Source organism: Pipistrellus hanaki (assembly GCF_964339955.1).
Source record: "Pipistrellus hanaki genome assembly, chromosome: 1".
NCBI lineage: Eukaryota > Metazoa > Chordata > Mammalia > Chiroptera > Vespertilionidae > Pipistrellus > Pipistrellus hanaki.
The window spans coordinates 67,399,650-67,543,828 of NC_140503.1; the positions used below are offsets into that span (position 1 = coordinate 67,399,650).

The 144,179-nt window shown below is 39.1% G+C and overlaps 3 protein-coding genes across 6 annotated transcripts in view; all 3 read left to right on the forward strand.

The window, feature by feature from the left end:
* Positions 1 to 2,346, forward strand: part of ZNF770 (zinc finger protein 770) — an 8,786-nt gene extending 6,440 nt beyond the window's left edge. For 2 of the 3 annotated variants that reach the window (XM_084895376.1, XM_084895375.1), the window contains one exon: positions 1 to 2,346. This exon is cut by the window's left edge and continues 1,502 nt beyond it. In XM_084895376.1, the coding sequence (XP_084751502.1) occupies positions 1 to 672 (672 nt within the window). In that variant the 3' untranslated portion in view covers positions 673 to 2,346. The other variant, XM_084895377.1, reaches the window with a different exon arrangement.
* Positions 2,347 to 4,107: 1,761 nt separating this feature from the next.
* On the forward strand, positions 4,108 to 98,269 carry AQR (aquarius intron-binding spliceosomal factor). Its single transcript, XM_084895360.1, has 35 exons — positions 4,108 to 5,848; positions 10,581 to 10,637; positions 14,454 to 14,494; positions 21,433 to 21,468; positions 24,481 to 24,601; positions 26,882 to 27,022; positions 28,165 to 28,233; positions 29,476 to 29,576; positions 31,953 to 32,029; positions 36,319 to 36,383; positions 37,476 to 37,592; positions 39,800 to 39,913; positions 41,762 to 41,865; positions 43,643 to 43,745; positions 46,153 to 46,273; positions 50,143 to 50,284; positions 53,074 to 53,252; positions 56,606 to 56,773; positions 58,139 to 58,308; positions 63,269 to 63,510; positions 65,361 to 65,507; positions 66,240 to 66,309; positions 68,522 to 68,632; positions 71,324 to 71,433; positions 73,204 to 73,339; positions 75,390 to 75,599; positions 76,651 to 76,788; positions 79,378 to 79,449; positions 80,382 to 80,569; positions 81,150 to 81,321; positions 83,827 to 83,997; positions 87,577 to 87,662; positions 91,455 to 91,629; positions 96,513 to 96,626; positions 97,652 to 98,269. The coding sequence occupies exons 1-35, from the start codon at positions 5,774 to 5,776 to the stop codon at positions 97,979 to 97,981; spliced, it is 4,473 nt and encodes a 1,490-aa protein (XP_084751486.1). The 5' UTR covers positions 4,108 to 5,773; the 3' UTR covers positions 97,982 to 98,269.
* A 40,865-nt stretch (positions 98,270 to 139,134) lies between these two features.
* Positions 139,135 to 144,179, forward strand: part of ACTC1 (actin alpha cardiac muscle 1) — a 5,556-nt gene continuing 511 nt past the window's right edge. Inside the window, exons 1-6 of one of the 2 annotated variants that reach the window (XM_084895405.1) lie at positions 139,135 to 139,485; positions 140,065 to 140,215; positions 141,341 to 141,665; positions 142,326 to 142,487; positions 142,604 to 142,795; positions 143,617 to 143,798. In XM_084895405.1, the coding sequence (XP_084751531.1) occupies positions 140,087 to 140,215; positions 141,341 to 141,665; positions 142,326 to 142,487; positions 142,604 to 142,795; positions 143,617 to 143,798 (990 nt within the window). In that variant the 5' untranslated portion in view covers positions 139,135 to 139,485; positions 140,065 to 140,086. Of the gene's footprint in view, positions 139,486 to 140,006; positions 140,216 to 141,340; positions 141,666 to 142,325; positions 142,488 to 142,603; positions 142,796 to 143,616; positions 143,799 to 144,179 lie in introns of those variants that run through there. The other variant, XM_084895404.1, reaches the window with a different exon arrangement.

A 144,179-nucleotide genomic window follows, 5' to 3' on the forward strand; every position in this document is an offset into this window, starting at 1 on the left:
CCATGTGACAAGTGTGAGAAGGTGTTTCCTTCTATATCCAAACTACAAAGACACTATTTAATTCATACTGGACAGAGGCCTTTTGGTTGTAATGTTTGTGGGAAATCTTTTAGACAGTCGGCTCACTTAAAAAGACATAAATTAACTCATATTGAAAAGATTCCTTACAGACGATCTCTTTGCCCAGTAGAATTTGACAATTTGAGCAAACTTTTCACTCTTCCGGGTGATAATGTTAACTATAATGCTTCCCAACAATGCCAGACTCCTAGTTTTCAAAAATGTGAGATCTTGGAGTCAGATCAAATATCAGAAATAAAAGTTAAGGCAGAATCAGAGGATTTAATTCTTGATACCCACTACAGGAGCAGGCAGCCCTCTCTCTCTAATTCCCTTCTGGAATCAGAGCAGAGCCATCATAGTCCTTGTAGTCATCCAGGACATCTTGGGAGGAATGATGGCCTTCTTTACCAGTGCAGTGTGTGTTCTAAAAGTTTTAGATCTCCATCTAAACTGGAGAGACACTATCTAATCCATGCAGGACAGAAGCCATTCGAATGCTCAGTTTGTGGGAAAACATTCAGACAGGCCCCTCACTGGAAGAGACATCAACTTACTCATTTTAGGGAACAACAACCACAAGAAAACCTAGTCTTAAATTCGGTTATGTAATTGACAGAGCCACTAACTTGTGGTCTCTTTGGTGATCTTGTTCTTTAAGCCTGATTAATGGAAAATAAATTTTCATCAGAAGGCCTGCATTAGGTTAAATGGTTTTATAGGCAGTTGCCTGTCCTGCACAGTAAGGTAAGATACATAGAAAATTAAAACAATGTTTTGGGAACAGCCATATTTTTAGAGGGAAGAACATGATTTGATGGTATAAAGTAAAGTAAGCATCTGTTTTATTTAATGCATACTTTGGCTTTATTGGAAGTGTAAATCTATGATGCAGTACAAACAATTCAGCCTCATTTGTTTTTTAAAGCAATTATGCCTCGAGACATGTCATCTCTTTTTAGAAATAGGTAAAAATTGGTTTTTGGCTACAGCAAAGAGCTCCATGATACTTCATTTATTTTATATTTCACATGGGAGCACAATTTTGCTCACCTGTTGCTCAAATTCCATTGCAAATTTTTTGTTGTAAGTTTAAAAAATAAAAAGGTGATAAAAGTGAAAATGGATGAGAAAATAGCATTATTTTCCCTGGTCTTTAACAAGCTATTTCGTCTTAGGATTCTGTGGTAGCTTCACCTCCTTTTTTACAGGTGATTATAATCACTTTTTGCCCAATCTGGTGTTGTCTTTCACAAAATAAAAGAGAGATTAGGATGCACATCCACACATTTACATGTTTATTTATCAGGGACATTGTCCAAGTGCCACAATCTTTTTGCTGACATGTATGCAATGTTACCTTTTCAGAGAAATAAATGTAATTCATCTATTTGCTTATTCATGAATGACAGTAGTTACATTTCAGTAAAACTTTCTTTTAATACGTCATTGAGTGATCCTATGACTTAAAAGTCTATTCTGTTAAGTTTGATAAAAAAAAAAAAAAATCAGTGATTTGGTCTAGTTATGGTTTTTAGTCACAAGATTCTAATGCAAAAGAATGTTATTTTTGTCCTTAGTAAATTGTTATTTTAATTAAGATAATTATTTCTGATAAGAATAAGATGCTTATAGAATTGAGGGTATCATTCTTCTAAACAGTACTGTCATGATTTGGGAAATATTTTATCTTAAACTATAAAAGACTTACAATCACAAATTGCCCCTCACACTTGTCATTTTTAAATAAGAATGCTTTAAGAATAGCATTTCCTAGCAATTAAAAAATAATAACCATTATTTTTCAAAGGTGAAAAGAATAGGTGGGTACTTATTCTAGAACACTGAAATACAGTGACAAGCCCTCAGTTTAGAACGAGTAAATGAACAATTTTAAGTTTTGAATTTACTCTGTGAACTGTCTTTGTGTGAAAAGGTTGGACTGTTTACTGTTTTACAAGTGAATTTTGAGAAACTCGGGTTTAAAGACACAAAACAGTACAGATAAAATTCCCAATGTTGTACAAATGTGCAGGAGAGTCATGTTTTAAAGAGTAAGTTCTCTTATGTTTCCTTAAGGTACGTTCTTCCAGTGCAAGCATGGTGGTTTATAGAAGTTGTGTTAGGCAAAACTTCAAGAACACATCTGTTACATTAAAGCAAGTAATAACTGGTTCAAACTTTCTAAGAATAAAGGTTCAAGATGGTCTTTTTCCCCTTAATATGTCTGAAATTGTGTATTTTTGAATTTTCCTAAGCTGCTAATATAATTTTATTTGAAGTAAATGTCTCATATACTTCTTTCCCAGCCTAAACAGGGAGAGTCTTTAAGAGTGTTGTATGATTATTAGAATTTGTTTGCCTAAGTGATAGTATACTTTTTTTTGGCCCATGCCTTTTTAAACTGTTTCATATTGAAAGTTGGAATATTATAAAAAAAATTTTGTCAAAGATGTATTGTAGTGCTATTTGAAGTACCTGTAACAAAATACTTATTTACCTTTACTATCACTGCAAGCTTCTTCTGGAAACTATAGGAGTGTAAATAAACAAGATACATCCATGAAAAGATTAAACATTTAATATTAAATGATGAGTTGCTGCATGCCAGAGTGGTTAGTGTTATTGAATCAATTATTTTGGTTTTCTGAAAAATAAACTTTACAAATATCTTTAAAGAGAATTAGAAGAATTTTTCCTTTGGATGATTCCAGGCTGTAGCATGATTATTTACAGAAGTAATTTGACTGGCTTAGTTAGTGGAATTATTATTTCTTGTTTTGTACTGCAATAGGTTCTACAATTTTAGGAAAAACTGTATATGTGTTGAAGAAAAGTAGGTGATGGTTAAGAATCTTGAAAAATTCAAAATTTCAGAATATTTTAAAAATAAAGTTTCAAATTACAGTTTGGACTTTTTTTTTTTTAATATATTTTATTGATTTTTTTTTTACAGAGAGGAAGGGAGAGGGATAGAGAGCTAGAAACATTGATGAGAGAGGAACATCGACCAACTGCCTCCTGCACACCTACTGGGGATGTGCCCACAACCAATGTACATGCCCTTGACCGAATCGAACCTGGGACCTCTCAGTCCGCAGGCCGATGCTCTATCCACTGAGCCAAACCGGTTTTGGCTGGACTTTTTTTTTAAAGGGTAAAAATCACAATGCTGGATCAAGGTACTAATTACCACATACTTTCCTAGGCCCACTCCAATCCACCTTCTATATTGAACTTCCTAACATGGATATTTAAGCATTTACTTTTTCGTTCATGCTACATTTCATTGATAGCTTCTTATCACATACAAAAGGATGTGCTAACTCCATGTCACATTATCTATGTCTCCTCATTTAGCCTTCTTTTTGACCTTTCCAGATTTGTACTGAAAAGCTATAGAATTCATTCCTCCAATGCATAGTGTCCTTGTTATTTTTCCTGCCTCTATTTTATTTACTTAGCATTAATTTAATTTAGTTACAGACTCCTCTTCAAAGAAGAAATTTAGTTGACCCAGATTTTATTCATTTTTTCCCCATGATTATGAGAAAAAAAATCTCGTGTTCAAAACTAACTTATAGAAAACATTTCAATGTACATGTTATGTAAGATAACCAATTAGAATTACAGACATTTTAGCAACAGTCTTTGAAGTCGGTAATCTTTCAAGAATCCTTTGTTAGAAATAACATTTGCAAGGACTGTTTTACAATGCAGAATATTTACTTTGCAGAAGCTTTGGGGAAAAGGAACATTTAATTCCTATCTTGAGATTTCTCCTATTGTCAGAGGGCTTAGAATTTCAGGTCTAACTGCAAGAATTCTATTAAGTACTAAGAGAAGAAAATAAAACAGTGGTACGATGGTATTAAATGGATATGGAATGTGTAATACTTGGCATTTGCATTAGCAAATTTCTATACATTCTTGAAGTTTAAGCTTAAATACTCCTTCCTCTTTTCAATGCCTTCCTGTTTCTGGTTTTATTTTGTTGGTCAATTCATTTTGTTCATTAGATTCCACAAATAAGTGAGATCATGTGATAGGAAGCCTTTCTGATTTTACCAAGCATTTCATCCACTGTGCTCCCACTGCCTTTTGCTCATAATTCTATTGTCATTGTTGATCAGTGATTTTCAAATTTTATCACTGAAATTAGAGGGAGGGCTTATTAAAAATAGATTGCTGACTGCATCCTCAGAGTTCCTGGGTCAGTGCCAGTTTGGCCTGAGAACTTGCATTTATACAGATTAGCTGTTGCTGCTGTATTGAGACTACGCTTTGAAAACTACTGAGTTAAACTACATGCTTCTGGAAAGAAATGGAATGCATCTTTTTATGTTTTATACATAACAGTTTAAAACATCTTGATATTCTCAAATATCTACTGAATGTATGAAGGAAGAAATGAATGGAGCCATTCATTCACTCTTGGAATGAGTTATATATATAAAATTGATTTTTTTTACAGAGAGGAAGAGAGAGGGATAGAGAGAAACATCAATGAGAGAATCATAGATCAGCTGCCTCCTGCACACCTCCCACTGGGAATGTGCCCGCAACCAAGGCACATGCCCTTGACCAGAATCAAACCCGGGACCCTTCAGTCCGCAGGCCAACGCTCTATCCACTGAGCCAAACTGGTTTTGGCATGGGTTTTCTTTCTAATATGATGAGGTCAAAGCCAACTCAGCATGTACTCTCAAAATTTCCTTCCTATTCATTCTTAGGTATTTACTTAAGGGAAATGAAAATGTATGTTTATAGTAAGATGTATATACACAAATGTTCATAGCAGCTTTATAATAGTAAAGAACTGGAAACAATCCAAATGTTCATCCATAGATGAGTAGGTTAACAAACTGCCATAAACCCATTAAATAGAAGAATACTCATCAATAAAGAGGAATAAACTAACACGTGCATCGACATGGATGAAGCTCAAAATCATTATGCTGAGTGGAAAAAAGACAAGGTGCATGCTATATTTCATTTATGTAAAATCTATGAATAAAGTAATCTATACAACTATAGTGACAGAAAGATCAGTGATTGCCTGAGAATGGGTGGGTTCAAATGGCAAATCGGGATGGATTGAAAAGGGGCAAGAAAAAACTTAGGGACAATAGATACATTTATTATTTTGGTGATGCTTTCACGGATGTATGACTGAAAACGGATCAACTTTCACCCTATAAATATGTGCAGTTCATTGTAATCAACTTAGATATCCATGGGTCTGTTAAAAAGAGGTAAAACCAAGACCTTCATTCTCGGTCTGTTTTTCCACTACTGCTTTTCTTATAGTTGAAAGAAACATTAAGTCGTCCCACCCTCCGCCATCATACCTAGACAAACCCTCACCAAACACCATCTTCACTTGGCTCCCTCTCAGAGACCTCAATCCGGCCGGCTGGTGTGTTCTCCGTGCTTGCCGCTAGGGGGCGCGTGCGGAGGAGGTCAAAGCCTTGCCCCTCTAGTCACACCCAGCGCCTGCGGAGACTTCCGGCTCAGTTCCGCACCGCTTCCGGGGGAGTGTTTGCGCTGCTGGACGCGTTCCCCGCGGGACTGTGAAGGCTGAGGATATCCGGGCCGGAGGTCCTGGCCCGGCGTGGGGAGGCAGCCGCCGCCGCTCCCTGGGGAAGTGCCTCGGCTCACCGTTGCTCGGAGCGGCCTTTCTTTCCCACCGGAGCGGAGGGCGAGTGCTGCCATGGCGGCTCCGGCTCAGCCCAAGAAGATCGTGGCCCCTACGGTGTCCCAGATCAACGCGGAGTTCGTGACCCAGGTGCGATGGGCGAGCCCGGCGTGGGTACGGGAGGAGGAGGCCGGGTGCTGGGGTTGCCTTGGGGGGAAGAGGCCGTCCTGCCCCTCGAGCTCTCCACCTAAGGAAGACGGGCCCGGAAGGAAAGTTGCCGCGCGCGCTCTGTAGGAGAGCCCGTCGTAGGAGTGCTGGGTTCACGGAGAAGGGACACCTGGCCTCCCTCAGTCTGGCTGGGAGGCTCTGAGCAGAAGTGATGCTGAGCCGGTGGCTGAGAAAGGAGGAGGCTGTTTCTCGGGCGCAGAGGAACCTGGTTTTTGAGCGGAGGGACGAGAACCCGTGCCGGATAGGCGCACCTGTGTGAGAGAAGCCCTGCGGCCTGCTCACTGTGTTGCATCGTGAACCGCGGTTGGCTTTGAATAGGGAAACACAGCCCTGTAGCCCTCGGAAACGCCCCTGACCCTCACTCGTTGCGTTGTGAATTGGATGAGTGCAAATGGTGCGGTGCAGAGGTTATTACCCACCTGCTCCCTGGTCCCCGTCTCCGCGGGTTTGCCAGGGCAGGAACCTTGGAGTCCTTTTGAGTCCTCCCTTTCCCTTATCTCCACATAACTACATTCGAAATCCTCTCTTAAATCTGTCTGCCTCGCCACATCTCTCTACCTGAACCCAGGTTGCCATTGATTGCTGCCCGGGCCTAAGGCGTCCTAATCTGCCCTGTCTTCCCTCTGGCTCTCCTCCAGCCTATTCTTCATATCCTATTGCTGTCGGGGTGACTTTACACAAGTGCAGATCTGGTCATATTACTTACCGTCTTCAGATCTTTAAAGAGTTCTAAGTGTCTTTAGGAAAAGGACCGAAATGTTCAGAGTATTGTGTAGCTTGGCCTGTGCTTATATTCATTTTCCTCTCTCTTTCCAACTCTGCTGTAGTCCTACTGAGCTGCATTTGTTTGGATGTGCCTTGCAGTTTTAACCTCCTGGCCTTTGGTCATCCTTCCCTCTGCTTGGAATCCTCTCCCTCCCACCTCTCTTCCTTTATACGGTTATTTCAGTACAGATCATCTTTATTACTTTAGAGAGGCTTTTACTGACAATTTAGACTCAATCTTCCATTTTTCATATACTTGCATTTTTTGTAGTAAAAGTCATTACTTAGTTTCCGTCTCTCATGGAGCTTAGAGGGAGGAGCCGGACAAATGAACAGTAGTTTCAGACAGTGATAAGTGCTATCAAGAAAATGAAACAAGATGATGTTACAGGGATTGCGGTGAGGGATGAGAGGCAGGGAAGTCCTCTCTGAGGTGATGTTTGAGCTAAGACCTGAGTGGAGAGAGAAAAAAAAAAAAGAGCTAGTCTTGGGAAGAGCAGAAAACACTCCAAGAAATAGCAAGTCAAAAGGTCTTACCGTGTGAAGGTAAAGAAAGCCAGGATAGCAAACAAGGAGTGAGAGGGAGAATGGTATGAAATGAGGACGGAGAATGTAGGGACCACACCATATACAGTTTTGTTGACTGAGGTACGAAGTTTGGATTTTATTCTAAATATAGATTTTAATTTTAACCCAGTGAATAATTTATTAGATCACCGTGGCTAACGTGCCACATTAATTAATTGAATGGGGGTAGAAGGGCAAAAGTAGAATAGGGTTGCCATTTGGTCCAGATAATGATGATCACCTGTAGTATTAAAGATTTGAACAGTTGGGCGAGTGATTTGGACATATACTGTGACGGGGAAGGCTGGAAAAAGAGAAGGTTTAGTGGGGAGTGTCAAGATTTCTGTTTTGGCCATGGTGAGTATAAGATGCCTGTAGACATTGAATTGAAAGTGTTGACAAGGCTCTTGAATGTGTGAATCTACAACGTGTTGGCAAGTTCTGGGTTTGAAAATTAATTTCGAAGTTATTCATTCAAGATGGTACTTAAAACTGTAGGATTGACTGAGATGTCCTACAGAATGTAAACCTATGCTATGTATCATATCTGTGTTAGATTGTGAGAACTGAGGCTAGGGACTATGTCTGCTTCACTCTGCTTGCACTGCCAGCACCTCAGTTGTATTAGGACACATCGTGTGATGGGCACGTATTTGCTGAAAGAAGGAGCGAGTGGATTAATGAGTAAACATACTGGCGCATTAAGATGTGGTGAGAGGAATGAACATTCTCAGCAGTCTTGGGCCACGATAGCAAACGTTAATGCTTACTGTTTGACAGATGACTGTTTTGGGCTCTTAGGCTGCAAAGATGAATCAAATCTGATCCTTGTGTTTGGGGAGTTCACAGTCTGTGGATTGAGACTTTGAGAGACTTAAAGAAGTCATCATAATTCAGTGTGATAAATGCCAGAATAGAGATGTGAGGGAAGTGCTTTGAGAATATAATTTAAAATGATTACACTTGTCTAAGGAAAGAATTTTCTCATTGGGAAAGTGCCATTAGAGATGGAGTCTAAAGCAATAATAGGAAGGTGAGGAAATAGGTGTTGTAGGCAGACAGGACTGTAGGTGGTCCCGCTCCTCCACTTCCCGCCCCACCCCCACCCCCAGCCACCAAAACCTGACCAGAGGAGGTGCTTTTAAATTATTACTGAATGAATGAGATGAAGAGGTTAACATTTAGTTTTAAGATTAAATATCTAAACGTTGACCTTATTTTTTTATGCCATTATATTTTTACTTATTTTATACCTTTCAAGATTTATTTTTAACAGTCTGTGCTGTCATAGCTATACTAAGTGGAGAATTGGAAGAATTCCTGTTTCACACAAGACTAGAGAGTGTGGGGAAGGGCAGTATGTTCCTGGGGGTAGAGATGTCTGAGAGGTCACAGGTTAGACCCCAAGGAAAAGGAGAAACTCAGGAGGAAAAAAAAAAAAAAAAGACATGATAGATGCTTAATAAATGTTTGCTAGATCTTTAACGAAGTAGAGACATATATAGTAAACAGGTTGGATCAGCTGATAGGATTAAGATATTTATTTGATCCAAGAAAACAGATCAGGTTCAGTTTTCTTTAAAAAAAATTTTTTTAATTGATTTCAGAGAGGTAGGGAGGGTGAAAATGACATGGAAACATCAATGATGAGAATCATTGATTAGCTGCCTTCTACATGCCCCTATCGGGGATTGAGCCCACAGCCCCGGCATGTGCCTTGTCTGGGAACTGAACTATGATCTCCTGGTTCATAGGTTGAAGCATAACCACTGAACCATATAGGCCGGGCTAGATTCAGTTCTTTTTTTAAAAATATATTTTATTGATTTTTTTTTTTTTACAGAGAGGAAGGGAGAGGGATAGATAGCTAGAAACATTGATGAGAGAGAAACATCGATCCTACTGGGGATGTGCCTGCAACCAATGTACATGCCTTTGACCGGAATCAAACCTGGGATCTTTCAGTCTACAGACCGATGCTCTATCCATTGAGCCAAACCTGTTTCGGCTCAGTTCTTTTAATAATACAATGTTAGGAAAAGATAAGATGGCTGAGTTTTGTGATGCCGAAACAGAGCAGAAGGAAGAAGTGAGAATACCACAGAACAATCAGGGATAAAGTATTTCTTTTGGGTTGGAAGGTGATTGATAATTTGGGAAAGTGTCCTATGAGTTGGCTATTACTGTAATGTTTTTGAGACTTTCTCAGGCTCAAAATTTTCGCTGCTCTTTAAATGTGTCAACTGTGATAGAAACTTAGCTCTAGGAGTATAAAAGACATAGGTCCCATCTCTTAAGTGTTTCAATTAGGTGGGCAGGAAAGAGACATAAGCAAGCAAATAATAAATCAGGAAGACAAGATTATAATAGAGTTATTTATAAAATGAACAGAAGGAAGAATCGATTGGTCACCATCAGGTAGAGTTGAAGAAGGCCTCAAAGAAGAGGTAACATTTCAGATTTTACTTCATTCATCCATGTGTCAGCTATTGTTTGAGTGTCTCTAGTATGCCAGATACTGCATAGAATCGTTTTAGAAATATACTGAGTCTTTGTCATTGCCAAAGTTTTCTATTTTAGAAAACTTTGGCAATGACAAGAGATTGTAGCTTAGATTCTTTTTTTAAAAACAACAACAGTATCTCAGACCATGTTGTTCATGTAAGTAACTGGATACATTGTAGATAAAATTCACAATTTCTAGGTAAAATTCACAATTTCTAGGTAAAACCCCATATGCTAAAATATAACCTGCCAACTCTTGTTTGTTGTTGTTTATTTTTTAACCTACCAACTCTTATTCTCTATAATAACCCACTAAATTACAATAAACTATGACTTTTTAAGGTGTTGTTTAGGTATGTATGGGATGGGTATGTACTAATAATTTAAAGGTTTATTTTATAAATTAATATTCCCAAAAATTTTGATTCTGGTTTTCAGTACTGGCTCAGCTGTTAACTAATTGTAATATTGGGCAGCTCACTTAATCTTTCTAGGCCTGGCTTTCCTTATCTCTGTGCTGAAGATGTCTGACTATGGTTGTTCACTTTGCTCTGTTGTTTTGCTGTTGGGGGTTAAAAAGTGTGTAATGTTTTTTAAAATCACAATGGCAGGTTGCAGTGCAGGGCATTAATGGCATTTAGTGGTTTGTGTCAAAGGCTATGAACTGGCCTGCAAGCCCTATAGACCCTTAGGAGGTAGGATTACTCTGTCCGCCGTGTCAGTAAGTGCCCTGTTAGAAACGGCTTGTCCGTGAAAGATCTCAATATCAGTCTGTGGTATCAGTCTGACTTACTGTATTTACTGTTTACTTTTGCAGTTAGCATGCAAATACTGGGCTCCCCATATCAAGAAAAAATCACCTTTTGATATAAAGGTAAGCGTTTTGAGTTTGCAACATACTTTTAAAAGCTTTCTAATTATCAAACTAATATTCCAATTAGAAAATTTGGAAAATATGGAAGGTACACATAAAGAAAATAAAAATTACTACTCAGAGATAACCTCTGCTATCATTTTGTTGAATTTCCTTTAAGCTTTTTAAAAAAAGTAAATAGGTTTTCCGGTTTAAGATTCATGGATTGTTTTAAATTTATCATTATTATAAATGACAATCTAGTGAAAATCTTTGTAAAGATGCAGTAATTTTCTTACAACTTTTTTCCAGTTTTTTTTTTTAGAATAGAATCTATTGTTTTTTTATTTTCAGGTTGGTGAACTGAAAAAAAGATCATTAATAATGATGGAGGAAGTGGGAGTTTAATGTAGAAGATAGATGACTAAGGACTAGAATAGTCAATAAGGAAAGGGAATGGACTTATGATGCAGTTGATGCAATTTAGAATAAATGAAAGGAAAATTTTCCTAAATGTAGAATTAACTCTCATTGAAATAGGTTCTTAAAGGGAGGTCTTTAAATGAAATAGGGCTGACCTTTTACATGCCATTTAACACGTAATGAAGACCTGGTTTTAGGCTTTGCCATTATAAATTGAATTGTTGTTTAAGGTACCCTTAGTCCAACTTAACCCCAAAATTCTGACATTACTTAAGCTTACATATTTTAAATATATTTTGTTTTGTCATCAACCCCATTTTATTCATCAGGAATATATTAATATACATGGCATATATTAGTTATTTTTAATTGTCAGCAAAGTTGCTTTCTCTTATTTTATGCTGTTTGTATACATGTTTGTCATTCTGTATGTTGGGTATGGCAATTCCTAGGGACATTTTTTATTAATAACAAAGACATCTTGATGACACTACTAGATTGAGTTTAACCTAATTATATTTAGGTTTTTTTAAGAAATTAAATTTATATCCAGATTGTTTTAATTAACACAAGTAATAATTCCAGCCGAATTTACATATGCCTATTTAGAAGAACTTTCTTACGGGTTGGTATTTAAGGAAGATAATGCCCCTCACTTTATTACATGATTTGAATTTTGATAAAAAGAAAAACAATAACAGAAAATCTCATATAAATTGAATAAGACTTGCTGGCCTTACCGACCCCTCCACCACCCACATTTATTTAACAAATATACTTTGAGCAGTTAAGACATTTCAGTTACCAACCATCCTATCTAATGAAGACGAAATATGCAAATTGACCATAACTCCACGACAAAGTTGGCGGTGCCCACAGCCAATAAAGAGGGAATATGCAAATTTATACGATGAGGCAGGAGGCAGCTTTGGTTGAAGTGAAGGTGATGCCAGCATCTAGGGGAAGGAAGGCCTATTCTTACATGAATCTTCATGCATCGGGCCTCTAGTAAAATCCTATATAATAAAAGGCTAATATGCAAATCGACCAAGCGCTGGAACAACAGCTGCTATGATGGTCAGTGTGCTTCCATAGGGAACGCCGTTCAGCCAGAAGCTGGGCTAACACTGTGGCATCACTAAGTCCAACAGATGGCTTAGGCCCATGCCCCGCCGTCAGTTGGACATCCCCCAAGGGCTCCTGGACTGCAATAGGGCGCAGGCCGGGCTGAGGGACACCTCTCTCTCTAAGTGTATGAATTTCGTGCACTGGGTCTCTAGTAATAATATACTGTGTTAAAGCACTTTAAATAGTTAATACTTATGCACTTTAAAAAAGTCTGTTAATACTTATGCACTTTAAAATTAAGTTTTAAAAAGGATCCTGATCTTAAAAACTTTTATTTTCCCTAGAAATAATACAAGTATTGATAAATCGTTTTTATTGTATATTAAATGTATTGGGGTGACATTTGTTAATAAGGTTCTATAACTTTCAAGTGTACATAATTTTACAGTAGGAATTTAAAAAAATTTTAAATATATTTTTATTGATTTCAGAGAGGAAGGGAGAGATAAAGACATCAGTGATGAGAGAGAATCACTGATTGGCTGCCTCCCAATGCCCTCCACTGGGGATCAGGCCTACAACCTGGGAATGTACCCCTGACTGGAATTGAACCTGAGACCCTTAAGTCCACAGGCCGATACTCTATCCACTGAGCCAGACCAGCCAAGAGTCAGTAGGAATATTTTTTCAGTTATCACTAGTACTACTATTACTTCTGCTGATAACTGTTAAAGGCTCACCATGTGCCAGGATTTGTACTAAATTCCTTGCATGCATTGTCTTATTTACAGCAACCCCAAGGGGTAGTTTGTATTATTAGCTCTTTTTTATGTCCTCGCCATCAGCAGTGGAGATGGGTGGTTTGAACCAGGCTTCCAACTCCAGAGCCTAAATTCTTAAGTAGTACACTATTCTGCCTACCCTAACCTAAATAAATAGAAATTCTGAGGTTTTATCATTATGTATTTGGAAAACTGTGTAACAAATAGCATTTGCTTCCATTATATCTTTACACTTTTAATTTTTATTTTCTTTCTGGCTTTTGAAAGCACATTTTACATTAGACTGAGTCTGTTAATACTTATGCACTTTAAAATTAAGTTTTAAAAGATCCTGATTTTAAAAACTTTTATTTTCCCTATAAATAATACAAGTAAATAGTTTTTATACTAAATGTATTGGGGTGACATTTGCTAATAAGGTTCTATAACTTTCAAGTGTATATTTCTTTAATATATGATATGTATTTTGCATTGTGTGTCCATCACCCAAAGTCATATCTGCTTCTGTCACCCTGTATTTGACTCCCTTTACCTTTTACTACCACCCTACTGTGGTAACCACCGTACTGTGTTGTTTGTTTCTATGAGGGTTTTGTTTGTTTGTTTTGTATTCTTTGTTCCTTTGTTGCTTTCTATTTTATAGCCCACATTTGGGATAAACAGTGAAATCATATGGTTTTTGTCTTTTTCTGACTGACTTATTTGGCTTACCATGATATTCTCAAAATCCATCTTATGCTGTCATAAAGAGAAGTATTTTATCTTTCTTATGGAAGTATATATATGTATCACTTAAAAAAAATCCTCACTCTGGATATGTTTTTATTGATTTTAGAGAGAGAGGAAGAGGAAGGGAGGGAGGGAGGGAGGGAGGGAGGGAGGGAGGGAGGGAGGGAGGGAGGGAGGGAGGGAGAACGAACCATCAATGTTAGAGGGAAACATTTATCTGTTTCCTTCCATACACGTCCAGTTAGAGATTGAACTTGCAATTTAGGTATGTGCCCTGACCAGGAATTGAACCCACAACCTTTTTGGTATATGAAACAATGCTCCAACCAATTGAGCCATCCAGCCACATTTTTTTTGTTTTTGTTAATTCTCACCTGAGGATATTTTTTCATAGATTTTTAGAAAGGGTGGAAGTGAGAGAGAGAGAGAAACACTGATATGAGAAAGACACTTGTTTGCCTCTTACACGTGCCTCAACTGGGCCAGGAATTGAACCTGTGGCCCTAGTACCTGCCCTTGATTGGGAATCAAACCCTTGATACTTCAGTGTGGGGCCAACACTCTAACCATCGAGCAACATGGGCTGCACCACATTTTTAATCCAATCACCCATCAAAGGACACTTAAGTTTGAACATGTAATTGTAATGCTTCTTTCTCAGGCTCTTTTATTATTTATGTTTTCCACTATTTTACTTTCTGTAATCACATTTTGAGGAAAATGATGGGATTATGACAAATTTCAATGGCAATAATATTTTGTGTAATTTTTCAGTAAATTTAGGGTCTGAAAAATGTTGTTTGATATAATAAACACTTTTATATTTTAATAACAGGTCATTGAAGATATATATGAGAAAGAGATTGTCAAATCAAGGTAGGAATTAGTGTAATTTTCATATATGGGGATTAGATGGAACTAACTTGGATCTTAACTTCTTAACAGAATGTGATCATAATTAGAATTTTCTTTTTTTTAATTTGGTCATCAGGGAAATAGTGACTAGAAAACTTTAATCTATCTGCTTAAGCATGATAAGGGTTTATTTTGTTTTTGAGGGAGAGTAAGTATAAAAATTATTTATTTCAATTTAACTAGTACTAACTTTCTTATTTTCTGATTAATCTTTTAAACGTTTATTTAAAAAATTGAAAAGTAAGATATACATCATAGTTAAATATAAAATAATAAAATATGTGTTTTATATATATAACAATTTTTGAGCAATATACAGAATATAAATATAATAAATATAAATAAATCTTCTTTCCTATGTCTTAACCTTCAGTTTATTTATTTGTCTGTATATATGTTCCAGTCTACTTCCACTCCAGATTTTTTTAAACAATAAAAATTTTATATTCTACATACCTTTCAGCATCGTGCCAAAAAAAACCCACCACCAAAAACAATGCATCTTGGGTATATCTCCATATCTGCTCTTGTAGATATAAATTCCCAGTGTATATTTTAAAACAATAGTTGACTAATTTTAAAAAAGAAGCATCTATGTTGTGAATGTTACAAACCTTATAAAATTTCAGATTTGATATTTTTCTTGTGTTGAGCTTTATGAGGTAAATTTTGCTAAATACTATAAAAGATAAAATCATGGCAATGCCAAAATAAGAGACTGGTCATTTCGTTTCAATTGTTTGGTGAGCTCTCAGACATAGGCAGGACGAAAGACCATATTAAAGAATTTTTGAGGAATAAGGGGAAGCCACTGAGAGTTGTAAGCACAATGGTAATATTTTTAAAGGAGAATTTAGAGGGGCCAAGAGGCAAGAAATTGGTTAGGGGAATATAATAGTAGTTAGGTTTAAGATAACGATGGCTTGGATTAGTGTGGAAAGTTGGGATGGAGAGAAATTGCCAGTTTGGGAGAAAAGTGAGGAGATGGTTGATGGTTGGATGTGCTGAGTGAGGAAACGGGAGGAATCAGTGATGGCTCCAAAGTTTTGGACTTAGCTTGCTAAGTGACTATTGGTGCCTGTTACTGACTTTTGTTGGGTTTGGGGTGGGATTGGGTGTTGATCATTAGGTCCCTTTGGGAAGTGTTTAAAATTTGTTACTACTGAGCCATGCAGATGGAGATGGAGAATATGCAGTTGGGTGTCTAGGTGAGGAGCTCAGAAGAGGGGACTGGGTTGAGCCCACTTTGTATCGACCACCTTTTCAATGCTAAGGATACAGCAGTGACTGTGGCAGTTAAAGTCTCAGCTTATGAAGCTTACCTTCTAATTCTTGTTATACAGATATATCATAACAACAGGTAGTAAATGCTATGGATTGGAATTAAGTGTGGTAAGAATTCAGTGACTAAGGCTGCTATTTTGGGTTGAATAGGCAGGCAAAAGTCTTCAAAAGCTAGGAAATTTGAGCAGATGTGTATAACATATGACTTGCTGGTCCGAGGGTGGGTACAGATGAAATTGCCTGAGGAACTTAACTAAAGACGAACAGGTAGATCAATTCAAGGATCCTTATTTCTTCTGTGTTAAGGGTATATCAATCTGAAAATTATCTTGAGCTTTCAGAACTGGTTCTCTGCTCTTTTCAGAACAGGCTTTCAATCTAGTGGATAGTAATTGCTTGTGTTTTTGTTTGTTTTATTTGGACCTCTGTTCCTCAAGATAATTTTTGTATAACTAAAATCTGCCAATGATTTTTAAATTATATAGACTTTGACTGCATTATTTTAAAATGCTGAAACAGGTAATCTGCATCAGTGGATCTCACTTAGATTTACCATGGCACTTTGAACAGCATATTCACATCTTTTACACATTTTTAAATATTTGGATACAAGTAAAATTATTGCATTCTGCCCCCAATCTCCAAGTTCAAAAAATTAACTGCACTTTTAAAACACATAAACTGTAGGGCACATTTAAAAATTTAAATGATTATTTTTTAGACCGATACCCGTGAAAGCTCTGTTGCTGTGTTATATGCTCATAGCATCTTCATTATTGGGGAATATGGCTAGATGTTAGATTTATTAACTTGTTTGTAGCTTTTCAAAATAGGCAGTTTGCAGACATAAGACACTCTTAGTATTGTACATTAAGATTCCTATAATATTCGTTTTTGGCACATCAACCCTGTGTCCCTAGGAACCATCTTAGCAGCCAATACATTGCCAGTGTCCTATCTTGGTGCTTTTTCACAGTAAAAACCATGGAATTAATCAGTCAGTTCTCAACATTCTTATGGTATAGTGATCATGTTCAGGATCTCAGAATTTGATCTTAAAACATCATATTTCCTGATTACCCCTGTAACATGGGATATATTACAGGATTCAATTTGCTATCCATTATCAGATTTGGCAAGCTTGTCTTAACATATTTTTCTGTGATTTTACAGTATTAAAAATAATTGTTATTTCTTGAGTGCTTATTATCTGCCAGATTCTATTCTGAGCATCTTGCATATAGTAGCTTGTTTATACTTATACAACCCTATGATAGTCACATTAATCTCATTTTATGAGTGAGGAAAAGAAGGTACCAAGAGGTCAAGTAACAAGCCCAGGTCGTTCCCTAGTAGTAACAGGCAAAGCCAGGTATGAAATTCTTGTCTCTGACTCTATTCAATACTCTGTTCGTAAATAGGACAGGGTTCACTGCCCTTTACGATGCTGAACCAGCACACTTTGCTATGATTATTAATCCTGTTAGGAATTTATCCAAGTGGTTTTTATATTGGAAAAAAAAAAAAAAAAAGGAGTGAGTTGTGAACAATTTACTTGGACAGTGTTTACATTTATTTTTATTTAAAATATTTAAATCCCTTTACTATGAAATATAACAGGAAAGAGCATAAAACAGAAATGTATAACTTTCTGAATTATTATAATACATAATCACCACCACGGTAAAAAAAAGAAAAAAATTGTCAGCATTCCATAAGCCCTTGCATGCCCCTTTCCTTTACCATTTAAATATGTAAACTAGAGGCTCAGTGCACAAATTTTGTGCATGGGTGGGGTCCGGCTGGCCTGGCCCTAATCAGGGTGGATCGGGGCTGGGCCTGTTGGAAGGAGGAGATGGCGAGAAGTTTGCTGGCCGGCCCATCCGGATCAGGGCCCGATCAGGGTGTCCAATCAGGGCCAGGCCAGCTGAGGGAAGGGGTTCACGGTTGATTGGTTGGTAAGCTCCGCCCCCAATTGGAGTTGGGGGGCCAATTGGGGGGGGGGGTGCCGCCATGGGGAGAGGCTGTGGGCAGTGGGCCAGCCAGCCCTGCCTCTGAATGGGGTGGGTAGGGGGTGTTGATCGGGGACCAGCGGCCTGGGGGAGCAGCCATGGGTGGTTGGCCAGAGGGTCATGCTCCTGACTGGGATGGGGGGCTGGTCTGGGGTAGGGCCAGTTGTGGGGAGGGGCTGTAGGAAATTGGCTGCCAGCTCCGCCCCCTCTTGGGGTGGGGGGACGATCAGGGGTGGGGCTGGCTAGGGTGAGGGGCTGCAGCCAGTCAGAGTGGTGGGGGCCCATGGGGTATGTGGCTGGATGGGGGAGGGGCTGCAGGAGGTTGGCTGGCAAGCCCCACCCCCTATTGAGGTGGGGGGGTGTGATCAATGGTGGGGTAGCCAGGGGGAGGAGCTCCAGGAGGTTGGCCGCCCAGCACCTCCCTCTTTTGGGGTGGGAAGGTTCAATCAGGGGCTGGCCAGACATGGGGAGGGGCTGCGGGCCTATTGTGGTGGGGCAGGCTGGTCAGGGCATGGCTGGCCCAGGACACACACACACACACACACACACACACACACATACACACACACACAACAAGCAAGGGGGCATTTGGCCAGCAGGCCTTGCTCTTGATTGGGGTGGGAGAGTCCCATCAGATTCAGGCTGGCATGGGGGGAGCGACGGTGAGTTTGGCCACCAGCCCCACCCCCTGATCAGGCAGGTTGGCTGGCCACAGTGGGCATCATAGCGACCAGTTGTTAGTTCATCATGGCCATTATGATAGCTGCCTTTTTATATGTATAGATATGCAAAATGAACACTGCTTGTTTTTGAACTACAAATAAAGAGAATCACACATTATGTAACCTTTTGTGTTTGGCTTTTTTTTTTTTAATATATATTTTATTGATTTTTTACAGAGAGGAAGGGAGAGAGAGAGAGAGCTAGAAACATCGATGAGAGAGAAACATCGACCAGCTGCCTCTTGCACACCCCCCACCTGGGATGTGCCCGCAACCAATGTACATGCCCTTGACCGGAATTGAACCTGGGACCTTTCAGTCCGCAGACCGACGCTCTACCACTGAGCCAAACCGGTTTTGGCATGTTTGGCTTCTTTTGCACACAATTATTGTTTTTTAATCATCTAGCTATACTAATAATAGATAAATATGTAAATTGACTGTACATCCATGATGCCACAGCCAATCAGGAGCAAGCATGCAAATTAACCCATCAATGATGGTGGGCCTGTGGGCATTGCACATGCATGCAGTTGCCGAGCGGCTGGGGGCAGGGTGGGGCGCTCACCTGCCCTCCGTGTAGCCAGCATGCACACTCGGGAGTAGTGCGTCTGGTGTCCCGGGGACACCACTGGAGTGTCCAGTCCTGTCAGCCCGGCCTGGGGGTGGCTGGAGTTCGCAGTTCTTTAGATTTGTACAGCCCCTGGACCACAGCGTGGGAAGCACCAGGAATGCTGGGAATCATAGTTCTGGTGGCAGACGCTGTGGGATCACTAGAGCAAAGTGAGCCTGGAGCAAGTTACTGTTGTGGGTGGGGATGGAGGGAAAGCAAAGGTGAGAGACATGAGTTAAGACAGAGTGTCAAGGAAAAGTTAAAGGGGAGACACCCTGCAACTTCTAGGAAATTTCCACCAATGGAGCAAAGAAAAAAAAAAGACCTCTGTTATTCTGTGAGCACCAAACCAAAGAGGGTTGGGGTCTCAGACAATTCGCTCATGTGATTGCAAAGACAGACACAAACTCCCGGGTTCGAGAGGGCTCCCCTGAGGGCTCCCAGATTGGAGAGGGTGCAGGTCTGGCTGAGTGAACCACCCCACATGCGCGAATCTTTGTGCACGTGGCCCCTAGTTTAACAATAAATCTGGAAGTAGATAAACCAGAAATCTATAATGTCAGGGCCCTTCTTAGCCTTTTAACAATGTATGTTTGTTGGCTTTCCCTGTGTGGTTGCAAGGGGGCTTCCGCAGCTCCAGACCTCATGTTTTCACACAGCCATAGCCCAAGAAAGGAAGCAGGGGCAATTACAGCAGCAGCAGAAGTTCCCTTTGCATGCCCCTCTTTTCCTATCGAATTTAATGAGCCAGTTATCAATAGAGTTAATGGACCCAATTTATTGTACATAATTACTCAACTTTAGGGAGTATTTAATGAAATTCATGTTAAACTCTTGGCACAGAACCAGGCAGAAAACATGCTTTCAGTAAATATTGGTAATAAGAAAACATAACCATCCCCAAATCCTTTAAATTATATTTTTTATTGTTACTTTTAGCTTTTCATTCTTATCTTTAAATGTCTTCTGACATGATGTCTAGTCCTAGACTCATTTTATATCTTACTAGAGGTCCGGTACATGAAATTCATACATAGGGCGGGGGTTGTCCCTCAGCCCAGCCTGCACCCTCTCCAATCTGGGACCCCTTGAGGGATGTCCAACTGCCCTCTCACAGTCCAGGACTGCTGGTTCCCAACTGCTCGCCTGCCTGCCTGCCTTCCTGATAACTGCTTCTGCCTGCCAGCCTGATCACCCCCTAACCACTCCCCTGTTAGCCTGACTGATGTCTAACTGCTCCCCTGCCAGCCTGTTTGCCCCAAACTTCCCTTCTCTACTGGCCTGGTTGCCTCTAACTGCCCTCCCCTGCATGCCTGGTAACCCCTACCTGCCCTCCCCTACTGGCCTGGTCACCCCTAATTGCCCTACTCTGCTGGCCCAGTCACCCCTAACTACCCTCCCCTGTAGACCTAATTGCCCCCAACTGCCCTCCCTTGTAGTGACAATTTGCATGTTACTCTTTTATTAGATAGGATATAAAATAATTCATTTAGTTTTTAAAGCCAGAGGCTATTTTCCAGTGGCAGAGTCCTGGTCTGGCTACTTTGTTTCTAATATACAAATAAAACTAAATTAGTGGGCCTTTGGACCTGCCTTTGGAGAAATACCCTGAATTATAGCATGGTTTATTCATATAAAATGAAATACTTGTATTAAAAAATAAAGAGGGATAACTGATACTGCCTCCACAATTTTATAATATTTTAGACTTAATGTTAAGACTACAAAGTATGTGAAAAGTCTAATTCCCAGACATGGTGATATATATCATACATGTGTCTCTTGTTTTTATTTCAATATTAAATGAAAGAGTGTTGGTCATTTTTAAGAAATTGAAATATGCAGGCATTTGGCAATTTCAATCCAATATTATGAACATCAACAAACATTTGTGTTTTGATTAGAATTATTTGGCTGTGAATCTCTGTTATATCCTGGTATGTCATGGTGCTGATTGTGCTTCTTACATAAGAACTTGTTACTGTTCTTTGGCAGTGTTTAAAAATTAAACTACTCTGAAACAAAGCACAAACCAAAAAAATCTAAAAGCAAAATTAGCTTTTATCAGTGCATATCTATTAGTAAGTATGATTATTGTGATATGTGAATCAATTAAAACATCTAAAATACATCTACACTAATAAATCAGAAATGTTTATATTTTCTAATTATTTTTTATTTTTGTATATATATTTCTATTTCTATTTTCTATTTATTTTCTATTTAAAAATATTTAAATATTTTTATTGTTTATTTTTATAATTTTAGGTTTGCCATCAGAAAGATAATGCTCTTGGAATTTAGGTGAGTTAAAAGTCTTTACTTTGATGAAGTTAAATATGACAATATGATTTAACATTTAGATACAATTTTTACACATTTCTGTGAGTGGTTAAGAAAATAATTCTAAATTTTTGAAGATTTGTATTGTGATTTGCTTATTTTGGAATATGTATATGATATCCTTTGTTTTCAAAGATGATGCTAATTGTCATTATAAATAGTATTTTGAATTGTTTCTCAATAATTAAGATAGTGTGTGCTGAGCAGTTTCTGAACTCTTACTTGGTTCCACTAGTCATCAGTGTAAGTAAATTGGAGTTCATTCTATAGCCATTTTTTCCCCTTCCAAGCTATGTTGCTATTACCAAGGCAGCCTTGTTCTGACCTAGCCACTTATGAATATTTCAGACTAAAGAGAATGTACAATTTTTAGATCATGACAGTAAATTAGATTATATTTCAACCAGGTATGACAATGTAGGCTAGAAATAAAAGCCAGCGTTGTTGTTTTTTATAGTAATATTTACCATTTATTGAATACTTGTCTTGTACTAGGTAGGCACAGTGTTAAATATTTTACATACAGAGCTCTTATAGCAACCCTGCAAATTCAGTATTATACTTTACATTTAGTGGAGGAAGAAACTGAGATCAGAGAGATGAAGTAATTTGTTGAAGATAATGCATTCAAGTAATTGGTAGAGTTGGGATGCCAATTTCTGATGCCAAAGCTCATTTTTCTGTTGCTACACTACCTTGAGGTTCAGTCTGCATCAGAGGTCAGAGTCTCTCTTTTGACAACTGTTACTACCTACACAACACTGATTTGATCCTCACAAACAAATGGCTTAAAGTAGGTGTTCTTAACAGTTTTACAGAGAGAAATTAAAGTTTATAGTTATGGATTAACTAGTAAGTTGACTAGCTACTATAGCCTAAAAATGTGTTGTATTGAATACTTGATATCATTTAAGTATTCAATGCTTAATTGGACCTGCCTTTAGAGAGATACCCTGAACTACAACATGGTTATTCGTATAAAATAAAACACTTCTATTAAAAAAATGATAAAGAGGGATATCTGACATTCCCTCCACAGATTGGTAATATTTTAGACTTAATGTCAAGACTAGAAAGCAGCCGAAACCGGTTTGGCTCAATGGATAGAGCGTCGGCTTGGGGACTGAAAGGTCCCAGGTTCGATTCCGGTTAAGGGCATGTACCTTGGTTGCGGCATATCCCCAGTAGGGGGTGTGCAAGAGGCAGTTGATTGATGACTCTCTCTCATCAATGTTTCTAACTCTCTATCTCTCTCCCTTCCTCTCTGTACAAATCAATAAAATATATTAAAAAAAAACAAAAAAAGACTAGAAAGCATACTGAGGTTACTAAATAACCCCAGTAAAATCTTTCTTATTTTATAAAGGGATATACTGAGGCTAGGAATTGGACCCATCTGGCCCTTAGGTTAATAATGCCCTTTCCTTCATATCATCTCAAGAAGACAGGAAAAAATCAAGAGGATGCTGATATACAATTAGAATAAAGCAAGAATTCTATGGTCCTGGCAAATATCAAAGCATTGTAGGAACTGAAGGAGAAAGCAACAGAACAGATCGCAGGCAACAGTGACAGTGAATGATTTTTAATAACTGAAAAACTGGTTACCTTTCAGGGTCTTTTATATAATTTCTATGTGAGAATGCAAAGTGTGAACAGAGCAACAAAGAAAGAGTGAAGATCTTTAAATCTTCTCAATAAAAAGATAGATTACTCTAAGAGGAAGAAAAAAAATAGATTGAATGTAAAATTCTCAATTATAATGATAGAGAAAATAATAATAAGATTAGTAAGTAGAAAAAAACACAGCTATCAATCTAGAAAGAGTTATATAACCGGATAAATTGTCATGAAATAAAGATATTTCAAACACAATAACAGACTATTGCTAACAGAAATTCTAATGGACATAATTTAGAAAGAAGGAATTTAAATATGTAAGAAAGGAGTAAAATGATTTTTCATGCATTTTATTTATGAAAGAGCACTTTAGTTTATAATTTGAAGCCTTGAACATTATTTTGAGTAAAATATTCCATATCCAGTTTCCTAGGCTCTCACATATTAAGCAAGAAGGATTGCTAAAGATAAGACTCATGGAAATACCAATGTGAGCAAATACTTTGAAGCATAGAAGTAATAGAAAAGTTAGTGAGCATAGCAGAATCTAAAACACTTAATTGTGTGTGTGTGTGTGTGTGTGTGTGTGTAAGTGATTAAAATGTTATGCATGTAGAATGATTTAAAGTAGGAACAACAAATCCTGTTTTTCAAAAATTAGTGCTTTAGAGCAGCAGTCGCCAACTAGTGGTCCTTGAGGTTCAAAAGGTTGGTAACCGCTGCTTTAGAGTATAGCCCAGTACAGGAACTGATGCTTATAACTACCCTGCATAAGAAATGACTAATTATGTTTTTGGAATCAGAAATATGTAATTTGATTAAGAATATTTTCACCAAGGTCTTAAAATAAGAATTTTGGCATCTTAAGGGGAAAATGCCAGTTTTCTTGAAAACTGACTTATGTTGAATATCTCATAAATTAAATATTATAAAGACTCTTGATTGTTAAGTATGTTTCTTATGAAGTCACTTGGTTCTGATAGGAGTCAGGGTTAATTCTCTATTACCTTTCTCTCTGAAACTGCCCATCATGTCATTTTGTTTTAAAATTGACATTTGTCAAATATTTTTATTACTCTACAAAGATCCGTAGGTAAAGGCAGACCTAATGTTCTCGTGGTGATAATTACATGTCAGTAACCTTTGATGTCTTCCTATTTGAAATATAACACTCTCATTCTCCAAAGCTACATTTGCTATACATAAGTTGTAGTAAGAAGCAGTGACATTTTATAAGTAAATTTGTGAAGGTTTCTCAAATTATAAATGTAGAAATTAATGCTTTTCAGGTGAATGACATATTACAAATGTCAGTAACTAAAGAAATACCCTATGTCTTTTCACTCTTCACAGCCAGTATCTTGAAAATTACCTCTGGATGAATTATTCCCCGGAAGTGTCCAGCAAGGCCTATTTAATGTCCATCTGTTGTATGGTGAATGAGAAATTCAGAGAAAATGTCCCTGCATGGGAGGTAACAAATTTAAGTTACTTCATTCTGTACTCACTTAAAGCCATTGCAAAGTAGAACTTTTTACTCGTACTAAATAATGTTTTCAGAACAGAATTTTATCCAATAATAAACATTGAGAGAAAGAATATTAGATTTAATTTGGTTTCAATATTTTCTTCAAACTAATTTACTATTAATTAAAAAATTATGAATGTGGAATTATTTTTCTGCTTTGTGCTTAAAAAAAAAGAATGACATGGATTATAAAGACTTTTACATCAAATAAAGTGAAGTTTATATTAATTAGTGCAGATAGATAATGCTCAAGTGAGCTAATTTTGCAGTGCCTTATTTCACAATTGTAGTTTCATTTGTATAAAATAGTGTTTCCAAAGTCAAGACAGATGTTTATACTGTAATTTCAGTTTTCTCTTTGTCTCTGATTTGGGATCTGTTTTACTGTTTTGAATCTTCTAATAGACTGACATTTTCTCTTTGTGCTTAATGTAATAGAGACTTGTCAGTGGAGGTTCAAAATTTAGAGAGGATTGCGGAATACTTTGGAGGGCACAGAATTGTTGAATTGAGTTTTGGATTTATCAATTTAAATTGCCTTTGGAATGTAAAATATTACTACAGAGGAATGTAAGATTAGAACTAAAGGGAGAAATCTGGACAGAAGTGTATTTGGAATCATTAGCATTTGGTAGTGCGGTATTGGGCGGGTAGAAGAAGAACGAAGCTAGAACTTTAGGTAACCACTGCCTCTTAAGGGAAAAAGGGGAGAGGAGCCTGCAGCACACTGAACAGGAGTTGAGGGTGAGTAAGAATCCTTTGGACTTGACAGTGTGGCAGTTTTGGGGCTGCGATGGGTGGAAGCTGTTTTAGAGAAGTGAATGAAAACCAGTATGTGCCGTACATTTGGAGCACTTGTCTATGAAAGGAGAGAGATGTGGCAGAAACTGAGAGGTAGATCAAAGAGAGAATTAAATATTTTTACATTATACATACTTTTAAAAAACACAAAACATTTTTTACATGTTAAGAGTAAAGTGGGAATATAAAACAGGAGAGGATGTCCTTGAGATTAATTAGAGTTGGAGCATTATTTTTTTTTTTTAATATATTTTATTGATTTTTTTTACAGAGAGGAAGGGAGAGAGATAGAGAGCCAGAAACGTTGATGAGAGAGAAACATCGACCAGCTGCCTCCTGCACACCCCCCACCGGGGATGTGCCCGCAACCAATGTACATGCCCTTGACCAGAATCAAACCCGGGACCTTTCAGTCCGCAGGCCGACGCTCTACCCCTGAGCCAAACCGGCTTCGGCAGAGTTGGAGCACTATAATTTTTGCTGAAGATGCTGTTTCTTTTGTTTAAATCAGAAGAATTAAACCACTTCAGATCCTAACTGAGATAATAAAGCCTAAGGTAGTTACAGGCATAATCTACAGAAGAAAAGATAAAGAAATTAAAGCCATTATTGTATTAGCCAAAGATTTCTGCAACTTTCAATAGTCCAGAAACCTATACTATTTGACTTGCTACCATCTATCTATCTATATAAAACCCTAAGCACAGCCCACGTTTTGACCAGTCTATGATGTGCACTGACCACCAGGGAGCAGATGCTCAACTCAGGAGCTGCCCTCTAGTGGTCAGTGTGCTGACACAGCGGGAGTGCCTCTCAGCTGATCAATTGGTGCCAGATGCAGGTCTCAGCAGCAGCAGGCGTAGCAAGGTTAGGATGAGTAGGAGTGGCGCAGTGCCCTCCCAGATTTGGGCTCCTCCCAGGCCACCTGCAGCTTTGCACACTACTACATCTCTCGAAACCGGCAGTCAGACATCCTCCAAGGGGTCCTGGATTGTGAGAGGGCTGAGGGACCCCACCCGTGCACAAATCTGTGCACTGGACCTCTAGTTAATTATAAATAAGCAAATAATCTTTTTTTTTTTTTTTTTAATATATTTTATTGATTTTTTACAGAGAGGAAGGGAGAGAGATAGAGAGCTAGAAACGTCGATGAGAGAGTAACATCGACTGGCTGCCTCTTGCACACCCCCTACCGGGGATGTGCCCGCAACCAACGTACATGCCCTTGACCGGAATCTAACCTGGGACCTTTCAGTCCGCAGACCAATGCTCTACCACTGAGCCAAACCGGTTTTGGCAGCAAATAATCTTTTGGTAATTGTTTTTTTAAGTAGACTCCTAAAAAGGTCTACCAGTGCTTGTTTAAGGAAGAAAAAGAAATGAGCAAGCTATTTCAAAATGAATTTTTATTTTTTCTCTTCTCAGACTTTCAAGAAGAAGCCCGACCACTTCCCATTCTTTTTCAAGTGCATCTTGAAAGCAGCATTGGCTGAAACTGATGGTGAATTTTCACTCCATGAACAGACGGTCTTATTGCTTTTTCTTGATCACTGCTTCAATAGTTTGGTAATTTTACTTTATCTTTCGGCGAACTTTCAAGTTTTTTTTGTTCTTTTAAGTTGACTGTAGATGATATTATCTCTGTAGCAACTCTTCATTCACAGCAGTGGGCAATGAGGATAATGCTAGCAGCTTAATTTCAGCCACTTCTTAACCATTTTATAAGATGTTTGCTTTTTCATAGATTTGGACTTGCTCTCTCTTTTTTCTATTAGACTCTAAGAAAAATGATAATGAGAACTGAAATTCTCCAAGGTAGAGCAGCAGAGAGTCTGGTTAATAGGACATTTGAATGATGAGATCTGTGCTATAGCTGCACACAAAAGCACCTTCGTTACTCTCAGTCATTCTTCACCGCAGGCTGGCAGGTCAGCAGGAGGCTTGTTTTGAGTTGACTGAGTAAGGGCACTTGTGGACGATCTTTGAAAATCTCTTGGGTTGTATATGATACATTTCTAACCCTTCATAAGATTATCTTATAAAAAATTAAATATTTACAATAAATTAATATTTTATTTGCGCTTCCCTCCTGTGGTTATCTGAATATATATGCCTATTTATTTAAAGATAAGTGCTTCTGAATTGATAGTGCACTTAGACCCCTGCCGGAGAATGCATGGGGTTGTTTCCTGTGCTGGAGACTGAAGGCTGATAGAGGGATGGTTATTACCCGTTTCCATGTACTGTCTCATATGGATCTTGTAAAGGCATAAAAAATCTCCTTTTATTGTCACTTTTACATCTTTAACATTTATTAAACCAAACAAAGCAAATATAAATAGATGTGATTCCTTATATAAAACTGAACAGAAATGAGATTTAATTAGTATTAGTTTGGTGCTATGTTTAACTAACTTAAAGCCAACTTATTTAAGTGCTCTATATTTTTTCAATTTATGGTCAGTTCTCATGATCTTTAAAGTTGCTGGGGACACTGAATTAGCTAAACCTGAGCCATTGCTCCTCAGGGGAAATATCTTTTAAAACAAAGCATTGAACTTCTTAATATTACAGTGTCATTAATTTAAAAGTATCAGTCGTATTCCTCCCACCCCCAGAATTTAAAAAGATGGTATGCTGCATATGTAAAGACTTAGATTAAAATGCTCCATGTGTTTATAAACTTGTTTAATTCATGTTTTAAACAGGAAGTAGACTTGATACGAAGTCAAGTACAGCAGCTTATCTCCCTCCCAATGTGGATGGGCTTACAGCCTGTAAGTATCTGAATTCGGAAATTTACTTGTATATAAGTTATAAGTGCAATATGTGTTTTTTAGCCTATGTAGCTTTAATATGAATATAAAACGGTAGCTAAAAATCCCTTTTCCTGCTGAAAAAAATGTATCTAATTTATCATACATTAATTTTATCATAGGTTTAGTTTTAAAATTCTTATGTGTAAACCAATGTATATTTTACTTAATTGTAGTACTATAAAGTGAAATAAGGTAGTATCTATTGAGTTCATATAGAAGGGCTTTAATTTAGCAAAATAGTTATTCTTTTTCTTTTTTAGTATTTTGAGTTCAGAGAGGAAGGGAGAAGGAGAGAGAAACATCAATGTTGAGAGAGACATCAATCAGCTGCCTCCTGCACGTCCCACACAGGATCGAACCCAAAACCTGGGCATGTGCCCTGACCGGGAATCAAACCATGACCTCCTGGCTCAACTACTGAGCCACACCAGCCAGGCTATGGTTATTCTTATATATGTCTTTGGATGAGACTCAATACAGAATTGAATTTTTATTTTCCTTGATTGGAATATACATACAGCTATAGGAGAAGGTCTAGATCATGTTTAATATCAATGACTTCTTTTGTTTTATCAGATCCTTACTAGAAATATATACTGATATCAAAGTTAAATTAACAGACCTTGGGAGTAAAGTTAAAACTCAAATTTCAGTGTAATAGTTTATTTAGGATTCCATTTCCTGCATGGGTGTTTTTGCAGACACTCAGATATGCAAGCTCATTTTATGTATCAGTTAATGGGATGAACAGACACATATAAATAATTAATAGTAAGTGAAAAAATGCTATAAAAAATATGGTGATTTTTTTTTTTTTACTTATATCTGTTTTATGTTTATTGCTGCAGACTCTTTTTTCAAACTGTTTGAATCATCTTGCTCATAAATCTTAATGCTCCTATTTTTTGAACTGAAATTAATTTTAGAAATAAGGGAATTTAAATGATTATTGAGCTTAAAATCTTGACAGAAAAGGGATTTTCTTTTGTCTTAGTTTTTTTCTATTAACAAGTGTTAGAATTGAACAGTTTTTAAAAATACAGTTATTCATTTCTTAGTTTTCAGGTTTTGTCATTGCTTTCAGGTTTTATCCCATTGCCCTCTGTTATATTCATACATTAGAAAACTAATAGTTTATCTAATTTTTGTTCTTGTAAACTTTGAGGTTACTGGTGATTTAATATCTTGTAATTCTTTCAGGCACGCTTGGAATTAGAATTAAAAAAGACACCTAAGCTAAGAAAATTCTGGAACTTGATTAAAAAGAATGATGAAAAGATGGATCCAGAAGCAAGAGAACAGTATGTTTTCAAAGCTTAATTCTTGTTGGTTTATCATGCTGGGTTGTGGGTCTTAGATGATGTTGACTGGTTTGTTGTTTCTTTACATATTAGTGAACCAGATAAATGATTAAGAAGTGTTTTTACCACATTTTCCTTCTCTGTCTGCCTGAGGGATAAGCACAGTAAAACCTTGATATAATGGACTAATTTGGGTGAGGGGTGTCTATTAAACCTGAAAGTCCATTATATAATAAATTAGGTTTTCCAAATGCATACATGAAAAATTTGACAAATTAGTTTACCTGTTTTTACTTATTTAGACATATTTGTGTAATTAGAATTAAGTATGTATGAAAAGCTTAATTTCACAGAACAGTTTTCTATATGTATTACTGTAATTTTATATTTATACTGAATAGGTTTAGTAAATGGGTACATTCATCTGTCACTGCGAGTAAACAAATGTATATGGCTAGGGCGTGGCTTAGTGCAAATGGGAACATGTACTGGCACACATTACAACTGCTGCAGAAAGTCATGCACTCAACAACAGAACCAATTACCAAGCACAATGCAGTGTGATCACGTGCTAATCATTTGCTGAACATTGTTTACAAGTGGTGACTCTTGGATTTAAATGTGTAGACTATAGTTGTAAATATATAGTATTTATTTATATTGGCAAAATCACCACAGTGTTTTTTCCAACATATGGCCTATTCATTAAAATTTGTCAAAAAAAAAAAAAAATCAATAACAAAAAAATAACCTGTTGATTTAATTATAAGCAAATCTTGATTAAAAGCAATTTCAAATGAACAGGGTGTTAAATGTCGCATAGGACATACAGACTGGAAATGTCTGTTAAATCCGAAGTTCGTTAAATTGAAGTCTGCAAAATTGAGGGTTTACCATACACCAGTGGTCTTCTCCCTGCCTCTTGTCCATAGTCTGTCTGTCATGGATGGTTTGCAGTTTTCTCCACAATCTTCAGGCTGTCGATCCAAGTTTTCTGTCTTTTTCTTACTCCCGCACTCTTAGCATTGGCATAGATGATACAGCAGAGAGCATGATGGAAAGTAATTCCTGCCCTTGTGAAGCTTACAGTCTAGTTGGGGAAGACAGCTATAAACAGGTGAATCATATAGTATATTAGATGGTGATACATGCTAGAGAAAAACAAATCACCTATAAGGATTAAAGAAGCAGCAGAGGGTTATGGGTTATTTTAATAGTCATTATTATCCATTGGATAAAAGTCTCAACGAGAGTTCTATTATAAGGACACAGAGAAAGGATCTGCATACTCTTAAGAAGTTTATTTCTTTATCCCTTTGAGGCTAACTGATCTATTGAATAATTGTGCTCTTACCTTGTTTACTATGTGACTGCCCTAGCAGTATCTTTTTTCTTTCTCCACCTTTAATTGCTTTTTTTCACTCCTTTTGGACTAATACATGATCTTTTCATCATCTGTGTACTTTTCTTTTAAACCCTCTCTTTCTATTACCTCAATATGATTTACCCTTAAATCTCTCTGGCCCTGACTTCCACACTTTCCTACCTTTGTGTAACTCTTTGCTGTATGCTTCTGTTTGGATGCATTGCCATGAACCCCAATTTGTCTTAAGCAAATAACACCAATTGTTTCTTCCGCCCAAACTTATTTTCTGCCCTGTTCCTCTGAATTCTTTCAGCCATTTGGGCATGGAACCCTCTAATTCTCCTGCTAGCTATTTAAATTAATAAGGAGTAGAAATTACTTTTTAAACTTACATTTAATTTTTAGACATTACTATATTTAATGCTTTTAAGCATATTATAGTATAAAACCGCTCATCTTATTTTAACTACATACCGTATTTTCTGGCGTATAAGACGACCTTTGAAACGAAAAAAAGTCAACTGAAAATCGGGGGCAAAAGACCAAAATCGCACAAAAATTACCTGCAGATCTTGACGGCAAAGTAAGTCTTTTCTTTGAAGTGGGGGGGAGTCTTATACAGCGAATATAGGCCTAAACCTATGTTTTAACTGTAAAATTAGGGGGTCGTCTTATACGCCGGAAAATACGGGTACCTAAATAGATATTTTATGTTAAGGGCAGACTATGCATGAAATTTTGGAAACTATCTTGTCCTGACCTTTGAGTCACAAGTGAAAGCTTTTACCTGAAGAAGAAAGGTGCTTTTTTTAGTTGTTTATTAGGCCAGGGATGAGGCTCTTCATGTAATACTGTCTTTACATACAGAGAAGAGGTTTTATGTTCAGTTTATGGCCCCAATTTCAGAGAGAGATGAACATTTGAACAATGTAAGAAAGACTTGTTCAGTATCTTTTACTTTTGAAATAATTGCTTTTCAAAATGATTGGTCATTCTGAATGTGATTTTAGAGCCTATCAAGAAAGAAGATTTCTTTCACAGCTCATCCAGAAGTTTATCTGTGTGCTGAAGTCAGTCCCACTTTCTGGTAACTGTCTTCTTTTACTCGGCTTATTGTGAAGTTATTTAGACGTCCATATAGGATTTACTAATCTTTAATCTATAAACTGCCCGTAGAGTGATTTTATTTTATTTACTTTACTTTATTTTTATTTTATTTTATTCTTTTGTTAATCCTTACCTGATGATATTTTCCATTGATTTTTTAAAATTTAAATTTTTTTTTTTAATGAGAGTGGAAGGGATAGGAAGAGATAAGAGAGAGAACATCAGTTGGTTGCCTCCCCATGAGCTCTGACCAGGACTGGGGATCGAGCTTGCAACTGAGGTACATGCCCTTTCCTGGAATTGAACCCAGTACCCTTCAGTCTGCAGGCTGACGCTGACGCTCTATCCACGGAGCCAAACTGGCTAGGGCAGAATGATTTCAAATTAAAATGATGAAGTGTATGTCCTCCCCTTTTCAAGTATATTACCAGTCAATATTGTTACTGCTGTGAAAAAAATCACAAATATTTAAGGCATCAGCATGGTTAGCAAAACATTCATTTTTTTTAAGCAAATTATTTTAGCTTGGTTACAAGACCCTGTTCCTTCACAAGGAGCTAAGACAAAGTGGTAAACAAGATAATCACAGACCCTGTCCACATGAATTACAGTGTGGCACTGAACAGTGTTTTCAAGTGACATCAGACACTGGAGAGAAAGAGAATTTTCTTTGAGGTATGAGGTACAAGACAAAATGGAAAGGATTTTCCTTGTGGCCCCCACTTATTGATGAAACATGTAAGTATATACTATACACTTTAAATACATAATGATCATTTTCCTGACTGGGTGGCTCAACTGATTGGAGCGTTATCCCATACACCAAAGATTGCAGGTCAGTACCTCATCACAGCACTAACCTAGGTTGTGGGTTTGATCCCTGGTCACGGTACATACAAGAAGCAGCTGATGGATGTTTCTCACATCGATGTCTTTGTCTGTTTCTCCCTCCCTCTGAAAAAAATCAATAAGCATATCCTTGGGTAAGGATTTTAAAAAATGTTTACAATATATCATGATTACTGTAGACTATATATAGATGTGTGTGTGTGTCTCTGTGTGTGTGTGTCTGTGTGTGTCTGTGAGAGAGAGAGAGATATGCTTATATGCCAAGCAGACCAAGTACATTATGCTCGGTTTACAAGATCTTTATAAACGTTTAGTGAATGCAAATAGAAGGTGGGTATATGCTATGCATGATATGTCATTGGTTAATAATATTTTCTTTCCTAACTGGAATGTAATATAAGAACAGCTCTATAGATGTATCATAGTGCTATTTTTGCATCGGAGATTGTAGCTTTGTTTAAACTGAATATACAACAGAATTACTTATAAATTCTGACTCTCCAAATAATATTTTACAACTGAAAATCATACCTATAATTAAGCAAGGAATAGTACTAATCCTGTAAATCAGTTGTACCTGATTTGGGGCATAATATTATTATCAGTATAAAGAAGAATTGGCATGCTTATAATTTAATATTAGTAAATTCAAATCTTTCAGTTAAGTTGCTTGCACTTACAAGATGACTTAGATTTGTTTCCTTGTAGCAATTAGTAGATAATGAATGCTTAGAATTACTAATATCTGTAATAATTAGTCATAATAATGTCATAAAAATTTTTGTTTCTAACTATGGAATGTTTACTTGTGATCATTTAGAAAGGTTTGATAATCAAATACCAACAACCTAGGGTCTGCAGTAAGTTTAACAACCATTAAACCACTCACTGTTGCCATTGTTGTTTATATATTGCCAGAAAACAAGATTTCTTAGATTGATCTTGAGCTTCAATCAGAATTTACTAACTTGCTGCAAAGGAACAAACAAGACGTTGAAAACTGTGTTGGGTCTGAGATGGTTTAAAGATGGGATATATAGTTAGGCAACAGAAACTACTTTTATAATAGAAAGAATAAGAATAGTAGTTTCATTTTACAGGGTCACTAAAAACAACATGTCCTTATCAGTTATTGCAAAGGAACTCTGTGTAGAATGATCTCAGATGCCAGGACTGCTGTCAGAAGGACATAAAAAAACATAATGCATGTAAGAAGCAAGTGATAGGATACATTGATGCTTGAAATTGGAATAAGAAGGTGGCAGCTCTAAACAATATGCCCAGTACCTTCTATAGGTCTAGTGCTGTGTTAGTTACTGCTGGGAGTCCTTAGCCTAAGCAACAGTAGAGACCCTGAGATTATCTCCCTTTTAATTGAAACTATTAGGTCTAGTAATAATTAATGTCGTTTTCTAATACTTTTTAAATCTAATTTATTTAAACAATACAACAAAATTTAATCAACAATATAGTTGCCGTTGTTTTCTACTACTTGTGCCCAACGCTCAGGAAGCATTTTAATCCCTCTGTTGTAAAATTCTTGTGATTTTGATGCAAAAAATTCGGTCAATGCATTTTTGAGGCATTCTTCATTATTAAATTTTTTTCCAAGAAGAAAGTTTTGCAAAGAACGAAACAAATGGCAATGGGAAGGGGCAATATCAGGAGAATATACAGGTTGAGGGAGAACTTCCCATTCCAACTGGCGCAGTTTTTCAGCAGTGATTCTTGCAGTATGCGGTCGTGTGTTATCATGGTGAAGAATTACACCCTTCCGATTAATCAGCGCGGGTTCTTTTTCTCTTAAAGCTTGGGCTAACCTTTCCAATTGGGCACTATACACTGCACTTGTAATGGTTTGGTTAGATGGTAAAAGTTCATAATGAAGAATTCCTTTAAAATTCCACCAAACACACAACATCACTTTTTTCGCATGCAAGTCAGGTTTTGGCGTGGGCTGCGGAGCCTCATTTTTGTCCAACCATTGAGGCCGCCTTTTCAGATTAACATACAGCACCCATTCTTCATCTCCGGTAACAATTTGCTCTAAAAACGGCAAACGGTTTTGACGAGAGAGGAGCGAACTGCAAATTGTGACTCTTTGATTACGGTTGTTGTCGGTCAACTCATGAGGAACCCATTTTCCAAACTTTTGGACTTTGCCAAGTGCACGCAATTGATTGGAAATTGTTTTTTGTGAACAATTTAAAGTTGTCGCAAGCTCTTGTTGGGTAATTTGAGGATTTTGCACCAAAAGAGCTTGAAGAGCTTCTTGATCAAAATTGGACACACGGCCTCGACCACTCTTGTCATCTAACGAAAAATTTCCCTCGCGAAATTTCTCAAACCAACGCTGGCATTTTCTGGCGCTAACTGCATCTTGACCAAGAGCACTACAGATGTTTTTTGCAGCCTCACTTGCTTTTCTTCCTAATTGGAACTCGTAAAGCATGCAGTGCCGAATATGCTCTTCATCCGCCATCTTCTTAGCCCTAGTTCTGCAACAAACACCAAACCAAACACAAACTTTTTCAAGCAAAACTTGTTAATTGCACTTCACACGTTCTGTAGATACCACGTGTTTGAAGGTTATGTCAATACAAGTCAACGCCAAGCAAGATTTTAAACGAATGTTTAAAAACGACATTAATTATTACTAGACCTGATATATTGACAGGATGGTTTTAGCTAGTAAAATGGTAGACCATTATCTGGCATTAGAAAAAAAAAAAAACTTGTACTCTGAAAATATGCATGTCACAAGACTAAAACAAAAATGTAAATGTTTGTTACAATAGTGCATTAATGCTTATGGATAGTATAAAATAAGTGTGATTTAAAAAAATACTTTATTGCTCTGTGTCATTGACATATTAATGTCAAAAGGAATACATATTAATGTACAGTGGAAAATAGTCCTAAAAATTATTCCTTTAATTATTTTGCTGTGTAACTTTCCCACCCATTTTCTTTGTGTTATATAGTATGTTGTATGCATACGTGTGCACATATATGCATCTGTTTCATGCACATGAAAGAAGTTCTGAAAATTTAGCATGTGAAGACAAGGAAAGTGGGGCAAAAACTGATATAAAACTTTCTAGTTTTTATATATCAGGTTTTTTCAAAATCATTCACAAATTTTTAAAAATTAGCACTTTAAAATATTTTTGCAAATCTTATTTTTTTATAATGTGTTTCTGATCCATGCTAGGTTTTTCATTTTCTTATATTTGTAGAGCTAAGCATAAGGATAGGGCCAGCCTTCTTTTGAAATCTGAGGTCCTTATTCCCCTAATAGTACAATCCTGATGAATAAGAGACAAGTGGCCTAGTTTAAATCACTGCCAATTTTAGGATATAATAATACAGAATAACCTAAGTAAGAAAATTCTAACATGCTTTCTTCATTATATTTAGAACCTGTCACTATGGACAAAGTTCATTACTGTGAAAGATTCATTGAACTTATGATTGATCTAGAGGTAAGAAGTGTGATATGCTAAGGCCACTCAACTGCTTAATGTGTTATCATTAAGGAGGCTAAGGTTATGCATATGACTATAAATGAAATATTTTTTTCACCTCAAACTGGTTTTAGTTTAATGTACATATTTCAAGGGTCTCATAGAGAAGAAAGTCAAAGCAGTTGATCCTTGAAATTTTCAGATGGCTGCTGTTTATAGGAAAACCATTATTTAGTATAGTTGTTAAATATGAGCTCAGCAATGGCAGTTTATTTTCTGTCACATTTTAATACCTCTTTATAGAGTTCTCAATAGTGGCTGAAATCATGTATTTGTGGCCATTTCTCTAAAACCTAACTTTGAAAAATTTGCCTAATATTGTTGATGAAGAACGATATAGCTGCTATTGTCAACTTTTTCTCATTAAGATTCTTAGAAAATTTCATATTATTAGGTAAAAGATTTTGGTGAAAAATTCAGATACAGAGTTGGTGTACTTCAGATTGACTTTATTTCCTTTCCATCTTTAATGAAGCAAATTGAAAGAAAATCCTTTTCGTTTGTCCCTTATCTGGAAAGGTGGGGTAGTTTCTCAGCCTGAGCATCAGAGTATTAGACTAGTAGTCATTCATGAGATCTTCATTCGCTTTCTAGCTCTGCCCCTAACTAATTTATAACCTCTGGGGACCTCAATAACTTCACCCATAAAATGGGAGTGTTTGATTAGATTAGTGGTTTTCACACTGGCAGTTCCGTTGCATTGCCTTGCTAACTGTCATAGGGGGTGTGGGAGGTGGAAACCAAAACAGGAGTCTCCATTCAGGGTTCCGCACTCCGATTTTTTTCAAAGCAGCTTCATTTGTTTAACTTTATACAGTGGGATTTCATATAGGATTTTATTTGGGGGGGGGGGGAATCAAAAATCTGTACTTTTTGGGAAATATTAGCACCAAGTTTATTTACAACATGGACCTTGCTTTGTGAATGATGTCTTTGGGTGACTGGAGGGGACTTTGAATGTGATTAACACTTTCAAGTTAAATATCAATAATTTCACCTCCAGCTACAGGAAACCTGCAGACTTACAGCTGTGGTATTTATTTCTTCTAGGCCCTACTCCCCACAAGGCGCTGGTTTAATACCATCCTGGACGACTCCCACCTTCTGGTTCACTGCTACCTTTCCAACCTTGTTCATAGGGAGGAGGATGGCCATCTCTTTTCCCAGGTGAGCATTGACGTATCTGAGCATACTTAACTGTTCTTACTTCTGAATTGACCTTTTTTCTGCCGTGAAACTGGGAGTACCAGAGCATTACACAGAGTAATTTTGCTTTATATTGAATTGAATAATGAAGATTTCTTATTAGTCATTTTTAAGTAAAATCAAGTCTTAATGTACAAAATGAATGCATTCCTGTATAGGTGGCCTCTAGAACTGACATACTATAACTTTTTCCAGTCACGTGATTTTATTATGATTTTACCAAATTGTGTGTGATGTAGTCCCACATGACCACTGTGGAATGTAACAGATGATGAGCATTAATTTCAAGTAAACTATGCCCTAACACTACGACCCTCCTTCCATGAGATGATGCTGACGGGCAGTTGAGAGTGTGGACCTGTATACGCTTTGTTTGCTAACTTGGATAGCATGATGAAAGTTAGCATTTTCATTTCCTGTAATGTCATCCAGAAGAAAAATCTTCTAACAAACTTCCAACACTTGTCTTTTGATGAGATCATAGTTAGAGATACAATTTTTATGTGTTTACATATTATAAGTCTTTTATCTTGTGTCTGTGAACACTCCTTTTTCTTTCTCGTTCTCTTATTAAATCCCAGTGATTTAATTCATATATTAAAATCCTACTATCTGCTCTACCATAGGTTAGAATTAAGGATAATAAAGAGTTGGGGCAGCCGGAACCGGTTTGGCTCAATGGATAGAGCGTCGGCTTGGGGACTGAAGGGTCCCGGGTTCGATTCCGGTCAAGGGCATGTACCTTGGTTGCGGGCATATCCCCAGTAGGGGGTGTGCAAGAGGCAGCTGATCGATGACTCTCTCTCATCGATGTTTCTAACTCTCTATCTCTCTCCCTTCCTCTCTGTACAAAATCAATAAAATATATTTAAAAAAAAAAAAAAAAAGAGTTGGGGCAAAGGCAGCCAATGAACTGTGCTGATGCTGCCGCGGCAGGGGAAGCAGGCCTCCCCGAGCAGCGGGAACTGAGCCAAAGCACAGCCTGGTGGCCGTGGAGACGGAGGAGAGGAGTGGATCAGTGAGCCTTCCCCACCTTGCTGTTTTCCTTCATGGAAGCAGCATATAGAGAAGAAATTCTTCAGTCGTGAATTCCAAAACCCTCATTCAGAAAATTCTCAGTGGCCAAAGTAAAAGACCTCAGGAGTTTCTTCTAGTGCCGCGGTTGGCAAACTGCAGCTTGTGAGCCACATACGGCTCTTTGGCTCCTTGAGTGTGGCTCTTCCACAAAATACCACGGCTTGGGCGAGTCTAGAAGAAGTGGCGTTAGAAGAAGTTTAAGTTTAAAAAATTTGGCTCTCAAAAGAAATTTGAATCGTTGTACTGTTGATATTTGGCTCTGTTGACTATTGAGTTTGCCGACCACTGCCCTAGTGGTATCTCTACTAATAAAAGCCTAGGTGGCCCTTATACGCAACATTGTCACAAGATGGCTGCCACAAAGATGGCCAACACAGGACAGTTACAAGCACAGTGAAGGCGGGGCCCGGCAGCCACATGGAGGAGGCGGGTTGTGGCAGGGGAGGGCAGTTGGGAGTGATCATACCAGCCGGGGAGGGCAGTTGGGGGTGATCGGGCCGGCAAGGGAGAGGTTAGGGGGCGATCAGGCTGGCAGGCAGAAGTAGTTAAGAGGCCGATCAGGCAGGTTAGGAGCCAGCGGTCCCAAGTTGTGAGAGGGATGTCCTATCACCGGTTTAGGCCCAATCCCCGGCAGTTGGACATCCCCAAGGGGTCCTGGATTGGAGAGGTACAGGCTGGGCTGAGGGGACTCTTCCCCCCCCTTTGTGCACGAATCTCATTCACTGAGCCTCTAGTAGTTCTATAAATTTGCAGTCATGTAGATTGATTTCTCCCCCCCCCCCCAATTGAAATGATTGGCTTTGATTAGCTCATTAATGTCTCTTATTATTGGAGTTGGAACCTAAGTTCTCTGTATAAGTAGACCATGTATATGAAATAGACTTAAATTATTCACATACTACCTACTCTCACATAAATAAAACACACTTGGGTATGTTCTGAAATGTTTGTTATACTATTTACAAAATAAAAATTTTCAGCACCTTTAAGAAGGTAAGTGGACTTGTTTATTAGTTCTAATAATCAGTGTCTGTTGATGTTTTCTTGCTCTTATGTTCACACAGTTTATTAATTTAAATATATCCTTTCAGCTTTTGGACATGCTTAAGTTCTATACTGGTTTCGAGATTAATGACCAGACTGGAAATGCTCTGACAGAGAACGAGATGACTACCATTCATTATGATAGAATCACTTCTCTACAGGTAATTGAAATGCATGGTAACCTTTGCTTCTGCTCCGTAGCGTTAGGCCATGAGTAATTTGTGGTTTTAATAGTACTAATAGAATAGGTATTAATTGAACACTGTTTTCATTTTGAATTTAGAGCTCATGGGAAAAAAAATGGCTTGCTTTCATAGGCTTCATCCTGATTCTCAAAAATAACAGTTACTGGGCCAATGTAGTGCATTTAAATATCAGTTGTATTTTATGAAAGGAGATATTTCAAAGGAGATATGACATAGTAGTATTAACAGTTTGTACATTTTTTTTAACTATAATTTTTTATTAAAAAATTTTTAAGTCTTACCCAAGGATATGTTTATATGTTTTTACTGACTGGATAGAGGGAGAGGGAGAAAGAGAGAGAGAGAGAGAGAGAGAGAGAGAGAGAGAGAGAGAGAGAGAGAGAGATATTGATTGATTCATTGGTTGCCTCCCACAGTTGCCCCTACCAGGAATTGTACCTGCAACCCCGTATGTGCCCTGACTGGGAATGAATCTCGCCACCTTTTGGTCTATAGGATGACCCTCTAACCAACTGAGCAACACTGGCCAGGGCAACATTTTGTACATTTTAAAGATAAGCACAGGTAATGAAATTTACCAATATAGCTCAGATGTGAAAAAAATATCTTTGTGTTCTATTAATGCTAAAGAAACTTTTGTTTGTCAATTTAAAGTAATTCAGTTCTTTCTGTTATAAAAAGTCATTTTTGGGATAAAGATTCAAACTTAAGTTCAACTGTCTCTCATAATCACTTCCACTCTCTCTCACAGTGTCTCTGCTCTCCCTCTTCTTTCCCAGTCGGCACTGGGGCGCACAGAGACATTAGGATAGCCTCATTGTTTGCAAGATCGGCACACTGTCCCCGCTCAGACTTTCCTGCTTTTCTCAGAGCGTTATTGTTTTTGTCCTTGCGCCTCTGCCCTTGAAGTGACCCTGGCTGGTGCGGCTTGTGGTCTGTGTTCCTGGCACAGGCGATGCATGATGATTGCTCTCAAGGAGCTTGGCTGTCTTCCTGCTGATGAGGACCAGCTTTGTTCTCGATGGTGCTAGAACTCTTCCTGAGAGGTGACTCCCATTCATTTCCTAGCTTAGCTCACACTTCAGGTTTGGATTGCAGGCTCATTTGCCATTGCCTGTATTAATCTCATGGCAAGCTCATCCATAACCTTGGCAACTTTCTGCATGATCCACTATGGGGTACATGAAAACTTCTGGGTCTTCTGTGTGCCACATGGGCATTAAGGAAGACTGGGGATGTTATCTCTTTCTCTATCAAATCAGCATAATGCCACTATTTCTGTTTTCTTCCAGCTTACCCCATGTTAGTTGGGGTGGTACCCTGCAAGGGCCTCTGTTTCTGGGGTTCTAATGTAAAGCAGGGCATAAACTCACTATACTAGATACTAGTACTTTTGGCCTCAAGCTATCTCTTCAGTGGAAATTTTCCTTAAAAATTAAAACTCTCTTTTAGTTTTGTCAAAGCCATTTCTTGATAATAATGTTTTCTTTTTCTTCCCTCATGTCAATGAAGCTGGCTTTCCTATATATTCAGAGGGCAAGTTTAGAAATAAAAAAAAATTGAACATTGACTCGTTATTTTTGCAATTCTGCTAGAACTTTTCTAGCTTTCCCCTAGTGTATTGACTGCTCTGGCTAAATAAGGCAGAAGTCACATAAGAGAAGCATTTAAAAGAGAAGTGCATAAGTGTATTTTAAATGTTTTTATTATAGAGTACATGAGTTGTAGTTGTATTAATTGTAATTGTATTAATAGGTGGACATTAATTATTCATTTTTTTGTGTGTTTGCTGTTCTTTTCTAGAGAGCTGCTTTTGCACATTTCCCTGAACTCTATGATTTTGCCCTCTCAAATGTGGCAGAAGTAGATTCTCGGGGCTCCTTGGTCAAGTTATTTGGACCTCTTAGGTAAGGTAACATGAAAGGAAACCTGAATTTTAATTTTTTCTTTTGTAATACTTAGGTAATGTTACTTGCTACCCTATTTATTGACAAGCAGAACTAGCTAGTGCTTCTCTCTAGCATGTGGTATCTTTAAGTTACATATATATAATTATCCGACTTTTTCTGTTTTTTGGAAAATTTATATTTTTCATAACATAACAGTTTCCTAGATTTTAAAGTTTTTTTTTTTCTTTTTAAATAAATATATTTTATTGATTTTTTACAGAGAGGAAGGGAAAGGGATAAAGAGTTAGAAACATTGATCAGTTGCCTCCTGCACACCCCCTCTGGGGATGTGCCTGCAACCAAGGTACATGTCCTTGACCAGAATCAAACCCGGGATCCTTCAGTCCGCAGGCTGACCTTCTATCCACTGAGCCAAATCAGTCAGGGCTAAATTTTTCTTATAATAGTCATAAACAATATACAACAGAAACCAAAAATGTTCATCATACACTAGTTTCCCCTTTTCCACCACTTCACTTTTTTTGTGGATAAAAACAGAAACATTCAATGGAAAATTCCAGAAATAAGTCATCAGTTTCAAATTGCACACTGTCCCACTTCATCCTGCCTGGGACATGAATCATCCCTTTCCCAGTGTATCCTTGCTATATACCTATTAGTCTCCTTAGTTGCCATCTTGATAGCCACATTAACTTTTATAGTGTTGAGGTGCTTGTATTTCATTGTTATTTTAATTAATAATGGTCCCAAAATACAAGAGTAGTGATGTCAACAATTCGAATATGCCAAAGAGAAGCCGTAAATTGCTTCCTTAGTTTAATAAGAAAGTGTTTGCTAAAGTTGCTAAGATTTATGATAAGAATGAATATTTAACCTTGAAATTGTGAATCTTGAAACTAAAGAAGGAAAAAGGAATTCATGCTTGTTTTGCACACTACAGACTATAAAAATGATGGTCACAGTACATTATAAATCCTTAGTTAAGATGAAAAAAGTCTTAAGTTTGTGGGTAGGGGAAACAAACAGAAAACATGTTCTAATTGCTGTGCCAGAAAGCATTGAGCCTATACAAAGACTTCTGCCAAGGATCCCATGAAATGAGTGATACCAGGGTATTTACTGAAAGTAAGGGATGGCCAGATAGATTCAGGAACAGGCTTAGACTGATATAAAAATTTCTGGAGAGGCTGCATTTGATGATGAAGAAGCCATTATTCAAGTCTGAATAATCATCATTTGTCAATTCTTTCAAATAAGCATCTTATACAAAATGTGGACCTCCCTTTCTGTCACAGAATTAAAAAAAAAACCAACAGATACTCAGGGGTCCAAGGTTAATTACTGCTTCATCAAGGACATTCTTAAAACTGGGGTTTTGTGGTTTTAAAACTGTGTATGGCATGCAGAATGCTATAACTACTTATAATACCAGTTGGTGCCACTGCCTTGATCTGGTTAGCAGTTTTGACCACCATTGCTTTGCACTTTCACTGTATATGTAAAGACAGTGAAAACTATTGCTTTAGTATTAATATAAAAAAGTGTTGTCATTATAGATTTCCTGAAAGAATTTCAGGGACCACAACAGATTTTCAGAAAACATTTTGAGAACTCTGTATTAGGGGCTTATCTTTTCCTGCTGATATTTTATATTTGCTACTCAGGTTGTAGGACTATATTTTCTAGGTAAAACTTTTTAAACAATCTATACAATTACATATTTAGAAGTGAAGTAAGTTAAAACATTCTGATTTGAATCTTCTCTATTCTGTAGTTCAAATACACTCCACCAGGTGGCGTCATACCTCTGCTTGTTACCAACTCTTCCTAAAACTGAAGACACAACTTTTGATAAAGAATTTCTTCTAGAATTGCTGGTAAATACATATTAATGTTCTTCAAACTTAGCACGTGGTTTTCCCTACCTGTTTGAATCACTCTTAAAAACGTAGAGTACATAGTCTTTTTGGGCTAAAGACTCTTTGGAAATTATGTTATCATTTAGTTTTATGTGATTTTTTTTCTCATCTCTTGAATTTTTTTCAAATTTTTAAAAAATCTCTTAAAATTGCTTTATGGCATGGATTTATTCCATACAAATACATATGAGTAACTCTTATGTCAGGCACGGGAGTTGGGTACTGTGGATCCATAGATAGCTGACACCGTTCCTGCCTGTAAGTTACTAGTACACACTCTTATTTAATATATCTAGTACCTTGAATATGAAGACCTACCTTTATCACTAGGAAATTCAGGAATGTTTAGAAATAAAGTTATCACTAACTTAGTGGTTTAAGAATTCTAAGGATTTCTCAGTCATTTTGGGAAATGAGAGCTTTAACTCTTAAACTAATTCTTTTTTTAAATAAACTTTTATTCATGCAACTTTAGGTTCATAGAAAAATTAAGGGGAAGGGACAAATCTTATTTTTAATTTTAATAAAATATTTCATAAAATGGATGAGTATTTAACCATACTCCCATTATAACATTTAAGTTGCTGTGTTTACTATTACAAATAACGATACAATCCTAGTACATGCCTCTTTGTGCCCATATGTGGACATTTAGGAGAAGTACCGAGAAGTGAAGTAAATTGACTGAATCATGTGCTGCTTATTTAAAAGATAAAAGATGCAGTCATGTTATCCTCCAAAAGTTATGTATCCCCACCAATAGTGTATTAAAGTATTTCTCTTTTGGCTCTTATCAATATTGACTATTACATGTTATCCCAATTTTTGCCAGGCTCAAAAAAATAATAATTTTTTTTCATTTGTTTTATATTTTCTTTTTATACTTATACAAACATGCACTGTGGATGTATATATATGTTTTTTACACACATGGAACCATAATGGGCATGTGGTTTTGTGACTTATATACTTATATTGTATACTTTTAATGTAGTGTACAAAATAGAGTCCCTTACTGTAGAAAGAAAGATGATATGCTAGTTTTTGAGGTAGTAACAAGAAACTTTTTGTAGCAGGTGTTTTTTAAGCCTGGTGACAGGTGTGTAAGTGCCATTTGGAGAGAAATCCTTGGCAAGGGTTTTAACTTAAATTCATGTATGGGAAACACTCTTTTTTTAAATTAAAAAAAATTATTGATATTATTCTATAACCATCAAAAATACTTTTTATTGACATATTACTTGCATGAAATGTGTGCCCTGGGTAACCATCTTCGCTTTCTTTTTTACAAATCACTTTTCATTGTCTCTGACTACAAGTGCTTTCTGAAAGTTCCTTATTGTGTTTCCTGACAATTTGACATCTTCTCTTGTAAGTCAGGTTTTAAAATGAGGATTTTTCTAGGAACCTTTCTATTAGAAAATAGTTCTAAGTATAGAGTGGATTCTATGCCTTTTAAGGTTTTATAGCTAAGATTTCATCCTTAAAATTTAAATAGTTATTCCAAAAGAAAACAATGTTTAAAATTTATAGTGCTTTAGCATTATCTTTCATTTTTCCTTCTATAAAGGATTTCCTTAGACTTCGGATTCTTCTAATATCTAAATTATGATTAAAAAGTTGAAATGTGCATATTATTTAGGTGATATCACACTTTGTCATCTTTCCTAAAATAATGCTACCTCTACTGATGAGAATGTGACACATTTTCAAATATATCATCTTAGCATATGTTAATTAGGCAACAAATTTAATTCAGTATTTGAGATAAATCACCCTAATATCAACAATGGAAGGGTACATAGAGTTCATCAAGTCCACTTCTCTCATATTATAAATTATACTGAGACCAGCTTATTACAAAACTTGCCCAGATTGTTTAGCAAGTCAGTATTAGAGTGAAAACTGTGGTCTAGGATTTGGGGCTTCCATTTTATTCGGGCATAAACCAATGCTGAGTGCTATGGTTTTTAAAGTCTTGGTATGTGCCAGGCACTTTGAAACTATTTTATAGTAGTCCATTCATTTTCATAAGAAACCTGCGAGGTGACTGACACTTTATCTTTTTCAGTGAAAAGAAAACTAAGATCAGGGAGGTTGGGGTACTTTGCCATAGCATAAGAAGAGGTACTGAGAGTTGAACTCATATCTGTCTGATTCTCAAAGACCATCAGGATTGTTACTTCTGCATCGTTGATTTCTTGGGAGAGGTGGGGTGATTCAAAGGGGAATAAAATACCTTGTTAAGTGCTACAGTAACTGCACAACATGAGACTTCTCAGTATATACGTTGGGTGAATTTTTCCAAGAATTATTTTGATTAAAAAAAGATGCTTCTAACTTCTCCCCGAACCTGTTCTTTCAGGTATCTCGTCATGAACGTCGAATTTCTCAGATTCAGCAGTTGAACCAGATGCCTTTGTATCCAACTGAGAAAATCATATGGGATGAAAATATTGTCCCGACTGAGTACTATTCAGGGGAAGGTATGATAAAGAATTACAGAATCCAAATGTAGCATGAAACTTAATATAGAAATATGTAAATGAAAATACCCCTACGTACTATTACATTAGGATAATTTTATGTACCCTCACAGTCAACTTTAGAAGCTAGAAACTATTCAGTATTTTGAATGTTTTGCTTGAAGGATTTAAATTTTTTTTTTTTTTTTTTTTTTAATATATATTTTATTGATTTTGTACAGAGAGGAAGGGAGAGAGAGAGTTAGAAACATCGATGAGAGAGAGTCATCGATCAGCTGCCTCTTGCACACCCCCTACTGGGGATATGCCCGCAACCAAGGTACATGCCCTTGACCGGAATCGAACCCGGGTCCCTTCAGTCCCCAAGCCGACGCTCTATCCATTGAGCCACACCGGTTTCGGCTTGAAGGATTTAAATTTTAACTCAAGCCGAGCTGCAGCTGCAAAGTCCTCCGTGAACCGTGTGTGTGTGTGTGTGTGTGTGTGTGTGTGTGTGTGTGCGCGCGCGCGCGCGCGCGCGCGTGTTTGTGTTCCTGTGAAATATGACCATAAAGCAATAAAATTGTGTTTTAAGGAGACCCAAGACTACAGGAGGTACAGTCACCATAATATTTAGTAGTGCTTTTTTAGAGGCTCTTTTGAATTCCTTATAGAGCCAGGTAATGACCACCATGAAAACATATTGTCATTTGTTAATATTTAATCTTAGTTTTGATTCAAAATGGTACCACCTGGTTTGTTCACTTACCTGTTTTAACAGATCGCTTCTAAATGCTTTTGATCATCCTCTAAGAATGAGGATTCACCACAATTGAGTATATGCCATAGTGCATTCTCATACATTTTGAAAGTGTATTTCAAAAATTTTGAGGAAATCTTCTGAACAGCAGTATTAGAAGTAATGTGGCTGTTTTAAAGACATTGCTATTGGTACATTTATTTAAGAGAAAAACTTCAGAGTCACATCCTGAGACATGACTCCAGTAAGCCCAATGTGCTAAAACTGTGCTAGACTTCAGAATAGGCAATCTTCATATCTCTTAATGCATTATTTTCTAATTTTTCTTATTTGTTCATACTAAAAGCATTAATGATCATATACGTATGACATCTAACTTTTGACTAATCAGTCCCTAAAAGCCAAATAATACTTAAGAATATTTTGTCTTTTTAATAAAAAGTTTATGTGCCCTTAAAAATATAAACAGGCTTATAGTTAGCTTTTGGTACTAGTCAATGATGCTAGTCTGAGTTTAAGACATATTTTTATTAGTATAAAATATTACTTTTCTTTCATTCCCATGGTTAATTTAAATAGAAAGGAATACTTTTCAGAATTTAAGTTTTTATACATTTCATAGAATGAGATTAGTTACCAAATAGTTGGACTTCAATACAGCTGTTTTCAGAACCTTGGCTACGTGTTGCTGTTATTCACTGACCATGGATGGGGCTGAACTGCGGGGCCCAATACCTGGTGCTGTGAACTAAGCGAGACAAAAGCTCTAACTGCACCATTAGCGAGGTGCTCCTATATCCCAAGAAGAGAAAATAAGTGTAAAATTGGGGCAGATATAAAAAACACAGTGTAAGAATTGTAAAGAAAGTCTTTGTAAACCTTCACCATTTTAAAGTCTTCTTATCCTATATAATAGAAGGCTAATAGGCAAATCGACCGGAATGACTGGTCACTATGATGTGCACTGACTACCAGGGGGCAGGTGCTCAATACAGGAACTGCCCTTGGTGGTCAGTGTGCTCTGTGGGAGTGATACTCAGCCAGAAGCTAGGCTCAAGGCTGGCGAGCGCAGCGGCAGTGGCGGGAGCCTCTTCCGCCTCCACAGCAGCGCTAAGGACATCCTACTGCTGGCTTAGGTCCGCTCCCCATGGGCTTCAGCCCACAGTCAGACATCCCCCGAGAGGGTGTAGGCTGGACTGAGGAACACCCCTCTCCCTGGAGTGCATGAATTTCATGTACCAGACCTCTAGTTACAAATTAAACACTAAATATAGAACTTTACTAATTATCATAAGGGAGACACCATGAAACCCATGTAGCCATCTTGTCAGTTATCCCAGAACCCTTCCTTTCTAGTCATGGCCTCCTCCTCAATTTGAATGTGACTGTTTATCTCTTGGCTTTTATAGCCATCATTATCTTGCATTTTTAAAAGTTTTATCACCCAGTTGTATATCCCTAGACACTAAAGTCAGTCCTGTACATTTAAAAAACGTCTTTTACTTTGTAGGTACCCCCTATATCTATCCCATGGAAACCTGTATAGTTTTACATAGTCTGGATTTTTCTAAGTGACTATCAGCATGTCCCCTGCTCTTTATTTTTCTTGCAAATTTGCAACTGGATTGGCAGAGCTCAGTCAGGCTGAGGTTCTCTTTCTTTGGCAAGATTCTTGGTGTTGGTGTGTTTATTTTCATTGGGAGGCATAAATGTCTGATTGTCTCTCTTTTTGTCATATTAGTAGCCATTGCTGCTTAATAGCTAAATTTGTTAATTTGGTGATCATTGTAAAATGGTGACATTTTAATTGTCTTTTCTTTTTAATAAAAGTATGTTGTTGAAGGAGATGCTTTCTCTCAGCCTCTGACCTGAAAGCAGTTGAATTAGATTTCAAGTCAGAGTTTACTAACATAAACAATATGAAATTTTTATACATCAATGTTTCTTGCTTTTAAGTGTTATTGCTTTGGTAAGGATAGATAGGGATGATGAAAATATGATTTGCCAGTAAAATACGTTTTAGGTTCTTTTTCTTTTAAACTTTTGATATTGTTGCTGAGTGCTTGGTCATTTATTATCCAGGGGAAGTACTGGTAAGTGAGGATAATGGAAAGAATATTGTTTATTAATACAGTCAGAGAAGGGAAGTACCTTGAGGGATAATGTACAATCTAGGCCTTACCCTTAAAGTCCAGCAAGAAGGCAAAGGTTCAGAAGAGCAGAGTGGTGATCATTGGAGATAGATTTATACAACTTTTTTTTTTTTAATAATTAAAAAAAATACATTTTATTGATTTTTTACAGAGAGGAAGAGAGAGGGATAGAGAGTTAGAAACACTGATGAGAGAGAATCATTGATCAGCTGCCTCTTGCACACCCCCTACTGGGGATGTACCCGCAACCATGGTACATGCCCTTGACCACCGGAATCGAACCCAGGATCTTTTGGTCCACAGGCTGACACTATTCACTGAGCCAAACCGGTTTCAGCATATACTCATTTAGTCTTCTTGGTAATTTTGTCTGGGACTAATTTTATGGTAGCATTATTTTAAGATTTGCCAAGTGTAAATTAGGTGATTAAGGAAGAATTTTTAAACTACTCAAGACTGTATTCAAGTATCTTCAGATACTAGTTAGTTAGAAGGGCTATTCGGATATGAATCATTGATATGCAGATTACATGTATTAATTAAATTCATTTAAAAAATATATTTTTATTGATTTTAGAGAGGAAGGGAGAGGGAGAGAGAGATAGAAACATCAATGATGAGAGAGAATCATTGATCGGCTGCCTCCTGCATGTCCCCTACTAGGGATCAAGCCTGCAACCCAGGCATGTACCCTTGACTGGAATTTAACCCAGGACTCTTCAGTCCACAGGCCAACATTCTATCCTCTGAGCCAAACCAACTAGGGGTAAAATTCATCTTTTATTTTCAATTCTTAATATATAGCATTTGTTAACTTGGCTTCACTTATGTGTGGAAGTAGAAATAAGATCTTATTAAATATGCTATATTTTAGACATTAAATTAGATTCTTACCAAATTTGTGATGCCTTTTTTATAGAGAAAGCAGATATCTGATTAAAAAAATAATTCAAATATGGTTGTTATATTCTTTTCAGGTTGTCTTGCTCTTCCCAAGCTGAATTTGCAGTTTTTGACTCTTCATGATTACCTCCTAAGGAACTTCAATCTCTTCCGCTTAGAATCAACATATGAAATTAGGCAGGACATCGAGGACAGTGTCAGCAGAATGAAGCCTTGGTGAGTTAATTGGTTCCACTTGGAATGAAGCGATGCAAGCAGTGACTGACATACTTCTGTCAGAAAGCTCATAATGTATTTAGAAATAATATACCTGGCACCAAGATGCCTTCCAAAACAGGAGATACTCTTTGAGAAATTCTTTAATGTGAATGTATATCAAAAGTGCCAAAATATAAAATCTTGGTATGTGGGATGGGACTGGGGATAAGGGAAGAGAGGTCATTATCCTTGGGAGGGGGTGGGGCAGGGAAAGAGAGAAATGTAGAGAGGAGTAGGTAGGGCACTAGTAGAAGAGGAAAGGGTATGGGCTGGCCAGTAGGCCTGTACAAAGGCAGGATAGTTTAGTCCTGGCACCACTAGTCTCAGTCAGCCTATGGTAGAAGGTGGAAGGTGAGAGTGTGGCTGAACATCGCACAGAGGGGAATATTGGAAAGTCTTCCCTGGGCCTCCAAGCCATTGATTGCCTTGAAGAGACTAAATCATCAGCATTTACTCTTTGGGCCAGTTGAGTAGGTCTTGTTATTTGAGAAACTCTTTTGCTTGGACTCAGCTTCCCACCTGCTAACTCATTCCTTTAGCTAAGAAAAGATTTTCATTCTACTTATTACAGGCAGCTCTACATTATATTTGTGAAGGTTAGTTTTGCTTTTTAGACATGACTGACTTGGGTAATTGCCCTTGGTCACTATTCCATTCTAAGTGTGAAATTGATGGAGACGAATTGTATATCACAAGTGACTATCGATATAAACAAGTAAAATAATTCTCTAAAATGAATTTTTGTTACATAAAGTTACGCCATGCATACATACACAATTATGCTATATTCTTTATGGAAACAACATATTTTGAGTGTGAGCTGATTTCAGGTATTTTTCTAGGCTTCTCCCCTTACTAATTATAGAGAACTGCATGGACACTGTGATTATGATCTATTTTTTCCCCTTCATATTTTATTTCATACACAGTTCTATGTTTTAATTAATTATTATGTGAATAGTTATTCTGGGTGAGACTGCAAAACACAACATAAAGTATTTTTGTCTTAATAATCAGTTGAGTCAGGAGGCAGGCTAGCACTGTGAAGTTTGTATACCCACTGGCTGATGGTCCCTGCCCACAGCTTTGCTGAAATTGCTGCCCATTGTTTGAGCCCTGGGAGTGCTTGATCAGAAAGCTTCCTTAGAATTTATGGTTACCTTACATTTACATGCTCAGATTCTAGACTTAATTTTGGCCATTTTGCCAAGTAGGAATTTAATAACTAGCAGTTCATCAAATACAGGTCACTCATATTTTACTTAAATACCAAATAAAGCAATAATAACACTTATAATTCTTGTTTATTAATAAAGGGGTTTTTTTTTTTTAAGTTACATTTTCTGCTGGGGAGAAGAAAATGTCACTTTTTGTAGTTAACTGGTGATAATACATTTTTCTAAATTTTCATTCCTAATTGCCCATGATAGAAAACTTAGAAACAGTAAGATCTAAAAAAGGGCATGTCCAATGTATCCTGAAGTCAGAAAAGTAGCAGCGGCACTTTTCTGCATTACGTGGTTCTAGTGATCATGTTTTCAGGCTGATGAAACTATTGCACAGGTAAGAGAGGATGTGTTTATGAAAGGCCGGAACCTGCACTTCTTAATGCTTCACGTTACAGGTTGATTTTATAGGGAGGGGCAAAGAATTAGGGAAAATTGCTTGCCTAGAGGTGGGAATAAGAATTAACTGCAACTGGACAAGAGGAATCTTTTTTAATATGATGGAAATGTTCCAAAGCTGGATTTGTGGGGATGGATGCACAGCTTTACAAATTAATGAAATTATTGAATTGTACATTTACAATGAATGAATTTTATGCTACTAACCTGTACCATAGTAAAGTTGAAAAAATGGGGGCAGAGATAGAAAGTTATTACAGAGGGTTAGGCACAAGGTAATGTCTTTCAGTCCCAGTATGAACCAAGTCATCGGATTGGAAAATTTTTATTTTTAATTAGTTTTACTCTTTGATGTCATGAAGTTCTATAATTTTTGTTATGATACAAAGCCTTTACTTAGGGTGTAGTTTCTGTGTAATTGTGGCTTTTTTTTTGGCAGTACTTTTAAATTTTTGAGTATTGCTACAGTTTTTATATTGCAGATTTCCCAAATACACTATTTAATGTAAAAGTTAAAGCACTACTTAGACTAATATAAAAAGGAAGAATGAGAGTTTGGATGTTAGTGGCTCTAGTTATTACTGCTAGCTTGATTATTTGTCCCCCCAGTCCATGGTAGCATCTTTTAAATGATTTAAGTATTATACCCTAAAGAAGTCATTTGCATAGATATTTTATTTGTTTGCTTGTTTTTAATATTTTAAATCCTAGCTTGTTTATAATGTTTTTGAAACAGCTTATAGAAAAGCTTAGGGTACATAAGGTAAAATTAAATAGTTGAGACTATTTTATGAAGAAAAAAGGATAAGAATATAAGATAAAACTAAATTTGCTGGATTATTTAATTCTTTGACAAAATAGTTCAACTATTATGTACATAGAGTTACTTACTTACCTTGGGGGGGGGGAGATCTTCCTCTATATTCTGGATCATGTTTGCCTCTTTCATCCTACCTTGTATACTCCCGAAATATTGAGACTTACTTTTTTTTTTTTTTAAGTGTAGAAATAAGAGTTACTTATGTTAGGGTTTAAACACTAGCTAAACATGTATTCTTACCAGTTTTACTTGTCCAAAAGTTATATTTTGTTTGAGTAATCATGCACTTCCTTGCTTTTTAGGCAGTCTGAATATGGCGGTGTAGTGTTTGGTGGCTGGGCACGAATGGCTCAGCCCATTGTGGCTTTCACTGTGGTTGAGGTTGCCAAACCCAACATAGGTGAAAACTGGCCAACCCGAGTTCGGGCGGATGTCACCATCAATCTCAACGTCAGAGATCACATCAAAGATGAATGGGAAGGTAATCTTGCATTTGAAAAAGTAGTTATCTTTTTAGTTTATTATACTAGAGGCCCAGCGCACAAAAATTGTGCAGTGGGCAGCGGGAAGGGGTGTCCCTCAGCCCAGCCTGCATCCTCCCACAGTCCGGGAGTCCTGTAGTCAGTTGCCCCAAAGAGTAGGCCCTGCCCACCAGGCTGGGGCTCCATGATGAATCGCCTCCACAGAGGGAGGCCCCACCCACCCACCGCAGCTGGTTAGCCTGGACCTCCCTCTTTGGGGCGATAGTGCAGCCTCGATTAATAGATCGCCACATTGGCTGATGGCCTGGGCATCCTTCACAGGGCGATCATGCAATTGGTTGCGCCCTGCAGAGGGAGGCCCCGCCCACCCACTGCAGCCTGCCTGTCTATGGCCTGGGCCTTCCTCTGCAGGGCGATCAGGGAGCAACGGCCTGGCTCCCAACCAATCACATTGCACCCACCTTGGCTGGCCTGGCGCCATTGGGTGTCAGCGTGGTTGTCCGGATGGTTGTTTCACTGTTCGGCTGTTTGGTTGGTTTGCATATTATGCTTTTATTATTATAGATAGACTTTCACTTAGAAATCAGTAAAGCACTTTTATTAAATGTTACCCTTCTAAATTCATGAAGTTTAATCCTTAAAATTTGATTTAAAGAATGGCAGTTGTCTTTATAATTATCATTAGTAAAAAATACCAAAGATCATGTAGGAATGATTAAATACCTTACTACGTACTTAAATAAAAGCATAAAATAGTATTCATATCAAAGTGTTTTTAAAATTGCAGTTAGCAGAGCTGAAAGTATTTTAAATCTTAAATTTAGTAAGGTAATGTTTATGAATTTGTAGGATCAATATAGAAAGTAAAAATATTAGTGTTCACTAAAGAAAGGGGAAACGCAGTCCGAGCAAGTAAAGAAAGTTGATATTTTTAAAAGATAAAAAGTGAAGAGAATAGGGATGCATACCATTTATGGAAAATAAAGATATAAAATCAAAAACTAGACAAACTCAAAAGGAACTTTAGGGGGATATACAAAACAATTCAGAAAGAAATAATAATAGTTTATTTCCACCAAAGGGAAGAACTCAAATAGAGAGTCAGTGAAATTCTATGTACTCAACGGTAAATAAATAAGAATTGCAGTTATATTCAATGAATTCTTGTTTTGTTTTGTTTTCTTTGCCAGGCAAGATTTGAGGGATGGGAGTTCCACAGTTAATTTTATTTAGGGATAGATATGTTGAGAGTTACTACATAAGATGGGGTTAAAGCAGTGCTAACATCTGTGCCTGAAATGTCGCATGAGCTGAGTTTTAATTGGCACTTATCTTTTTCTCGCAGCTGTCTGTGAGAGCTCTCGCTGCCTTGTTGTGAGACATAGTAGCTGGTATGCTTTATCTCCTTTCACCTTCTTGGCATGCCAGAAGGAAAGGGATAGTCCCTTAATGGTTTACTTTTCAAAAACTGTTGCTGTCGACATAGCTGTTTATAACCACAAGGACTGCATGATATATTTATCACATTAATTCTGAAGGAATCCAGTAAAGAAGCTGGCCAACTGTTTGACAAATGGCCACTGTAGTGGATATCATTTGTGACAGATTTTGCAACTTCACTTTCCTTCAAAAGAGTACTAATCTGATGCTGTACACATCTAGAATAACGTGCACCTTTATTATTTCTGAATCTTGAGGAAGGCATGAAGTTGCAGGAGAAGGCCTTATACTTATTACCCCTTTGAGCTTAAGGAGGTATTAAAATAAACGGGTTTATGATAGGTAATAAACGGCCAAAGTGTTTTCTGGGAGGCCAGAGCCAAACTTCACACCCAGTATTGATCACAAAGAGAATATCCTACGTAGTAGAAAATTGAGGCAAAAAATTAGAGGGAGGTTCTATAAATAGTAATGAATATTATCCCAGTGAATACAGAATAGTTTTGAAGAATTTAAGGTAAATACTATAAAACATTCTTCTTGTCTCTATAAGAATGTGTGAATTTCAGGCCCTTATCTTCTCCATCCCTCATTTAAAATTAAGGAAACAAAATTAAGGAAATTGAAATACCGGATTCTGCTAGAAAAGGCACATTTACAGATAGAATGAATGCAGATGTTTGAAAGGAGAGAAGTAGTTGAGCTCATTTTAATAAAGGTATTTTTGATGTGGATCTTTAATGTTCCACAATAAAATTATCTGCCTTAGGAGGGAATGGGCACTCATCCCTTCTTGATACCAAAAGGCGACTTTGGTAGAGACTAATTACCTCTCCAGGCCACTTCTTTGGCTCAAAAACTTGGACATTTTAACGAGTCGTCCAGATCAGAAATCATACAGGCAATACAAATCACAGAACAGTTCCTTTAGTTCTCATTGCTTCTCCTGCTTCTTTGTAGAGAATTTGTTGAGAAATAAAGTCATTATTATGAATTGCGAGTTATTATTTCTAACACACTTGAATCCCAGTTTATATTGAAATAAACCAGAATGGTCTCAGCACTGTTAGCTACACACATTGCTGGTTTGATTTAATTGTGTGTCTTGTTACCAAGGTTATGAGCTAGCAGACTGCTTAAATTTGCATTTATGCCATTTACTGGCTAACAAAATCAAATCAGAAAAGAAATAAAGATAAAGTGGGATGATACTATGTGCTGTGTGATCAAATTTTATGTCCCTGTCTACCCCTGTCTAGCTTTAATAGAGTAGGGAATCCAATTGAATTATAATTTGGTCAGATAACTGAAAAGCCATGGACTTTGGCACAAGTCTCCTATTTCTTGACATTCACTTACAAAAATTTTCCATATTTGCCAACTGAAACAATATACATTTGTCTATATTTTAAGGTGTGTCTGTAAATGATGCTGTTGTGCCTTGATGAATTATTTTTGAGTTGACCTTTTTTGTTGAAATACATTTATACTGTGGTTGGAATGACTGATGGATAGTTAAACTGATGTTATGAACCTGCTGAATATGATAGAAATGGATTATATGCTAACCATATTTCTGGCTACTTATTAAGAATGTTAAGAATAAGAATGAAGGAGAGGATCCAGTTTTGGAGCAGTAGCCAGACGTGGAGGGTTTATTTAGTAATATCTTCATGGTATAAAGGTTCAGATTTTAATATACAGGAATTTTCATTTGATTACTACTATGAAACATTGAATATTAGATGTTATAGGAAAGCCCATAATTGTATTACAGTACAAATATAATTTTGACCACCTCTCATATTTTAAATATATTTTTATATTTCTGTTTCAAAGCTTAAGAAATTGCTAACAAAAGACTAAAAACAATGACATTCTGATAAATGAAAATGTCTTTATGTTTTACCAGGTCTTCGTAAGCATGATGTATGCTTTTTAATTACTGTGCGTCCCACAAAACCGTATGGTACCAAGTTTGACCGGAGGAGACCTTTTATTGAGCAGGTTGGCCTGGTTTATGTCCGAGGCTGTGAAATCCAGGGCATGTTGGATGATAAAGGACGTGTCATTGAAGATGGTATGGTGCTCTATGCTTTTGAAAAAGCGTGTGTACATAATGATAGATTCCTTTGCCTTCTTTTCCTTTTTGGGTCTTAGGTGATCTCTTAGTTTTTTTTATATACTAAATTGATATAGGATTACCTATAAGACATGTGTAGAGTACCGACCATTTAGTTTTAGAAATAAATAATATGGTTTCTAAACTGTTAGATACTGGAAATGACAGGATCTTTTGAAATCATCTTTATTTAAAACTTCGTTTTATATTAATTTATAAGATTGCTTTTATAAAACCTCTTAAAGTTAGTTGTTCAATTATATATTTGTCTAATTTCTTCTTCTTAAGTTTTACTGATTTGATTCATTAAAGGAGTGTTTCTCAATTGGGAATAGCATTACCCTGCAATTTGAAATGTGGGGTAGTATTTATGTTGTCAGATGTCTAGTGTAGGAGTAGGAGTTGGTGAGTTATTGGTATTTTCTGGTTGGGGGCCAGGGATGCTAAGCATGTAAACAGAACTATCATGTAGAAGGAACTGTCTTGCCTGGAATGCCAGCATTACCCCATTTAGAAATGTTGCCTTACAAGGCTAGTCAGCTCTTTGAGTTCTTATCTTATCACTGATTGTTGTTTTTTTTTAAATTCTTACATTGTTCTGATGTTTTTGGTGATACTTACTATTAAATTATAACTGCATCCATGCCCAGTGCTTATTTTATAATTTGTTTATTAAACTTCTCCTAGAACTTCAATTAGCTTTTATTGCCTTTGATTTCAAGATTGCAACATTGCTAAAGTGCTGATAATTAGGTCGCTTTTATCACTAGAATAAAAGAAAAATAGAAGGGAATGGAGGATGCTTGGGATAAACATAAAGCTATATGATGGAACCAGAGTTGAAGGTCTAAGAAAGAAACAGCCTCTAAGCTTTCAGCTATTAGTATATGAAACTTTCTTTCATACTAATGATTTTATGTATGGAATGTGGAAGAAAGAAAAGAGTGATCAGCCATGCCTTACTATTTGTAAGGCAGTAGTAGGAGTTCTGAGTGACTGACAAAAGTCAACTTCTTTGACTTCCAAAGCTCCGATTTTAGTTGAGGTAATAGTCTATTGCAATTCTTGGCATTGCCTCATAAACATTACATGACTACTCTGGGAAGAAATAGTAAGAATTTTGAGAAAGGAGAAACTTTACAGCTTTTTGAAATTTGTGAGATTTGAAATGGATGAGTGGAAAGCATTCTACTCGGGGAGATGGCTGGAGTAAAGTATGGACAGTTTACTCATTTCTAGAAAAGGAATACTAACTTATTTTGATGTTTGGAAAGTAGATATTGTTAAAAGTATTTCACTTAACAAACTTTTTCAAATGTTTAGGACCCGAACCCAGACCCAATCTTAGAGGAGAGTCAAGGACATTTAGGGTGTTTTTGGATCCAAACCAGTATCAACAAGATATGACTAATACCATACAAAATGGAGCAGAAGATGTGTATGAAACTTTCAATATAATAATGAGAAGAAAACCAAAAGAGAATAACTTTAAGGTAATTTTGGGGCTTTAAAACCAAAAATGCTGCATAATTTGAAAAACTTTAAGACAAATAATAGATACTAGGTTTAAATGACTTAAGAAAATTATCATCACTGCTTTTTGATTCTAAGCAGTTCTCTTAGATTAAATATAGAAACTTAAGAAAATTTATTTGCTAAATCTCTTGTCTTTTTTTTTTTTTTAAATATATTTTTATTGATTTTGTACAGAGAGGAAGGGAGAGAGATAGAGAGTTAGAAACATCGATGAGAGAGAGTCATCGATCAGCTGCCTCTTGCACACCCCCTACTGGGGATATGCCCGCAACCAAGGTACATGTCCTTGACCGGAATCGAACCCGGGACTCTTCAGTCCCCAAGCCGACGCTCTATCCATTGAGCCAAACCGGTCCCAACTAAATCTCTTGTCTTTTGATGAATTTAGAAACTTAAAATATGAGTTAATTCATGTGTTATTCCTTCCTTGCTTTTTGAATATAAGACATTCAGTTTGTGCTCCAGTATGAGGTGAAGAAAACTGCTTGTTTATTTGTTTACTGGGACTTGTTTTATGAATCAAAAGTAACACGTATGGAAATTTAGGGCCTTGAATTACTCTATGATATAATGTGTTTATACTTTACTTGTTAGTGGAAAAGGAAGATTTGGGGACTAGAGAGTTTTATTTTCATAATACTTTTGTGTAGAAGAGTTTTAGTAAAGGAAGGTCTTAAAAATTATTCTTTGAGCCGAAACCGGTTTGGCTCAGCGGTAGAACCTGAAAGGTCCCAGGTTCGATTCCGGTCGAGGGCATGTACATTGGTTGCGGGCACATCCCCGGTAAGGAGTGTGCAAGAGGCAGCTGGTCGATGCTTCTCTCTCATTGATGTTTCTAGCTCTCTATCTCTCTCCCTTTCTCTCTGTAAAAAAATCAATAAAATATATTTTTAAAAAAAAATTATTCTTTGAAACTATTGATAAAACTTAAACACTAAGCACTTCTGCATTTGGTGATAGCAGCTTTTGCACAGTGCCTTTACTTTCTCCACCAAGCACAGTCCTTCTTATACATTATCACTTGATTATCCTTTTTACTTGTTATTAAAAAAGAAAGCCTCACATACAAAGGAATTTACTCCTCATCTCATCCTTTTGTTGAAGACAAAATAATGGAAATACCCTTCATTTCTTTGGTCTTACACTCCACCTGCAGTTCATCAGTCAGTCTGATTGACTTACCCCTCCACCGATGCATGTCCAGGATACCTCATCTCTCACACTCCTGCTTCCATTTGTGACTACTCTTCCCTTTAGACCAGCAGTCGTCAACCTTTTGGAACTCATGGACCACCAGTGGTTGGCCATCACTGCTCCAAAGGTTTTCTTAAAGCTTAAGACCTAGACCACTCTCCACCTAGCGGCTGAATGCCGGTTATACCTGGTACCCCTAGTCAACACTGTTTCGTGTTTTGTTTTGTTTTTGTCACAGTAGAAAGTTGTTCTCATAGTCAGGGAGGCCCCTTCCCTCTGTTTTCTGGCTACCTCTCCAACATATTTTTCTAACACTTTTCCCTTATTCACTCCATGTCAATCACACTGGCCTTTTTTTTTTGTTCTTCAGTAATCCAAGCCATTGCACACAGTGTTTCCTGAGCCTGGGCAGTCATCCCCCAAGCATTTGCATGGCTTGTTCTCTGACTTTATATGGGCAGCTCTGTTTAAATGTCACCTCCTCAGAGAAATCCTCTCTGGCAACTTTATCTAAAGTAACATCTCCCTTTCTCACCATTCTTTACCCAATTCTCTTTATTTTCCCCTACAGTCTTCATTATACCTGATAATTATATGCTATTTAACTGACTTTAGAATGATTTTATATTGTTACCAGAGGCCCAATGCATGAAATTCATGCACGGGGTGGGGGCATCGCTTCAGCCCAGCTTGCACCCTCTTCAGTCCATGATCTCTCTCACAATCCTGGACCGCTGGCTCCTAATCACTCACTTGCCTGGCTGCCTGGTTTCCTCTAACTCTCCCCCCTCCCCCCCCCCCCCCCCGCCCCCAGCCTAATTGACCCTCAGTGCCTCTGTGTGCTCGCCTGATCATCCCTAACTGACACCCCTGCTGGCCTGGTTGCCCGTAACTGCCCCCCTGCTGCTGGCCAGGTTACCCCCAACTGCTCCCTCCCTGTTGGCCTGGTTGCTCCTAACTTTTTTTTTTTTTTTTTTTTAATATTTTATTGATTTTTTACAGAGAGGAAGAGAGAGGGATAGAGAGCTAGAAACATCGATGAGAGAGAATCATCGATCAGCTGCCTCTTGCACACCCCCTAACGGGGACATGTCCGCAACCAAGGTACATGCCCTTGCCTGGAATCGAAACCGGGACCTTTCATTTCGCAGGCCGACGCTCTATCCACTTAGCCAAACCGGTTTCGGCATGGTTGCTCCTAACTTTTACCCCCTGCTGGTCTCGTCGCCCCCAACTGCCCCCCCCCTCTGCCAGCCTGGTTGCCCCTAACTGCCCCACCTGCAGACCTGGTCACCTCCAACTGCGCCGCGCCCCCCCCCCCCCCCCCCCCCACCGCCAGCCTAGTCACCCCTCAGTGTCCCCCCTGCCAGCTTAATTGTCCTTAACTGCACCCCCTTTGCTGGCCTGGTCATCTCCAACTGCCCCCCGCCCCCCCAGGCCTGGTTGCCCCCAACTGCCACCCCTGACGGCCTGGTCACCCCACTTAGCCTGCTGTTTGGTCGTCTGGTCATCCCTCACTAACCCCCCTGCTGGCTTGGTCATAGGCAGCCATCTTTTGAGGGCATGAGGTTTAATGTGCATATTATCTCTTTATTTTATAGGATTTATTATTATTACATAGGATTTCTCTGACATTAGAATGCAAGTTTATGAGGGCAGGTCTCTTTTGTCTGTATCTGTTTTGTTTCTCTCAGTAATTGGATTTCAGTCAATTTACTATAAATGAAAAGTTTCTTATATTTATTCCCCTGATCATTTTTTAACTGCCTACTGTGTCTGGTATTATGCTAAGTTAATAGAGCTAATAGAGATGACTGAGGCACAGTTTATCCCTTTGGGGAGCCTAGACTACTACTAATAAGTGAAGTTAGAAATACAGATAAATAGCTACCATGAAAACTTAGAAGGTGCCAAAAGTCGTAAGGAGGATGCAGGTAGAAGTGTCCTGGAAATTCAAAGAGGCATTTAGGTTCTAGTCCAAGAGAAAGGAGGGATGATAAACCTGCCTGTTTGGGAAAGGAACAATGCTCTTTTGGTATCTTCGGTATTTCATTTTATACCTGGAGAGCAGCCCTTGTTTATTTCCTTTCTTTTCCTGTTTGTCCAGCCTGTCCTAATCTGGATACTTCTTGCCTCAATAATTGCACAAAACAGCCTCCTTTGTCTCTGCCCCTGTTCTCCTCTTGTCTGTCACCTGTCACCTGTTCTTCGTACTCTTCCACTGGTCATTTCACTCTGCTTCTCAAAACATTTCTGTGACTATGTTAATGATGACATAAGTCAAAGCTTTTTCACAAATCCTTTACTTGAGCTAAATTGAAATGCCACTTTTCCTCCTTGAAACCTTTTCTAATGTCAGAAGTCTCACCTCGCTCAAATTGGCTCCTGGTATATTTTGTAGTATACTTTACTCCTTGCCATGTTCTGCTGCTTTGTATCATCGTTAATGACATATTTTATCTCCCTACTAGAATCATAATTACCTTTGAAACTACCCAGTCTTATTCATCAAGTGAACATACTCATTTATCTGTTCATTTATCCCATCTTTTTTTAAAAAATATATTTTTATTGATTTTTTTTACAGAGAGGAAGGGAGAGAGATAGAGAGCTAGAAACATCGATGAGAGAGAAACACCGACCAGCTGCCTCTTGCACACCCCTACCGGGGATGTGCCCGCAACCAACGTACATGCCCCTGACCGGAATCGAACCTGGGACCTTTCAGTCTGCAGACTGATGCTCTACCACTGAGCCAAACCGGTTTCGGCCTATTTATCCCATCTTGAAACTGTTCTACATCCTTGCTCTCATGGAATTATATTCTAGTGATGATTAGACAAATGGTAAATACGTAATCAAGTACATGAATAACAGAATATCAAGTAGGATAAGTGCAAGAAAATAAAACAAAGCAATGTGGTAAAAACGTGACTTACATGCACTGCCTGTTATTTTGTTATCCTGTTGGATTGTATAGCATTTGTAATGTAAGAATGGCTGGTTTTGTTATTTTAGTCTTTGACATTAGTACCCAAGCCTTCTGAATTACATATGTGGAACAGATCACTTTTTTGGAATAATTATTGGAAAGACTAAGAGTTTGCTTTGGCTTTCAGGAATTACTTTGGACAATGTATATATTAACTACTGTAATGAACTTTTATTGTAGTCTTGATTCTTTCAACCTGAAATTTTATTTGACTTTTTTTTTTTTATCACTCTCACTTTATTTTTCATTTCTTATTTTGAACAATGCCAATTTTAATATTTGTCTCACAGTTGAGGCATGCTTTTGGTTGTGTGTGTTCCTAGCATTGAGGAATTAAGGATTATAAAGGAAAGAAAACTCCAGAAGTTTCTAAGAAGAAGTATGTTCTTTAAGGGTTTGTTTAATATTGTTTTCTTGCTGTTGGATAGACCCAGTTGGATTTTCATCCTACCCTACAGAAGTAAGTCTGGTTCATTTATGACATTCTGTCTAAATGAACTCCTAATGGATAAACTGTTCTTGCTAAGTTTGGTCTTTTGTTTAACTCAGTGTATGGCATCAGCTTAAAATATAGCTGTTGATTCAGTCTAGCCAAGCACCTGTCAGCAAAAAATAGATTCTTGCCATGAAACAGTCGGGAATTTTGGATTAGTGCAGCCAGCTCTGCATTCCACTCAAGTGCACATGTTTGGGATGTCTTCTTGATACGGTCTTCTGTTCTTTACTGGCAGGCTGTGCTGGAGACTATTCGGAACCTGATGAACACTGACTGTGTGGTACCTGCCTGGCTGCATGACATCATTTTAGGTTACGGGGATCCAAGCAGTGCACATTATTCAAAAATGCCCAATCAGATTGCCACCCTGGATTTCAATGACACATTTCTCTCCATTGAGCATTTGAAAGCCAGCTTCCCTGGTCACAATGTTAAAGTAACTGTGGATGACCCAGCTCTACAGATACCCCCTTTCAGGTAAAGTCCAAACTGTCCTCCTTCAGGCTTTCTGCGGCCAGTCCAGTTGGGCCATTAGGACTGCAGCTAAACTGAAATGCACATTTTCAAAAATGCCAAGTTTTCAGCACCGAGTTTGGATCTTGTTTGTGCAATCTCTACCTTCACCATATACTCACTGGGGTGAATTTATTTTATTTGACTCTAGTTCTAATTATTTGTGTAGTAGTTATTTTGAGACCACAGTCAGAATAGCTTTGTGTGTTATAAGGGATCAGTAAATGCTTATCTGAAGAGTACTACATAAATATATTTATAGCATTGCATTGAAAATATATGTGTGTATAGTCTCGTATACTTGCTAATTAATACACATAGCCACGTGATTTTGAACTTTGTTTTGTTTTTTAAATTCTTTTATTTTTAACCTTGCTTGCTTTCACAAGTTGTAAATATTTGCAATATAGTTATATTTAATGTTCAAGGAGTTTTGGTTTTAAAATTTGAGTAGAAATAGGACAAAGTACCTGAAGCACCGACTGCTCTTCCCTGAGTTCTATCAGGCAGGCAGTGACAAAACACTCTGTGTACCTTGGGTGGTAGGAAAGCGCCTGCTTTCTCTGTTGGAAATTACAACATATAATTTCAGTTAAATATAAATATAATAATTCTGCATATTAAAAACATGCATCCTTATAACACCTACTTAACTGTAGTCTTCCTCTATACTTTCGAAATCCTATTAATGGCAAAATCATTTTTCTAGTTACCCTGCCTTGAAATCTTGGCATTATTTTTGAATTTTTTTACTCCTCTAACTCCTGCTATGCCTTATAGACTCTGCTTTAAGGATACAGTTTTATGTCACTCCTGACCACAGCCTCTCTAGGCCCTAAACACTTCGGTCTTTGGTGGCAGCATCTTTCCTGCCTTTGTCTCCTCACTGAACCTATCACATGCTTTACTGCTAGAGTCATTACGCTCCCTAAGAAACTGAGTTGTCCTGTTGCTTATCACAATAAGGGCTAACCTCTTAGCCTCTTTGTTTCTTAGTACTTGGGGGGGTGGGTATTATCTCTGCTTTCAGAATGGGAAGAAAGACTGGAAAAAGTGTACACAGAGAATTAACGTTTTATTTTAACTTTAGGTGTTTCATTCACTTCCCCAGGTACCTGTGGGGAGTTGCCTCTTGGGGTATCTCTGACCCCGGACTAATAACTTCTGCCTTAAAGGCTTGGTATTCCAAAGGTGCCATAAGGAGGCTCCTGCCTTTCTTTCTAGCTTTAACCCTTTGCACTCCGAACCATTCTGGACATTGGCTACCAGCTACTCGACGCTACTTTGCGGCAGAGTGCGTTGAAATAACTCAATTCCCCGTAATCACTAATAAACTGCAATGTCCCCTGAAAGGGGACATCCGAGTGATATGCTAGAATTCCGATGTCCCCTGAGAGGGGACAGCGGAGTGCAAAGGGTTAAATTGTGCCCTGCACTCCAGCAAAGATACTGGTGCTTCTTTCTTCCTGGAGTGTCTTCCCTCCCATGCCTACATGTCTGAATTCTTCGAAACTCATCTTAGATGCCAGGAAGCCTTTTCTAATTAAATCAAGGACAAAGTGTATAGCACTTTACAACACCTTAAATGTGACTTAAGCATATGTTTCTTTGTTTATTTTCCCTTAATTGAATGACTTTTTCTAATCTGAACACCCTTAACATATTTTAGTGCTTTTAATTCTGCTTTTCTTCAAAATTTATGTACAGATAGTGCGATTCTAATGTTTCTTACTGATCTGATTATTCTTTACACAATGTATGCACAATGATAAACATTGTTAATTGTAAAGCTGAACAGAAGTTTGGTCTTGTAGGATAACTTTTCCAGTAAGAAGTGGAAAAGGGAAGAAAAGGAAAGACGTGGATGGGGAAGATGAAGACAGTGAAGAGGCCAAGACCTTAATTGTTGAACCTCATGTTATTCCTAATCGGGGTCCTTACCCTTACAACCAACCCAAGCGGTAATTTTATTATCTGGGCTAATTATAGTAATTAATAATAGTTTGCTATTTCAAATGGATTTGTAATTTTTTTTTTAAATTCTCTGATTATTTAGAAATTCTGTTGCTATATCCTTTCCTTCTAGTCTATCAATTGGCTGAATAGCTCAGACATTTTTGGCCATTCTGTAGTCATATTTCAGAAAGAAACATTTTCAGGTACTATGAGAATGAACGTTAGAGAGATACCTTAACTTCAGCACAGGGTTCTTACTTTATGACCATGTGTTATTTGTAACAGCTGCTCATTGCATATGTGCCATAACTAATACAGTGGCAGCTTGGACACTTCAGATGAGGTCTGGGATGGGCTACATATATTGAAAAATAACTAGTCTTCTCTGTCCACAAGTTTCATTCAGTTTTAATTGGTCTGTGGAAGGGCAGGGGTGCCGAGAGTCATTCAGAAGAGATTAAGTCATGTAAGATGTGAGTTCTAGAGACCTGCTGTATCACATTGGCTCAGAGTTAACAGTGCTGTACTGCACACTTAAATGTAGTGAAGAGGGCAGATTTCTTATTATGTAATTTTACCATACATACACATAGGGCCAGCCTGAGGAGGAGAAGAGACTGGGAGAACAGGAACAGATGCAGAGCAGATGTTTAGAACTCTGGTCACTGTTGTCTACATTTTTACTGAATGTCATTCCTCTGTGTTTTCAACCAACTTTTTATCTCTCTAATTTATAGTAATACAATTCAGTTCACGCATACACAGATAGAGGCCATCCGTGCTGGAATGCAGCCTGGGCTAACTATGGTAAGAGCATTATTGTTACACGTTTTCACATGGACTCAGACCAGAAGTGAGCATCAGATTTTTATAGTGTGTTCTATTTGAAGCACAAAAGCCAAAATGAAATAAATGTTTCTAAATGCTTGTGACATCTTATGCATATGGAGATCTTGCTACTCATTTCAGTGTTCGTAAATAAAGTTTTATTAAACTACCACTATGCTCATTTGTTTATGTGTTGCCTGTGGCCACTTTTGTGTTACATTTGCAGAGGTTAAATGCTTACAGCAGAGATAATCTGGGTCACAAAGCCTAAATGTTAACTTGCTAGCCCTTAACAGAAAGGTCTACTGACAACTGATTTAGACATGTGTTTAATTTCCAAGTTTTGGGAGATTTTCTATTATCTTCCAGTTACTGATTTCCAATCTAAATCCATTATGGTCAGAGGACATACTTTATATTATTCCAATTTTTTAGTTTTTTTATTTTGTTAAGGTTTGTTTTGTGACCCAGGATATGATCTATCTTGGAGAATATTCCATACGAGCTTGAGAAGAATGTGTATTCTGTTGTTTGAGGGTGGAGAAGTATCCTATGTATGCCAATCAGATTAATTCGGTTATAGTACTGTTTAGTACTTCTCAATCCTTGCTTATATTCCACTTAATATCATTTGATTACTGAGAGAAGAGAATTGAAGTATCTGTTTCTCCTTTTTAGTTCTGACAGTTTTTGGTTTACAAGTTTTACAGCTTTATGATCTGTGTACATACATTGTTACATCTTCTTGGCGAAGTGATGTTTGTCTTCATCACTGGTGAATTTCTTTGCTTAAAAGTCTACTTTGATATTAATGTAGTCACTGCATCTTTCCTTTGAATAGTGTTTATGTGATACATCTTTTCCCATCATTTTACTTCTAAACTACTAATGTATTGGAAGTGAGTTTCTTCATATATATTATTATTATTATTATTATTTATTTTTTATTGATTTTTTACAGAGAGGAAGGGAGAGGGATAGAGAGTTAGAAACATTGATGAGAGAGAAACATCAATCAGCTGCCTCCTACTGGGGATGTGCCCGCAACCAAGGTACATGCTGTTGACCAGAATCAAACCTGGGACCCTTTAGTCTGCAGGCCAATGCTCTATCCACTGAGCCAAACCAGTTAGGGCAGAAGTGAGTTTCTTGTAGACAGTATATAATTGGGGCATGTTGTTCTATGAATTCTGGCAGTCTCTGTCTTTTAATTGGTGTGTTTAGACCCCAGGTAATGTATTTACTGATGTGTTCTATCATTTTATTATTTATGCTTGTTCCCTTTGTTTTGTGTTGCTGTTTTTCCTTTCCTGCATTCTTATGCGTTATTTGTGTAGTTTTTAGTTCCATGTTTTTGTTGATTTATTTTGTTCATTTATTATATTTTGTATAATTTTTCTTAATGGCTGCTCTAGAGAATTACAACATACATACTTAATGCTTCACAATCTTCTCAATCCTTTATCTCAAGTTTCCTCTAGTATCATTTCCTTTCTTTCTGAAGAAATTCTTTCACCACTTTTAAGAGCAGACCTGGTAGCAATGAATTATCGTTGGTTTCGTCACATGAGAATGTCTCTAATTCACCTTCATTCGTTAAAGATATTTTCACTGGATATAGAATTCTACTTTGACAGCACTTTAAAAATGTTATTCTACATCCTCTGGCTTCCATTGTTTCTGATAAGAAATACATAGTTATTTGAAACATCCTTTTGCTCTATAATGTATCATTTTTTTCTAGTTGCTTTTAATAATTTGTCTTTAATTTTTAAACATTAAATTATAGTGTATCTGGGCATAGATTTCTTTGGGATTATTCTGTTTGGGGTTTGCTGAGCTTGATACTGTAGATTTTTATGTCTTTTGCCAATTTGGGGAATTTTCAGACATTATTACTTCAAATACATTTTCTGTACTGTATATAGTTTTCCTTTTTCTTTAGGACTTCAGTGATATGAATGTTAGACCTTTTAATATTACAGATTCATGAGGCTCTGGCTATGACTTGTTTTACCCCTTCTTTCCTGTTTGTTATTTAGATTAGGTGACTTCTATTGATCCGTCTGGAAGTTCATGGACTTTATCCTGTCCGTTAAGCTATTAAACTCATCCAGGGAATTTTTAAACATTTTATCTTTCAGTTTTAGAATTTTCATTTAGTAGTTTGCTATGTTTATCTCCTTTTTAGGTTGTGGGCCCACCGGGTACAGGAAAAACAGATGTGGCAGTTCAGATCATATCCAATATATACCACAATTTTCCAGAGCAGAGAACTCTTATTGTTACTCATTCCAATCAGGTAAGAGAGAAAGAGAGGAAGGGTTGGGGAGGAGAGGAATGAGGGGTGGAGGGAAAAAGGGAGAGAGCACGAGTGCGCGTGCACGCGCAAACACACACACACACACACACACACAAATGTATAGAGTGGACCTAGGGGAGGTAAATAAAGAAGGAGCAGGAATGCATGGAAGCACAATGGAGATTTCTACTTTGGTAAACAGAATACCAGGAATACTGGGAAAGGCTAATGAGTATAGTGTTTGTTACTGAGTTATTCTTAGGTTATCACTGGTAAGGACTAGATTGTATTGAATAAAATATAAAAACAACCTTTTCTAATTGAGGGGGTGTCAAATTATGGCAAAGCTAAGCAGAATATTTAGATATGTAATCAAATATTTGGATTAAATTGCTTCCCCCATCTTATGTGCTGAGCTAGAGCTTTTACTTTGAAGCATTAATAGCATTTTTCCTGCTAATAGGACAAATATTCCTAAAAGACTGAGTCTAAACTGTATTACTGGATTGAACTTTAAATCTTTATGAAGTATACATATGAATATAATGGAAGTATACCTGGAAGGACTATTTTAGGTTGCAGGTTTAATATATAAGGCTTTATAAACAGCTGAAGCAAAAAAAAAACAAATTCCTTTTTTGTAAATAATGGTTGAAAAATTATTTTTATGTCTACCTGTGTGATGTGATAGCTGTCACTCATAGAAAGAAGAAAAACAAGTAACATTTATTAGTTCTCATATAGAATGTGAAAGGCAGCTTTCAGAACGTTCAGCATGTTATGAAACTTGCATGGTAGTCTGAACCTCTGAATGTATTTATTTTCTCTGAATACATAATAATGCTGACTTGAGTTGACCAGTTCTGCAAAGATTTGGTCTACAAAGAAGTATTGGTTTTTAGAATGTTAACATCATTTATTCTGTTTTTCATCAACTTTTAATTAACAGGTTTTAAAAATACAATACTATTATGTTTGTTCATATCATGCTTTTAGAAATGGTGGCATGATGTACTAAAATTGTGCCATGAAGAGGGTTGATTGAGACTTTACTTTGATAAGAAACAGAAAACAAAACACGTGTAGATTTACTTTTCTTCTATTCAGTAATATTTAGTCTGTGATAATTTTTCTATTTAAAAATTCTTAGAGTGAATAAAGAATAATACGAATAATAGTATTTTTTAATTGATTTTAGAGAGAAAGGGAGAGGAAGAGATTGAAACATCGATGAGAGAGAAACATCTATCAGCTGCCTCCTGCATGCCCCCGACTGGGGATTGAGCCTCCACCCAGGCATGTGCCCAGACTGGGAATCGAACCAGTGACCTCTTAGTGCATGGGTTGATGCTCAATCACTGAGTCACACTGGCTGGGCTATTCATGTATTTTTAAATAAATCTTGTCATAACTTGATAATAACTGTCTGTGGTATCCTCTATTAATGATTGACTTGAATAACACAGTTATAGAGAGGATTATTTTACAAAAATATTCAGACTTATTGTTTCCTAAGGGCTTTTTTTGATCTTTAGTTCATCAAATCATCCTTATTGATCTCTATCAAATTGTTAAATTTTTCACAACTATTTTTTTTGCGCGATCTCTATGTGCATATATAATTCAAGCAATTCTCCAACATCACTCTAATTCACAATGAAAACTTGCAGGTTTTTCTGAGATTTCACTGGGAGTATTTTTGCCACCTAAATCTATGTTATTCCTGAACTTAGATAGCAAAAGGTTGGATAGTGAATAATATGATGTGGTCTGATCAGTTGGGCCTCCAACTTTTGGCTGAAAAATATTAAGATTTTTGGGTAGTAGGGAATTTTTCTAAAAATTATGTGTATCGCTTTAATTTCTAATTGGTAGAATTTTGATAGCAAAGGATGTTTATATTTATCTTATATAACTTGGAAGTTGATGAGATTGGATGATCACTTGATGGGCAGGCAGGGTTATACTGATGGTAAATTGAGAGAAATGTTTGAGTGAGGGCTAATTTTTAAATGATGTTTTATTAGTGTATCTTCCCATACTATGAACCTTTTCTCATTCTGAAAAGCCTTGTAACTGCATAAGTGCAGATAATAAATACTAGGGGACCCTAAATAAGAACATTGAATAGGTAGAAAGGAGTGGCTTTCATCAGAAGAGTTTGCTGTAAATGAGTGCTCATTGTTGCATTGAGATCTTTAGACTTTCAGTCCAAGATTCGAATGATGCACTTTACTTTTCACACTGTGGTCCTCTCAGTGCATTCTCCCTAAACACTCATCTCCTAAGAGACCTTCTCCAACCAAAAAAACTTCCCAGTTCTCTGCAATCCATGGAAATTTCATTGAGTGAAATAACAGTGTGGTTATTCATCATTTTAGTAATTGTTATTATTTGGGAAAAATAGAAACTGAGCCCAAACCTTTTTTCTTTTCATAAGTTAAAAGCAGAGATTTAATGGTTAGATGATTTTTTTATGGTTATTTATTTGGCCTAGGATAAATAGGCAGAAATATCAGAATTCAGTAACTGTAAATGGACAAAAATATAAGATGTTTCCTTTTTTGTTTTGATTTGATTCATATCTGACTGAGCAATGCTTCTCTTCTGCCCTCCTAAATATTGGTTGTTACTTTTAAGGGAGTGCTGATTCTTTAAAACTCACCATCACCTTCTGGTTTTATTCTCCAGGCCCTGAACCAGTTGTTTGAGAAAATCATGGCTTTAGACATTGATGAGCGCCACCTCCTGCGTCTTGGTCATGGAGAAGAAGAGCTGGAGACAGAGAAAGATTTCAGCAGGTGAGCACATGGGGATGAATTTTGAAATAGTATACAAAAGAATCTAACATTCTCCTTGTTGTATGTCTAAAGCATTAATTGGGAAGTTGATTCATTTAATGAAATGCAGTTGAAGATTAATGGCATTGTAAGCTCTGGAGTTGTAAATATTATTTCAGGCTCTTAATGCAAGTTTAGCTGGGCTTTATGTTTAATACTACAGGCCCAGTGCACAAAATTTGTGCACAGGGTTGTGTCCTTTAGCCCAGCCTGCACCTCTCCAATCCGGGACTCCTCTCGCAATCTGGGACTGCTTGCTCCTAACCATTCACCTGCCTGCCTGCCTGATCGCCCCTTACTGCCTCTGCCTGCCATCCTGATCACCGCTGCCTTGCCTCTCTGCCAGCCTGATTGACCCTAACTTACCCCCCCAGCCAGCATGATTGCCCCTAACTTGCCTCCCTGCCGGCCTGATCACCCCTACCTTGCCCCCCTGCGGACCTGATCACTCCTACCTTGCCCCCCTGCTGGCCTGATCAGACCCTAACTTGCCCCCATGCCTGCCTGATCGCCCCTAACTTGCTCCCCTACTGACCTGATCGTCCCTAACCACCTCTGTTTCAGCCCCCGGCCTAAGCTACAGTCTGGCCTCTCTCTGTGGGAGGCAACCTGGCGGATCAGGGGATCAGGGATCGCAGCTGTGCCTCAGCCCTTTGCAGCCATCCACATTGGATTCTATTATATATTGCTTTTTAAATTTAACATTATATTACAAAATTTGGCATTTTATTACAAAGTCTTTATAAGCATTCCCCCCCCCCCTTTTTTTTTCCTCATTACCAAAGTGTTCATTGTAGGAAACATTTTAAACTATAGATAAGCACATAGAAAAAAAAAAATTACCTGCTATGATGTTGATACCTTCTAAGTTGGAAAATTCTTAAAAACATAGACCATGCCTTATCCCTTTTGTATTCTTGATCATCGCTTGCTGCCTCAGAGGTCAACTGAACTCTGGAGCGGCAGGGACATGACTTCTTCCTTTGTCAAATCTTTAAACATGAGAACTTCAATGTTTAAAAACAGTTGTGATCTCTTCTATTAGTAAAAGGTCATGGAGGCATTTTGTTTTAGTGGAAAGAGTATGTATATAACCTTTGGAATGCAATTCTGGTGCCACTACTTTTTTGTTAACTATATATCTCTTTCCAAACGTTATATATACTGTCCAAATTTTAGGTTTCTTACATATTCAGCAAATGTGAACCTACTAGGTTCAGGTGCCAAACCGCATGCTGGGATGACAGAATGAAAAATACATTACCTTTCAAGGCCTTTAGAACAAATCTACATTTGTGATGGTATAAAACAGTGCTATTCAAAGCAGTCAGTGGGTAAACTGTATGTTCTTGGTCTGATGAGATGAACTAGTACTAGAATGCACTGTACTATTTGCTTCTTTGTGAAGAACTTGTCCTGGAAAACAAAAATTGATAGCTGAACTTAAATGGTGTGTTTAGTGATGTCTTTGATTTTTTCTTCCTCACAGACCACTAACACATTTGTAGGTATGCACTGATCCATAGGGTGCACTTTAAGTAACTTTGGTGTGAAATGATCCAAGAACTACTACTTATAGTAAAATATAAACTATGTTTTCTGTTTTGTTTTATTTTTTAATTTGGCTATTTATAGTTTCTGATATGATTTTCCTTGAATATTTTGTTGACAATTTCCTTTCAAATCTCTTCATTACATAATTGTGTCCTTTTGCTTAATTGTGATTTCTAGGTATGGAAGAGTTAATTATGTCCTAGCTCGAAGAATAGAACTTTTAGAAGAAGTCAAACGATTGCAAAAAAGCCTAGGAGTTCCAGGGGATGCTTCATATACTTGTGAAACAGCAGGCTATTTCTTCTTATACCAGGTAGGAAGTTAAGAGTTTTTAAATCATACTTCACTTTATGCTCTTCAGTTGGAAACTGAAATGGATTTTTGTTTTAAATATATTTTATTGATTTTACACAGAGAGGAATTGAGAGAGACAGAGAGTTAGAAACATCGATGAGAGAGAAACATCAACCAGCTGCCTCTTGCACACCCCCCACTGGGGATGTGCCTGCAACCAAGGTACATGCCCTTGACTGGAATCGAACCTGGGACCTTTCAGGCCAATGCTCTATCCACTGAGTTTGGCTCAGTGGATAGAGCAGGCCAATGCTCTATCCACTAAGCCAAACCGGTCCCGGCTGAAATGGATTTTTGAAAGCTTTTTTTCAGGGAATAGATTGAGATGCATGCTATTGCCATAGCAATATTGTGAATGTTAAATTTATTTTCCCTGTAATCTTCAATTTTCTTTGCAAACTTTGCTTGATGATCCTTTCAATGAAAGGCCAATGTTGGTACTTTAAATTTTTTTCTTTCTTCCTTTTTGCTATTATAAAAGTTTTAGTTATTCTTAAAAAAAAAAATATATATATATATATATATATATATATATATATATATATATATATATATATCTCAGCTACCTAATGGTAACAAAGTGCAGTTTTGTAACTTATTTTACTATGAATATTAATCAATTAATAAAGAAAAACATGACCTCCTTTTAAATTTCCAGAAATAAATTATGTTTTTAATTTTAAATAGACAGGAGTTTAAGTTAAAAATTCTTTTGACTTCAATTTAGAGGTATGCTCTTTTGCTTTTGCAAGGTTAGTTCTTGGGTATAAAGCCAATGAGAAACAAAGGCAAATAAAATGAATACAAATGAACTTTAATAGCCAGTTGGTTTCCTAGTAATTTTAAATGGAATAAAGCCTAATAAAATAATGAAGACTTTGTATAACTTTATTCTCTTTAAACTAATGCTACTTGTGTATTTTAGGTGTAAATTGTAACAATAAAATTTGAAAAACGTATATGAAAGAATGGGTTTGTGCTCAGTATAAATGGATATGCACAAACCATGTGAGCCCATTTAAAATGAGCATATTTCATATTTTCTTATGAAACAGGAGAGATATGCATCCTCCTACAAAGTAGTCTGCATTAGACTCAGACTGTTTAGAAGTTTGAAGAATAGGATAAAGATCATGCTTAAATGCATATTGGGCACAAAATAAAAATCACTAGGCTATCAGTCAAAATGACGTGTTTTTTAATTCAATTTTTAAAAAATTTTCAACATGTCACACTCACATGAGGAAAGTTGTTTGAGGGGAAATTCTCAAGCTCTGTCCCCAGAGAGTCTCTTTCAATATTAGGGTGGCATCTGGGGATGTACATTATTATTTAGCTTCTCAGCTATTCTGCCTAAGGACCACACTTTGAGATAAACTGGGATTGTAACAGAAAAAAACCTGGGAGAAGCACAGAGATTGAGATGAATTAAATAGGAACTTTATGGTAGGGGCATAGTTAATATCATGCCAGAATATAATTGAACTCTATCACAAAAGTCATAGAATGAGCTTTCAAGTCTGTACTCAGCTTAACCAGAAGTTCTTTATAAATGTACTAAAGAGAATTGGAAAAGTTATAATGGTCAGGAAGAAGGGTTAAGTGCCAAATGATTTAAAAACTGTTGAAGCTTAACCTACCATATGGAGAGAAACTGAGATTAAAAAAAAATAAGAAATGTCATTGACTTTTGCATAAATTGTTGCATAAATGGAGAATCTGAAATGTTTGAGGTAAAGTCTCATGAGAGAACCCTAAAGTTTTTCCCTTTCTAAATTTTTTATTAAAGACACTTCCCCCCCCCCCCCCCCCCCTATTATCTTAAAGGTAAAGTTACTTTTATAAAAGAAGGGCAGATAGTCGATTAGTGACTTCGGTAAAAAAGTTATTTTGGGTTAAAGATTGCTTTTCTTACCTTTTACCCAGCAGACCTTATTTTTTAAAATTTCTCTTTTATCATTAAAAACATAATTAGCTGACAAATTTAACCTCAAGTCCTTTTTTTATAGGTAATGTCTCGCTGGGAAGAATATATCAGCAAAGTGAAAAATAAAGGTAACACATCGCCAGATGTCACGGAAGTCTCCACTTTCTTCCCTTTCCATGAGTACTTTGCAAATGCTCCTCAGCCCATTTTTAAAGGTCGGTCTTATGAAGAAGACATGGAAATTGCTGAAGGATGTTTCAGGCATATTAAGAAAATCTTTACTCAGCTTGAGGTAAGGATTCTCAAGTTCTAACTTTTCTTTAAAGGTTTTAAGTTCAGTTGTTGGTTGTTTTTTTATGTAAAGTAAATGAAATACTCAAATCTGACAAACCAGATTATTACTTTTAAGTGAGCTTATTGAAAATACTTATAGTCTAGGTCAAGAAATAAGTAAAATTTAATAAGAATTGAACGCCCGTTATTCTGACTTTTCTGGTGTCAAAGTCTTAATATTTGAGAAAAGGATGAGCAAACAGGAGATTGAGCAGTGGTTCTTTGGGTTGGATTTTGAGACTGCCAAGTGGGCATTCTTAGTTCTTCATGCCTTTTCAGTAGGCAGGTGAGGTTGCTGGTGAGCCAGGATGGTTGATCCTGATTAGGTAGGTGAAATAAGAATCACCACTATACAAAGAATAGGTTTGGAGAAGAATGTGTCTGGAACCCAGGGACCCCTTCATTGTTTTTCTGTTCTTCTGTCACCTGTGTCTTAGACCACTGCATTAAATTCACCTTTGTTGTTAACACTTGAACTAGTTTCAGTTTTCTGGAGGGATCTTAAGTAATATAAATAGAGTGATAATTTACCTTTTATTCAGTATTCTTTGGGGGTTTTGTTTGTTTTTTAATCCCCACCAGAGGGTATGCTTAGAGAGAGGAAGGGGAAGAGAGAAAGAAAAGAAACATTGCTGTGAGAAAAACCTCTATTGGTTGCCTCCTGTAAGCGCCCAACCAGGGATTGAACCCACACCCCTTTGGTATATATGACAATGCTTTCAAACAACTGAGCCATCCAGCCAGGACTAGTATTTTTGTTGATAATGCAAATGTTTTGCATTTTACAAAAACACAATCCAAATTGTAGCTTGACTATCAGCTATTATTTGAATTCAATTAGTACCAAATTAATAATGGAAAGAATTATGCTTCTTTAGACCTAATATATGATATGTTTAAATTCTTAGGAATTAAGTCTGATTAACTGGATTGTATGGATATTTGCATAAGCTATGTTTATTTTCCTAAAATAGTCTCTCACTGCTCCTCCTTCCCCCCCACTTCTGTAGGAATTCAGGGCCTCTGAACTGCTTCGAAGTGGACTGGACAGATCTAAATACCTTTTGGTGAAAGAAGCCAAAATCATTGCCATGACCTGTACTCATGCTGCCTTAAAACGACATGATTTAGTCAAGTTAGGTTTCAAGGTAAAGACTTGTATTTTAATTTCTTAATTCATCATTTGTTTAGCTGTTAGTTTGTTTTGTTCTTAATGTAGGCCATTTCCCTTGGAGATTGACCTACTACTTTTAGAAGTTTGCATTTATAATAACTTAAAATGTCACTAAAAAGTGATGACTTTCTATGTTTATATGATTAGTGAACCCTATATGTAATTTTTCTAAATCAGTAATATATCCATTAAATAATATTATCACCATATGATTGTCTAACCAAATTTTAATACTTATTAAGGTAGATTAATATATATTCACTATGTGAAAAATATCTAAACAGAACTGAAAGCTATTAAGATAACATTTGGTGATTTTTTTCACCTATTAAATAAACATCTACTCCATATGCTTGCATTGTTCATTCTTTAAACACACTTTCAGCCCAGTTATTTGTTCATTCAATAAAGAAAACGCTTTCCATGTGAGGACATGGAATATTCTTATTTAGACTGTAAGAATGAGGTATTAAATTATTTAATCACATGATAAAGACCAGAGCGCTAAAGGGCATGGTATAGCCTGTGACTCAGTTGAAATGGAATGTAATAATGAGCAAACAAATTTGAATTTGCAGACTGTGACTTTGCTAGTGAAGTAGATTTTATTTCAGTGCACATCATTTAACTCCCCTGCAACTGATTTATCTGTGCTTGTTTAAAATATGGTTTCTGTACTAGTTTGAATTCAGAATTCGCAAAGTATTTGTTGTTTACGAAAGTAACTGACAAATTTTTTAGTGTTATGTGTTCACTGAAAGGTGTTAAGTAAATTGAAGGTGATAGAATTGTTGTTATCTCGGATGAAAGGTTTCTCAGTTGCAAGTAGGACAATAATATATTAAAAGGTAGTGTGAAGTTACCCTTTTGAAAATTATTAGTGAGACTTTTTCACCTATTTTATTCTTGGGGCTGACATAAAATACACTTTTGAGTTTTATATTAAGTCATATCAGTTCAATAACAAGGGGAGATGATTCAGTTATAATTAGCATGTTATGCTTGCATGTAGCTTTCCACATGCAGATTCTAAAACACATTACTTGTAGCTTATCACATTTTCATTATTCATTTCTATACTTACATTGTGCTACATACCTAAAGATTGTTAGCATGAGTGCTGAAAGTATCTGTTGGATTTTTTTTATGTTTTTATTTTAATGTTTTATTTTTATCCAATTTATACATGTCTATCTGATTTAAGAGCTTAAGAACCTTATAGATCTGCTTAAAATTTTAAAAAGGCAGTCTCCTATTCTTTGATCCTCCCCAATTATCCTGTCTTTCAACTCTTTTAGGTTTTCCTTTGTTGTTTTAATCTATATCAATAAAGAATGTTAGATTTCCATTTTAAGCCTTGTCTTTTGACTCTGTGCTGTGCCCACGGAGACATGTGTATACATTCCCAGTATAGTTATGTCACAATTTTGCTTTGTGATTAAAATCTCCTTTTTAAAAAGCAGAATCTAGAATGAAACCTGTTTTAGGTTGGGAGTTTAGAGGAGGGCTAGACACATTGGAGTTTAGCCTGATACTTTCAGAGTGAGAAAGAGCCCAGCAGACAAAGTGAAGAGAGGATAGCATGAAGAGGACTAGAGGCAGGAATGGTTTTGCCATTTCTAGGTCAACATGGTTGAAGCCTAATAATGAGGAGAAAGGTGACCTGTAAAGTACACCACACTATAATGGATTTTTTTCCGAAGACAGTGAAATGTTTGACACCAGGGAGGTGAAGTGATTTGGTGACTGCTTTATCAGTGATGTAGGTGGTATAAACAGGAGGGGAGCAAAGAGATTGCTTGCAGTAGTCAGAGTAGTGGCTTAGACTAGAGTGATAGTGGTAGTAGAAATGGAGAAAAATGAATAGGTTCAAGAGGGAGTTCTTCTAGGTAAAATTTATATACTTTGGTGATATATTGAGTGCCTGAATCAGGAGATTGTTGAGTGCTGAATCAGGAGATTGTTGAGTGGCTGGTTAGGATTCATAAGGAAGAAAACTTGCCTATGGTAAGAGTATCAATGGATGAGAATTACAAATTAGTTGTTATAGAATAGTTATCGGGATATAAAGTACAGCATAGGAAATATAGTCAGTAATATTGTAATAACTATGTATGGTGTCAGTTGGGTACTGAAACTGTCAAGGGGAAAACATATCATTGGCTAGCCACTATGCTATGCTATACACCTACAACTGCTACAAAATAATATTCAATGTAAATTAAAAAAAAAATTTTTAAAGAAGTACCAATGGAATTGACCTCATATATAATCATAAATTGATTTGCTTGTGTAGAATTTAAAGGACTGAATTGATATTATAGTCCAAGAAATGATATACAGGATCTCCTCACTGTAGAGTTATATATTTAGGGGCTTCCCTGAGGTTAGAGACAACCTGGAGAGGCAGAGGCATGGTGATAAATAAGATCGTGAACTTTCTGCTTGAATGATTTATTACTTTTATCTGAAATTATTTAAATGTTTTGCGTGGTTGTGGTGATGATGGTACGTGTGGCTTTCAGGCTGTCTTGCTGACAGACTTTCCTTCTCTCTTACTCAGTATGACAACATTTTAATGGAGGAGGCCGCTCAGATCCTAGAGATAGAAACGTTTATACCTCTTCTGCTACAGGTAAGGTACTGAGATCTGAGACACAGAAATGTGCAGGGGCAGCATCAGAAAGCTGGACAATGTTAGGGTGCTGATTGCCATAGTTAGGTATTTTCTTTAACATCATTATGTTTGATATGCTATTTTAAGCCTGGAAACTTCCTTTTAAAATATTCACTGGTTATTTAGTAGTTTGTATTGTTTCTTGGAGTACAATTTAAAAATTCATAGTCTATGTCTACTTTTTGAAAAAGTGAAATAATTTTAATAAAGAAAATTGCATTTTTATGGTGCTTGGAGGAAAGATAGGCTTTTTTTTCTTTCATTAAAGTTGTTTTTAGAATTCTTTTTTGTTTATTGGGTGGAGTGCTTTTCTTTATTTTATGCCTAAATCTTTTGAGCTAAATGATGATGTTTAAAGTATGTTTCTTATTGTACAATATTCTTTACAATGAACGCATTAAAAACAAAATGTGGAATTCTAATTTAGAAATCAAGATTGCTCTAACTTATAGATAAAATTGGGTTCCAAAAATAGTTTTTTGTGAGCCAAGTTATTTGGGACTTGAAATGTATTTTATCAGGGTAGGTTTCAAGAATAAGGAGACACATTGAGGAGGAAAGTGAAATAGTCGCATAGGAAATTAAAGAAGGGGTAATTTTTACTGCGTTGGGGGTGCAGAACTGGCTCTCAGCATAATTCTGATACAAGGGTTTATGTTGACCTGTATGGGCATCTGTTTCCTCCTGTGTACTCTTTGTTAGTTCTGACCTATACCTTCCAGAACTCTTTGGATTGGATTACCCTAAATGTTAAAATAGGGTAATTCCATGTTTGCCTTCTCAATCCTCCATCCTTCCTCATATGCCATCAGCCAGATGCAGAAGTAGGAGACTAGCAGGATAATCTGTCAATTAGAATATTTTGCCATTTCCTCACTTGTCATTTCTAGAATCCTCAGGATGGTTTTAGCCGACTGAAACGATGGATTATGATTGGTGATCATCACCAGTTGCCTCCGGTCATTAAGAACATGGCCTTTCAGAAGTATTCCAACATGGAGCAGTCTCTCTTCACTCGCTTCGTCCGGATTGGAGTTCCTACCGTGGACCTCGATGCCCAAGGGAGAGCCCGAGCAAGGTAGGGGGTTATTCTGGTTTAAGGGCGCCAGCTCGGTAATCCGGGTATTTGATGGCATCTTCTGTATACACTCTCAGCCCTGCCTGCTGTCCAGGAACTGGCCCTCTCGGTATCTGACCACACCTTTATTGCCTTGGCATGGGGTGTGAATTTTTTCCACTGTCCTTTTTTTATACCCCCCAAAGATAACGCAGTTAATACCATTTTGAAATATAAAGCAAAAAAATGAACAAGAGGAGAACACCAATTTTTGCTTCATAAAGTGTACAGGCCCCATCTCATAGTTAACCTCAAAATTTTCCTGAATGTATGGATTTTCCCCCCTGCTCTTTGATTTGAAGATAACATGGCCTCAGAGAGCACTTTGGAGCTGTCCCTTCTGTATGTCGTCTGCCTTCTGATTTGGTTAGTTGAAGTAGGGAGGCAAAGGATGAAAAAGCATTACTGCTAGAGAGAGGAGCACAGAGTGGGAAGCATGAGAATTAAGAGGAAGAACCCGGTTCCTTAGAAACACCCTGTCTATGTGAAAGGGATTTTACCTTGCTAATATTTCCTGTTTGGGGGCTTTGTCTTTGGAAAGCTTGTGCAACCTGTACAACTGGCGATACAAGAAACTCGGCAACTTACCCCATGTGCAGCTCTTGCCGGAGTTCAGCACAGCAAATGCCGGCTTGCTGTATGACTTCCAGCTCATCAATGTGGAAGATTTTCAGGGAGTGGGAGAGTCTGAGCCTAATCCTTACTTTTACCAGGTAAGAAAAAAACATAGGACTTTTAAGTTTATTTTGCATTTGGCAGGTAGAACTACTACCTAAATCAGTGAGTGATACGAGCCATGTGGCCAGTCATTACATGAAGGAAAGTTAGATCCTCTCCTTACACACAGCACAAAAAATTTAATTTCAAATGGAGTAAAGATACATACACAAAGGGAACTATTAGAAAACTTTCTAGAAAGAAGAAAATATTGATGAATATTTAATGTTGGGGTGAGAAAGAGCTTATTAAGCTTGTTACACAGAAACAAAAATCATAAAGAAAAATACTGGTTTGAGAAAAAAAATTTTCAACATTTAACAAACAACATGTTGCACTCTGAATTTATATAGAAATCTTATAGTTTTTGCTTTTTTAAAAAAAATCAGCTCTCCAACAGAAAAAAAATGCAATAAAGATAAGAATATGCAATTCTCACACACTCACAAATATAGATTTATAGTAAGTACAAATCGCTGGCACAAATTTTCACCTCTGATATTATTTGTTGGTGTAGGTTTGGGGAAATTTGAAACTCATGCAAAGCTAGTAGGAAAGAAGTTTGGTAGGCATATTGTCGGTATGTATTAAAAGCACAATGTTCTCACTTCTAGTAATTCTTCCTTAAAAAATTAGATGAGTTTACAAAGGATTTATATGCTAAAATGTTTCTTTTATCTTTTTATTTTACTACAAATTATTTTGCAAATTAGAAACAACCTAAATGTCTTATCAGTAGGGATTAATTATATTGTTACCTATTCCATATAATGAAATATTGAATTGCCACGAAGAATGACAACATTAGCCCTAGCCGTTTGGCTCAGTGGATAGAGCGTCAGCCTGTGGGCTGAAGTGTCCCGGGTTTGATTCCGGTCAAGGGCATATACAACGGTTGCAGGCTCGATCCCCAGTGGGGGGTGAGTAGGAGGCAGCCTATCAATGATTCTCTCTCGTTGATGTTTCCATCTCTCTCTCCCTCTCCCTTCATCTCTGAAATTAATAAAAATATATTAAAATATAAAAAGAATGACAACATTATAACCTGGTTTGCTGACAGGAAAAATGTTTATGCTGTATTAAATGGGGGGGAAAAATCAAGTTGTAAGTATATCTTTAGTGTTCCATTTTATTTATAAAAAGGAACAGAAAAACAAATATATAGAAATATATTGGTAATTGGTATGAAAAGGCCTGGCAGCATTTACACCAAAAGATATCTTTTACCCATATTAGAGCTGATGCTTAAATAAATGTAGTTTGCTGTTGATAAGATTTACATAGTCATGCAGCTTCTTTTCTCTGCTGTCTTCCAAAGAACCAGAAGATTTGAGAGATAACAAGCTGTGCTAGTGTCATGAGTGTTACAGAGTATAAATGGCTTTTTTGAAGGTCTTTCTTTAATTTTCCTGTTGCCTTGACACAAAATGCAGCTTCTTGTCTTTTTTAAAATTTATTTATTTGCTATACTTCTTTCTCCTTTTACTTTCTTCCCTCATCTCTTACTCCTTCCATCAGTCTCTCTGACCTGCACTAAGCAGCCTGTCTGTGCTTCCTGACTTTCAGGCTCAGGGGATTCCTTTCCTCCAACTTTGACCACTCTCTAAAGTCAGCCAGACAGACTAATATGAGGCCACATCCTCTTCCCACCCAAAGTAGAGGTGGCAGCCATCATAAGAGAACAAACACAAAACACAAAAATACTGTGAAGTCTGAAGAAGGAAGAGCATAGTGTAAAACTTGAAGGTTGACTACAGTACTGCTAGATGTTTGTGTTATTAGACTGAATCTTATACTGGCTTCTAAGCCATTGCCTCGCCCCTTTATGTTAATGTTTCTTTCCATAGCCATTCATTGTTCCAGTGCCCTGCGGCAGAACATTATCCATCTGCATTGTGATTGTTGCGGTCCCAAAAGTATTAAGTCTTTAAGTTGATAACTTTTATTTTATGATGTTTATTACAAATATATTGCAAATGTCAAAGGGTAATACTTAAAATATTCTACATTTATTTATCAATGTTACTCTAGAGCAGTGTTTCCCAAACTTCTCTCATGATGAGAATCACCTGGTGGAGTTGTTAAAACACAGATTTTAACAACTCCACCAGGTGAATCCCAACTAAGAAGTGCTAAACTAGAATTTTTGAGAACATATAGGTAAAATTGCATACCTAACTTAGTGCTCTGTATATAAAATCTGTCTTAGAGCACTAGTTAAGTATACAATTTTACCTATATGTTCCCAAAAATTCTAGTTTAGCACTTTTTAGTTGGGATTCAGGAATCTGTGTTTTAACAACTCCACCAGGTTATTCTCATCATGAGAGAAGTTTGGGAAACACTGCTCTAGAGTAATGTTACTCATCAGTTTCAGGTAAGGTGTTCACTTGTCCAAATTATTAACTTTTCACTGCTAATGTGCTAGTTGTGCTAGTTGGTTAACTATATAAAATTGAAAGAAAAGTCAATAAATACACAATCTGATATTTGCCTTACAGAATCTTGGAGAGGCAGAATATGTAGTGGCCCTTTTTATGTATATGTGTTTACTTGGTTACCCTGCTGACAAGATCAGTATTCTAACAACGTATAATGGGCAAAAGCATCTTATTCGTGACATTATCAATAGACGATGTGGGAACAATCCATTGATTGGAAGACCAAATAAGGTAATTTTATGAATATATATATATTCTCTTATTTATGATATTGGTAAGATGGAAATATTTGTATTTATTATGAGTTCTTTATATTGTCCCACTTCTTCTCTTTGCTATCTCCTTTTAAGATATGTGAGAAAATGCTGTCATAGAAACTATAAGTAATTCTCTGACAAACCTATCTGTCAGTGTTGTTGGTTTGCTTTGAACTTCTGTCTTAACTACCACACTGAAAATTTTTGTAATCAGAAATAAATGTTTATAACATTTTTGTGGGCAAAATGATAGATAATTAAATTAGATGGGAATTGTATTACTTCTTGTTTTGTTTGCAAAAGTATAATTTGTTCTCTCTTTTTGTGTGTATATAGGGGAGTTTTTTTGTGTTTTTTTTTTCTTGAAGATTAAGAATTGTGAAGTGCCTCCAGACCTAATATTTTTTTTTAAAGGTTTTTTTGTTTTTGTTTTTTTAATGTGTAACATAGGTACAATTATTTACAGTTAATAAGTTTTATGTAAGGAATTTCACATGTGATTCCTTCTACTGCCTTAGTTTCTCCTGAGTTTGAGTCTTAATCCTTTTAAAAATAATTCTTGCTCAATCCATAGTTTTCACATCAGTTAGTCTTATATAACAGGAACATTGGATGATCATGTGATCACATCAAATTGTCTGTCACTAGCAACCCAGAAGGATTAGCTAGACAAAACATCTGCAAGACTCCTGAGATCTCAGACAGCTGTTGGAAAATCTCACTGATGGCTATTACAAAATCACATATAACTTGTGTTTTATTTATATTGGACAGAGCTGATCTAGGCAACAAAAATAAGTAAGGGCCCATAAAATGTTCTCAATAGGCCAAATGTTAGCAATATAGCAGAAAGAAAACCTAATGGGAAAAATGTTTTGTGGTCATGTTCACAGCAAATGAGATGTGGGGAATAATATAAAAAAATAAACAAATATGCTTGATTTTGTCAATAAAATGTTGAAAATTGAAAAGAATAACCAAACAAATGTATTAGAAATGATGAGGTTATGACTTTAGTTGTGAATATGGCTGTATAAAAGCTCTTTCATCTTTCCTTGGAAATAATCCAAAAGTAAGAGGAAAATGGGGAGAAGACAAACTCCATTTTTAGTGAGATAACCCAGAAAGGGGTGACTAAAATCCTGAAGGAAATAGGGGGAAAAGGGAACTTAGGGGACTGGTCTTGGAAGTGCCTGCAGGTGTGCACTTCATGAAGGTGAGTGGCATGCTCTGAAGTATAAGAGCCACATTCCTGTTTCTGAACAGTGGATTCAGAAATTGGGGTGAGCAGATACCTTCCTGGTCCCCAGATTGGTTCAAAGAAACCTCTAGGTGAGCTGTATGTGCCATAGCTTTATTTGCAAATAGACTGGCTCTATAGTAGCAGAAGAAAAGAGAACCTTCTATTGTGAAAAAAAATCCAGCCTTTAGAACACAGTCCTGCTCACCCAACCCTAATCACTCACATAGTAAGTGGATAAGGAATCCACTTTACTGAGTGGTAAAATAGTGGGGATGAGGAGACTAGCACAAGCTCAATTTATACAGGAAAAAAAATCAGGTAAAGAGCATCAAAACATACTAATTGACAATATACATGTTCCAGAAAAAAACATGTTGGCCTGGAACAGATGAAATTTTCAATACACATTTAGCTTTGAATTTTAAAGTACTTTAATGAAGTAACCATATCTGAGAAGGAGGGCTATAAAGTAGAAAATTAAAGAACTCAGCAAGAGATAAAATACGGAATGGAAGAAAATAAAACAAAATTATAGAAATGAAGATAAGATTGAAAGGACTATGGTGAGGCATAGACACTCCATAAGGGGTACAGTGAAAATTGAGAAGCTAATAACTTTGAGATGTAGAAAGTTTAGAAATAGAAGAAACTCAATATCTGAGTTCTTTTATTTATAAATAACAGAAAAACTTAATTCAAATAATAAAGACAGTTACTCCTTCCCTTAGCAAGATGAAAGTAGCATGGCTCCAGGTTAGAGGGACTTGCTGATGTAGTCAGTGACCAAGTTTCATTTCATCCTCCTGCCGGCCCTTCTCATTTGAGATAAGCTCTCCACATGGACAGGGTGGAGCAGAATTTTCTAATGTAACACCCACACACAAGAGCAAAGCACTTGAATTCAGAATATATGAACATCTGTAAAAGTCACTGTTAAATGAAGACAACCCAATACCAAATTGGCAAATGTAGTGAACAGGTATTTCACACAAGAAGACCTATGAATGGCAAATAAGCATGTGAAACAGTGTTTACCATTATTTGTTGTCAGGGAAATGCAAATTGAACCTATAGTGGTATACCACTATACACGCTATGGAATGCTAAAATTATAAAGATTGACATATACAAAGTGTGGGCAAGGATGTGGAGCGATAGGAATTCTGGAACTGGAATATTGCTGATGAATGTGTAAAGTGGTACCGCAACTTTAGAAACAGGTTGACAGTTTCTTACAAAGTTACACATGCACCCTTCTACACAGCTCAGCAATTTCACTCTGAGCTTTTATTCAACAGCAGTGAAAACATGGCACAAAAATATTTATATAAGAATGTTCATTGCAGTTTTATTCAAAATAGCCCAAAACTAGAGGCAATGCAAATGCCATGAACAAGTGAGTAGATAAACAGATTGTGGTATGTGCATTCAGTAGAATAGTAATGATGTAAAAAAAAGTATGAACTTTAATGTACACAACACATGGATGAATCTCAGAAACATATGCTGAGTAAAAGAACTTAAAAAGAAAGTACATAGTGATTCCATTTTTATGGAATTTTCGAATTGGTTATGGCAAAATCTATAGTGATAGAAAACAACTCAGTGGTTGCCTGGGGTGGGGAATACAGATTTGACAAAAAGGGGCCTGAGGTCTTGGGAAATTTGGTTGTGGTAGTGGTTTAAGGGAATATACTGTATATTGTCAGGATGTATCAAATTGCACACTTGAGTGCATTTTACTGTATGTCAGTTATACCTCTGTGAAGCTGACTTCAAAAGAAATGTTAACTTCCAAAGATAGGATCATAATTGTAATTTTTACAGGATAAGCATTTGTTGAATTAATGAAAAAGATAAATGCTTAGGTGTCAATATTAGACTGAAACCTCCCTGAATTTTCTTACTTGTACATGTCTTTTCAAACTGAATAATAAGTACTATGAATATTATTTGTTTGTTTTTTTGATAGAGGAATGCTATAGAACTAGGAATGTGTTAAATGATAAATGAGCAAAATAAGTTATATTGCAGGGCATCAAACCAGGATACCAGATAATGAGCTAAACACAGTGCCTGCTTTCATGGAATTGAGTAGTTTAGTAGGGGAAGACTGTGAATTCCACAGATGTTATTCAGCTCAGCAGAGGTAAAGATGAGTAACATAGGGGCATAGCCATCTGGTTACCGTGGTTTACTTCAAATAGTTCACGTTCATTAATTTGTCTTTTGAATGCCAAGTATATGGTCATGTTTATTATGGATTGATTATTTCAAGTATGCCATACTTACCATTTTTTTTCTTTCTAGGTGACAACTGTTGACAGATTTCAAGGTCAACAGAATGATTATATTCTCCTTTCTCTAGTACGAACCAGGGCAGTGGGCCATCTGAGGTGCGTAAGGAAAAACTATTATAATGCCATTGAACTTTACTGTCTGCGTCAGTTTTAAATTTCTGTGGCTAAGTAGTTTGACTTTTTTAAAATTTAAAGTACAATTAATTGTTATGGCAGCTTTTGGTGTTGTATGTTGGAGTGTAAGAATGGATCTGTCAGGAATTAAAAGAAGTAAAGTGGTACGAGCTGTCTCTTCAGAATGACTTTTTCATTGCACAGGATCTCTGGTGTTTCCACACAGTCTGTCAGCTTCAGTGTTAGAGGATAAAGGAACCATTTGTTCTCTCAGGATTAAGAATTGTCAAAACAAACAATAATCTATTTTTGTCACTTATTGTAAGGTACTTAAGCACTAGAGATTTATGGGAATAATGTCTTCTGATTACAAAGCAGCCCTTTAGTTTTATATAAACCTTCATCTCATATGACTTAATTGCAAAACTATATGGAGAGTTCATTTTTATTATTTTATTTGGTGGATATAAAAAGAAAATTCTTCAAGCTCTCATAGTGTAATCAGTAAGTCAAGCTCTGTTTGGAGCTTAGCCCAGTGCCCAGGTTCCATTTGACTGATAACTTTATGTAAGAGTAAGCAAAGAAATTGTTTGAAGACTGTAGTGTTCTAAAATACAGTTTATTTTTGTTTATTTATTTGTCAAGCAAGTATTTGGAGACTAGCTTTTCTAAAAAGCAGTTCCTTTTCCGCAATGAGAGTTACAACTAGCTGCTGTCTGAATGGGGCATCATTATAATTTATATAATTAAATCTCGCAAAAGCTCACAGTGTAAGTGCATGAGCACTGCTTCCTCCTCTCCCCACCTCTTTTTCTTACTCTGTAATGCTTTGTCTTTTCCGGATTCCCATGACTTTAGCTCTCTGCTATTTTTTGCCTGACTTTTCTGGAAACTTAAAAAAAAAATAGATGATGGTGATAAAATACTTATCATAAATGAAAGGTTAAAAAAGAGCCTGATTTTGGCATTGTCTAATATCAAGATTCTCTAAGCAAAAATACCATTATCCATGTAATCAATCTTCTTTGTATTTGTCAAAATTTGCTCTTGAACGTCCAGTTTCTTCATTAAAATTCCTAGTGATGGTTCAGGTGTTGTTAGATTATACAGGGGAAATGTTCATTTACGTATTATTTATGCTTCTAATTACGTAAATTTTGTAGGTATCTTAGCTAGAATTTTACCAAACCTTGCTTGGATATTTTGGTTCACAGAGATAATCTTTCATATCTTTCTTTTTCTAATATTTTATTTTTTAAGTGTCAAGAGATAAAGGAAACCTACTTCCTTCTTATTTCTCTTTTAAATAATAGCTTTATTGAGATATAGTTCATATACGGTACAATTCACATATTCTAAGTGTACAAGCCTGTGATTTTTAGTGTATTAATGGAGTTTTGCAGCTATCTTCCCCATCAGTTAAGGTCATTTTCATCACTCCAACAAGAAACCCTGTACTTACCAGCAGTCACTCCTTTCTTTCCCCAGGTCCTTGGCGACCACTATTCTCCTTTCTGTCCTAGATTTACCTATTCTAGGCACTTGGTTTAAATGGAATCGCTTGGCATAATGTGTTCAAGGTTCATTCCTGTTGTATCATGTATGAATATCCATTCCTTTTTATTGTTAAATAACATTCCATTGTGTGAATATATCACATTTCATTTATCATTTATCAGTTGATCGATATTTGGGGATTTTCCACTTTGTGGCCATTATGAATAATGCTGTACGAACATTCATGTATCAGCTTCTGTGTGGACATGTTTTCCTTTCTCTAGAGTGTATGTCATGTGTAACTCTGTGGTTAACCCTTTCTGTTTCCCAGTGCCTGTCATATTTCCTTTGCCCACATCTTTTTCATCCAGGGTAGACTCATTAGGAGATGGTATAAGAGCCAATTATTCTGCTTTAGTTCCAGAAACCTGTCTTAGGGACACTCTGGGCCTGTTCAGAAGCCAGAGTAGTGAGACATTTCTAGTCCCTTTCCCAGCATTTGTTGTTCTTGTTCACCCACCTGGTTTCAGTAGCCCAGGTACCAATAGAAATGCTGGGGACCTGCTCAGTGCAAAGCAGTGTGTTGTCCTCATAATAAGGTAAGGGTCTGTCAGAACGAAGGCCTGTGGTTGAACAGTGTTCCTGCCCAGCCGTGTTCTGGGACTGAAAGCAGGTGGTGATCTCATTGCCCTGAGTTCAAGATACAGCCTCAGGGAACCCTGTCTGCTCTCTTACTCTTCTGACTGGTAGTTTGCCATGCTCACAGTGTTCGGTCACTCATTACAGATCCTTTCAAGTCAGTCTATTACTTGGCAGTGTGCTGGGATCTGGGCCTATAGAAATAACTCTTATAATATTCTTGATCTCTACCTTCATGGAGCATAGGGTTCAATTGGGGAGACACTGAGCATATCCTTAGAAGGTGCCCACACTTACCTCTGCAGAGGATCTTAGTGTAACCCTCTTCCTGTGCAGGGAGATCAGGCTTGCAAAGCTGCTTTGCTGCACTGCAGCCCTGAGGCCTGGAGAGCACAGTTCCTCCAAGGGACCAGGTCAGGGTTGCTGCAGTCCTGGATCTGTGCTCTGCCTAGAAGTGGAGAGCCTTCTGGGTGTGAAGAGGAGACCAGAATGTTATGCGAAGGGATATGGTTTTTCCTACCTAAGTGAACATCTCATAGTTTTGTGTAGTGGGGGGGATGGGAGAGTCCCTGGTTATTATCTTCGTAACATTTGATCTCTTGTAACACCCTAATACTTACTTTCAAGGATCAGGGATAATTTTACCAGACTTTATTATTATTCATTAAAGTCTTCTTTTTTTGTAAAATACAAATTCAAATAGCCACGTAAGAGCATCACCAGAAAACAAACAGTCCTCTATATTTGAAACTAAAATTATCTTCTTTTACTAAAACACTTACTAAAGTTAGACTTAATGTATATCATTCTTTTTATAAATTGATTTGACTGAAATAAAGTTTTAAAAGCATATATTTCCTTTAAGAGATAAAGAAAGCTGATATTCGTTAGTCACATGTGTGGTTGTGTCATTCAATTTAGCCATTTTTATTACTGTTTATGTGAACACTGAATACTTATTGTAGGCCAGGCATTGAGCCCAGGTACTAGAGTAATACATGAAAAAAGACATGGTATTATGTGATGTTATATCATGTCATCATGCTATCTATATTATAAAAGGCCAGTGGCCGGAATGCCGGAACGACCAAACAACTGGTCACCAGGAGGTGCATTGATGTGTACTGCAGTGGCAGCAGGAGGGACCCTGGGTCCCGCGTGATTTAGTGCACTAGGCCTCTAGTATGTATATATTTGTAAATATTATTACAAATAAGTATAAAAAAGTGGTGAAAATTACCAGGAAGTAAAATTTCTCTTTGGGGAGGATGGGGTTTGTAGGTGAAGAAATGGAGGAAGGTTGGTTCAGGTTGACTTACTACTGGTGACTGATATCATAATACCAATGTAGCTATTTGGATCAGTTTAGTCAGTGCATCAGTTATTTTATGATTTCCCTGCCCCAAAGAAGAAGTCAACACAAAAATTAGCGATAAAGCATTAACTTTGTACTTGGTATACAAGTCACATAACATTGATTAACTTAATGTTTATTCTATTAAGTTTAGAAGAAACTTAACTTTTTGTTGACACAGCTTAATAGGAATATTTAGTAGAATATGTGAGAAAAAGAAAGCAGCTACATAAATATGTTATAAATTTTGATGTATGTTAATTAATTTTGTTTGTTTCCCAAAGGGATGTTCGTCGCTTAGTGGTGGCCATGTCTCGAGCCAGACTTGGACTTTATATCTTCGCCAGAGTCTCCCTCTTCCAAAACTGTTTTGAACTAACTCCAGCTTTCAGCCAGCTCACAGCCCGCCCACTTCATTTGCATATAATTCCAACGGAACCTTTCCCAACCTGTAGAAAGGTAGGACTTCTGCATTCTGTACAGCTGCATTCTCTTACGGATGATCACATTGGGTAGGAACGTCATCAGACAGATCTTCCAATTACTGACTTGAGTGTCGCTTGCATTAAGGAACTAAATTAGATTTTCTATATAAAAATAATGTATGCCAACATTTATTGAGTACTCCCCATGCATCAAGCAATTAGTTCTTTATGTACATTATTTCATTTCACCTCAGTAACAGCCCTGCTCAGTAGGTTTTCTTATTAACCCAATTTTACACACGAGGTAATTGAGTATTAGAGCAGTAGTTTGGCTATGCATCTAGTAGATGAAGAATTTGGGATTTGAAAACCCAGGCAGGCTGACTCCAGAGTCCATGTTCATAATCATTGTGTAGCTTTGTAAGGACCTAACAGAGTAATAAATAGTTTAGCTCTTGGAGAAGCCTTAAGCTTACATTCTGGGAAAATGTGGGAGGGAGCAGCACATACATGTATATTTAACAACAAGTTATACTCAGAGAATACCTCTCCCTCCTCATTCATCCCTGCTTCCAGTTTCCTCTCCCTCCTTCTTTCTTCCCTTTCCTCTCCCCTCCCCCCATAAAAGCAGTCTCTTTATTTCTGGTTTATTCTTTATATATTACCTTTATTTTTATTTATTTATTTATTTATTTTTTTAATAAATCTTTATTCATATTATTACAGATGTTCCTCTTTTCCCCCCTCTCCATTGCTCCCCTCCACCAGGTTCCCACCCCACCCTCTGCCTTTTCCCCACCCCTCATTGTCCTCATCCATAGGTGCACAGTTTATGTTCAGTCTCTTCCCACACCCCCCCCCTCCCCTTTTCCCCAAGAATTATCAGATCATTCCCCTTCCATACCTCTGATTCTATTATATTCAACAGTTAATATTGTTCATCAGATTTTTAAAAAAATAATTTTTTTGGTTTTTAGATTCACTTGTTGATAGTTACGTATTTGTTGTTCATAGTTTTTATCTTTATTTACTTTCTCTTCCAAAAGAACCCCCTTCAGCAATTCATATAATTCTGGTGATGAACTCCTTTAGCTTTTTTTTATTAGTGAAGCTCTTTATCTGGCCTTTGATTCTGAGTGATAGCTTTGCTGGGTAGATTATTTTTGGCTGTAGGTTCTTACTATTCATCACCTTGAATATTTCTTGCCATTCCTGTCTGGCCTGCATAGTTTCTGTTGAGAAATCAGCTGACAATCGTATAGGTGCTCCTTTATAGGTAACTACCTGCTTTTCTCTTGCTGCTTTTAATATTCTCTCTTTGTCTTTTGCTCTTGGAATTTTAATTATGATTTGTCTTGGTGTGGTCTTCTTTGGATTCCTTTTGTTTGGAGTTCTGTGTGCTTCCTGGACTTGTAGGTCTAATTCTTCCACCAGGTGAGGGAAATTTTCTGTCACTATTTCTTTCAGTATGTTTTCAATATCTTGCTCTCTCATCTTCTGGGACCCCCATAATTCTGATGTTGGTTCTCTTGAAGTTGTCCCAGAGATTTCTTACATTATCTTCAACTTTCTGGATTCTCTTGTCTTCTTGCTTCTGCCGAGGGATGTCTTCTTGCTCTTTATGTTCCAAATCTTTGACTTGATTCTTGCAATCTTCCATACTGTTTTTAGGACTCTGTATAATATTTTTTATTTCAGACAATGTATTCTTTATTTCTTGTTGATCCCTTATTATTTCTTGTTGATCCCTTATTATTTCTAGTTGATCCCTTTTCATATCCTCATAGGTCTCGTTTATTTTATTGGCCTTTTCTAGGAGATTCTTGAACAATCTTATAAGTGTGATTTTGAACTCTATATCCAGACGCTTTTTATCCTCCATTTCTTTCGTTTGTGATCTATTTCCTTGTCTTGGCATTTTCACAGCTTCCCTGAGTTGGTAGCCTTAAAAGTCTCTGTGTTCTGCCTTAGGCTTTTACAGCTCTTCCGCTCTTCCTTCTGGTTTTCTCCTTGCTTCTCGTTGTAGAATTTCCAGTCAGTCGACTTTCCTGTAGCTCTGGGCAATGTCCATTTTATATTTTAGTTGTATTTTATTGAAATTGTTGTGTGTGGCTGTGGTTAGGTGTTTACCTGTGCAGCCATCTTGGATCCTCCCTTCGTTGCCATCTAGATATTACCTTTATATATTAGAAGACCCTGCTAGCAGTTCTCAACCTATGGTCATGACCCACAAGTTGAGAACCCCTGCTGTAGAGCCTAAGACCATCCGAAAACACAGATATTTACATTATGATTCATAACAGTAGCAAAATTACAGTTATGAAGTAGCAACAAAAATAATTTTATGGTTGGGGGTCACCACACATGAGGAACTATATTAAAGGGTCGAGGCATTAGAAAGGTTGAGAACCACTGCTTTAGACTATGGTGATTTTTTTCTCCAAATGATTGCTCTCTCTTTTTCTTTAGTGGCCCAAACTCATATTGGACTTACCAGCCTGAAATTGTATTAAAAGCTAGTGACTCTTAGCTCCCTCCTAATCTCTACATTTTCTACATTTAAGTTGAATCACTCTGGTTCCTTCTTTTTTTTTTTTTTTTTTAATTTATTTTTTTTAAAATAAATCTTTATTGTTCAGATTATTACAAATGTGATCCTCTTCCCCCCCTCAATTGCTCCCCTCCACCAGGTTCCCACCCCACCCTCTGTCCTTTCCCCATCCCCCATTGTCCTCATCCATAGGTGCACAGTTTTTGTTCAGTCTCTTCCCACACCCTCACTCCCCTTTTCCCCGAGAATCATCAGTTCACTCCCCTTCCATACCTCTGATTCTGTTATATTCACCAGTTAATATTGTTCATCAGATTTTTTTAATTCCCTTGGTTTTTAGATTCACTTGTTGATAGTTACGTATTTGTTGATCATAATTTTTATCTTTATCTTCTTCCCCTTCCTAAATAACCTTCTTCATCAATTCATATAATTCTGGTTCGGCAGTGATGAACTCTTTTAGCTTTTTTTTATTTGTGAAGCTCTTTAACTGTCCTTTGATTCTGAGTGATAGCTTTGCTGGGTAGATTATTTTTGGCTGTAGGTTCTTGCTATTCATCACCTTGAATATTTCTTGCCATTCCCGTCTGGCCTGCATGGTTTCTGTTGAGAAATCAGGTGACAATCGTATGGGTGTTCCTTTATAGGTAACTACCTGCTTTTCTCTTGCTGCTTTTAATATTCTCTCTTTGTCTTTTGCTCTTGGAATTTTAATTATGATGTGTCTTGGTGTGTTCCTCCTTGGATTCCTTTTGTTTGGGGTTCTGCGGGCTTCCTGGACTTGTAAGTCTATTTCTTTCCCCAAGTGGGGGAAGTTTTCTGTCACTATTTCTTTCAGTATTCTTTCTGTATCTTGCTCTCTCTCTTCTTCTGGAATCCCCATAATTCTGATGTTGTTTTGCTTGAAATTGTCCCAGAGGTTTCTTACACTATCTTCAACTTTCTGGATTCTCTTATTTTCTCCCTTCTGCAGAGGAGTGTCCTCTGGCTCTTTGTGTTCTAAATCTTTGTCTTGATTCTTGTGATCTTCCAGTCTATTTTTAGGACTTTGTATAATATTTTTTATTTCAGACAATGTTTTCTTCATTTCTTGTTGATCCCTTATTATTTCTAGTTGTTCCCTTTTCATATCCTCATAGGTCTCATTTATTTTATCGGCCTTTTTTAGGATATTGTTGAATAACCTTATAACTGTAGTTTTGAACTCAATGTCCAATCTTTCTTTTCCTCCATCTCCTTCCTTTGTCTCCTTCCTCTTGTCTGCATTTTAGTTGTTTCCTTGATTTGATGGAATAGCTTTGTGTTCTAGGTGTTCTGGTAGAGCCCAGTAGCACAGCCTTCCCAGTTACCTGCGGGGGACAGTCTTGGTGTAGCCCTTTGTGGGCTGTGTGTGCAGTCTTGTTGTTAAGCCTTGCTTATTGTTGGTATCACTGGGAAGCTTTGATCTCCAAGCCAATTGGCTGTGAGGATCAGCAGAGTCTCAGCTAGGAGGGCTTCTGTACTCTGCTTGGATAGGGCAGGGTCTCGGGGTGGCGCAGACAAGCTTTGGTTCCCTGTCAGTCTCGCCTTAGAAAAGACCTGTTCTGAGAGAGTTTCGGAAGATTGGTTGCAGGCGCGCACACCTCTTTGGTAAAGGCACAGACAAGCTTTGGGTTCCTGCCAGTCCCTCCTTAGAGAAAGCCAGCCTCTGGGAGAGCTTCTGTGCTCAGCCAGAGATTGGGCGGAGTCTCAGGTTGGTGCAGACAAACTGTTTTCCCTTGGGCTCCTCCCCAAGTCCCGCAGTAATGGCCTCTGGCTTCATACACCTCTGAGAGATCTCTGCCCACTGCCTGACAGTCTGGCCTCTCCCTGTCTGGGGCCGTCTATCAGAGCAATAGGCTGATTCTGTTTTCCTCTTGAACAAGAAAGCCAGTTGCGCGTTAGCTGTCTGCCCTCTCCGCGCACCGGTAGTAAGCCAGCAGCAATCTCTGTCCGTCCCTTCCTCTCCCCGCGCTGGGAGTAAGCCAGCGCCTTTTCGCGCACACAGTTCTCCGTACCTTCACAGTTCCTGAGGTTCAGCGTGCCTTCTCTCTCCTTCCCAGATGGCAGAGCCTCCTCTCAGCTAGCCGTCCGGCACTTCAGGGCAATGCCTCCCCTGTTTTTCAGTTCTAACTTCAAATTTGTTGTGGTAGGCTGCATTCGGGTGTCTACCCTATGCCGCCATCTTGGTGTCTCTCTGGTTCCTTCTTTATTGTATTCACACACTTACATCTTTATGTCCTCTAAACCCTATAGTGCTTACACATAAAACAGAGAGATGGGCTCCTATTGGAATGCTAGCTTTTAGTGTTTTTCACTATATTTAACTTCCTTTTTGCCTTTTCTAGAATGGGGAGAGACCATCTCATGAAGTACAGGTAATAAAGAATATGCCCCAAATGGCAAACTTTGTGTACAACATGTACATGCATCTGATACAGACCACCCATCACTATCATCAGGTGAGTTTTCTCAGCACTAACTCTTAATTTATATCTGTTACAGAATATATCATTTAAAAAACAATTTAAGTGTTATAATATATTAGTTATATTAGTTTCAGATGTACAATATAGTGATTTGGCATTTTTATACTTTTCAATGTGATCACCCCACTAATTTAGGAATCATCTGTCACTGTGCAGGATTATCACAATATTATGGACTGTATTCCCTTCACCTCAGAATAAATCTTTACGTGATTCCTTGTAGAAAACCAACTAAACCAAAACGAGTTGTTAGTATTCATGTAATATCCATACTTTCAAAACATTTTTATGTAGATATAATTTAGCATGCAACAAAATCCACTTATTTAAAGTTTACAATTTGATATCCTGACACACGTATTCTGACGTCTATACTTGTGAAACCATCGTCACAGTCAAGATAATGAACGTGTTTATTAGCCCCCAGAGTGTCCTCTCATGCCTCTTAGGAAGCCCTCTCACTTTTCACTAATCCCTTTCCCACCAGTTCCAGCAACCAAGCTCAGCATCTAGAGCTGCTCCAGTGTTTGGGTGGGACAGAGTCTCGAACCCTCCCCCTCCCTGCCATGGCTTTGTCCCAGGGCTTGGTTTCTCCCTGCCCCTCACAGAGCTCCTTGATCAAAGTCGGTCCTTCTCGACTTGATGTGTCGGTCAGTCTTAATCAGCCACTGTGTTTTTTCAGAAGTGTGACAGGAATGTCCTTTACTAAAAAATCTAATAGGTTTTCATATTATTTTCCTCTCTATAGATGTAATATGTATTTTGATCATTTGTGATATCCGTGTTGGCATATTCAGCAAAACGTAGGCCATTGTCATCAGAGTTGTTTAATCTGTAACATGAAATGGGCAGCATTATTCTGGAGAACTCTTAAAAGTGGACAGTATTTATCAGGAAGATAATGTTAATGTGTGAGCTTAACTTTATAAGCCAATTCTATTTACTTGAGTTCATTCATGCTGATATTTTCCTTTTCTTCTTCTTCATCTTTTTATTAGACTTTTTTGCAGTTACCACCTGCTATGGTAGAAGAAGGTGAGGAAGTTCAAAGTCAGGAAACAGAGATGGAGACAGAAGAAGAGGGCATGCCCCCTCAGGCTGACATCCCCTGTGTAACAGATGCCAGCGTCAGTCACGAACTGGTAGCCTCTCAGCCTGAGGCCATCCCCGGTCAGACTGAGGCCACCTCTGGTCGGGCAGGCACTGGTTCCAGTCCAGAAGCCACCTCCGCTGTATCCGAAGTCACTGCTGCTGCGGCAGGCTCCGACGCTGTGCCCACGGAGGCTGGCATCCAGCAAGATGCCACATCTGCCCCAGAGACCAAATAGCCAATGCCAGCCTTTCTTAGGGAGGACATTTCACTTGTAAAGTCAAAGTAAAGTTACTTTTTGTATTTTGTATCTGCTTCTGCCATTTTAAAGGTAATAATGTTCAGTTCTTATTTTTGTTAACTGGTAATCAGTGTTCGTTCTTGGATACATTTTTTAAAATTGTATGTATATGAACAACTCCATTTCAGTTCAATCAGAAGGGCAAATATCATTCCTTTGATATTTTTCTCATTAACTGAGTGTATCTTCAATCATACCTACATTAAAATAATTTTCTATAGGATATATAGGATATATTTTACATTTTTAGTGAACTTCTATAAAAATGAAAAAGACAGAATACACTGGAAATAATCATAAATGCCCCTAAGCAAATGTTGAGATTGGGGAGGAAATAATTCTATCATAGTACCAGATGCTCAACTTGTTTTGTTTTTAACCTTTCTTCCTTTATGTAAAGGCATTAACCATTGCATACAGGTTTCTCAAATCCATCAAAGAGGTTATATGTATTTCCTTCTCAAAAATTTGTTAACAGATCGGAATCACCTAGAGCCGTGGTCAGCAAACTGTGGCTCGTGAGACACACATGGCTCTTTGGCCCCTTGAGTGTGGCTCTTCCGCAAAATACCACAGCCTGGGCAAGTCTATTTTGAAGAAGTGGTGTTAGAAGAAGTTTAAGTTTAAAAAATTTGGCTCAGAAAAAATTTCAATCGTTGTACTGTTGATATTTGACTCTGTTGACTAATGAGTTTGCCGACCACTGGCCTAAAGTGTTTCTTCTTGGGGCCATTCCCTGAATGAAAACCTCAGGTGAGGGCCCAGGAATGTGTCCTAGAGCAGATGCTCCAGATATTTGAGTTGCTGGCAGAGGGGCATCAGATGAGGCTGGGGAGGCTGAGCCAGGTTTGGCATTTGGCTAAGCAGGAATGTGGCCCGGAGCTGGACAGTGAAAGCAGCGTGCTGAGCCCCGTGTGCAGGATGGAGCTCACAGGGCACGCCGAGGGTCTGCGTTTCCTGCCTGGCTTAGTTCTCTTGGTAGATTTCAAGGCACATGTGGGTGGGCGAGGACTTGACTCTGGTTCCTGTGGCACATCCCAGACTCTGACAGGAGATTGTCATATACATGTTACTAATTTCTTTCATCTCTGACACTTCTATTATAGAGAAAGGGCAAATAGCAATATTAAAATATTCCCTCTAATTAATTCCCTTTTAATGTGTACAAATTTTGTGCACCAGGTAACTAGTTCTATATAATAAAAAGCTAATATGCAAATTGTCCCCTCAACTGAGAGTATGACCAACTGGGAGTTCAACTGGAGTTCGACCAGGGGGCGGGGCCAGCCAATCGCCTGCAGCCCCTCCTCCAACCCCCCCCCCCCCCCCAATCAACCAACCACCCACAGCCCCTACCCAGGGTCAGTCCAGCCCAATTGGCCCTAATTGGACCCCACCCATGCACGAATTTACTATATGTTCACAATAAAAGTAATTTTGCGGGTGCTAGTCCTCACATACATGCCTGAAACCACCTGCTTTTGTATTCTTATACTTGGAGACAACATATAACTGGCTACCTGGCTCAATCCTTTCCTGATAGCAGACAACCTACCTTCTTAGGGCAGTTTCCTCATCATTTCACACCCCTCATCAGCCACCACTTCCATTTCCCTTCCTCGCCCACATTTACACAAGAATTCTGGGGCACGAGACTCTTGTAAGGGGAGAGTGAATCACATCTGCCACCACCTGATAGAGCTGAGCAAACACTAGTCACTCAAAAATACCCTTCCCTGACCTGACTTCCTGGGTTTAATTTCCTAATGAAGTGATCATTTCTTCAAGATGGAGAATCAGAAGCATTTCAATGGCCAGTGTGCAGTTCCTATTTATTTCATCAAAGGTTCTTTGGACATGGTCAAGGTTAAAGTACATGTAGTAGAGGAGATACTTTGGGAGAAATGCCTCCTTTAGCCACTCTAGCAGATGTCAAAATGTGGGAGAGCCAAAACTGGTTTGGCTAGGTGGAAAGAGCATCGGCCAGCAGACTGAAGGATCCCAGGTTTGATTGCGGTCAAGGGCATGTACTGGTGGGGGTGTTCAGGAGGCAGCTGGACGATGTTTCTCTCTCATCGATATTTCTGGCTCTCTATCCCTCTAACTTCCTCTCTGTAAAAAATCAATTAAAAAATATATTTTTTTAAATGTGGAAGAGAACTAGTGGGCAATTTCTCCCTCCACATATACAAATATTCACTTTTTCTGGCCACTCATACATGGACCTTATAAACATAAGTCCTTGTCGGGAAATTATAGCCACTCTCAGGTAATTCTACCTTCGAGATCACCCTTCTACCTCTCATTCATGTGAGGACAGCACTGTAATCTCGGTACAGTGCTTCTCAAACTACAAAGTGCTTATGAATCACCTGGGGATTTGCGGAAATGCGGGTTCAAATTTAATAGGTCTGGGGTAGACCCTAATGCCTGCGTTTCTAACACGCCTTCAATAGACACTGATACTACTGATTGCAAACCACACTCAAGTAGCAAGGTCTGCATCTCTTTCCCAGAACTAGAGCACATTTTACCTTAAGATCTCTTTGTGGCTGGTTATCTACCAAGAGAACCAGGCCTGGATCTTGTGTGATTTGGGCTAGATCCAGACTTGGCTGGTTCCACCCCTGACAAAGCCCCACTGGGTGAGAGGTGCAGCCTCAGGTCTCCTGGCTCGGGGCAGGGTGTGCGTCCTGTGGTTCCCCATCCTGGGCCAGGGCAGCGGGCACACCTTGAGTTCCCTGTCAATCTCCACTGGGCAAGGGATATAGCCTCAGGTCCTGCAGTCCAGCACCAGGGTGGGGGGCGTGGCCTGAGATCCCCTGTCAAGCCTTGTGGGGGCGTGGGGTGTGGTCTGAGGTCCCCCAGCCTGGTGCTGGGGCGGGGGGCACAGCCTTAGGTGCTCTGCCCCAGTCCAGTGCCACACAGCCTCAGGTCGCTGCTGATTGCTCGTTAAGGCTCATTACAGGGACTCAGCCTCCAGGATGGGTGCAGCCATTTAACGGTAATACTGTGATGGTCAATTTGCATATTCCCTCTTTATTAGATAGAATTTTCATTACTGGAAAAGAATTTTTCTCTCTGCCCTTTAGGGATATGAATTATAATACCTGTGACCAAGATAAGCAAACTTTTATGCTACTTTCTCATTAAGCAAGTTGTTTTTCAAACACTATAAATCAAGGTCTAGCTAGATCACCATTATCTTTTTCTTTGCTTCTTGATTTCCTGTTGGACTCAAAAGGGGAAATTTAACTGGAAGGTGGTGTGTCCTTTGCATTTGTCAAGGAAATTTTAAAAAGGATTATGGTGGTGGGATTTGAATTATTTTAGATTGTGTTATCTCTGGAAAGGCCAATGAGTTGCAGTTAACTATAGAATTTTTAAGGAACTTAAGAGAGCAACTCTTATGCAATCTAATAAAAGAGTAACATGCAAATTAACCATCACTCTGCAACAAAAATGGCGGCGCCCATAGGCACAAGATGGTGGCGCCCAGTCCTTTCAGGCCCGCTGGAGTCCCTCAGTCCCAGGGAAGGCTGCTGCTGAGAGCAGGCAGCGAGTGGCCTAGCCTGTTGGCCTGGGAGACGGCTGTGCCCTCAGGTGCAATCCTCTCCCAGCCCTGGCCTGGTTCCTGGACCTGGGAGGTGCCTGTGCTCAGCTGGTGTGATCCAGGCTGCCTATACACCTCCCCACCCCCCCAGCGATCAGATCCCATCTACAGTTGGGGGTGTAGGCCTGGGAGGTAGGCACTCCCCCCAGAGCTATTCCTCCCAAAGGCAGTCTGGGGTGTCAGGCTGCACTCTCATGGAGTGATCCTCCCACATACTATAGTCTTGGAAGTTCCCTTGATGCCAGCCAAGTGATTGGAGATGGGTGGTGATATCTGGGTGATGCTGCCCAGCAAACCTCTCCTGTTGGGTAGAAACTTCTGACCAGGTTAGGGAGGTAAATGGATTTTGTTTAAAATCCTTAGAAACCACAATGGAAATGTTTGAGGTAGGGTTTGACATCGGAAGTAACTTACAACTAATTTCTGAAGGCAAACCTGGACATTGCAGTTACATTACTGGAGAGTACCTCCAGGTCCAGAGGTTGCTCTGCCAGAGGTTGGCTCTGCAAGGGCGGTGGTGGGTGCTTCCCACCCTGGTTCCTCAGCACCTTGGGCAGGGTTTGAGCTCACCCAGGAAGGCCTTTTCCCCTAGTTTTCACCAAAGCAGGGAGGTTTTATAGACATGAATAAGAAGTGCCCATGCACAAGTCCTGAAGAACCCAGGGTTGGAAGAAATGACAAACCAGGAAAAAAGCAAAACCAAAAACACCACCCATCCCAACATAGATCATCTTTTTCTTCAGATGACTGTGTTTCCCTCTTCTTTGTCTTCTGGAAGCAAGACAGATTCGAGTACTGATAATTCTACCAACGGAAAAGTTAAGAGAAAGGACAGAAAAGGAATAAAATGAAAAAAGAACGGATAAAAGATGAAACATCAAGAAAAAGAAAGAGAAGGGAAAAAGGAAGATCAACAATCACATCATATCACCTTTCCAAGGTCTCATGAAATTCCTGTTTAAGTTTATTTTATGACACTTTTAGCTTGGGTTTACATTTTTACTGGTTTGTGAAGACCATGGCAGGTACACTGTCCTATATGTTAAAGAAGAAAACCCTATCTAATAAAGAGGGAATATGGAGGGGAGAGCATTTGGGGGTGACTGGGCTGTCAGGGGAAGGCATTTGGGGATGATTGAGCTGGCAGGGGAACAGTTAGGCATTGATCAGGCTGGCAGGAGAGTGGTTAGGGGTGATCAGGCTGGCAGGCAGAAGCAGTTAGGGGCAATCAGGAAGGCAGGCAGGTGAGCACTTGGGAGCCAACAGTCCTGGATTGTTAGAGGGACATCCGACTGCCTGTTTAGGCCCGATCGGCAGTTGGATATCCCTTGAGGGTACAGATTGGAAAGGGAGCAGCAGGCTGAGGGACACACACACACACACACACACCATGCACGAATTTTGTGCACTGGGCCTCTAGTTTTAAATAATGAAGCTGAAGCAAATGGTCTTAGCCAGGGTAGTAACTGTGAAGAGAGGGGTAGAATATGAGTCTATAAGTCTAGGATAGTATTTGGTTCATTTATAAATCTGAGAGTTTTCTGTTTAGAGTAACTACAGACACAGGTACTCTTCGCCTGGAGACCACTTCACATTAGTGTTCCCATTACTCTTCCTGTGTTTCATATCTGAATACGCAATGATTTTGGACTCTATTTTTAAAAGCCAAAAAGATGAATGCAAAGAGAATGAGCATGAAATGAAGCAATTCAAGAATTTAGATTTTTTTTTTCCCCCTGAAAAATGCTGTGTTAAGAATGTTACCAGAGTTGAAAATAAATAGCTCCATTAGTTTGGGCAAATGAATGACAAGATCTAAACATTATCAGGTCTCTAGAAGTGATGCTAAAAGTTGAAATGTTTTTTGCTAGATCCTGGGAGAAATGGGCCATTTGTGCTCACATATAAAATGAAGTGTTTTATGATAAGGAGACAGCATGATATTATAAAACAGACCTTGGACTCACTCAGACCTGGCTCAAATTTTAACCTAATTTACTCATCAGGATTTGGGTTGACCTTGGACTGGTTTTATAACCAGTCTAAGCCCCAGTTTTCTTTTTGTACAAAATAAGAAAAATGTTTGTTAATGAGGTGATGTTCATGAAAACATCTGGCATCTAGGTGCTCAGTAAATATTAGTCACTCTCCCCTTTTTTCCGAAGCTTTGGTATAGTGTAGTATTTGCAACTAATCTTCTGACTGGATCCTTAGCTCTGCCCCATCCAGGGCGCATGGAGCAGGATGAAGAAGGGAAATGGGTGGAATTGGTTTTTGAAGAATCACGCCCCCTGACTGGGAACCTGAGTTGGTCTGGTATGGCATGGAGGGTGGTCTCCTTGGAACTAGACTTCTGGCAGCACAGCGTGAGGGGAGGGAAGACATGGCTGCCATGTAGCATCAGATGTACTGATGACTTCCATTGTCCTGAATCCTGTACTCCCTACCCCCAAATCCTTATATTGTTGCAGTTATTTAGTTTTGTGCCTTGAATATGCTTTTTCTTTTTTTATCTGGAAGTCCCTCAAATGGTATTTTTAAAGGTGTTTCTTCAATTAAAATAATATTTAAAAAAAATTTTTCTAATGCTAACCTTTGTGCCTCAGCCATAGAGCAATTAAAGACAAGCATTACCTTGCTTCCCATGAAAAATGCTTGGCAGTTAGTCTTTGTAATTATGAAGCAATCATGTTAATAGATGTTTAAGAATAATACAACTGGCGCAGTACTGAGCCATGGATGGAGATGCGCACATGAGGCCATTTTCCTTCATCCCTTGGTGCTCTTTCATGCCCAAGAAAGGGGTTCAATTTAGTGGGACCCAGAAGCTTTCGATGCTTTAGTTTTTCTTCCTAGGAACCAACCAGAGCTCAGTCCCAGAGCACGATTCAAAGGCAGCATGGCTACTGATGACCAACAGTTGGCAGCTTCATTCAGCTGCTCTCTCCTTTTGGCTTATACTTATTTCAGTGGCCACATAAACTTTTGCACTTACATACAAATGTGGCTGATCCCACTACTTCTCACTATGTATTACAGGAAACACTAGTCTTGAAGTATACTCTGAAAAACATGCTCCATGATCAAATAAATTTCCCTTTTGTCGAATCACAGTGTATTTCTAGTTAACTAAAAGTTCTGAGAATTTCTGCTAGAAAAAGAAATCATGTTTAACTCAGCATTTCTCAAACTTATTTGACCATAGAACTTAAAAAAAAAAAAAAAAAAAAGACACCTTAGGGAGTTAGCTCCACAGAACACAAGTTGGAAACTAATACTTTTACAGAAGCAATTGAACTCTGATTGCTTCTTAGAATATTAAGGGGTCATAATTTGCCATCCTAAAATATGCCACTTTGGCATAAAGATTATTTTGAGTTGAAGGCAATTGAGAAGCAATAGATGCAGGAAGAACTCTGGGCTGCTTCTGCCCCAAAGCAGGGCATAGATTTTCCTTTGTAAAGGTGTCCCCTCTCCTTTGGTCTTTATACTGGAAAAGATGACACTGAGATGAGCCTACATTAAAGAACACCTTACCTAACCTAATCATCCTCATTTTCCATACGTTTTCCCACATATTTACTCTTCCGCAACTCACCCCCTCTGGAAACTCAAGCCCTTTTTCGTTTGCCTATTTACTTCACAATTTATCACCCTTTGTCAAAACTGTACATAAGCTTCCAAGTCTTACTGCTTCTTTGGACTTTTCACTTTTCTGTGTAGCCCCCGTGGAAGTAAAATTTAAAATATCAATTAAATTTGCTTTTATAAACTTGACTTTTTGTTTGTTTTTGTTTTTCTCCTTCTGATTTCTAGTTCAGTCATTTACAAGTATGTATGCTCTTTCTCCTGTTAATCTATCTTTTGTGAGTCTAATTCACAGGCCCCAGCCACAGACATAAAGGTAGAGAGAAAGTTTTTCCTCGCCTTAAAACAAACAAACAAAAAAAACATACATTATTTTAAGTAACCAGGGCCTGAAGTAACACAGCTGAAGAAGAAACTAGAGGTGATTTGTACAGAATGTCATATTGTATTGTGATTTGTTGAGTGTCATGTGGTATTAATAGCAACATCCCGAAAATGCAAATGAATAAAAGTTTGATCAATGTACCATGACATTCCATCATATGGTCTCCAACAAAAAGGTCACTGAGCATTCTTTGTTTTACTTTTAATTTTAGACTTAAGTGTTTCACATTAGGCTCTTCTCTTTTCTTACCATGAAGATTTAAATGTTTGTTTCCTTTGAAAAGTTTAAGTTTCAAAAGGGAAAGGAATGCCAATAGGGATGGGCCAGAAATAGAAAAAATTAGGGCAAGTATTAAAGAAAGGAAGAAAATTTCCCTTTATGAGCTGTGCTAACCCCAAAAGTTGCCTCATATGAGACGTTGAATTCTCTGGGTTGATCTCCAGACATGACTATCTTCACGATCCTCCCTTCTCCATCTTTGTCTTACATTATTGCATACACATTTCTTCTTGCAGTAAGTCTGAGTAAAAGAATCAATGGTAGCCATTTCTTGGGAGATGCCCCGAGTAATATTAACTCTTTTGAGAAACTGATTTTATTGACATTTTTCAAAAAGCCAAGAGTTCTGGTTAGGAATTGGTCATATAAAATACTACCTTTTTCTTCTTTAATTCGTGGTCCATTTGGCCATTTGGGGGCAGGGGTCCTTCTGGTTTTTAATTTAGTTCTTTACAAATAAAGGTGCTTATTTTATCACTGCATTTTCATTGCCCCCCTTCCTAGCAGCACCTTCCGGTGCTGGTTTCTTCTTTTCCCATTCTGCCCCAAGAACAGTGGTGGAATAGGAGACCTGGTAAATTTGCATTTTATTTTGCTGGTTGACTACTTTCCACAGAAGTGAATTGAGTTAAATATGATGAAAAGTTGGAAGGTGTCTTTGTAATTACCTAAGTCTTGTACAATCATAGACTACCAAGCACCTTCTGTGTGTTTGACAGGAGACAATGCCAGAATTGGCCCCACTGATTCATAGATGAGAACACTGAGGCATGGATGGTTTGCCTAGGACACCACAGTCGATTGAACTAGAACTAGACCCCACCATCTGCTTTTCAGGCAAATCCCTTACTATCGCTGTTCTTTAAACTTATTTACTTGAGACAAAGTATAAAGAGCAATACTTAACTGTGCGCATGATTCTACCCACAAATTCTTCCCAAGGTTAGAATACCAGAGAGGAGACTGCCTTGCCAAAATTGGAACAGGAAATAAGAGGTCTCTGGAAAGTATGCTTCCGTGTTTGCAGTGTTTAGACTTACGGGTGAAAGCCAAATTAATACTTACTTTTGGTTTGAAAAAGATCTGAGGAATGTAATGGGAAGGGTCTCTAGTAAATAGTACTTAATCTATGTCTCCAAAATGCTAGTTAATTATTCTAAAGCCATTTGATTTTTAAGAAAAGGTTAACTAACAATAGTTTATAAAGAATCTAATATACAATAAGGGGAAAGGTAGGATTTACCAAGACATGCACTTTAAATTATTATACATCCAACTGGTTCAGACTCCCAATTTAATTACTTATCACATTTCTAGCATTAGCACGTTTGAGAGCTATCAGTAAAATGAACATTGAGTTAATGTTCTCGGGAATAAAATCTACTTTTAAAACAACTGAAAGTAGCTCTAACTGGTTTGGCTCAGTGGATAGAGCATCGGCCTGAGGACTGAAGGGTCCTAGGTTTGATTCTGGTCAAGAGCATGTACCTTGGTTGCAGGCATATACCCAGTAGGGAGTGCGCAAGAGGCAGCTGATCAATGTTTCTCTCTCATCGATGTTTCTAACTCTAGCCTTCTCCTATCCCCGCTGTGAAAAATCAATAAAATACATTTTTTTAAAAAAACAACTGAAAATAATCAATTGTGATATGTTTTTTAGAGGCTACCATTGATTGCACTTTTTGATCCACTTGACCTCATTAAATAAATGGTGGGCTCATCTGAGCAAGCAGAGAATGAATTTCTGCAGAAATATAGTCCTAGCTTTGATGAAAAGTCATGACTGTCAGCTGGCATTGATACTTATAATAAATTGATTAGGTGGTTTTCTTAAATTGCCATAATATTAATATTGGACATGGGAAGTGAACGTATTTGTTCTTTTCTACAATTAACAATTATAGCCCTAGCCGATTTGGTTCAGTGGATAGAGTGCTTGTCTGCAGGTCAAAGGGTCTTGGGTTTGATTCCGGTCAAGGGCATGTACTTTGGTTGCAGGCTCCTCCCCAGCCCTGACTTGGTCAGGGCTCATGCAGAAGGCAACCAATCGATATGTTTCTCTCACATCGATGTCTCTCTGTGCCTCTCTCTCTCTTCTACTCTCCCTAAAAATCAATGGAAAAATATCCTCCGGTGAGAATTAACAAAAACAAAAGCAAACCGAAAAGAATGATAGAAATTACCTGCCTGTGAGCTGGCTATCTTGATGTGTTGAATGCAGGTCAAATGAATGCAAAGTACTCTTACTTGGTGCTCTTAGATTTATAGTATCAGCTAGGAGGAGTTTCTGAATTAGCAGGATTTCGAATGAGCAGGAGGTGCTACATCTCTGTAGGCACTTAGGGATCCTGAGAGATACATTTGATAATATACTGTATGAACAAAATGGCACTAGAAGAAAGAGTGTTTGTTTATCTTTAGAACAAAATGGCAATAGAAGAGAGTTTTTTTGTGTGAAATATACAGACTCTTGGTTCCAATGTCAACCATGTGTAACCACTTTTTTCTGTTAGACCCCACCATAATATACTTTTACTGAAGTATATTAAACATACAGAAAAGAACACAAGTCATAAGTGAACAACTCAATCAATTTTTATAAAGTGAATACAGTCATATAATTATCACCCAAATCAAGAAATACAACATTGCCAGATCTCCAGAAGTTTCCTGTTGGGGCCCTACTGACCATTCCCTGCCATAAGAAAGATCCCTCTTTTCTGTCATGAATATGAATATTGAATTTTATGTAAGTGGGATCATACAAAATATATTTTTTGTGTGTTTCCTTAAATATATATTTCTGTGTAATGTGAAGTAGGGACCAAGATTAACTGAGCACTATTAAAAGATCATCCTTTTTTAAAAACATATATTTTTTTATTGATTTCAGAGAGGAAGGGAGAGGGAAAGAGAGATAGAAGCATCAATGATGAGAAAGAATCATTGATCAAAGGTCTCTTGCACACTACCTACTGGGGAATGAGCATGCAAACCAGGCATGTGTCCTTGACTGGAATTGAACCCAACCCGGGACCCTTCAGTTTGCAGGCTGACACTGTACCCACTGAGCAAAACTAGCTAGGTCCTAGCTAGGACTAGAAGACCATCACTTCCCAGTAGTGTCACCTCATCATAAATCAAGTATATGTGTGGGGTATGTTTCTGGAATTGTTTCATTGGGATATTTTTCTATTCTTGCACCAACATTTCACTGTTTTAATTACTATAACTTTATAATAAATCTTGATATCTGGTTGTGTAATCTTTTAGCTATATTCTTCAAGATATTGGCTCTTCTTAGTCTTTGTATAAATTTTAGAATCAATCATCCTGTCAATTCTACAAAAAATTTTAACTTTCTGGGATTTTTATTTGAATTGTATTGACTTTATAGATCAATTTTATGAAAATTGCCATCTTTACAATCTAGGAATATATCTCTTCATTTACTTAGGTCTTTTTAATTTCAATAAAATCTTGGCTATCTTTTGTTAAATTTATTCTTAGGTATTCAATCTTTTTATGCTATGGTAAATAATACTTTAATTACATTTAGTAATTATTTGTTACTGGGATATAGAAATGCAATATATTTTTGTATGTTTGTATATAGCAATCTTGAATTCACTTATAGTTTGTAGATACTTTTGGATTTTCTACATGCATAATCTGTGAGTAATAGTAGTTTTATTTCTTCCTCTTCAATCTTTATACTTTTTATTTCCTTTTTCATCTATATGTCTTTATGTCCCTTTTCTGCTTTATTGACCTATTGAGAGCCTCCAGCAGACTGTTGAAAAGAGGCAGTCACATTAAGTATTTTTGTATTTTTCCAATCTTAAGAACAAAGCTTTCAATATTTCACCATTAAGTATAGTGTTTTCTGTGAGTTTTTGTGATACTCTATCAGAAAACCATTTGATTTTTAAGCAAAGTCAGAACAGGTTAAGAATAGTTTTAAAAGAGTGTAATGTACAATAAAGGGAAAGATATGATTTATCAATACTTGCACTTTTAATTTCCATTATACATTAACTGGTTCAGCCTCCCAATTAACTCTACTATCACAAACTAAAGTTGTTTCCTAGTTTGCTTTTTTGGACAAAATATTAACAAATGTTTACTGGGTATTTATTATATGCCAGGTACTGGGCCTTTTTTTTCTTTTTTTTCTTTTTTTCATGCTTTGTCTCATTTAATCTTCTCAATAACCCTGAAACTTAGTACTTTAAAGCCCCCATTGTACAGATGAGAAAATTTCTCTAAGCCTTATTTGTACAAAATTTATAAGTAAGAACGGGAATTTGAACTTTGACTCCAAAGTCCATCATTCTCTAAGCTGCTTCAAAATATAAACATTTTGTTATGTTTGTGTACAAAGGTCTGGCTCAAAGATAGAGTGTATGGTCTATGATGCTATTGGAAAAGTTGTTTTGTGATACTGAGATCATAAGTCATAAGTATACTTTTCTCTCTATTAGATTGAGAGCCATGAAATGAGTTTGCTTCAGCCACCTCTTTCATTCAATCACCATGGTTATGAATTTATTGATATCATTCTTATTTAAACACTAGAGGCCTAGTGCATGAAATTCATGCATGGGGATGGGGGTGGGTGGATATCCCTCAGCCTAGCCTGCATCCTCTTCAATCTGGGACCCCTCAGGGGATGTTAGATGGCTGGTTTAGGCCCAATCCATAGGATCCATCAGGCCTAAGCTGGCAGTCAAACATCCCTGTCACAATCTGGGATTGCTGGCTCCCAACTGCTCGCCTGCCTGCCAACCTGATCACCCCCAACCACTCCTCTGCCAGCTTGATCGACACCTGATTGCTTCCCTGCCAGCCCTATTGCCCCCAACTGCCCTCCCCTGTTGGCCTGGTAACTCCCAACTCCCTCTCCTGCTGGCCCGGTTTCCCCCAACTGCCTTCCCCTGCCAACCTGGTCTCCCCTAACTGCCCATCCCTGCAGGCCTGGTTGTCCCCAACTACCCTCCCCTCCTGGCCCGGTCATCCCAACTGCCCTGCTCTGCAGGCCTGGTTTCCCCCAACTGCCCTCCCATGCATGCCTGGTCCCCCCAACTGCCCTCTCCCGCCAGTCCGATCAATCCAAACTAACCTCCCCTGCAGGCCCGGTCATTCCTAACTGCCCACTCCTGCCAGCCTGGTTGCCCCTAACTGCCCTCCTCTGCTGGCTTGCTCACCCCCAACTGCCCTTCCCTGCTGGCCTGATTGCCCACAACTACCCTACCCTGCCGGCCATCTTATGAAAGTGTGTTCTCACCATCTTTGACCACATGGGGGTGGCCATCTTGTGTGAGGGCATGAGGGTTAATTTGCATATTAACCTCTTTATTATATAGGATACTTTAGTTCCTTATGAATCCAGTGTTAGAGAAATTTCCATTGGCATTAATTCCCAATTTCTGCCATGGTGCATTTAATTTAGAATACCACAGGGCTATGTGCTCATGATCATTTCATTGTTTATTCCAAGAGTCCGTATTCCTCTAGCAGCAGAAGAGAACCCAACAGACACTATTTCATCTCTGCAGGATCCAGAGCTGCTAGTTGTCAGCTCTGCTTATGTAATTCAGAAGAGCACTTAACACTGTTTAACAGACTTTTGTGCAGAGAGGGCCTGGGTGTGCAGCACCCTGCCAAGTACCCTTCGTTATGGAGAAAAACCATTTGTATTTGAAAATTGCAAATCAGCCAGGCAATCACCACACAGAAATAGCCCCCATGAAAAGAAAGCAGTGCTATATTTGAAGCCTTAATCATGTATATTTATAGGCCTGAGTTTAGTTCTATTGGGAAATGTTCACATTATACAGTAACATAGTGATTACCAACATGCTCAGAGGGGGAGGGGAGGGAATGTTTGAGCCACTTAAGTTTTATGAGTAATGGGGAATTAGTCACAAAGAATTTTCCTGCCCACCCTTTGCTGAATGCCTTTCAAAAATTGCTTTAGTCAGCCCATACGCTCAGAAGGCCCCTTGTGAGGGGAGGAGTATAGAAGTGGGTCCTCCCCAGATTTGTACATGAAAAGCCACCATTAGAGACCCAGTCTATGCTTAGGACCCTTTCCCACATTAAAATGAAAAGCAGTCAGTTTGACTAACAAACTGCACAGATTACTATTTTAGAACCCATTATTAATAAGTTTATCAGGATACTTCCTAAGGGAAAATTTGAAAAGAAACGGATACTTGAGGGCTGTTGGTACCTGGAGTGAGAGCAAGTCAGCGGTTTCCAAATGCTGCCCTTCAGTGAATACTGTCACTGATCTGTGATGACCCAGCATTTTGTTGACAGATTCACACACGGAGAATGACTCATCAGCTTCCTCACCCTCACACCTGTTTCAGTGGCATTTGCTGTCTCCCCATGTAGTCACTCTGACTGGTTTCACAAACACTGAGCAAACACTTGAAGGATTAGAGGAAAGGAGACCTTTGGAAACTAGAGGAAGAATATTTCAGGCAGAGGAAACGGCAGCTTGAAGGCCCTGACCCAGGACCTGGCCAGGGTGTCTAAGGTGAATCAGGGGACAGTGGAAGGAAAGAGAGGCCAGAAGTAATGTGTTGGCATTTTTCACTGTTCAAATGAGAAGGTTTAGAGTTGGCTTTGGCATCTCTTTCTGCCTCTGTGTTTTAGATCGCTTCTTCCCCAAATGCTCTGAAACATTTCTTGCAATTGCGACCCCCCAGCTCTATTCCTATTGTTGTGGCAAAAGATCAGTTCCTCCTGGAGACTCGGGCCTTTCCCTGCCCAGATCTGTCCTCCATTCCTTTCACACCACGTATCTGAGCATGTAGTTGCTACGTGTACTGTCCTCAGTGGCTCCCCATGCTCCATACCAGCACTAGCCAACAGCTCTCCGCAATGACAGAGATGTTCTCCAATCTGTGCTAAGGTCCACAGGTGCATTGGAAAGGTGGCCAGTGAGACTAAGAAACTGAATCTTACATTTTATTTTAGGTAGTTTATATAGCCACATGTAGCTAGTGGCTTCAATCTTGAAGCATTTCTATGGTTTTGAACCTTTTAAGAAAGTCATATTGCCCTTTCGTTGCTGGGCGGAAATCAGGTTCTTCCATGGGATTTTGAGGACAGCATTCCTAGGTCCCAAGCACAGGAGATTGTGGTGTGGTAAGGTTTATTCCCAAAGGCTGCTCCTCCTGGGTTCCCAATGTCCCATCTCACTCATCGTGTCATGGAAAGAGTCCAACCGCATCTTCATCAAGGCCAAAGCCATGGCCAGGTCCAGAGTTCCTGTTTCATATTAAAGCGGAGTCCTTTGGAACCTCTGTAGCTGGCCAAGGGCCCCAGGTGGCCTAGACCAGCATGGTTGCTTATGGAGAGAACTTGAGAATGCAGAGGCAAGTGTGTTATGGGCTGAGGGAGGGAGGGAGGGAGGGAGGGAGGGAGAGAGAGAGAGAGAGAGAAAGAGAGAGAGAGAGAGAGAGAGAGAGAGAGAGAGAGAGAGAGAGAGAGAGAGAGAGAGAGAGATCGGTCCCCTGGGGTTTTAACCAGGAGGATTTTCAAAGAAACCAATCAACTTCCCAATCTTTCCTGGGCTTCTGCTGGGTCCACCCCTTAGCCAATGAGCCAATCACTTCTTTCCTGGTTAAACTGACATGCCTCTAAGGTCAAGCACCTCCCCTTGCCCCATTTTGACAATCCAGTACTAGAGGGGGAAATGGAGGATGTTAATCCCCTTAGAGGGGCAATGCTGTGCTCCCCTGGGGTGTGGGTTGTGTATGAAGCTGTAGCTTCCTGAGGAAGCAAGCAGGCTCAGTGTCTGATTCCCTTCACTTTCTTCCTAATGTCTAGCCACCCAAGGTAACACTTCAGGAATCTAATGAAAACTTAATTTTTCTTTAGCAATTCAGTTAGTTTTCCTAGAATTTCTTTTTTTCAATTTCTTAATTTTTATTTTTCAATTACAATTTATATTCAATATCATTTTAATTAATATGCATTGTGGTTAGACATTTATATAACTTACGAAGTGGTCCCCCTGATAAATCTAGTACATACCTGGCCCCATACAAAGTCAATATTATTGACTATATTCCCTATGCTATACTTTATATCTCTGTGACTATATTCTAACTATTTATTTGTACTTTCGCCATTTTCATCCAGCCCCTTACCCCCATCTCATCTGACAACCATCAGTTTGTTCTCTGTTATCTAGGAGTGTTTTTTCCTGGGATTCTAATAGTTCATGATTCCATGGAGCCCATCCACTTATCCCTGGTTAAAATCCCTAGCCCACGAGTGAAGTCCAAGCCCATTTCCGGGGCTGAGAAATGGATAGTGTGTGGATAATGTCCTCAGTCTCAAACTAGATTGGATGGGTGGGTTGTCCTGAGCAGACTATTTGGAGGGGTCAGTGATGACCAGGAAAGGAGGCGGGGTCGGTCCCAGCACATCAGTATGACATGCCAGGCAGCACCGCCTGGGAAGTGAGCAGAGCAGAGCAGATGGGAAATGCAGTACCAGAGGGGCAAGGCCACACAGTCCACGCTGGAGGTCGTGGGGGAGTGCTGCCAGTGCTTCAGCCACACGGGCCTAGTTACCACTGTTTTTCCCAGTCTCCAGCCACCCAGCGAGGGTTAGTAGTTTGGAGTCAGGAGAAGCTAACAAAAGTTGCTGAACTGGCTCTGCCACTCGATAACTGGGTGACCCTACACCACACTGCATTAGTTTTCTCATCTGCACAATTAGGGTAATAATGCCTTTCTAGAAGAGCTGTTATAAGGATGAAATATGTTGACAATGGGAATTGACTAATAAAATGCAGCCACATAGTGGAACTCAATAAACAGTAGTTTAATACTATTTATTAAGTTAATAGCAGTTAATACTGTTCATCACCATTAATATTGTCTATCTGAATGGTGGTGTTACCGCATGATGCTACAGTTACTGGCTTATAAATGTGGGTTCCAGAGTAACATTCCTGTTTCAAGCAGATTAAGAAGCCACCTGATACGAAGAAGGAGCAGATGGCCTGGTCCGCTAGTCAGAGAAGTTATTTGGTTAAAACTTTAGGGCACCCTTACTGCATATCCCATTCTTCCATCAGACAGATCAGCAATATAATAAATATGTACCATCCAGACCTGATTTGCATGGCTTGAAATGTCCAGAAAGATCTGATCAAGAATGTTCTTTCTTAGACCTGGCATTGTCCAAATCCTCTGCTTTTTGCATACCTTGGTTTAACAGACCAGTGTCGGACAGCATGTGAGGTGGTGTGGGGAAGCCAGGACTTGGTGGGAAGGTCTGGAAGAAGGATTCTCTGAAAGGTCGGGGCCTCTAGGGGGACCTTGCCAAAGAGGTCCAAACAAGTCCGATCTCCTGGGTGTTTTGCTAAAATCTCTATGGTTAGTCTTTTAGACCCAACCTTGTAGAAGCATGTGTTTTCCCATGGTGTTTAACCTGCTGATTGTATCTAGAGGTTAATTTTAGCTCAAGCTGTTGTGACAATAAAAACCTAAGAAGGCATGCATTCGAGGCTTTTTTGGCTCCTGATGCCAGCTAGCCCCTTAGCTTCTCATTCTCAGAAATGTGTGTCAGAGTAATCATTCATTCGTCAGTCAGGAGCTGCTGGTCAGCTCGGGCAAAGTGGTGCCCCTGTGTGAGGAGCCAGGAGTGCAATGAAACTCGAGGGAACCCTGGAAAACTAAGAGAAGATGAAAGTAATCACGCAGTAAGTCATTGGAGCCCTCTTGGGATTTCCAAGTTCAGGGAATTGTTTTTCAGCTAAGGTATTCACTATCTGTTATGCTTCTTAAGAAGGAGAGTATGGCCGAAACCGGTGTGGCTCAGTGGATAGAGCGTAGACCTTCAGACTGAAAGGTCCCGGGTTCAATTCCAGTAGAGGGCATGCACCTTGGTTGTGGGCACATCCCCAGTGGGGGGTTGGGGGGCGGTGCCGGAGGCAGCTGATTGATGTTTCTAACTATCCCTCTTCCTTTCTCTCTGTAAAAAAATCAATAATAAAAAAAAAGAATGTGAGTATGTTTTCCATGAGAAAAAATAAGCCTATTTCAAAAGTAAGGAAAAAAAAACCCTTTTTCTTGTATTTGCCTATGAAGCAAAGGTGTTTTTTTGTTTGTTTGTTTTTGTTTTTTTTTGGTTGTTGTTGTTCTTTAATATATTTTATTGATTTTTTACAGAGAGGAAAAGAGAGGGATAGAGAATTAGAAACATCGATAAGAGAGAATCATCGATCAGCTGCCTCCTGTACACCCACTACTGGGGATGTGCCCGCAACCAAGGTACATGCCCTTGACCAGAATCGAACCTGGGACCTTTCAGTTCGCAGGCAGACGCTCAGGGGTCTTCAAACTTTTTAAAGTGGGGGCCAGATCACGGTCCCTCAGAGAGCTGGAGGGCCGGGCTATATGAACTACTAATCCCTACACCTTGGCTGCGCTCACTGCCCAAAAAACCTGGCGGGCAGGATCAGACTCCCCTGGGGGCTGCATGTGGCCCGCGGGCCGTAGTTTGAAGACCCCTGCGAGCCAAACCGGTTTCGGCTGAAGCAAAGGTTTTATATATATTATTAAAATAATTATGTTGCCGAAATTGGTTTGGCTCAGTGGATAGAGCGTCAGCTTGCGAACTGAAAGGTCCCAGGTTCGATTCCGGTCAAGGGCATGTACCTTTGTTGCGGGCACATCCCCAACAGGGGGTGTACAAGAGGCAGCTGATCAATGATTCTCTCTCATCAATGTTTCTAACTCTCTGTAAAAAATCAATAAAATATATTTTTAAAAAATAATAATAATTACGTTATGTTAATCAGGAAGTTGATTACTTCAAACGAATAGATTACTTAATACTGTTTAATGATAATAATATAATACATTTGACTACCTTCCCAGGGTTTGATTTTAAGATTTGCTTTCTCTCTTTATGGAAGAAAATTTTATACTTAAGGTATATGGGAAGCTCTGTCAAATAAGGAAATAATAATTATATTCTATTTATATATGCATATTAAATCGATTTTAATATGCTTTCATTTATAACGAATTGTTATAAGTTATAATATTGTGGAATATTGTGTTTTACAGAGAGGGCAAGATTTCATGTCATTTATGTTATTCTATAAATTATCTACATTTATGAAAATACTAGCAAGAAAAATCAGGAGAAAAGAAGTTTAATTATAGGACTAAGTAAACTAAAAATAACTATAGTTTTAGTAGTTATTGTTCTCATGGCAATGTGTCTGGTGGCATAAATCCAATAAGAACCTGATCATTTCATAACAGGACATAAATCAGTTTCCAATTGTAGTTTTATTAACCAAAATTTTATTGGAATGTCATGTCTGAAAGAGAAACATGCCAGGACTCTGGATGTCACGAATGAAGATTGACTTTGAAGCCAATAAGCCCCTTGGATAAGTAACCTGGTACCTTGCTTGGTCATGTGGTTCATGGCAGTCTCCAGGTAAGGAACAAAGGTTGCTTTCTGGAGAGATGGCATGAAAGAACCTTAAGACACGTGTAGGGACCTCAGTTTAAGGAATGCACCCCAATTCTGTGGGTATTGCTGGCGAAGCCTGATAGCAACTGCGTGGCTTGGCTTCTTTGTCCTGGGGGTAAACTTTCTCATGAGATTCCAGCAAAGCATTTTTTTTTATTTAAACAGCCTATGTAATCAACTGCTATTCTTATTGTGTTAATACAAACAATCAGACCAAATTATAACTAGACTTAATATAGTAAGTAAATTAGTCTTTAATATAAATAAGGGTAATTTTAGGGGAAATTATTTCAGCAGGAAATTATTAGAAACTGTTCTAACTTTTGCCCAATAATACTAAATTTTATAACACAGTTTGTCTCCACCAGATTACAAACTCTACTTACACCTAGGGAATACTACTACCTCTAGGCACTATTGCCACCTCCTCCTGTGCCCAGGCCTCATTGTCCCTCTGACAGAAAACGAGGATCTCTTGGCTCTGAAAGAAACCTTCAACCCACCTCAGCACGAAGCAGCTACAGAATAAATCCAGCGTCCCCTTTCCCTGAAGTAATTCAGAGCCAAGATCCTTGAGGGGAATATAGTAGGCAGTTAGACAAACATGAGCAGAGCAAGGACGATAGGCCGACTAGAGGAGAAATAGACTCTGAGATATACTTCTCACCACTCCAACTGCACTAAAACTAGGAATAAAGGAACCTGTGTAGAACTAACGTTTAGTCATAACTAATTAGAAGGAATTTATAGTTTTCCTGTAATAGAAGATATAGAGATAGAGCGGAAAGAAAGTAGACAAACTGAAAGGGTATATGTAAGTTACAGAAAGTATGTGTAAGTTACCTAAGGTATATATAAATTACAGAAGGCACATGTAAATTATAACAGGTATGTATAAGTTACAGAAAGTCTGTACAATTAAAAAAGAACTACAGTTAAGGAAGTAAAAATTGTAAGAAGAGATATAAAGAAAAGAATATAATAGTAAGAAAGGAAATTAGAGTAAGAATACTTAAAAATAATTGTAAAAGTTATAAGAATATTTATAAAGGTCATAGTAGGTTTATAAATAGAAATCTTAAAAGGAATTTTAAGTATATAAATAATAAATCTGATAGATAAAGCACCTAAATTAATCTGAAAAGTAATCATATTATTTTAAATCTTAGAACACATATACTTATGTAAATAAGATATTAAGTTTCTCATATGTGAATAGGGGGTTAAGTTTTTCTTAAAGTTTTATTTTCAAGTAATTAAGGAGATAAACTCAGCTATGAATCCAGCAAGCAAAATGAGAATCACGGTCAGATGACCCACCAGAAGTCAACATCATCTCATCAACATCTTCTCATCACCTGATAATAGCTGATGTCTACAGACCCCAGGCCTACACGTAGCTACATTCCTCACCCTATCCCGTCCCCTTTATAATCCTGTCCTCTACACCTTGTTAGAAGGCAAGATTTAATACTTTTAAGCATCCTGTCTTCTTAGTTAGACATCATTGTAATTCTCTTTGTTTTTCTTATAGTCTACAAAATCAGAACTCAAGCAGTGAACGTGCTTCTCAGACCCCGACCTTCCAAAGCAGAAAGTTTGCCACCTCCCTCTATCTTCTACAGCCAGCAAAACAAAAAGAGGGGAGATGTGGGGAAGCACAGGACTTGGTTGGAAGGTGTGGAAGGAGGATTCTCTGAAAGGTCAGGGCCTCTAGGGGGACCTTGCCAAAGGCGACAGCCCCTACCTTGACTTTTCCAAACAAGTCCGATATCCCAGGTGTTTTGCTAAAATCTGTTTAGTCTTTTAGACCCAACCTTGTAGAAGCATGTGTTTTCTCATAGGTCTTTACCCTGCTGATTGTATCTAGGGGTTAATTTTAGTTCAAGCTGTTGTGACAATAAAAACGTAAGAAGGCAGGCAATCAAGGATTTTTTGGTTTCTGATGCCAACTAGCCCCTTAGCTTTTCTTTCACAGAAACGTGTATCAAAGTAATCATTCATCCATAGTTTAGGGTCTGCCGGTCAGCCCGTTAAGGTGGGACTACCCCAGTAAGTTGAGGGAGGAAGACAGACAGCAGGTATAATCTGAGTGGGGAAAAGACCTGAGACAATGTTGATAAGGACCATGACAATGATGATATTTATTGTTCGCTTATGCATCAGAGACCTTTACAAGAAAACTACTGTATTTTCCGTGTATAAGACACCCCCATGTATAAAATGCGCCCCACTTTTCCAACCCAAAATTAAGAAATCAATATTTTAAACATAAAACAGAACACATTTTCATTTAGTAATTACCACAGGTAATGTTTACCTACCATTACTATGCTATTATGCAGCATATCACTTTACTCAGCCTCTGTTGCAACTCTGCTCTCTTCTTCATCACTATTAGTTCCAGACATACCAATTTCTTCAACTTCTATTGTACCCCTGCTGTCTTCTGAGTCACTGTCTATATCTGTGAGATCATCCTCATAAATTGGTGGCATTTTTTGAGATAACTTTGTTCGTGTTCTCATGGCCAACCCTTCTCTCCTCATGAAATTGAAGCACCATTTTGTCTTTCCTATAAAATCAACAATGTTCATTTTGCTTGCAAACGTTCTTGCCTGACATTGAATAAGCTTGGTTGACAACATAAGCCACTCTGGTGCTGCTCCAAGTCTTAAGCTTCTGCTCCAAGTTTGCCCATTTTGCCGTTTTCCTCCTAAGGCCTTTTTCTTCTTTGGCATCTTAAGGAGTTGTTCTTCCTGTTTTCTCCACTGTCTGATTAGACACTCAGTGGGAGGAGGTCCAAATTGTCTCTCTGCAGCTCTATTTCCATGCATAGCTGATTACATTCAGTTTGAATTTTGCAGACTAAGACAATTGCTTACCAGTATTTATCTTTTTATTTTTTGACATCTTTATGGGCTCAGAATGCTCTGGTCCTTGTTGCATCTATACACTCTCCACCTCCACCTTCAATTACGGCACCAGCTGACATCACTAACAATAAGGCTTGTGATTGAAGGAAACCTGTTTGACAAGGTATAAGCCGCTATGTATCTGCGCAGCTCCCTCCTCGGCTGACTTCTGTGTATAAGGTGCCCCTCAATTTTCAGTCTAATGATTTTAGAAAAAAAATAGTGTCTTATACATGGAAAAATATCTTTGTCCCAGAAAAACCAACTGCAGCTGACCTGTTCCCAGCTCCAGAGAAAGGGAAGACTCGTCATGTCCATGTTAGAAACAGGCAACTGCTAGATTGCTCAGGTCCACAAAATAACAGAGACTCGGGGCTTGAAGATGGTCTTATAAATAATTGTATCCTGCGGAGACCAAATCTTGAAACTCTGATCCTTGAAGAAAAAGTCAACATTTGCACACAGATGCACACCTGTGACAGGAATAATTTGTACCATGAAGATGGGCCCAACACTAATGCTATTCCCCATTCACACTGGTTAAGGGTTACCAGCAGCCTCTTTAAGAAAAAAATATTGATTTTTGAGAGAGAGAGAGAGAGAGAGAGAGAGAGAGAGAGAGAGAGAGAAGAAGAGAGAGAGAGAGAGAGAGAGAGAGAGAGAGAGAGAGAGAGAGAGAGAGAGAGAGAGAGAGAGAGAGAGAGAGAGAGAGAGAGAGAGAGAGAGAGAGAGAGAGAGAGAGAGAGAGAGAGAGAGAGAATTTTGTTTTTCCACATATCTATGCATTCATTGGTTGATTCTTATATCTACCCTGACTGGGGATTGAACATGCAATCTTGGCATATCAAGACAATGCTCTAAACTACTGAACTACCCAGTGAGGGCATCAACAGCTTGTTTTTGTTAGTTTTGTTAATCCCCACTGAGGATATTTTTTCATTGATTTTTAGAGAGTGGAAGGAGGGAAGGAAAGGGAGCAGGAAAGACAGAGAGAGAGAGAGAAAGGAGAAACATTCATGGGAGAGAGATATATTGATTGATTGCCTCCTACACTGGCGCTAGGGATGGAACCTGCAACCTAGGTACATGCCCATGACTGGGAATCAAACCCCCCACCCTTGGGTGCACAGGCCAATGCTCTAACCACTTAGAAATACTAGTCAGGCCCCAACAGCCTCTTAATGAGGTAGAACAGGAGACTGTTATTGGAATTCTCATTGTCCACTTTTCAATATAGTAGAGTGTTGGTTGCCCTTCTCATAAAAGTCTTTTGTCATCATCATCATTAAATTTTGTCAATACAGCACCCTTTTGGGCATAGTTATTATATATGTAGATATCTGGATCTTCCTACCCCACTATTGAAAGAAGCCACACATAAAATAATACATATATTATTATTTTATTTATTTAAAATTCAGGAACATGGTGATAAGAATCCATGGTGACAAAAATCAGAACAATAATTGCTTGTGGGTGTAGAGATGGACTGAAATGGAGCCTAAGGAACTTCCTGGGGTGATGGAGACATGGGTGTGAAGTTTTTAGAGCTCATCAACTTAATAGTACACACTTAAAATACAGGCACAACATGTTTGTAGCTCTAAGGTAAAATTTATAGAATTTTAAGTCAACATAATGGGGGAAAATTACTCAAGCCTTTAGGTTGCTGCAGTGGACAGCTATTTTCCAGAATAGCCCTTTCATCAGAAGACATTCTTACCTTTCGGGTTTTCAGTTCTCTCTTCTTTTCTAGCATCTGAAGATGTCCTTTTCTTACAGAGACTTCTATAAGTCTAAAAATACTGCTTTACATTATCCGGCATTTCTAGTTGTCTGTCATGGGATAGGTTAAGATTATCTTGACACATTATCTGCTGGAAATGGAGTCTTTACTTTTTTTAACGACTTAGTTTGTGTATAATATCTTTTGCCTTGCATTTTTATATTTGGACATACACATATACATAAATACATACATATATGTTAAAAAGTCTGTCTTCTGGTCAGCAGCTTTGAGATTCTTATTTTGGGTTTAAATCAGACCATTGCCCAAAGTCAACAAGCCAGGTTATCTACCAGTGATACTTAAAGCCAGTTAACTATTATCAGTAATGTCTGCCTCAATCCTATACCTAAATGCTGCTCAGCATGATGCCCAGAAAAACAATGAAAAAGAGAACAGAAAACACCATCATGAAAACCACCATATCCTTTGGGAGGCTGACAGATGGCCATGCCATCTTTTATTGTTGTTTATCTTTTATCTTTTGCCTTATATTTTTCTCCTGAGGTTAGTTAGGGGCCATGTTTAACTTCCCCTGTCAAAATGTCACATCTAACTTCTTTATTTATTGAATTTTAGAAAATTATTGATCCTAAATAATTAAAAATATATAAGTCAACATAAGAAGAATCCAGTTTCATTTGTTATATGATTTTGAGATGCCTCTAAATACAATAAAAATAAATGTTAGGATCTATTTATACTTAGCCATGGTGTGTACTCTACATGTGATGTTTAGACATTCTTTATCTACTTTGGGAATTTCCTGACTGCCGTAAATTTAAACTTCCCATGATATTGTCGCAATAAAATTCTCATCTGCACTAAAATATTTAAAGAAGGGAAAATGGCACCCAAACTGTGAAAATTACATCACTTATGTGAGAAGTGTGCTTCTACTAATGGCATGTGTTAATCAGGATGTGAAATTGAAATATATTTGCTGTGATGTTGGAGGTTTTCCCACGTAGACAGTGTGTGTGTGTGTGTGTGTGTGTGTGTGAGAGAGAAAGAGAGAGAGAGAGATTAAAAAACATATATATATATATATATATATATATATATATATATATATGCTTATGAGCAAAAATATGTATTATATTTAGAGAGGCTTTTTTCCTCCCAAAATATATACTATTGAATCAGTGGTATATTTCATAATCTATAGCTTCCTAATCATGAAAGTACTGTGCACACACAGAGAACTGAGACTTTTGGTGGAAAGAGTGGCATCCTAGTATACATTTCATCAGATACCCAGATGCTCAGACCTACTAAACAAGTTGGGAATTATTCACAAGGTCAACATTTGCTATTTGCCAGATTGTCTGTACTGGGTACTACTTCAAACATGTTTTTCAGATAACTCAAGTCCAGAAAAAAGCACATTTGAGAAATTTACTTTATCAAAAAAGTTGACTTGGTTTCCCAAAGTTTTAAGGAAGTTGTGCTAAATGGACAAAAATGTGGCCATTTTATGGCATAATAAGATAGATTGGATGCCTCCAAGAGAAACATTAATAGGTAGAGAAAAAAAATACATTTTAAAACTTGGAGAGTCACTCTTCCATCTTTGGGTCAGCCTGTTTTATAGTAGCAAGCACAGTGTCTTGCACATAGCTGATATCCAATATTTATTTAATGATTGCAAAATTTATTTAGTGAACTGCATTTACCTGTGAAAAGAGAATAACTTTAATATTTCAATACAAATCAGTCTGCAATGCTAATAATTTTCTTGTTACATTCATCTCAGATATGAACTGAGATGTTTTTCTAATATCTTCTCTTCATGCTATTGAATATTAAGTGCAGATTAGCTGAAAATTCTGGAATGCATGCATTCTGAGAAATGCATTTGGAAGATCAAACACTTGACCTCTTATCTAGAAATTAATTTATTCCCTTCTAGTTAAAAGGCATGTGTACTGAGCTGCTGAAATCATGAGCACTATTTTTTTTATATAAATTTCATGTGTTGACTTAATAAAGTGATAATAGGACAATAGAATACTGTAAGAAAGTGATTGAAATGAAGGGTGAGCAATTTGAAAACACTAACTCTGAGTGGGAAATATTACTATTGTAGAATGTAGATGGTAGCTTTTCTTATTTTAATTTTTAGCACTAACTGCCCAAAATCTCTACCAAAATTTGCATATCAGAAATAATGCCATATGCTAAAATAACATAACTTCAGACCTCACTGCTTTATATATAAACTAGAGGCCTGGTGTACAAAATTTGTCCATGGGGGGAGGGTCCCCTCAGCCCAGCCTTCACCCTTTCCAATCTGGGACCCCTTGGGGGATGTCTGACTGCTGGTTTAGGCCCATTCCTTGGGATCATGCCTAAACTGGCAGTTGGACATCCCTCTCACAATCCTGGACTGCTGGCTCCTAATTGCTCACCTGCCTGCTGGCCTGATCACCCCTAACTTCCCCCGGCTGCTGGCCAGGTCACCCCCAACTGCCCCCTCCCTGCCAACCTGGTCACCCCTAACTGCCCCCCCTCTGCCAGCCTGGTCATCTTCAACTGCCCCTCCTGCCTGTCTGGTCACCCTACACAGCCTGCTGTTCAGTTGTTTGGTCATCCCTCACTAACTCCCCTGCTGGCCTGGTTGTAGCCAGCCATCTTGTGAGGGCATGAGGGTTAATTTGCATATTACCTTTTTATTATATAGGATGTGGTGATTTTTAGCTATAAATGCTCAATAGGAGAAAAACATGGACTATTAAATTTCCAGTGGTGATTCAACTGAGTATTACAAGACTATAAAAAAGCTCTGCCTACATCCAACTATCTTTCTAAGTCTGTTGCTTTTAAAGCTATCCATGCTCTAATTCAATTCAAATCAAATCAATTCAATTTAGTTCAATTTATTTAGTTCCTTCTATATTTTCAAAACTTTCTAATAAGAAAGTTTTTATTATCTAATCATTAATTAATTATCTAATCATTAATTTTAATTCCTCCCCCACTTCCAACACAATATATTTTTGTTTTGTGGTTTTGTTTTATTCCTGAAATATGAACAAAGCAAGTCAGAATTGAGCCAAGATATGGCAAACGATGAGGACAGTGGGGTTGCAGAGGTGAAGGGCTGGCAGACCTCTCCAACTTATCAGGACTTTGGATGTAGATGAAACGCCCTGCACAACAGGCCGAGGCCTGATATTCTGCATAGGATACACAACCCTATCGGAAAGGAGCTGAGGAGTCATCTAGTCTGATGCTGCTCAAGCTGCAGTCCTGGGGCCAGCAGCATGCACAGCATCAGAGAGCTTGTTAAAAATGCAGATTGTCAGCACCCTCCCCATGCCTGAATTAGGACTTGGCACCTTTAACAAGATCCTCAGGTAATTGTAGTTTACCAAGCACTGAAGGGGAGTGCGTAAGAGCTCTTGCCTCTTGTCAAGTGTGCAAAACAACTGTGCCTAGCATGCTAAGGAACCAGAATTTTGTTGAAGAAGGAAGTAGCTTTTGAATGCTTCTTTGTGTGCATTCAACATCACCTGGTCCTGCTAGAATTTTGAACTTCATAAGAGATGGAAGATGAGTCCCAACATGTAGAACAGTAGAATACGAAGCAGAGCATCCAGAGGTCTGATATCAGTGACTCAAGGATACTTCAGTCAGCTGATCCTGGTTGCTGTAACCCTAGTAGCAAGTATGCAATCCCTATAAAGGACAGAGTAGAGGCCCATTGGAAGAGCTGTCTGGAGAATGAGAAGGGAGCATGGAGCAAAACAGGTGACTTGGAAAGCGAGGCCCAGGGCATTGACTTTCTGGTAGGTTGTTAAATATGGCAGGGTGGTAGTAGCTAGGTATCAGCTGTGGTGGAGTATTTATATCACAGAAACCAACAAACGCTGCAAATCAAGGCTTTATTTATTATTTATTTTTTTTTAGAGAGCAATTTCTCAGCACACCACTGGGAGAGTAAACAGGTCAGAGGAGGGAAAGCCCCGAGTTAGTATGTGTGAAGTGCAGAAGGAGAAATTCAGAGAAGAAAAGGACAAGTGAAATCCTAGAAAATGATGCCACTGAGAGAGCCCATTACAAGCTCATGGAATTGACTGGATTCACCCACTAGCCTGGTTCTAAAGCTCCTTTCACAGGTCTGTCTCCAGAGGGGGAGTTCATTGAAGGTTCAAAGAGACTGGCGATGCGTGAAGTAATTGGAGAATAAAATCATGAACTGACTAGAGAAACTTACAAAGATGACTGGGCAGTGAGAGCTCTCTGGGATAAAATGTCTCCATCAGTCTTCATCTGCTGGGGTATAAGCAGGGAGAAGGCGGATCTTGGGTTCCTGTAGGGTGGGGGCTTTTGTTAATCATCTGGGTATTGGGTTTAATTACCATAATGTTTGCACCAAAACGAGCCTTTTTTGGGGACTTAGATTTACCCTTGTGCTTTTAATATTATTGGTACCTCTGGTTAAAAAACAAGTTTCTTAAACTGGTAAGAAAAAAAAAAAAAAGTGTGTCATTGGAATGCATCTCTCCTTCTTAATTAAACTGTTAAAAATGCATTTAATAATCTATATTCTTGAGCATCTTCCCTTCAACCATGCCATTTTTTTAATTTTTATTTTTAGTTTCAATGAAAACATCTTGAACTTTCCCACCTCTGTGGCTTGTCATATTCTGTGCCTCTTATTTGGGTTGCCATTCCCTTTTCTGTAGCCCTGGTCAACTCCACTCAGACCTCAGAACCAAATACTACTCCAGGGAGCCTCTTCTGATTACTCTAACCTGCAGTAAACTCTCTCTCCATTCTACACTGATTGCTTGAATGAAGTCCTTGGAGATTGTGTTTTAAGTTTTTTTCAAATAAATATTAGGAGGTGTGGTTTATCCATTGCAGAGTTCCAGCTATGGAGACTTACAACAGTCAACAGTTGCCCGCAGAAGGGCACTTGATAAAAATAACACTTTTTTTTTTCTTTCGCTGTCAAATTTCTTAGAAGTCTTCTAAGTATGTGTCCCCTGAGCCAACTGGCATTCTTCTAAGTCTCTTCATTGTTTTAAACTAGATAATTTGACAATACCAATGGCCCCACTGTCCCTCCTTTCATTATATAGGCTGGCCCCAGTTAGCAAAAAGGATTTTGGTTCCAATCTAAGTCTTTTCCTTTTCAATGACCAAACTGTATAAAATCTAATTTTAGTAACCAAGAATAATGTATGTGTATGATACCATAGGCTTACCTTACGGGGAAAGGGAAAGAAATATCTTAATAACTGTAATCCAAATGAGTCTTTAATTAGCTGAACAAAAGGAGTATGGCTTAGGAACTGGAGATAAGGGAGCAGGACAAAAATTCCCAGAGACCCTCCAGGACACCTCAGTGGGTAACAGGGTGGCCAGATCACGGAGGCATTTTTCTTCTGTGTGGGGCTTTCCCTTGACAAGGGTTTTTTTTGCCTCCTGGTGCATCGTGAAACACTCAGACTATATTGGATCACACATGGACTTGCCCACATCTCCAAAAGAGCTTCTCACTGTAAACATAGTGTTTATTTTCCTGGCCTCATGTCACCTTACTTTCTCTTAAGTACATGAAATAGGACACATCTGCTCTGAGGACTTGCTGACACTTGAGTGAAAGGAACTTTGGTTATGAGTTGGTGGCTTTTTATTTTTATTTCTATTCCTTAACTTGAATACCGTGAATTCACCTTGGAGGTGAGATTCACATCCTACTTTCTGCCAGAGAAAAATCCATAAATTAGCACAGGCTAGGAATCTGGCCCTGATGAGGAAGGCAGGGCAGAGACAGGTCCAGCACAGGTCTCTGGTTCACTCGTGATTTTTCCTCCTTTGTGTGGCCAACGTTAAATTGTTTCCCATTATATTGACACATTAGGTGCATGCTCTTCATGCCCACACCAAAGCAACACAACCCTTCTTTTCCTTCCTTACACAAACACATATCTTAATTTTATTCCCCAGTGCATCTCAACCCAATCTGGAGATGATTTTTACAGAACAATAATTCTTTCTTAGTTCATTGCTCATGGAAGCAAGACCCAGGCACCACCTTCCAGGTGATTCCATAAGTGGCCAAGATTGAGAACACTGGCCTAGATTTCGATCTATTGAGACACCTGTCTGCAAAACTATCATTATTTCCTTCCCCATCTCCCACACACTCCTGCTTTTTTAGGTTCCCACCTCTTTCACATTTCCTAGAATTCCTGGGAAGCATCTCAAAGATGCTCCAGCTAAAGTGTGGAGTGCTACTCTGGCCATCATTTGCACAGCCTGTGCCTCTTGCCCAGCTGTCAATGTCCAGGCCGCATCTCCTGGTGCTGCGTGTTAGGCTGAACCCCACTCAGCTCAGTGGTGGATCTGGACCAGAGCAGGAAACTAACTTCCTAACCTCAAAGTTCTGCTCCTGTATGGGGTGCTCCCAGGGAACAGTGGGCCAGCTGTCTGTGTTTGCAAAATAGGCTTTTGGGTTCAAAGTGTTCACAGGTTCTGGAACAGTTCAGTTGTGTTTTAAGCGACCACACTGGTCACCAGAAACATCGCTCCTCTCTAATCTTCAGGTTCTGTTGCTGAGTCTGCTCCTTGTGCCAGATTCCACCTGAAGCAAGTATGAAAAAGAGCCTCCTCTGGGGTCTCCCATCACCCTCTGGTGCACCTACAGCCACAGTGCCTGACTCAGCAGGCGTGCCCATGGACACTGGAACCTCCTCAGCAGAACTCATCCCCATGATGTTTATCAAGTCCCCAGGCAGCTCACCTGCTTTCTCCTTGAAGTCATCCATGTTTGCTTGTTGTGATGCCCACAGTTGTAAGAGGGAGAGCCTGGGAGAAGTAGGGTGCTCTGTCTTGGCTAAAACCAGAAGTCTGATCTGTACTCGATGTTCAAGAGAAATAAATAGATAACAGGTGTGTTGATACCCACAACTAATTCAAATAGCAACTTTTCAGGTTGTGATAATTTTAGTTTAGCTCAACATTCTACATCTATCATTTATATTATGTCATCATATGTGACAATAATCTGTCTTCGAAATGAGAGTATTCTGTAAATAACTTCTGAAGCATCGGAGAAAATTAAATTATCTTCTCAGTAGTTTTGTGTGGGTGTATTTATGTGAGTTTAATTCTCCAAACAACAGTTGTTGTTTTCCATTTAAACAGAAACCCAACACATAACCAATTTGGGTAAAAGAAATTTTATTGCACATGGAAATCTTAGCAGAGTTAGATTATTGGCCAAAAATGGAAACAATTTTTAAATTAGCACAGCTGGTGAAAGAGATCCAAAGAGCAGGTGGGATGCAATGTCTTCCTTCAAGCTTCTGGAGGTTATTATGAATAAATCCCCATTGGGTAAGCAAGACAAAAACATGCTGGGTTTTCAGCAGGAAGATGTTAAATTAGACTGTTTTTTTCCCTTTCCTAAATTTATAAAATTCATACATGCTTCTGGAAAAATATTCAAACAATACATAAAGATCAAATGGAAAAGATTCCTTCCCTTTTTGCCCTTCAACCCTTTCCTCTCCACTGACAGTTTAGGTGTGTTTGGTTAGAAACCGTTTTCAACCAAGGTTTCTATGTACAGGTGAACTTGAAACTTCTCAGTCCCTTGGAGTAAGCAGGGGAGTGTTCTCTCTCAGGTCTCTTCTAGCTTTCAATTCATGAAGAATAAAATGTGGCTACCCTTGTAAACACACACACACACGCACACGTTTCACACACTTTTCATTTGAAAAGACCATGTCGGTGGCGCTTGCAGCAGTGTGCTTATTTCTCACTTGATTCAGCCTCAAAGTCTTCTCTTCAGCAGGACAGCATGTTGTATGCAGTGGGCATTCAATGACTATCTGTTGAACAAATTGTAATTATCCCCAAAGGGAACAATATACCTGTGTTTGTTCATCAGTGAAAAAATGTGGTTAGGGTAGAAAATAAATATAGCACAATACACTAAGGCTTGCTAATTATTTCCCCAGTTTTTTCTTATCTTTGATGCTTCTCTGACCCCCGTTAGTCCAGTCCACTCTCTCAAGTTAATTTACAAAGGTATGCATACTTGGTGTGAGTTGGGGATGGGAGGGAACCCATGAATCAGGTAGCTCTTCTGGCTCAGCTCCAAATCCATAGGCCATGAAGCCTTGCCCAAGTGCCCTAAGGAGAAGAGCTGTCTCTCTTTTCACCCCCAGCCTTTGTTGAATATCTCTTTTATGCTGCTCATCGCAGATTTTTGTGGTGGGTGGTCAGGTTTGTGTACAACTAATGCAGTGTAAGCATCTTCTTGGTGTGCCAGCACTGTCTCATTTGTTCTAATATTCCTTCCTCTACCTGGTACAATATTTTGACCAGAGAAGGCATTTAACTCATAAGCAATTAGATCGAGAGAGTGAATGAACCATACCTTGATTTAAAGGGAACCCCATTTAGCTACAAAATTATTTTTCCCTTGTTCATGTCTACAGCTACATAATAAGCACCACCATTTTAATTTTATTTAGTTAGAAAATAATACTTTTTCAAATAAAAAGTTTATTCTGAAATATTTGCCTAATTGATTTGTAAAATGATAAATGAAGGGCATGTTTGAGTTTCCCATAGGTGAAAGCAAGTCTGAATCTCCCAGGACAATTATTTGAAGCCTTCCTTTCAAATCTGCCACTTGAGACCTGGATATCTTCTTCGTTGATGCCAAGAATTTAAATAATGCTCACAGAGACAAGGGGATTAAAGATACTTTATTGGAATTTGCATATACTCTAATAACAGGCTACCGTGTTTTCCTAGCATCCTCGTTTTTTATAAGCAGTATATTCCTACATATTATAATCTCAGTGTGGTGACATTATGAAATGTTTTTTAAACCTTCTACACCCCAAAATATTTGAGAAAACTAAGAGCATCTATCATTCTTAGCTGCTCCCAACACCAGCTTTATGCTTTTTTTAGACCTTGTCTACCTGATTGTGACTGAATCAGAAGCTTGGCCAGGTGTATCTATCCCGTCATCTACCCATGTGCCTGTTCTATAACATACAGGAAATAGAAACATACTCATGACTCATTCACTCATATTCACACAAACATGTTCCAAGTGAGAAAGTAGGCAGCTTAACATTGAACTTTTCCTATTTAGTCAGAATAAAGGCTAGTTTCCAGATAGGTCAAAGGGAACTCAAAACTAGTTGTGGAACTATGTTTTAGGGTTTGGTATTAGGTACTTCCAAAACACTAGAGCTGTTCTAATAAAAAAAAGGCTTCCTGTTTTCTGGACCAGTATTGCCCCTTCCATTACCATCTTGGGGCTCACATCCCTGAGCTGGACATCATGATCACAGCTTGTCTAAGGTTTTCCGTTGTCTGGTGTGAAAGCAAAGACTCAGTCCTTGTACTAGTGTCAGTATATATTTCTGGTTTATCATTTTCAGTTTCCTATCCAGGTAGAAACTCATGGGAAAGGTGGAAGGGTTGTAGGACACCCCCACCATCACCACCTTATCCCCACTCACCTCTTTGGGCTAGTAGCTTAGTGGTCCTTGGGTGGACACCAGAAATGACTGACTGTACCATTCTCAGCTTAGTTTAGGGTTCTAGGGCTTCCTTGCTGCACCCTTAGGAATAGGGCTCTGAATTCTCCTGTCCTTGGACAGAAGACACGGAGAGAAGATGGCTATATCCGTTGGTGGAGAGATGAGCCTAGCGTGAATCTGTTGTGGCAGTTATAAATATTAAGCTATAATATTAAACAGCAACTGGAATCTCTCCATGGGAAAACGGAATATTTAAATAGAATGTGCAAAAGGGTTGACTGAACAGAGGGCCACTCTTTTGTTCATCTGTAAAGAATGTTCTCAACTGAGGACTATCCAGTTCCTGCAGGTATTTCTCTGGTGAGATAATACTGCACTCTGTTGCATCCTTTGGGTCATACTCAAGATTAGTTCTCTGATTGTTCTTCAAAGCCACATCATGGTTTGGTGGCTGTCCTTATTCTTTTCTCCGTCCTCCAAGGCTGGCTCTTCTCTCTGCAGTGCCCAGAGCACCCAGACCTCCTCGTATGCGTGCGTGCCGATGTTTCAGCTTGAGAAGGTATCTCAGTTGTTTTTATTTTGGAGGCATAATCTGTTTCCTTCCCCTGAGTAACACAGGTGACTGGCTTTGGGCAAAGCCTTTGTTTTTATTATTTTTTAATTTATGAAATTAAATTGGAGGCTGTGATGGTACGGTAAATTGGTTCCGTGTAGTCCTAAAACTAAGAGGAGTTGCTAATATGTTTCCCAAAACAACTGCTTTCAGATTCAGCACATAAAGAAAAGGCCTTCAGCAATATACTTACTTGGCTTAGTTTTATGTTATTGATAGAACCCTGTTTTTAGACTGCTCTTTTGAAAGAGTTCAACAGCTGAGTTGGAAACTAACACCCCCCCTCTAAAATATATAAGTGAGATATGGGTGGTATAATCCCTGTGGTTGAGCCTGTTCCCATTTTGGCATTCTTTGGGTCCAGCTGTTGACTAGAGATAATTTAGATTATAATAGTAAAATCAAGAAATGCTTTTAATGCAAATTCCTTACATTGCATGCCTCTCTGAAGAACAAGTGTACATTCTTGCAAATTACCAGAATAGGAAGCTATTTTTCTTGTCTCTACCCAGCAGCTGTAAGTAGCTATGGAAGCCAAGACCTCATAAATTTTATATCACATTTAGTTTTATTTTAGGGAGGTTAAAATATAGGGCTTTAAAAACTCAACCAGACATGTCATTTTCCTTGTAATTTCCTGTTTAGTGTTTCCTAGTTTACCTCAATAAGCACATATTATTTTTATGATGGGGGAAATGTTATTTTAGATTACCAGTTATACTTACCATGATGTTAAGAGGGAAATAAAAATATATGACACTTTGTAGGCAATGGGTATTTTCACTAGGCAATATATGCTTGCATTGGGATGGGAGAAACCTACAGACACATTCACCTATACAGTGATCAGTCCAATTCCAAATATTTCCTCCACTGTTTCCAAAGTGCATGCTTATTTATCCATGTATTTACCATCCATTCACCCTTCATCATTTTTCTTGTCCCACAAAAGGATATATAGCAGCTTGCAAAGACAGATAAATAAAAGTTAAAAATGGAAGAAATAGAAAAATGAAAAATAGAGGTAGGTCTACTAGTATAAAGTAAATTCTATATAATAAAGAGCTCATTTGCTAATTAGACGGAATAGCCAAACAACCATCCAGTTGACATTCCAGATGACCGTCCAGACAACCTTCTAGAATCTAGATGAAGCCGGGCCTGTGAAAGCCCTTTGAAGGGCTGGAGGGCCGAGCCTCTGGCACAAATCTCATGCATCAGGCCTCCAGTCCGTGTATAATCATGTTAACAGTTGGGCACACCCATGGTTTAGGATTTCTCTTAACCACTACCAAAAGACAAACCTGGTTGGTGACTAGATTTAGGACCTACAAGATCAAAGAAACCCAGTCCCTCAGGAGAAGTGCTACTGCTCTTGGTTCTAGAGCCAAACAGGAACTCTTTCCAAGAGGCTCAATAAGAAGACAGGGCCCTTTGATGAACTTCCCAGACAATCCTTACACTAGAGGCAGGGGCACCTCTGATAGAGATGGCGGGTTTCTCACACAGCTGAGGGCACCCTATCAGAGAGCAGCCCTGTAACTGGCATGGGCTCTGCAGATCCCGTCAGTCAGTCCAGCTTCCCCTAGAAAGCTCCCCTGGACCCTGTGCATATGGAGAGTCTCAGGACAGTGCCGGGCCCCTCTGGGTGCTCAGGGAAGGTTAGTGCTGAGTGTCACGGCCACTGTTGTTCTGTCAGATGTGCGCCTGCTCTTCAGTGGGGAAGAGACGAGCTCCAGGTTATGAGGCCCCTGAGCAACAGCGGCAGCTGGAGCGCCTCTGAGCTCACAGCTCTCACCTCCTCCGCAGGCCCTCCCACGCGTGTGGGAGCAGGAAGCACGGTCAGGCTTAGGTTGGGCAATGACACATCTGGGCTCTCAAAGGCAGCCTTGTTGCAGGTAACACTGGAGAAACTGAAACTCCATAAATAGAGTTAGTGACTGCCTGGGTGGGGAGCAAGCCAGCTCTGAGCTCAGAGGAATACCTTCCAAGCAGAAACCTGTGAGCTTCAGCACTTCCTTCTAAAGGACTGACTCCTTTTAAGGAATGAAAAAGGCTTTAGAAACTCTTTGTGATTTTCCGGGACCAGCACTGGGGATGGAAGAAAGGGAAAATCCAGCTTTTAGATTACCAGGCCCCCGGGACTCCAAGACCCAAAAGGATGTCCCTTCTTCCTTTTGCTCCCAAGGCCCCCTACCACCTGCCTTGTCCTCCTTCTCTAAATCTTTTTTTTTATTATTATTATAAAATATATTTTATTGATTTTTTACAGAGAGGAAGGGAGAGGGATAGAGAGTTAGAAACATCGATGAGAGACATCGATCAGCTGCCTCTTGCATACCCCCCCACCCCCCTGGGGATGTACCCGCAACCAAGGTACATGCCCTTAACCGGAATCGAACCCGGGACCAGTCCGCAGGCCGACGCTCTATCACTGAGCCAAACCGGTTTCGGCCTCCTTCTCTAAATCTTACCAAAGAGTCCATCACACCCCTATCCTATCGTATCAGAAGGCAAGGACTGCCAGGATGTGCCAAGAACAGAGCCCATCTGGGGTTGAAACACCCTCCCGCTGGTAGATCCCCTGGGGAGGCTGCATGTGAAACAGGGGCAAGCAGCCGGCGGGGGGGGGGGGGGGGGGGGGGGGGGCCGAACCCTGCGTGGCACTGAATCCTGAGCACCAGGATGTGTGGGCCCTGCATCCCTCATAGCCGCGTCACTTTCTTCTTTTAATGAAAACTGAAACCCAGCTCCAGCCCCAGGGCAGGGGGAGCGAACAAATGTGAGGGGAAGAAAATAGATTTAGGAAGGCTGGCTCCTCCCCGCCCCCACTGTCTGGTCTAGAAAGAGCCGCCCCTCCGCTCCCTCCCAGCCCTGGAACGCAGGGGCTGCAGGGGGAGGCAGGGCGAGCTTGTGAGGAGGAATTAAGTCTGTTTCTGTCTTCTCTGTAAATACCGCCACAGGTCCAAGCGGAGGAACAGCTGAGATAAGTGGCCGCTAATCCCCCCTCACACACCCCGTGCGGGAGGAGGCCGGGCCCCCCTTCCAGGTCCCAGCAGATGGTGGAAGAAACAGGCTTCCCTCGAGGCAAGGGCAACGGGAACTGTCCCGCCTTCTGTTCCTTCGGCTCGCCCTGCATGGCTCCCTCCTGCCCTGTCCCTGCCCAGAGGGCCTGGCTGGCCCTCAGGAGCCCTGGGGACACGCCCCGGCTCTGCCATCCCGCCGGGAGGCTCAAGGTCAGCCAAGCTGGACCCGAGCCAGCACTGGCAGCTCGGGCAGCGGGCAGCAAAGCTCCAAGGGCCTGGGGGGAGCGGCCAGGCGGAGCTGCCGCATTTCTCCAACTCCGAGAACCACCTGGGGGAGAGGGATGGCGACTTATTTAAAACGCTGACTCAATGTCCCAGGGTGAAACACTGGAATCTGAGTTTCTATGAGGCAGCCCAGGCGATTTGGCTGCACCGAGAGGACTGCAGGACAAGTGGACTGGAGGGCATTTAGGGGTGGTAGAGGAGAACAGGGTGCAAAGCCAGGTGCCTGGATTTGATCCTCACTCTTCCAGGATATAAACCAGTGTTGTTGTTTTGTGTGTGTGTGTGTGTGTGTGTGTGTGTGTGTGTGTGTGTGTGTGTGGGCGGGGGGAGGGGGGTCTAATTGCAGGACATAGCCATGCCTGGGTTTTGAAATCACTTTAGTTACTAGTTGAATCAAAAGATGAAATGGGGAGATGAGTTACACAGCAACGTAAATGTCCTGAGCACCACTGAACTGTACAATTTAAAATGGTTAACATGGTAAATTTTATGTTATGTGTATTTTGCCATGATTTTTGACAAATGAATTATCTAGAATGCACCACAGAGGAGAAAGTCATCTTTATGGACTTAAGTAGGTGTGACAGAAGCCAATCACTATTTTCGAATTAAACGGAACCCTGGAAAACTGTGTCAAGTGAAAATCCGTCACTGAATTGTACTTTCCCACGGACTTGCGTTTTAAAATATATGAAATGGGGGTCAGAATTTTAAAATGTGGAAACTGAGCAGTATTGCAATAAACAAATATCAAACCATCACAGATCTTCAACGGAAAAAAAATTGTTCTTTCTTATCACAAACATAATGCATATAAACAGTACATTTTGTCCTAACTAGGGAAACATGAAATTGTTTTAAAAACATTTTAATGGTGAAAATTGTTTCATGAAACTGGCCTCAGTGCTCAACTGATCTGTGCGTGTCCCTGCCATTCCCACCCCCCTCCCAGCCCCCCAGGGCAGACTGGCCTGCAGGTGGTGGGCTGGAATTGGCTTCCTGGGCTGGGAAGCATTTGCAAAGGACTCAGGTCAATACCCCTGGTGCTCAGGGATGAGCCCACTTTCCAGGAGCTCCCTTTGCCCATATGGCTGTGAACGTGGGAATCTGTCATCAGCCACTCCCAAGTAGAAACTGCCTTCCACACAAATGTTTGTGAACTTCAGTCCTGCTCTACTTTCAAAACCATGAAGGGCCGGGACCGGTTTGGCTCAATGGATAGAGCGTCGGCTTGGGGACTGAAGGGTCCCGGGTTCGATTCCGGTCAAGGACATGTACCTTGGTTGCGGGCACATCCCCAGTGGGGGGTGTGCAGGAGGCAGCTGATCGATGACTCTCTCTCATCGATGTTTCTAACTCTCTATCTCTCTCCTTTCCTCTCTGTACAAAATCAATAAAAATATATTTAAAAAAAAAAAAAAAAAAAAAAAAAAACCCATGAAGGAAGGCCTTCTTTTGGATGGCTCCCTCTTTTCGTGACTGCCCGGTGCTCCCCCCTTTCCTTCCCAGCAGGTACCATAACTGCCCCTGCCTTTCCTGTAACTGCCCTGCGGTGCGTTCTATAATGGCTCTGTCTTATCCCTGCAACCCTGTGACAGCACAGTTATCGTCTCATAAATTTTCGCTGAATCAATTGATAAATAAAATGGACCCACTTCTTCAAAAGTAAAAGCTACGGCTCCCTCCCAAAGTATCACTGTGGCTGAACAGTAATGGTTACAGTTTATTTTTTATCATCTCTGTGTGTTTTTTTCCAATGTAACTCTAATTATTACAATCATTAATAACCCTTGCCACAAAGGAGTTAGTGTGTCCCTTTTCAGAGAGGAAAATTGGAGCTCAGGAAAGTGAATGAACTTGTCCAAGAACAAGTAAAAGTGTAGGAAGTGATAGAGGCAGGATTTGAAACCAGGACTGTGTGGCTGTACCACCATTTCTCCTTTTTCTTTCTTTTTTTTCTTCTACATCTGCCTGAGTCTTGGCAGCTCTGCTGTTTGCATCCTGCCATGTTCATTATACAAAGGCTACTGTGCGGTGGGAGGAGATCCCAGCCAGGCCCCTCCATCACCCAGCTGCCCCCACACTTCCTTCTCCAGAGGAACCCAAACATGGTTGGGGAGCTCAGGGGGAGGGCCCAGCATTCCCCTGGTCAGGAGAAGTATCTAATCAGAGGCCTCCTCAGCATATCTCTCCAAGACCACTCCAGAGGTGGATGCCTGTGCCCAGTTTTCTATTTTTAGCTGGTGTGAACAGGAGGAAAAACACAAGCATTAAAAATCAAAGTGCCAGTCAAGAACTGAGACGACAGGACACCCCAGGGCAAACTGGCAATCTGTGTCCTTCTCGTGTCTCTCGGATCGCATGCCCCTCTCCCTGCTTCCTGTCATCTTTCTGTTCCCTGCTCTAAAGTTCCAAGATCCTTCAAAATCTGCTTCCATAAAGGAGCTGATATCAGTCATTTCTATCAACTTTTTTTTTTTTTTTTTGCTTCTCACACTTTAATGTACATGTAAGTCAACGGAGCATCTGGCTAACATGCAGACTCTCCTTTAAGAGTTCTAGGGTGGGCCCGAGACCATTCCCCTGTCTCATTGATGCGTCCATAGGTAGAAGTTGCAGTTCTCTTCTTGGCAAGAATTTGCTGTCTCGGGTTTTTTTTTTTTTTTTTTTTTTAAATAAATTTTATTGATTTTACACAGAGAGGAATTGAGAGGGATAGAGAGTTAGAAACGTCGATGAGAGAGAAACATCGACCAGCTGCCCCCTGCACACTCCCCACTGGGGATGTGCCAGCAACCAATGTACATGCCCTTGACCGGAATCGAACCCGGGACCCTTCAGTCCTCAGGCCGACGCTCTTCCAGTGAGCCAAACCGGCTTCGGCTGCTGTCTCAGTTTTGTCTCCACCGGGAGTGAAGGGCTTTGCCCCCGGTTTTATGGATATTCATCTTTCCAACAGCGAGCGGACAAGCTGCCTTTGGCATTTGTTTCTGCATTGACTTTGGAGGCAGGGAGCCTCCTTTGGACAAAGACAGGAGTCCTGAGCAAAAATCCCGCTTGGAGGTCAGCAACCTGATGTCTGGGCTGGGATGAGCCTGACCCTTCTTCTCCAGCAAGGCTGGCCAGACTCGCACATCGCTCTCTCTAGCCTTCCCCCTGGCCTGGTCTGAGCCCTGCATGGGCTGGGACTAAGGTGCCCTCGGATAATGGCAGCTTTCTGCCCCAGAGGCGCACAGCCCCCGCTCCTGGAGTAAAGTCATCCAGGCTGGTGGGCCCCAGACCACCAGGTGCCCCTTTCCTGGCCGCCCGCTGGCGCTGCGGGGCTGCCCTGTGGTCCCCGGGGACTGCCAGCCTCTGCTTCTCCAGTCCCCGTTGTCCGATGGGGAAGAGGAGAAGCTGCCGGCTGCCTCTGAGCCTTGGCCCACCTGTCGGGACCCCTCAGCGGAGGGCAGGGTGCCAAGGCTTCCCGCTTATGTGTTGCTCATTGTCTCCGGCTGGCGGGGCTTCGGAGGCACACCCAGGGATCACCCCCACCACCCCCACCACCGGCACTGGGGAGCGGGGGAGGGCTGGCGGCACGTCGTGTTCCCTGCCCCCAACCCTTCCCGCCCGCCCCTCCCCGGCTCCCTATTTGGCCATGCCCTGGTTGCCCCCTCCCCTTCCTTACATGGTCTGGGGGCCCCTGGCCGAGCCTCTTCCCTGCCCTTGGCTCCATGAATGGCCTCGGCGCTCCTCGGCGGTGCGAAGGCGACCAAATAAGGCAAGGTGGCCGGCTGCCCCCCACCCCTGCCCCCGGCCGCTCCGACTGACCCCGTCGTCCAGCCGCGCGTATAAAGCAGCGCGCCCCGCGCCGGCCGCCAGCGCCCGCCGAGCCGAGCCGAGCCCGCCCGCCCCGTGCCCGGTGAGTCAGCCCGCCCGGCCTCCCGGCCTCTGGGACCGCCCTGCCCGCCGCTCCGCACTCTCTCCTTTAGGACCAAACTTTTCTGATTCTAACTTTTCTCAAGACCAAACTTTTCCATCTGATTCTAACTTTTCTCGCCCTGGAAGTCCCTGGAGAGGGGAGCGCGGAAGGGGAACCCCATGGGCCCCCACTGGGTGTTGGAGGTTCCTGCTCTTGTGCGCTCTCCCCTCCTGCTGGGGCGCGGCATGGATGGGGGGTGTGGATGGGGCTGACGTGGGTTCCCAATTTGTGAAAAGGTGCAAATGGGGAGGACCTTTGGGGAGGGCCGTGAGAGGTAACCGTCCCTCCTTGCACCTGAGACAGAGGGCGAGCCTCCGGGTCAGGGAGCCTGGTCATTCCTCCCCTTTCTCTCCGCACTCAGACCCCCAACCTCCCCAACGTCCGCTGCTCCTCCCACCCTTTCTGTTCTGCTGCTTCGAGGGACAGAGAGGTGGCTGTGCGACCCTGCGGCCCCTGAGCTCTGTGGCAGGCCGACCCCGCAGGCGCTGAGCCCGGGCCGCCCCTCTTCTCCACCCGCAGACCCCGCTGAAACCGTGCCAAGATGTGCGACGACGAGGAGACCACCGCCCTGGTGTGCGACAACGGCTCCGGGCTGGTCAAGGCCGGCTTCGCGGGCGATGACGCGCCCCGCGCCGTCTTCCCGTCCATCGTGGGCCGTCCTCGCCACCAGGTAACCTTCCCGCCCGCCCCGCGCTCTGCAGCAGGCAGACCAGGGAATGTCTCACCAGAGCCTCCTGCTTCATGAACTCTTTAGGTCAAATAAGTGAAAGATGATTTAGCTTCAGGCCCAAGTCAAGGCAAGCTGTTCTCACTCCCTCCACTGAAGGAGAGTGTGACGTGGGCCGTTTCCCTTCACTGCAGGGACACAGCTCTCCAAGGGCTCCCACTATCTGGTCGGAAAAGGCAGCCATTTCTCCCCTCTGCTCCTGACCTGCATGTCCAGTCCTCAGGGTCTTCTCCTCTATCTTTCGCACTCCCCACTCTCACTTCTTGGCCTCTCTTTTCAGTCCTGTTCGAAACATAAGACTAAACCTTCTCTCCGCCCAGCAGGAGCCCAGCCACATTCCTCGCCCTTGTTCACAGCCAGTGTACTGGGCTCCCGAAAAAAAGATGTAATCTATCTGCTTCCTGGCTGTTGGCATTTTTAGAAGCCAGACGTGACAGAGGCAGGAGGTGCCATGGTGATAGTGACATCCCACCTTGTTTATGAAGAGAAATGCCACCCTCGCTGCCTTTGCCACATGCCTGGTCAGACAGGCTGCCAGAGAGGATGGCTGTGCTCGGGGCTGGAGAGTGATGGGCAGGACAGCCCCTGGCAGGCTGGCTTCCCTGGCAGCGTGGAAGTGGCCCAGCAGCCAAGCGCTACTTGATAAATGTCAAAATTTTTTCTTAGGAGAAATACAATGTGTCATGAATCCAGTCACTTCACAACGTAGTCATTTAAATTCCAGTTGACATGGGGGATGAGCTTAGTAATTTAATGAAGGCATTATGGTATTTTTAAAACGAGGCGAAGCTCTACTTCAGTGAAATAGCATTGTCTCCCCTCACCCGCAGTTATATTCTAAGCAGTAGAATTATACTTTTTTGGGGGACGTGGGGGGAATGATAGTGGGGAAAAGTACTAGATTGATTTTAAGTGATATTTCTAAATTGGGATAAAATCCTATTGTTTGGTGTGTCTGGCCTTTATAAGGTGTTCCTTGACTTGGGCAGTTAGATGTAAATTTATAAGGCACCAATTATATTCCTGACACAGTGGAAGCTTGATTGCCCCATCTTTTTCTTCTTTTAGGGCGTCATGGTGGGTATGGGTCAGAAGGACTCCTATGTAGGAGATGAGGCCCAGAGCAAACGAGGTATCCTGACTCTCAAGTACCCCATTGAGCATGGCATCATCACCAACTGGGACGACATGGAGAAGATCTGGCACCATACCTTCTACAACGAGCTCCGTGTGGCCCCAGAGGAGCACCCAACTCTGCTCACCGAGGCCCCGCTGAACCCCAAGGCCAACCGTGAGAAGATGACCCAGATCATGTTTGAGACCTTCAACGTCCCTGCCATGTATGTGGCCATCCAGGCGGTGCTGTCCCTGTATGCTTCTGGCCGTACCACAGGTATGTTTGGGCTCTGGGGACAGTCACTGATGAATCACATTCCCAAGTCCTTGACCTTGTTGTGAATCAGTGTCCCCAGCTGAAAATGAATGATCCCTTCTCCCATACTCCATGGGAAGGTGTCGGCGCTAAGAGAGAAAGGAAACCATCATTCCTTGAGGTTAGTTTCAGAGCACGTGTATTTCTGAGAACTGAAAGAAACAGTGATGTCACGTGATGAGCCTCCGTACAATCTACAGTATCAGCCTGGAATGCCACCATCATTGGTATGTGTTCATACCATCACAGCCCCTGGTAAATATTGCCAAGGAGAACCCACATTCCCCACAGGGTGTGAGTCAAAAGAGAGAGAAACACATGTTAGTTAGATGGGAGGAAAGAAAAACACGCCTGGGTGCTTACACAATGTGCTACAGGCTGATGAAAGGGATGGTCGCTTGAGTGTCCTAGGGAAATTCTACTGCAATATTTAAAAAGATGAGCCAAGGCTGGCTTCAGATTTACCATTCGTTATGCTCATTTTTTTATTCTTTGTGTGTAAAGGATCTAATTTCATCTGGATCCATGCCCAGGGCTAGTTTATCTTGTCCATAAAGCAGTAGGCTAAAAGCAGTGGTGTCATCAGGTATTTACTTCATCCTTGTCTGTTCCCTCTGACAGGCATTGTTCTGGACTCCGGGGATGGCGTGACTCACAATGTCCCCATCTATGAGGGCTACGCTCTGCCCCATGCCATCATGCGTCTGGATCTAGCCGGTCGGGATCTCACTGACTACCTCATGAAGATCCTCACTGAGCGTGGCTACTCCTTTGTCACCACCGGTGAGTGTGTGTCTCATGTGCTGCAACACTGTTTTTTTCCTTCACTGTTGAGTCCATCTACCTCCCACAGGTGACTTCACTCTTCAGAGCTTGACTGGGGTACTCTATTTCTGCAGCCGAACGTGAAATTGTCCGTGACATTAAAGAGAAGCTGTGCTATGTTGCTCTGGATTTTGAGAATGAGATGGCCACAGCTGCTTCTTCGTCCTCTCTGGAGAAGAGCTATGAACTACCCGATGGCCAAGTCATCACCATTGGCAATGAGCGCTTCCGCTGCCCCGAGACACTCTTCCAGCCCTCCTTCATCGGTGAGTTGTAGGGTCTGGGGCAGAGGCACAGCCTTTCCCTGCAAATCTTGGGAGGTCCCAGAGTAAAACCTATTATGAGGAAGAAGGATGAAAGGGACCCTTGAATGAAAAGAAATCGTAGCTTGGAGTCCCACACAGCTCAGTCTCAGGTTCTGATGGCTCATTAAAGGGGTGGCCATCACTGTTGTGTCCCGTTGAAATGAAATGACACTCAGATGTCATCTCAAAAGAAAGGATGAGACAGAGTAGGACCTGAATAATCCGTATCTGCAGGAAAGATTACTCAATTACTCGAGGGTGCTGATTCATTCCAATCAGCTTCATTACCAATAGCTGGACTTGCCTTTTAAGTTACTCATTGTTACATATAATAGCAGTCACACTCACAGTGATAACTGGAGTGATATTTCTATGTCGCCAAACATCTCACCTAAGGGATGATTGACAGGAGGAAGCTTGTGAGGATCTTATTTTGCTGCATAAATAAAACTTGCATGGATGTAACTTAAATGTGTGTCTTATCCTTTTACAATACATTGCCATGCACCATGCACCTGGTGGATACAGCAAGTGTTTGCTTCCAACAGGTGCTAGACACAATTGTTCATTTCTTGGCAGTCTGCTGTGGGCTAACTGTGAACACTTTTAGGGACACCTGTTCCACAAATGTCTTCAGTGTGTCTGATAAAGGAGCACATGTTTCAGAGACAACTGGTGACAGTTTACCGACACAGAGGAGTCTTGTTCCACCCCTCCACGATGGCCCCTGGCCTAAGTGCACTTTGATTTTTTTTTTTTTTTAAACAAAAACTTGTTCCTAGGTATGGAATCCGCTGGCATTCATGAAACAACTTATAATAGCATCATGAAGTGTGACATTGATATCCGCAAAGACCTGTATGCCAACAATGTCCTATCTGGAGGTACCACGATGTACCCTGGGATTGCTGATCGCATGCAAAAGGAAATCACTGCCCTGGCTCCCAGCACCATGAAGATTAAGGTAAAGAACCCCTGTGCTGGGCGAGCTGAAGCAGGTCTTGGCATTCCAAGCAGAAGGCATTCCTAACTCCTTTCTCCTCACACTTAGCTTCTTGCCTACTCAAACCTTTACCTTTTAGCTTCTCTAGCACTTTTTTTTTTCCTTTCCGATCTTTCTAGCATTTTCCCCAAGATAGGAGACTTTAAAAATGATTTCAAGCTGTGGATAAAAACAAATCTTTGACAAAAACAAAACAAAACAAAAAAACCCCACAAAAAACCACCTAAATCTTTGAACACATTTTAAAAGTTCCCAACATTGGGCCTTTTAGTTTGTTGCCACATTATACCTGAGTTCAGAGAAGTGGGAAATTCTATTTTGTAAAGTCTTTGATAATAGGAG

Coding starts and splice junctions, on each gene's coding strand:
- AQR (XM_084895360.1), top strand. CDS start 5,774: ATGGCGGCTCCGGCTCAGCCCAAGAAGATCGTGGCCCCTACGGTGTCC. Junction 66,310..68,521: donor TGCAGCCTGGGCTAACTATG/GTAAGAGCATTA, acceptor TCTCCTTTTTAG/GTTGTGGGCCCACCGGGTAC. Junction 83,998..87,576: donor TGATTGGAAGACCAAATAAG/GTAATTTTATGA, acceptor TTTTCTTTCTAG/GTGACAACTGTTGACAGATT.